Source organism: Papilio machaon, chromosome 1 (assembly GCF_912999745.1).
Source record: "Papilio machaon chromosome 1, ilPapMach1.1, whole genome shotgun sequence".
In the NCBI taxonomy this organism is placed as follows: domain Eukaryota; kingdom Metazoa; phylum Arthropoda; class Insecta; order Lepidoptera; family Papilionidae; genus Papilio; species Papilio machaon.
Window position 1 is genome coordinate 1,973,311 of NC_059986.1, and position 129,829 is coordinate 2,103,139.

The following is a 129,829-nucleotide window of genomic DNA, read 5'->3' on the forward strand; positions in this document are numbered from 1 at the left end:
CCCCGCAATCCTTTATGTCCCTCTGTTATGTAAAATTGTTATGCAGCTTCTCATGTAATCTGCGAGCCGTCACAAAGTTTGGTTAGCAGTATACACATATGAGCGCTTGGTATGATCAATATACACGTATAAAGATAGAAAATGGGATATTATGTCAACTTAAGACCGATGATGCCACGAATGTGACGCTAGTTGATATAATTCGAAGTCATACTTCTAATATTTAACCGAATCACCCTGTAGTAGAGTATAAGTTACGTAACCACGGGTTCCATCTGTTTTAACTCATGTCTAAAATATATTGTTATCCGTTTATTTCCTTAAAAAATAGAGATAACAATTTATTATTTTACACATGTCTCGACAGTGGAAACTGACATTAAGCATGTATGTATGACTAATGTCCCCCGACATCGGCTCGAACGTTTTAAAAATTTAAATCGAATGCCGACTTTTAGGCAATGAAGTACGATAGACGAATAGATAATTCAGGTAGTTCCAATTAACTTCTACTTAACTGTATTTCTATCTGTGACTATGATTGTTATTTTCCTTCAATTTTTTTATTATATAAGAATCTTTTCCGTATCAATCAAAAGTCGAGCATAAAGTGTATGTACGTTTAGAAATTCAACACCATAGAGAAAAATAAGGAAATACGATGAAAGTATTCTTAACCGTGTAAAGTGGTGCGTGTTTGGCGAATTTCTAATACAACACTAGATATTTTAAGTTATAAACCAAACAAAAAAAAAACAACTTTAATATATAACTAGTTATTAAAAATAATACATCAACAATATACTAGAAAAGCGTTACTCAAAATGTACTCCGCGAATCGAAAGGGCTCTATGAAGCTTTTCACGGGGTTCAGAAAAATAGGTATTAATGAACCAAAGGAAAAATCCGTCAAAAGATTAATATCACGGACATTCAAAAAGTTAGGAAGCGAACTGACCGATGCAAGCAAAAAATAATAAATTTTAGGTGTTTTCTTGGAATCTCGGGTTCCATCAAACTACGCTTTCCAAAATGTAGTCAAAAAAGTTTGAGAACCGCTTTACTAGAACTATATTGTATTGAATAGTTAACACACTTTTCTTTTCGCTTTTTGTTTTGAGTCACGCTTCCTATTACAAAAGGGCCACAAATGGACAAAATATTGTGCAATTATTGCACTTCGATATTACTCAAATGTTTACTAATCTATATATATAAAAGAAAGTTGTGTTAGTTACACTATTTATAACTCAAGAACGGCTGAATCGATTTGACTGAAAATTGGTGGGCAGGTAGCTTAGAACCAGGAAACGGACATAGGATAATTTTTACCCCGTTTTCTATTTTTTTTATTCCGCGCGGACGGAGTCGCGGGTAAAAGCTAGTAGACTATAAAACAATAACTAGAACATTTTCTAACGTTATTCTTAAGCCGACCTTGCAAACATATTCTGCGACCCGTATTACAAATGACTCTTGTATTTAAACAAGTTTAAAGTCCTCTTTATCTATGTTAATTGTCTATAACGATTTTTAATGACTACAAACTAAGTATTGTTGAAATAAAATGTTACTGTTTTCTTACTGTTAACTAGTCTAATTACATGATGACAAGACGTGGGATTTGACTTGTATTTATTAATAACACTTCTAATAGCTACTTGCTAAATATTTATATGTTAATTATCAAAATATACTATTTTAAAAGCGTCGCATCGTGCAGTCGTTAAGCGTTAGATCGGACCGAACCGGAATCTAAAGTTCAGGTTCAATCGTCATCATGTGTTTTGATTTTTGAATTTCATAGTGTATTTATCCGACTTTCTTACACCGATGGTATGCATCGTTATGTAGCCTACACATATCCGTGAAGAAATTCAAAGATATGTGTGAAGTCCACCAACGACATTGGGACAGCGTAGCCGACTATGGTCTAGTCACTCTAAACTCTAAGTTTCTAGCCTCAGGCGGCATATAGTTGACAAACGACACAATTTTAAGCTTGAGCCATACTCGTAATATACAAATATCTAATAAAATGAGTCATATTATGCCAATGACATTATTTAGAGATAAATAATTCTAGTTATATTTTTATTTTGCCATTATCAGTTTAAATAGACGTAAACACGTAAGATTGTAAAGTTTTATCACTGCCACAAGAAAAAAATGTCGAAGATTCGTGATAATTCTAGAAAATGTTAGACTTAAAATAATGTTATGCTAATACGAGCATAATATAAAGAAGTATTCTTATGTAATAATAAACATATGTAACGTAATCTCGCGGCCAAGACGTACTATTTGTGTTACGTGTTTACATAGAGTTATAAGATTGTAACACATTGATAAGTATTTGCGCATTAAAAAAAGGACTTTACCTTTTGGATAACGTTTGTATTATTATCTATATATATAAAAGAAAGTCGTGTTAGTTACACTATTTATAACTCAAGAACGGCTGAATCGATTTGACTGAAAATTGGTGGGCAGGTAGCTTAGAACCAGGAAACGGACATAGGATAATTTTTACCCCGTTTTCTATTTTTTATTCCGCGCGGACGGAGTCGCGGGTAAAAGCTAGTATCTTATAAAATACTAGTACCTGGATCAAACTACGCTCGTCAGTGTCAAATAATAATGTAAAAATTAAGTTTAAGTATTTGTTATGCGTAAATTTTCCTTTTTACGCATGACAGAATAGATAAATTTATAAGTAGCGAAAACTATACCTAAATAAGTATATCATTTCAACTGAATGGACTAAAAGATTATGTCTAACAATTGCTAGCAATATAATATTTTGATCGTGAGTACCTTATCCGACGTTTTTTTATTTTACCTAATAGGCTGTTGAACAAGGAAGTAAGATTAAATTGACAATATTTTTTTTCCAAACGATTCAAATGTTACTTGTTTAGGGCTTTTTGAAAAAAAAAAGTTACTTGTATAAATTTCAATAACAAATACAAGACCCGTACTTACAAAGATTCATTCACACTAAGAAAATAACAAGAAGACATACTAACAAACAATATAATAAAACAATAGTGTGCACCTTACAATGTCCCTTCAATGAAATACCGTAATAATACCTGTTTTAATTAAAATTTTCCCTTTTACTTCCTTTTTCCTTACAATGAATGACTTTCGAATACAAAAACACTTGTTTGTTTGAGTTTTGAAAACAAAATTGTCATTTATTTTGCAATAAGCCTGTCACAATTAAGGGTAAAACTGAATGAACACTCAGGTAACTTATATCAATAATTTTTGTCTACCAACATTCAGGTAAGTAGGATATTATAATCCAATTGTTTGTAAAAATTACATAATTCCTACAAAGGTTAAAGGAAGTTCGGTGACATAAACGGTCTCTAACAGACACATAAACGTGTTTTTTAAGTATTCCGTGCATCATATCCCGGGAATGCGGGAATGCAGTCAACATTCGGGAGCGAACAAAGCTACTGACTCATGATCAGTCCACTAAACAGGTAAAGATGATTCACGCGTAACGGGATTTATGACTGCGGAAGAGCGCCCTCTACCAGCTAACATTGAAGTAATTAGTTACATTGAAGTGATCCTGTTCTGATTTTATTGCATTTGAGTTGTTATTATTTATTATTCGAACAAGAGGATAGATAACATAGACCCATCAGATCATATCTTATTATCGTAATGTCTTATTCATTCCGTCATTTAGTCTGAAAGAAGAACTTGATAATTTTGCACCGACCTCTCAGTTTAACGTAAGCGGAATTCCGCAACATAATATGCAAGATAATATGGTTTATTGGCGGAAATCATAAGTATAAATTTGATCCGGATAATGGGTTTACGATACCAAATGGATTCCAAACGGACATTAGAAAACAGGTGTTATATTGACGTGAACAATATACAGTTCAATATTCATAATGAGTAAATTTTTCCACTCCGGATTGAACGTCTTTGTAACTTTTTTAATTATAAAAGATGGCTTAAAGACTTTAATTACAGTCAAAGAAAAGTAAGGAAAAACTTAACTCATGAAGCGGTAAAAATTCAATGAACAAATTTTCTGCATAAAACAATAGAAAAGTCTTTTGTTATTCAGAGCACAATACGTCTTGCGATCATTGAAAAGTACCAACAAAAAATCGAATAAGTACAAATTGAAAGAACGTTAGAGAAGTTAATTTTTACGGTTTTACTAAAGCATCGATTACACGTGACTCGAAATTTGTAAAGGGTTGAATTGACAAAGCATATTCGGCTTAGTTAAAAGTTACAGTGGAAAATTTGAAAATAATTTAGCTGGCATTCAAATAAGAACTTATATGGCTTTTAGTCGAACGTAAATTTCAAATAGGTTTACAATTAAAAACGTGACTAGAGCAAATATTGTAAGAAATATATGTGATTAAGATAAGATAGTAAACGCTCATAATTAAAAAAAAAACTAATTATTAATAGACAATTCAAATTAATATTTAAAATGGGCAATAGCCTAAACTATGGGTGGGCTTTTCAGTGATTATTCTATTTGATTAAAAGTTGTTAAGTTAAGTAAGTTAAGTACTTAAGTTGTTCCTGATTATGATTATAAAAATGGAGCAGAAGTTAAACAAAGACGTGAACAAGAGATCACTTGAACTTATGCCACATGACACATGTATGTACTATTTGGTACAATGTTTTGTTAATTTTAGCCTGTGAATAACAACTGTTAAACTATTTTTTTATTATTTAAATTTGAAACTTTATATAATTCCTCTAAATCTAGCAAATGTAAATAATAAATTTTAGCGTAGTAACTAATCTTTTATCGTTAAGTAAACACATAATCAACAATAGCCCATAATTATTCTGATTTCATATTTAATGCGTCATAACGTCGCACGATGACGTATTAGCCATCGTCGCCATGTTGTCAGAAAAATTCATAGCATTTCACAACGGTTGGCTGGAAATTAACAAACAATCTTAGGACGCAAAATTTTCCTTTACCTCCCGTGACGTAAACACTTAGGAAATATTTCTTGCACAAGTTGATCGGATACGGTTCATAACATCAAGCTAGATCGTGACGTAGAGAATTCCTTCTGGAGTCATATAACGCATTTTGATTACACCAATAGTTATTTCTGTACGCTTCGTTTATATTGCGTATGAAGTTAAAACCTAAATATTAGTTACGACATTGTTACAAACTTTATCAAAGGATAAATGAAAGGCAATATGAGGAATCAAATAGAAAGTGACGCAGGATAAAAAACAAAGTAGTTGTAAAGACAACTCGATATGTATATGTCTATTTTTTAAAGATTATAAAAGAGATGAAAATATGTTTTTATATAGTGGGCCTAGCATGATATTTGTGACAATCGCCATTGAATCGTCATACACAAAGTTATGCAGCGTTCCAATCTGGCGTAAAGTACACCAAAAAATTTGATATAATTGAGGATAACGATACGAAGGCATTGTCACAAATATTCCTGCAAGGCCCACAGGTGACTTGGCCCTGGATTTCTACTTTTATCTATTTTCTAAATGATGGTGCAATTGTCTACTGCATCTGGTACCTACACCATCAAGCACTTGCAGTTGCACAATAATTTTGACATGTTCAGACCTGATCTGATCTGATATGTCATATTTATTTGTAAAGTAATGACACATGGCTGAACAAATTGTGGAATCGCTTAATGACTGGGTAAAATATTAGGTCCTTTTCATTCGTCTGTGAACATAGTTTTATGCCTTTTTGGTCTAGGAAGATTAAGTTTACCTACAAAAAATTTACGTCTATAAGAGTCTATTAAAAAATCGTTTGGAATATTTGTTAGTCATATTTTCAGGTTATTCTAGAAAAAATTTCGACTGTAACTGTTGCGCAATAGAATTTAATATTGTTTAGCATTAAATGAATGGTTGATATCTCTAATACATTCAGTTGAATGGAAAACGTTCTGTGAGTTGGTTCGTCTTTTTAAGATTATTGAAAAATTGTTGATAAATTTGGTTTTGGTAAGTGAAGTGTTGAAATAATTTATGAATAATTCTTGCTATATTTTAACAATTTAACATTAGGGCTTGTTTCACAAATAAGTCTGGAATAAGCTACATTACTTGTTAATTGTGAAACAGGCCTTTACTATTGTAGACGAAGAAAATGAAATTGAAAATCAAAAATTTAATCACATTGCTTAGATACAAAATGTGAACGAAGAAAAAAGAAATTATTTTTCTTCCATTAATTGTTGCGTAATAAAATTCAATACTTGTCTTTTTTGTCTTAGCGATTAGGGTTAAAGATTTTTTTATATTTAAAGTAGTCACATTTTTTCATGAGGAATCCATAAGGTAGTTTTTTGAAAATAACCTTAAATATACCATAATATCTAGCATATGCAAGCGAATTGGTAATACTCAAAATTGCCAAATTATACATTAGACAAATTGCAATTTATTGCAAAATATTCTATTTTCATACTTACATTAAGTAAATCTGTTTTAAAAATATTAAGTAACACCTTTTTTTAATTCATTAATAATTGATTTCGAAGACATTTTTGGTTTTGCAAAAAAAATCTTTTAACGGCTACCTAAACCACTTTCTTTAGAAGTATGTTGAAAACTCCATACAGTCAATTTGAAGAATTTGAGAGATACAGATGTTTTTGCGTTGATCTCGAAATTACACTTGCCTATAATTTGTGAAGACAATAGGTTCTTCCGAACCCAATTCCTTCTCCAGAATTTGAACCTGATTATTGATAAGGTCCTTAACAATCTGATTATGATAGCATTTTCTCTCTTTCCTTACAGCTGACTAAATAAAGACTTGAAATTATAATTTTTGTTTAATATAATTTATACGAAAAGTATGAAAATAAAAGCAGTAATATACTCTCGACATAAAAGATTTTCACAACTTATATTACATTTTAGTTAAATGCAATTACCTATTTCTGTTGTTAAATTTATTGTTGTGAAAAATATTGAAACAACACATTTGACATCATTGCATTGCCAAACGTAAATGAATGGTCTGTTTCTTTCCCTTTCCAAAGAGAGTTTAAAGCGTATGACAAAAAGAGACAGATAGCGAGTAGTTGTTTCGGTTGCACACCGCATGGCGTATGGTCGCGTACTACGCAAGCCGACGGTGTGTCGACATTGGACGTTGGCTCGGTCGCCGCCGGCGCGAGGCTCAGGCCGAATCCTCCGAATGCCCGCGTCACCTCGTCACGCTACTCTCAGCAGTCTCGCAATGGCGTTAGTCAGAGTCGGTCGTGTGTTCGTTTAGTTTTAACAATAACCCGAGCGGACACCGGCCCAAAATATTGGCCTGTCTAAACTTGCTCGAATTACTACGGAAACAGATCCTGTAATTCAACAAGAATTAAAGCGATATTCGCCGCCACGGACAGTCAAATTTTGGTACGATATCCACTCAGGACGTTTCATTTCAAGGTTCGTACTATATTTGTGGGTATTTTATAATTTATTCATAATAAACGTCGACTAATTTTACGATTTTAGATTTTTTGTTTTGACTGTGTACAGATTTTAAATGTTGTTCATTTTGTTACAGATCATGTTCACCACATCATAGTTCCTCTTCGTTTTAAGTGTTTGTTTGTGCGTGTTTTGTGAACGTTTCGTTTAGTGTATCGTGACAGTGAACAGTGTTAAGTGTTGTGATGGATCCGGGATCGCCTTCGTTGCTGTGGCCATTGCGCTTGAGCAAACCCGCGGTGACCGTGCCGGTTACTTCGGGGGAGCACAGCAAAGCTGAGGAGAGGGCGCAGTCCCCAAGTTTGGTGGAGCGGTTGTCGGCGGCGCCTTCGCCCTCGAGTCCCGCGCCCAGTAGCCCTGCCCCGCTCCAACATCAGTTCCAAGCGGCCCTGGTGGCCGAGAAATATCTTTTGTTGGAACAAGTGGAGGGCTCCTCGCTTTGTCGATGTGTGGACGTGCGCACGCAGGAGGAATATGTTTGTAAAGTAAGTTAGCACACTCAAGTAATCATACACGACAATCATATTCTTACCATATCTATTTATATATCGTATCCAACTCCAAAAACATATTTTAGAACTAATTAAATCTTAGATAAAAAATAATTTATCTCGCAAAGTTAGTTAACTTATTTTATTTCACATAATTATATCTAGCACTACATAACCAATACTATGTAGGTAGGTACCTACCCGTATACGCGAGCAAATCTTGAATCATGATAATATTCACACCTGTCATTTTTAAGTCTTTACTCATTGTCCAAAACAGCGATCTGTCATCGCATTGTCGACATGACTGGGATACATAACGGCTCGTGTCGAAATTGTGCCAGCTTACAACAGACTTGCGCAGTTTTGTTTGATTGATACAGTGTGTAATCTCTTGTCTTCATTCGACCTTACGGACCAATTTTTAAGTAGCCAATTAGCGACACTAAATAATTTAAAGCTATTGCTTAATCGAACCTAACTTGTAAAAAAATAGTTCGATGTCAAATGGCTGAAATAGTCATTGTTACGGTGTGTTTTGTGTGGTTATTTTTATTTTGAAACTCGCGTAAAATACAGATGGTTATTGTAAATTGCATGTTCAAAACAACAAGTTCATCATCAAGAATTAAATAAATCTTATTCATATTTAATTCTCTTATAAGAGTGAAAAAGGTTAAACCATTGTAGCTCGGTAACTAAGAGGTAGGTTTTTATATGAAGAATTATAGTTTAAAATTGTAAAACAAATGCCGACTTAAAACTTAAAAGGACTACTTTTTAGTCTGTTGTTTGACCTACATTTTTGAGCAAATCCATAATCATATACCAATTTAACGATTAACGATTCATTTACAAAGACGCGATCAAATCTCATCGATAAAATAAGAAGACCTTAACATTTCTTTAATATATCAATTTTAAAATATTTATTTCGAACGGCATAAATAGATTCATATCTGTTCTATGTCCAGTCAATTCCACTTTTAATAATTACAAATGATTAAATTTGTAGCCGTAGTTCACTTCACTTTAACTTAAACATCCGGCAAATCTGGAAGGGTTCGTTTTATCCCACGGGATTGAGACCCCATGGAGAGATAAGCCCAGTTGTGTATAATGAGCCCACATACCGTCGACCTTTGCTTGCGAAATATCATTAATTTAAAAATTACATTTTTATTATATATCTATGGGAATATGAACGTAGATTATTGAAAAAATAAAGGTTTCATACATCACATTTAATAATCTGTTCTGCGTGTGACATTGACAGATGCATTGTTAACATGACTTTTTTGTTTTTTTTTGTTTCGCGTGCGCGTTTTAACATCGATGTCATAGTTTATATGTCATGGCCCCGCGCTACTTGATCGCACTTGTAGGCCACAGATTCATCGTCGTTTTTACAATGTCATGTATCGATTTTGCAATGGCTTAACAATTAACGGTTATATGACACCGAAAAATCATATTTAGAACGGTTACAGTTATGTAGAAGTTATAAAAAATCTGAGTGATGAATAATATGTTTTATTTAACTTACTGTAAATAGTTCTAAATGTAATTAAAGCGTTTTGCTGTGATTAAAAACGTCACGTAATGCTACATTTATAAATTCTTCTTAATTAATATTAAAAGGAAGATGAAACAAAAATTACTCACAAATACCAAATAAATCTTTACGCGTCAGTTGAATCATACAAGCTGAAGTTAACAAAGCCGTGCGGATTGGGTAACGTCATTTCAAACATTCTCACTGTAGTACAGGTAGGTTATGATTTTAGGCAATACAGGATATTTAGTTCCAGTGCTAACAAAGGCCCATACAGGTATTGTCAAGGCACAAAGTAGACACTTCCCTCGTGAGAACTTGGCAAGGTTAAGTGTGGCAACGATATCGTTGCTAAACGCTCAGTGTATTTACAACACCGCGTTGCCGACACGAGCGGCTACATTCGTATTGCCTTATGCCATATGTGTAAAGCATCAAGCACCAGTCTGCGCAATTTGCTCTCTAAATACAATATCAGACTGCATTAAACGCATGTTTGCTTTTTAAATTAATCGTCACACGTGGATCTATTCATGCCCGCCGAAAATAAGCGTGACCTTCTCATTGACATTGTGAAATAGACATGATAACGCACCGATCGCCGAATGTCACACCGAGGCTAGCGGGCCCCCTCCTAACTTGCCCCCTCTACTAAACAACTGAGCAAATAAGAGTACAGTATTGTTTTGATTACATTGCTCGTTTGGTTCTATAACTTCTTTTGTATAGCCAAGTTCTTGTGGTAATGGAACGCGAATTTTGCGATAGAGCTATTTAAATTTTAAAATATTGTCAATATCGTAATGAATGTCCTAACAATCGAAACTCTTGCACGGTTAATCTGGGATTGTGGCATTGCTTGGTGAACGGTGCCTCGCACACTTGAATGTTGAAAACAATATATTGACTAACTACGACAATGCATATGTCATACGAAACGGCTTTAAGAATTATTTCTTCATAAAATTATAACATTTTATTTTAAGAAAATAAAAACTAAATCTGTCATTATAAAAATGTTGTAAGTTTGAATCCCAGAATATTTTCTTAAATTGTGTTAAGTTTCTAACTCAATACAACCATTATAATCCAATACAACATGACCCATTTTTATGTAGAAGACGAAGTTGTTATTGGCCGAATCCTTTTTCGAGGTAAACATTTCGCAACAAGGCGTTTAAATAAATATTGATAACAGACATTATGTAGGTTAGCTGCCGTAAATCGCATTCGTGGCCAAATATTATCAAGTAGACAGCAAACGTTGCGAATTCTTATCATTTTCAATTTTTACGCAAACACTCACAAATGGGTCACGATTTATTTTAGTGCGCTGTTACTTTAAAATGTTATACATATAAATTCCCTGTGGATTGGTCTGTGAAGGTCTACACTAAAATAACTCACTCTTATTTATACATAGGCGATTTAAAAATGAAATTTCATGATGCTTGAGATAATATGATTCGTCATTCGCCATTTGGAAAATCGAATTTCAAATTCGCGCCGAAATGTCGTTGACATTTCGTGCCCGTTCGGAAATACACCGTTGCTCGCAATTTTAGATAGCTTCATAAATTTAAATTAAAAAAATCTTCATTCAGCCAGTACTTTTAAGTGTTATTTAGGTAGTTTTAAAACTGTACATATTTATAAATATTACCTATTTGGAGCATAATATTCAATAGCATTGTCTCCGTAGTCCTCGTCCAAACAAAGAACATTTAATTCTCACAGTACTTATTTCATTTTATCAATCACGTATTTTAAATGCAATATACACTTATAACAAGATATTGTTATTTTTATTACACCAATTTCCATGTGCTAGTATATCTCTTTGTTTAGCACCCAAACAAAATTTAACACCTTTCCCAAACAATCATCAGTCAAATACCATTCATTTGTATAGTTGAATCGTCAACGGAGCTCCATTTAGCAATTATTGAAGTTTCGTTATACGCATTAGATCTAGCCTTTTTAAAATTTAGCCAGCTTTGAAATACGGAGTGTATTTCAAAGAGGGTTACATTCATTCAAGTTTCTTTGAAATGCTACGGAACGAATTTTAGTAACGATCTTTTCTAAATAGATTTAATATTTGAATGAGAGGCATTTGAGGATTACTAGTTTTGTTTATAGTATTAGTATATTATGTATTTAATATCTAGCAGTATGTATTCATAAATAAAAACTGAGGTACTTTATTTTTTTTTAAATCATTAGGAAGCCTTAGTTGTTTTCTTCCGTAGGATGGCATCTAACATTGTACCGCTTTATAGGTGGTGTCCCGCGATTGCAGTAGTTTGCTGCAAGCGCACTACCGGCTGGACGGACATCCGCACGTCAACCCCATACACGAGGTCCTAGTCGGCGACAAGAGGGTCTACCTCATCTTCCCAAGATCTCACTCAGACCTCCACTCGTATGTGCGTGCGCGCAAGAGGCTACGGGAACACGAAGCACGCAGACTCTTCAGACAAATGGCAGAAACAGTTGCCGCTTGTCACGAACAAGGAATCGTACTAAGAGACCTCAAGCTCAGAAAGTTCGTGTTCGCAGATCCCCAAAGGTGAGTCTAGTTTAACTAATTAAAAATACTTTATAATGTTTCATTAACGTCATCGATGTCCGCCAATTGGCGTGTACTAAATTTTGCCAGTGAAATAAATGACGCAACGGTCCTGCAGCGATATCTCCCGCTCGCAACGCGCCTAGCCTCGGCCCCAGATCTATGCCTCGATTAAGTAACTTACGAGGGAAACTGAGTTGCGCGATTTTCGATTGCGGACGCACGCTCGCTCCGTGTACACATAATGCACGTTCCAACATAAACTTCAATGGAAATAAAATTAACTTATTGTTACGTAATCGATACATCCAATGGGAGACTTCCTTTGTTTTTATCTGCGCCCACGCGGATATATCGTGAGAATTAGTTCTAAAGGGCCCATAAAAATGTCGGAAGGCGCAGCGGAAACGTTTCGTGTCTTAAGTAGCGCGTCATTTCCTTTGTTTTTCGATAGCGCCACGTACGACTGCGATAAAGTTATCGAAGGAATATATTATTCCAATTTACATGTGTCGATAAACGCTTGTTAGCGGAGGCGGATCGGCGCCGAGCTGCTTGTCGCACACAATTTGCTACCATTTAACTGGTTTTAATGTAAAAATCATGTGAAAAAAGAATATCGTTTTGTTATAATTGAATTTGATATACACCTATATTTAAATATTTAAAAGTAGGTATCTCACAAGTCTCACTGGAAGAATTAATTGTAAATACAGTAATGTAAATAGCAACATATTTATTATAATGTAATGTAGAATTACGTACTCGATGCAATGTAAACGTCGAATGCAATAGGACAATCGCGCACAGTATAGCGTTGCCCAACGGTTATTAATTACAGGCGGTCGGTGCGGTGCGGTAGATGCCGGCGGATTTTCGAACTTTTGTAACGTTATCTGGCCTCCATTGTTGCAAATATCTCCGGCAATGCTACGGCTCAAGGCGAACGGTGTCATTGCTGCGCTGTAATCGGGTCAAGGGTGTGTTGCGCCCGCGCTGAGCCTGCGTTGCCTGTCCACCCCTCTAATATTATGTGGGTACCTGCCACCCTTATACGATCAGGTGATTCGAGAAAGTTATTTAACGACGCACGCACCCTTTTATTCGTGGCTTCACGATAAAATACCTTTAGTTTTTTTTATAACTACATCGTTCACCTGTCCCGCATACCAACCCTTTCGATTGTTTATTCTCCGTATATTATTTTTCTTATGGTATATAATTATGTGTATTGTGCTACTGAATACAAAAATAATTAAATACTAGCCACGTATCGTTCTAAATTGGATCCTATATAAATTCGGTCGTCGTCCTCGGTTCCGGGCGACGGCCCATCGTGTATTCCACTCTCCTTGGATAACCCGACGAGACAATTTTCGTTACGCCCCCGCGAACAGGGTTTTGACCGTAATATTATCCATACGACCTTTGTGAATGCTCGTCCCTCGTGACATTTGTCGTTCGAATATCAAAAAAGCCTTTGACTGGAATATAGATATGAAAGTCGAAGAGATTAACGAACGAAAGCCAGACAGTTGTAGTATATTTGCGAAACAGTATTAAGTCGGTCCGCTTTTGAGAGGACGGACAGAGGGGGGGAAAGGTAAATTTTAATACCCACCCAACGCGAGCGGCGCATCATCAAAGCGAACGTTGTCAAAAGCTTAGGTTCGCGAGGCGGAACGCGAAACGTAAAAACTTCTGCTCCACCCTTTACGTAACAGCGCGGCCGCAAAGGCGAGACTTAAGGAAGCCTTTTTGAAGTTACAGCTCAAAGCTGGAATGCTTTACATTTGGTTATTACACGGACCTCAGACTCAAAGAAACACTTGCACAACATCGTCATAATAATGAACATTTTTTTAAGTAACGTTATGATATATAATGTCATATTCAAACTTTTTAATAAAATATAAACACTCCAAACAAACAATTAATTATAATGATAATTGACTTGAATCTGATGAAAAATATTATTATAGACCACTAGTTTTTGTTCAATTAACTTATAACAGTTGTAAGCACTAGACATTTAATTTATTTAATAATAATAAAAAGCATTGGCGTAAGTAATTGTTTAATAAGTTACACGAGTAACTATTGTACTTCTCTATCCCACGACAATAGTCATTAGGCGCACGCGTCGACTGCCGCGAAATCCATGTCAAGTACAAAACGACTGAAATTAATCGAAAACGTCAGATTCTCACCGACAAGGTTCCACTTGAATAACATGTTAGACGTTCGTTCGTGAGACGACCATTTTTTATACGTCATTAGCGCATATTTGGCTGCGTTCAGGTAGTCAAGTCTGCCAACTTTCCCATAATCCCAAAATGGCGGACGGTCCCGATTCGGACTGTCAGTTAAAACAGGCAGCTGACCTCTAATTTATTCTAATGATTATGCATCAAGACGACCAGCTGCTGGACATCGTGAGAATAGACGCTTAAGGTGTACTAGCAAGTGTCCCCCGCCCTTGGATCTCATTTCTCACGTCTTCACAAAGACCCCCTTGATTATAAATTCGAGTAGCCCGCCGCGCCGTGCCGTGCCGCGCCGCTCGTCTCAAAGGTAAACAAACATTAATATTGATTTCGCGATCTCTTTGACTCTTTGAAGCGGATTTTCTTAACACTTGTACGTTTTTTTATTCCGAGAGAGATTTTTTTTATTAAATATAAAGTTAAGTCTTTGATATGAAAATTGCAATGCAGACAGAAATTTTATCATTTTTCTATGTTCATTTACAAATTTATCGTATAAAGTACAAAGTTCTCACGTTCAAATTAGCGGTGATGTCAGAAAATGTTCATATAAAATAAATATAGTAGGTATTGAACGATATTTAGTCTTGACACAAAAAAAATAAAAAAATTAATCCTTCAATGGCCAAAATAGCAGGTACCTCGGAGAGCCAGAGATAATTACATGTCAAACAGAATCCTTACATGTTGTACAACGAATTCGGTACATTCCCGGAAGATCTGTTCTGACACAAAGTAAAACGATTTGTGTCGATACTTTCACGAAAGCCGGATGTTTCCTTATAAACTCACCTTTGTTCTCATTTACAAACCTAGTTATTGTATCCGACAGGATACAGACGAACGGAAACGCACGTGACGAAAGTCTCTTTTGTATGACGCCATTTAAAATTGTAATATAGTTAAAGTTTCATGAATGAATCGAGGGATGATAGATTCTATCTCGTCCCAGACGGAGCGGTGCCGGAACGAAGTATGCCCAAAGACACGGTCTTTGTAAAACGTTTCAGGTATAAATTATCCATAGAGTATTGTCTGCTATCATCCCGCCTCCTCCGCGCCAAAATAATTACGACGCGTAGAAGGTAAGAAAAAAAACTCGAACTTTTTGCGTAGAACGTAACCCGGGTAGCGCGATCTGATTGAACGACGGCACTTTATTACCGACTTTTGCTTTGCAATCGAATACAAGGCGCACTGTTGGATGACATCGAAGGATCTATTGTTTTATTTAGATTAATAAGAGTATATTTCACATGTGAATCATTCGTGTCGATGTGAAAGTATTCGGTCGTCTGCGGCGCTAACGGGACGGGATATTTGTGATCCGCGTGCGCTGGCACTCGCCGGCGGATGTGCCAAATCTGTCCGCGATGAGGCGGCAGACGCCATGCCGCGCCGCATACCGGCCCGGCCACCGCTTCCTCGCTCGCCCGCTGGCGACCGCCTCGCATTCTTTCCACATGCAAATTCGCAAGCGCGTCCCGACCGCCTCGGGCGGCGCTCACCATGGGCTACTCGCACCCGCGACTACCTGCCTTCGTCTGTCGTTTTCAAAACGTTTTGAAACACCTCGGCGAAGGCTCGTGGTGCAAGCCGCATTACGACGATGCATTTGCATAATACCGTCCGCCCAGCAAGCCATTCGTGCGTCTCTCGGTTTCGACAGTTGTATAACTTCGTGGAACCGTCAGTGTTATTGTCATTGTGTAATGGAAGCGTTCGATTGCAAATCTAACATCACCCGAAGATATACTTCATATTTGGGGAGTCGTTGTCTGCGTATTGGTATATCGTTGCTCGGGCGTGCCGGATGCGAGGCGTTTCGGGCGCGTCCGGCGCGGCCTCGCGCACTCCGCGGAGGTCGCGTAACCGTGCCAATGTCGCGCCCCAGCCGCCTCCGTCCGTGCGGAACCGACGCCAGGCACGCTTCTATATACATACACAAATAACGAACCATCCGACGCATTCGCTCGCCGTGAAACACCAGGAACGCTTTCGTCTGCGCCTACCTACGCCTCTCCCTCGATCTGTAAATAAAGTCGGACGAGGACGAACCGAGCCGGTCATCGCTATAAATAAAGAGAGTTCGCACCTTTTTCGGTGGCACAAAAACACCGGACGCGGCTACCGGACGCGGACGTCAGTTCATCGCTCTGCGAATATCACCTTTGTCAAAAGGTCGTTCCGAGAAACCAACACCGGACATCGACGTCATCCATATAAACATGAAAATAAATCCGGCCATTGAAAAAATTTTTTTCATAACGAAGTAAGCCGCGCGGCCAGTTTTTGTCACATCGGAACCGCGCAGATCCAGCCTATCTACTTTACATTTTTTGCCTTTCATTTCCGGCGTCTTACAATAGCCCGTTGCGATCGATAATTAGTTTTGTTCGGCGACGAGTGCGCGGCTGAGAAAATGCACGACTGCTATTAAATCGATCGGGTTGCGTAAAACAAAGGTCTGCGAAACCTTGTGCAAGCGCCTGCGCCCGCGCGGCCGACATATCTGCGGATTTGCGTAACGCGCACTTATCCGATACGCCGGCTGTGCGTTGTGACACGCTTCATGCCGACATCTGTTCCCAATCCTTATAAATACTAATTTACCACCACGAATTTTCTATCAAAGCCAGATTCTAATGTTCACAAAATGGTTTAAGCGCGAACGATTAGACATTTTCGCTTTTGAATAAGCGTTGGAATTACGACGGTCGTGAACAAATAATGATTTGTTACCTTAGGCCCTTATTAAATTATCGTGCCCGGGCGCCGACTAGAAATTTAGTGACAATGCTGTTTCGACATTAATGAATTGCAGACTCATTAACCATTGCCCACAATTATTCAACTGTCGTCTATGTCACGCTTAGACTGTTAGGGCAGCTTAGGTATTGTATTATGTTTTGAATTTATATGTTCATATATTGTTGGGATTGACTACGGTCACGGTGATCTTATATAATGAGTTAATAGAAGCTGGTGGAAACGGTGTCGCGTCATGATATGACCGGCTGGTTGAGTCAGAGCGTCGTGACTCGAAGCCAGTGATCCGGGCGCGCAGCTTGAACCTACGTAACCCCGACCGTGCCCCGGCAGTGCACTGTACACTTCGTCGCAAAAACTCGCCGCACTCGCCAGGGGGATGAATACTCACAAGAAAACATGCACGCGCCAATAATTAAGCACGGCCCTGTAATCGCGGCATTACTCTGTTAAAGTTACACAAGAGCGCTCTACGGGAACGAAACAATATGGCTGGCAGATTATAAAAAATAGATTAAAAACTTGTTTAAGTTAGACCTCCTTAAGGGCTCTGACGTGAATAATAATCCTGGTTATAATGTAGAATAATCAGTGCTTAATTGTTTTGCATGAGCGGTCACAGGGAACGAAAACGAAATAAAAAAGGCAAAGGGATCGTGGCAGACACGCGACCGAGCCGACGCCACATTTCATTATTTTAGCTCGCTATGATTTTAGCTTGGCAACGAGCGAAACGCGAGCCTGCCGAGGCTTTTGTTTTTCGCTTTCGCTCAGTTTTATCGCTGTAAACCTGCCGGGGGCATCGCTCACGACGTTTGGTCGCGACTCGGATGTGCAGCGCGAGGTCGTTGCCCGCCGAAACACATCGGACACGGACGATAACAGACCTTTTGTTAACATTACAAAACGCTACTTAACCAATACGGGCTTCCGATAATCCAACCAATTAACATTTTCTATACATTTGTCCGTTCCGTCCGTTCTACCGTCACGTCAGTGTATGACCGTCGATTTATAATTGTGTATATTTCGTGTGGCTCGTGTTCTGTTTCCTTGTTACCGCGTGAACTTCATACGAATTACGGATTCATTGAATTTAAAACGACCATACATAGTTCCGGTGTTATCGCACAACAATGGCCGTGTATGTGTGTGTACTGAGACCGTTGCTAGGGCGATTAACCAAATAACTATGGAACGAGCCTTTCGTAAACTCGGTACAATATAAAATAAATTATTAGAATTTTACAGCACTGCCCGTTGCCTTATAATTTCTACAATTCTATATCAGCAATGAAAAAAGTTGTAGTAAAGTAATGTTAATTAATGCTCTCATTACATGAGGTTCTTACATTATTTATAGCAACCTTCGAACTTCGAAACATTACCATATAGTAGCTCCATTTAGTAGCTTATTCTAATATAATATATTATTTAAAGTGTGTTTCCAAGACCTCTGTTTTGACAATGATGATGACAGAGATAACGATATGTTTTATAAAGACTTTGGTCTCAGAAACTAACGGTTCTAAATCCACAATATGAGTCATAGATAAAATATGACTATATATGAATATGACTCGCAAATTTTAAAATATTACAACCTAACACAACCTTTGTGTTATAGCACTTGCTTGGTAACAATATAGTGATGAATCAAGCATGACAAATTCACCCGGGGAAAGTTGACGGCTGAGTGCGCTCGGTGACGTCACCGATAAGCACAATAGCACGGAGGGTAACAGGGAGGGTGCGGGATGAATCATCGAACCTATTAGGTCACTCCCCTCAACGCTATATATACTACAGCCGAAAATACACTCGTTGCTCTAAAATACTCCCCTTCAACATAGGGGAACGCTTAGACATACTTATGCCACGAAGATATTATTAAAACAAACAACATAATCTAGCTCATTTAATCTGTAAGCTAGGTTTTGTTAGTTAATACTTTCTTAGTGACAATTAAATTTTAACCTCATTAGCTATAAATATTTCGAGCAAAAAAAAACGAATCGTTTATCTACATATCCCTTATCGCTTTTAATGTTTCATAAAAAACAATGATAATGCCTGACTAAAAGGAAAAAAGACGTAAATTTCAATTACGTATTTTACGTATACCAATTAAATAAGCATAAGGAAAACGATGTCTAGCCCCTCATTTTTAATTATCAAAACTCCCAAATGAATATCCCAAGGATTGCTGTTTCTATTTTAAGAAAAAAAAGTTATTTTTTATCTTTTTAAAAGCATCAAAACTGAGACGAGCAAGTCGCTACTGATATAAAACCATAAATCTCAACGCTGGCCGCATCTTGCGAACGTTTATTTTTTTCTTTTTTAATACAGGGAGTTCACTACCTCCGAGCCGTACGTATAAATCAAAAAGTGCATTACGCGGTCGACAAATCGTTTTATATTTTTAATCTGTAGACAAAGGCTTGTGAGCGAGACGTGCATTGCGTATGTTTTCCGATTTAGTAAGGTATGGTTAGCGATTTCATATTAACCGCAGGCGGAGGCGTAAGCAATTTAGACCATCCTTACGTACCTCGAGGTGAATAATTTCAGTGTTCCACCCACGACAGTTTGATGCGCAAAACATTCAATTGCGAAGGCGGCATCCGTGGATGAAGTCCAGTTTGAGAAAAACTTCACAAACACAAAGGGAACGCTCGCCTACACGAATTCTCTTCCGTCACGAAGATGCCCTCAACCTTATAGCGAATATTCAAACCTACGCGAGCGTTTATTGTTTAGAACACGAGCGAAAACAAAACACTACGATGCTTTGACGTCATTGATTGATATGATTTAATCGAGTAAACTCGTTCTTCGACTTATTTCTATCGTCAAACATTTGTATAGAAGTGTTTAAAATAAACAAATTCAAATGCTGATATACTCCGAATGAGGTCGTTATAATTCAGACAGCTGACATCAGACCTAAAGTCAATGACACAATCTTAAAATCTCCTGGGCATCGATGTGAGTCACAGGCGTATCCATTCTCAGGTGAACGTCCCTCGACTCATATCTTTGAGCTATAAAAAGGGAACTTCAGATTTAGGTTCGAACGTATCTTTACCATATGGTGACGTAAGCCGAACTAAAATTAAATTCCACTGGAATTCAAGAGTATTTTCTACACATTAATGAGGAAAATGAAACGAGGTTAATGTGAAATGTATGGGCGTTATCAAAATGTTCAACGTAATTGATACTTAAATGATTTATTAAACGCTACGTATTTCCCTGTGCGCGTGTTTATCTTCGGTCGCGAGCGTCTGCCAAAAATAAAAAATAAAACACCTCAACCGGTTTGCAACCGGCCAGAATTACGATTAACTCTCAATCTGCAGTTGTCATGCATGTCCCACTAAAAATAGCTGACGTCCGACAACCACGCTCATTTTTTTAATTTGCGTATTAAAAAAACAAAGAATTCCTAGGAATATTATGCTTTGATAAATTATTTGAAAAATATTAAGTTCTAAAGGAGGTAGTACGGTATCCAATTAAGTTTTTATCTAATTGGTAAATTAAAAGTAATTTATTTAATAAATGGCAATAGTTGTTTGGCTGTTTAAAAGATTAATACAAGGTTTTTCCTTATGAATTTAAAAATATTTTTTTATATAATCATGTTAAATGTCACGTACACTTGAATCATTTGTTGATAAAATGAACACACTTTACGTCATACATATAAAGACAATATTCGTCTTGTTACAATTTCTCGAAGTATACTCAAACAAGGATATCTGTCTCAGTAAGAAAAGCGTTGCCTATCGCGGTAAGTTCCGTCAGATAGTATGTAAAAAAAAGTTGACATTGACAGGAGGGCGTTATTGAGCTATCACAATTTGAGCTTAGCCCACTGGGTCAGATAACATTTTCGTTTTATATAGTGCACACACGAAAACCAATATTTGATATCTTAAAACGACGTTCTCAAACTGTAATTCCGCAAAACAATGCCAAAACTAAGAAATTATAAGGAGAAAGCTGTGTCCTAAATACTCAACAATTTACAGTGTAACAATATCTTCTCTTTAATGTAATACGATATAGATTGGTCATATATATAAGACAAGATACAGTATCTTCATACAATGCCTCTGTTCATTACTGAGTCGAGACACGGGCGCCGGCGCATCAGTTTCCTGTTTTCTTGCTTTTGCACGATCTAATAAAAAAGCAGTGATGTATCAAGACATCTTTAATAAGTTCATTGAGAAATCATTTTAATATAAAAAATTAAGTTGATTTTGATCTTTATAATTTAATTCGAACTGCAGTCTATAAAGTTAAAAACTAACCAAATAAACTACTGAACCAATGTAATCATGTCTAAAACACGCGTAATGTATTACTTTAATGATTTACATAAGCGATTATTAAGATTAATTGACTTTTGTGTTCCGGGGTTTTTATTTAGCTTATGACGTATATAAAAAGTACCGTAACCCGATTTTAGTTTCTAACATACTACGACTAAAGTTATATAAATTTATTAAAAATCGCTAGAATTTATAGAATAGTATTTAGAAGCTTATGAATTTAGGAACTAGGACTATAGCGAGACGATAATAATCAAAGAAACAAAGGTTGTGGCAAGACGAGTGTCGTCTAGATGCGCGGCGTAGGCGCATCCTAATCTCTGGCCGGTGACGTAACGCGCCAGTTCACGGTCAGCTAGAGGAAATGACGCAAGCTCCCGTTGACAGCCAAATACTGTTCGATGGGTAGTTGGAATAATGTCGCAATGGATATTGCGACAGTCTTCGGGTTAAGTCAGATTCGGTATCTACGGACCTAAATACACCTTATATATTTTTTTTACTTAATTCTGATGAAAAATGACAAAAATAGAAAAATCACTTTGTACATTAATTGTTTGTTCCTGGTAAACGTTTAGAAAAATATTACTGGAACAATACGGTTATGTTGAAAGTGAAATTTTTGTTTCAATTTTAGACCAGCAATTGTAATTACGGCTTTCTTCCAGGGAATAAAACATGTAAACATTAAACGCACTATACATTACTGTACCTACTTTGATGTTAACAGATTCGCACTAAACATTGCTGTACCTACTAAACTATCGTTGAGTCGTTACTCAATGGCAGCAAATATTAAATCACGCACAAGACTACCAAACTATAGTTATTTTATTTGTATTACTGAAGATAATAATCTACAATAATTATTTTACAATTTTATAGTCATCTGTTCATGATTCGAATTAATGTACCTGTGTCAAAATTTTTGTTTTCTGATATTTTACAAATGACATGTACTTAAATCATCATCATCATCAACCTGCCCTTATCCCTATGGAGGGTCGGCACAGTATGTACTACTCCTCCATACATCTCTATCAGACGTCATATCTGAATTTACCCCCTTCTTACGCATATCCTCTTTCACACAATCCATCCATACTTTCTTTGGTCTTCCTCTACCTTTATAGCCATCCACATTCAATCTCATTACTTTTTTGTTTATATGATTATCATCCCTCCGCATAACATGTCCAAACCACGCTAACCTTCTGCTCCTCAATTTCTCGATAACTGGCGCTACTTTCAAACTTCCTCTGATATGCACATTCTTAACTTTATCTTTTCTTGTCACACCACACATCCATCTTAGCATACGCATCTCAGCTACATGCAATCTTCTTTCATCCGAAACCTTGGTGGCCCAACATTCAGATCCGTACAATAAGACAGGTCTTACGATTGACTTGTAGATCTGTCCCTTAAGCTTGGGTGGCATTCTTGGATCACAAGTCACACCGGTGACCTGTCGCCATTTCATCCAACCTGCATTTATTCGGCTTTTCACATCCCGGTCAACACCACCATCGTATTGGACGAGTGAACCGAGGTACTTAAAATCGGAGCAGGTTGGTAGGTCAACACCATTTAAAGCGATTGGAGAAAAGCTGGTCGGACCACCAAAATCGCAGAACAAATGTTCAGTTTTGGTTCTGCTGATTTTAAGACCAGCTCTCTCCAATTTATCTCGCCATTTTTCCAACCTGCTCTGCACCTCGCATTCATCCTCCCCGACAAGCACGATGTCATCAGCATAAAGCATACACCAGGGTGCTTCCTCCTGTATGTCTGATGTTAGCGCATCCATTACCAGGAGGAAGAGATACGGACTTAAAGCCGAACCCTGGTGTAGGCCTACCAAGACACCAAACCTGTCACTATCGCCAACAGCGGACTGGATGTGTGTATTGGCTCGACAATACATAGCACGTATAAGTTGCAGGTATTTCCCAGGCACTCCTTTCACTTTCAAAGCCCACCACAAAACCTTCCTCGGAACCCTATCGTATGCTTTTTCGAGGTCTACAAACACCATGTGCAGGTTTTTATGCACACGCCTATATTTCTCGCAAAGTTGGCGAATAGCAAAAATGGCATCCGTAGTCCCCCGTCCTGGTGTAAACCCAAATTGGTTCCGAGTTACCTCACTCTCCTCTCTTATTCTTCCGTCCACCACTCTCTCCCAAGCTTTCATACTGTGTGACATGAGCTTTATTCCTGTATAGTTGTTACAGATTTGTACATCACCCTTGTTTTTAAAAATTGGCACCAGCGAACTCCTACACCACTCATCTGGAATCACCTCTTCCTGTAACAACTTGTTGAAGAATAGAGTCAGCCACACCAATCCGTCCGCCTTTAGGAGCTTCCATACCTCCACTGGTATTCCGTCTGGCCCAACTGCTTTTCCGTTCTTCATACCTTGCACCGCTTTCTTTACTTCATCCACGCTAATCTCTTTCACCATACCAATATTAACCGGCACTTTTTCCAACACTCCACTCCAAATATTCTCTTCGTTCATCAATTTTTCAAAATAATCCTTCCTACGCTTGTTTAATATCATTATCATCCGCCAATACATTTCCTTCATCGTCTTTAATACACTTGATGTGGTTTACATCTCTTGCATTCCTTTCTCTCTCTCTTGCTATACGGAACAGGCGTTTTTGTCCCGGCGGGCTGTTCAGGGATTCATATAATTTATCTTGTGCCTGTGCCTTAGCAGTTGCGATGGCTTTCTTAGTAAATGACATGTACTTAAATGTCGCAGATAATATATATTTATTAACGCCGAAATACGAGTAAAACATAATGGTGACATTTTAGAGAAATTTACACGTTTAGACGTTGTTTCTACGTATTCTACAGCTGAATCTGCAACTCTTCCTGAATTACAAGGAGCTTACAACGAACCGGTTCCTGTGTCGAAAGCTCTGTACTCTGATCTACTGAGTCTTTGTAACAGTCATGATATTCCACAATATTATCACGATTTCTATAAATCTTTGGCACGTGGAACCCACGAAGCTGCTGAGGTACAGGATCCGCTACAGGAGTCAAGTCTTTAGACGTGATTTTGCTTTAAATATTTTGGTACCCAATTTTTTTATTATGTTAAGATAATACGAATGTTGGTTTAGATGAGTTTATTTCCTACAGTTCCTAATAAACTAGTCTTAATTTATTATAATTAGAGTAGGTACATTTTATAAAAAAAATTAATTTAAATAGCACAAGTTTTAAAGTTAAGCATAAGTACCTTTTTTATTAGGAATTCTTAATTTTCATGGATAATATAAGTAAAAAAGTCTTATAAAGTCACGAATTTGTCATTTTAATTATGCTACTTTGATTCAATAAAAGATTGTTTAATAATAACATAATGCTCTTTTTTCTACCACTTTAAATGATCCATTCTTATATTTCTAGTAAAAAAATAATAATAATAAAAGCACTGTCAATAAAAATAAGATATTCACGCAAAGATAAAAGATTTAAAAAAAACATACAACGATGAATATACAGTAAAATATGAATACCGTTCACAAAACGCTCATCAAGTTCAAGGAATAAGAACACAAACTATGGTTACTGTATCCATCGTGTATCCTATAATACACTGAAAAAAGCTGTAACATATTATTACTGTATCAACATTCATTTTTTTTTTCGTGGAACAAAGCTGTAAGTGGCTATTATGGGAACAACCTTTCGACATAAATAGTAGCAATATGATCTTTACCGATTTTTTCCTATTTGAATAAAATATACAATCTTGTAACTGCAACAGTACTTTAGGCAAAAAATAACGAACAAGGTGACATATAATTTATTTTAAGATATTCAGTGGTTTTATAGTTATTCCATAATTTCATTAAATATTTTTTCCTGAACATTTTCATTTTTACGATTGCGGCTTTATTCCCGGTACCCATCGTGTTGATTTCACCTCTTGCCAAAATATAGGTAGTTAAAGCATTTTCTTATTTATACTTTTATAACATTTCATTGGGACTTTTCTGTATTAAATATACGATTTCATTGCAAAGTAATACATGAATGTAATGCTAAAAATTTAAATATACAGTTAAGGGACATAGGTATATTTTCTATAACCTTTGATCGATGAAATAATCTTATCGTTGTCGATATTCTAATCGATACTTTCGCATTATAATCTTATCCTATAACTACCGATAATTGCAAAAAAAAACAGCTCTGTTAATGATATCAAACTTGTACTGCACGCCCTATCGACCGGTTTTGCAGCCCGGTCTAGCTGTTCGAGCAAGGGTCATCAATATTCAACATTGATCTAAACTCGATAATCGATCTTATGTTACAGAAATTACGTTTAAAATCGTATACGGCAGTAATAGTGCAACCGAAACTGGTTTTTACATCACATTCTAATTAGAACTATAGCGAAGTTATTCGCATATCTAAATGTGAAATATCACCGATTGCGAACTGGATCAATCCGGTTGACACTGGACTAAATGACGTGATATTTTGAAAGTCATGCTGCAATTTAAAAATGTATCGTTTATCGACCGCTATACGATTAGAAATGGTTTCTTTATGAACACACATTTAAATCTTGAATCCAAGCTAGACTAAAGAAGTCAACGTATATATTTACATATAATAAGTAATACCGGCACTTCATTCATTGCTAAACTTCACAATGACATTGAAAACTATACAGTTGCGAAATCTTACTCTTTTCGTGGTTACGACCTCGTAGCGCGTTCGAGATTGAAGAATACGTATAATAAATATGAGAACGTATGCGACCTCAGTTCGCGGTCACGTTGCGTAAGCGCAGCGACAAACAATACCCGTGGCTAGTTTGAGCACTATTCACTGCAGCTGACGAACTCTCACGCAGACCCCAACAAAGAAATTGCTAATATAACTGTAAACCATTTGATCTTAAAAATATTTAAAACAGTAATGAATAGCCATAGGTGGGCACAGTTAATCGAAAAGTTAACTTCGTTAATCGTTAATTCGTTAATTAAAAAATTAACTTCGTTAATCGTTAAAGCGTTAAAATCTCGAAAATTTAACGCAAGTTAAAGTTAATCGTTAACAGTTATCCATACCTACTACATAATACAATTATACACACTAATTTCACACTTATTGTGGCGAAACTTGTTTAAAATTACACATTAGTATTAGAGACAAGTATGAATGCATTATAGTATATTTCATTACGAGTGCGGAAAGCCTGTTATTGCAAAGAGTTCCGACAAATGTCTACCCGAGCCGAGGCGCAGCCGAAGGTGAGGGTTGACAGTTGGAACAAGTTGTAATGACAGTTCCGCACGTGTACTAAACAACTATTTTTGATACAGTTGCGAAAAAATGAAGCAATTTAATAGAATAATAAAAACACAATAAACTCAACAAATTAAAATGTTTGGAAAATGGCGCCAACCGTAAAAGAATACCAACAGAGATTTTTTTTGTTCACCCATTCTGGGTAGGCAAAGGGAACTATGCCCAAACAACCAAGTCTTCAGTAGATTATTTTTATTGATATGAAATGAAAATTAAATTTAATGAGATGAAATAAAATGAAAACTAACCTAATTCATTGAATCAAATCATTAAATCTGATATTGTAACAAATTAGGAGCTTCTTTTTAGAAATATTTGCATGAATCATGAAAACTTCAATGATTTTTTTTTGTAAAAAATTCGTGGTTGGTTTTTCTTTTTAACAGACATTATTTTGACAGTTGGGAAAGAGAACGCAGGAGTTTGGAAAAGCTAAAAAAAAGCACGAGTAAAAAATGTTTTAATACAGTTGCTCAAAAAGTGGCGTATTGCAGGGACGAAGAGCGTTCTGAATGTGGGCTATTACATACTCGTGCTTTTATATACTCGTAATGAAATATGCTATTTCGAACCTTCTATTGATTTTGTCCTGTTGGTCACGTCTTTCCCGGACGCTCTGATGCATCACACTTGCACGCAAACTTCACATATATCAATTATCAACTCGTTGGTTCACCATTCGAGTCGCCGACAGTCGCCCAATATAGTTGAACTTACGAGCGTGGCGTGGCACGTAATTTAAACAAAATGACAGCACGTCTCCAAGTTTCTAATTTAACGATTAACGGACTTTTATTAACGGAAGTTGAGTTTAACGGAAGTTAACAAAAGCGTTAACACTTTTTGAAGTTAAACTAAAAGTTAATCCGTTAAGCAAAATGTTAACTTCGTTAATTAACGATTAACGGATTAACGAGTTAATGCCCAGCTCTGTGAATAGCTTTAAAGAATACTTTTTTTATTGAAAGGTCTTAATCCAAACCTTGAAGCTAAATTTTCCTTTTTATTGTAGAATGTTGTCAGGTTCTTATATATACTTTAAAATAACAAGTTAATATTTAAATAATAAATTGTGTTTGTAATGTTGTCATCTATTACTAGAAATAGCAGTGAATATACATTACCTAAAAAGGGAGGAAGGTCTAATGGTTACTCATGCAAGTATTTTCCTTGTATCGACACACGTTCAACTCTCTTAAGACAAGTAACATTTATGTACATACATTAAATTAATAAGGTATGTTTTTGCATTTTGAAATATAATTTTTAGATTGTTTATGAACATTTTGTGAGATACAAGAAAACTGTTCAAGTTACAAAGTAGAGAATTTATAAATAAACTTCTTCAACCTATAGATCTTTAAAACTTAACAAGTATCTCTGCAATGCCGGTTTGAAATATGAGGACCAGTTTAAAAGCAATCATCAGTTAAGTGAGAAGCGTTCACAAAGAATATTTATAGATTCCTAATCACACGCAAATATTTAAATATTTTCAAATTATATGAGCACGGATAATATAGTAAATAAAAAATCGATTATTTAGATATAGAATTGTTTGTAATCGTCGCATAAGGATCGCCAATGTCAATCAGTCTTATGAGGAGAATTTTTAAGTGCAAATTACTATGCGCGACCGTGATCGGGTCGTGTCATTGCCAGTGTTGATGATCCCTGATAGGAGGTACGCTCGTGTCGTCTCCGCTTGGACAATGGACGCGCGTCACATACGACAAACATTAAAACATTCCATTTGTTTTTCTTCGATATGCTAACGAAATCAAATGTTTATACAGATTTTGCGAGAATATACGCAGCGGTCGAACCGGGCTGATGTAATCGACATTTATAACTTGTACGCAGCACGTCTATCCGTATTTCATCGCCGAAACACTCGTAAAGAAGTCGTACAAAGTTCATTCATTACGACCGGAAGTTTTCGGCGGAAAGTGAATAACCACCCCTCTTTGGTCGTGTGTATCTTGACGTATTTGTGCACGGGGGAGGGGGAGACTTATGGATAGCGATGACGTCAATCACCCCGAGGACGTATGACGTGTCGGAAGGCGCGATATCGATTGTGATCGTGCGCAATGTACAAGCCGGTGACGTAGCGACGGCACACGGAAGCGGTTACGCGCCGCCGACTCGGCCTGTATCGATAGCCCGTGGCCAAGGACGGCGCGATCGCCACGGCCGCCGCGCACGTTTGCAACGCTAACACAGTCTACATACCCATTAAATGTGTAAATTTTAAATAATAAGGGTGGGAAAATTTGTAATAGACATAACAATCTTACTTACTTTATTAGTAACGATTACAACCAAATAAGTACCTTTGTAAGAATATTCTTGACTGATTTTGTAAAAAAAAATATCAAGTTCATCGCAAAACTGTTTCTTTAAACTGAAGTCTTGCTTCAGAAAATTAAATATTTATGTTTACGACAATGTTAAGCAAATTGATTTTTGCATACAATATCCCAATGTCAACGTTTCAACTCGCGGACAGACAGACAAGGTGACATTGTACACTCGTGATGTAATTATCAGCGGCGCTTGCGAGTGTGCGAATGACGTGTAATACCTTCGCCGGAAAACTTACTATGGAGGTTTATAATTGTGCTATTTAAAAATATATCAAATGTGAAAAAGAAAAAAGTTGAAGCTCAGCTTTCATTTTAATACAATAACCCAAAAATGAAATCAAACGTTGGAAAGTTTTTTACCTTATTTTTTTAATTCCTGATATTTATCGTATTGTCAATTTAAATTGTAGATTTTGACAACATTTAACTATTCAATGAAAGCAAATGACTAAAGTTTGAATAGTGAGAGGAAATGCTATTTCACAATTGTATTTGTTTTTACGTACGATAACGACCTTACGCTTCCGCATTGGTATTGTTTATACATCACATCCTGTTACCGAGAAATCACAGTGGTATGGAAATGTTCGCTCTAAATAACGGTTTTTCCTCTTACACATACGATTTCTATAAATGCTTCGTCAATTAAGGAAAATGGTGCGGCTTTGTTATTAGATAAGTCATATTAACATGCGCCATTATCTTTATTATATGAGAATCCGGCGGCCGGCCTCAGACGTGGCTCGGTTCAATGTCAGTTGCGCAAGCGCCGCTCTTCCGCCTTCCATCGCCGACCAACCAGGATCGAGCTCTGTTCCAAATTTAAATTTCAACGCCCAGTATCATAGATATAGTAATCCTTTGTAAAGACGCATTATTGAGTATCAAACAAACAACTGTACTATTGACAATGACGTCACCTATCGAAATATGTCAAACGAAGTACGTGCTACATATCATGTACGATATGTCTTCTGATGTATTGTTGATATTATTTTATTAGGTTTAGAGCGCGAACGTGATATTCTGTCAATTACGTTGATCGGTTTGCGAAATTAGCACATCTGCCATAGCCGCATTTTTCATACGTGTAAAATGTGCTACTTAAAGAAACCGTGCCGTCGAAATTTCACAATTACCATTTTTTTTGCAAACGAAATGCATATGCACAAATTTTTACTACTGTAGTCTTAAGGCGTTAAGCCTGTTATGCGGATAAGGCAAACATGAGTTGTCTTCACGGTGTAATTTTCAATAACCCTCACAACTCTTATTATCTTCGTCTCTTCCTGTAGTACAGATAATTCCCCATCCGCCGCACATAAACTTTAATAGCGGAAAATTATTGTGGATCACTGAGTTAACTATAACAATAAGGAATACGCGAACTGACTTCACTTTTTAAATTGCTAATCGAACCATAATATTAAAAACATAAACTCGATGTAAAGCGATTTGATTTAAATTTCAAATAGTCCGCCATCTTTAATATGGCGGAGCTAGTCTGTGATTTGTACAGATAAAGTAACAAGTATAAGTGCAGTGTACATCTTCGTTTTTAGTCTGTGACAAACCAAACATAATAAATCAATTGTAATTGTAACCCGAGATGCTACTGCGCACAATTAACATCACCCTTGTTTTATATTTATCGTCTGAAGTGTTAACTTTTAACATATCTTGTTATGTATTTCGTAATACGTATATTTATAATTGTCAGTGTTACAGTAATTGTAAACCTTCACTATGTTGTATCATCTTCATTATATGATTTACCTCTATTATATAATTATGTTCCGATTTAATAATAAACATCTCGATTTTCTTACGCAACTATGACACATGTAAATAAGTTTTGATTTAGTAGCGTTTCATTGCGAAATCTCGAAATTCAGTAGCCAAATACATAAAAATGTAAGCTAATACGAAAACTATTTGATTCTTTTTATTTATGTAATGATTTTTGTTTAATAAAGTGAATGTAAAGTAAATTAAAATTAATACGAAAATTTTAATGCAATATCTTAATTCGGTTTAAAAACCATGATGCAATTTTAACTTCAATTAGCTTCAACCATGTGACTTGTGTGCAATTTTTTTAATTCAATTTTTTTTCCTTTGTCTCAAGCGCTACAATATCAACCATCTGCCGACCCCGTGGCTGTATTTAAAGGTCCGTTTCCGGTCCCGTTACATCCGGTGGTCGAGAGCACTTCACAATCTTGTTCCGTTCCCCTCGAGATTGAAAAAAAGTTTCAAGTATCATGTGAAACTATCCGATTAGAATTGATACGAATCAATTCAGAATATTTTGAAATATTATTTATATTTTTTAATTTGTATGATTTGCTAATTATTATGAGTCTACGTTGTGTTAATTAAAAAAAAACATAATAATGCTTACTTTTATACTGTCACGTTTTAGTTGGCTAAGCTATACCTATGTTGCCTACAGACTCCATTATAGTTATTAGATTCTTACTTTAAAAAAAATAAAAATTATTACTAGTTCCCTTGATTAAGTACATCTACAAGTACAGTGTATTGTGACATGACAGTGTATAACATTGCGGCACTCGACCTTAGCGCGTTATCACCGCGATAACAGAGATTGTGCGACCTCTGTGCGTTAGGTGTCTCCCTTCTGATAAGCCTCAAGACCAATGACCGTGTTGAGGTAGGGAATAGCCTCCCCTTAAAATTTCACTTAAGACTTCTCCTTATTTTTATAATAAAGGAAAGATAAAAATTAAAACATTAACCTTCAAAATATTGCTTCAATCGATAGCATAAATTTTGTAGTTATTAAAAAAAGTTTCAAAACTTACGTACAGCAATTCAGGTAAACGTCAAACTCGATTTTTGGGTGTCCTTTATTCTTACAGAAAAAAAGCCAAGGTGTTCTAATATTGGATTGTTCGTTTTCATATCGGGTTAATCTTTCAACAATTATGTGAGCGACGTGACAATGTAGAATCCCTTTTGTTCAAATACGACGTACCTTCGAAACGAACAGATGTTGCCGTAAAAAATAAAACTACAAGCTTTGTTATCTCCTACGCATAATGTACTATCGAAATGCACCGATTATCTATAGAACACCGGCCATTGTGCAAAGATTCACCTATACCAAACCAAGAAAAACACCTTTATCTTGAGACGGACAATGCTATTGCACATGCAATCCTCCTACCTGCCAAACGCACGTGTTCAACATTCGCATTCTTAGCAGACAATAACCGAGCCAACCCTAGGCCAGTCTAAATTAAACCACATGTCCAAGTTATCAAGTCATCTTTTGCTTTGTGAATCGGAATGAATAGACGTGTTCGTAAATCTGGTCCTTCGAGACTTTATGGGCAACAACTTCTTGACATTACAACGACGGGTCTATTTTAAGCGCTCTATCTTATAATGTTTTACGTTGTGTTTATAACTTTATGAAAACCGGTATATTTTTAAATGTTGATAAAATAAACTTAATATTTCAAGATGTCCGGAAGCAATAATAAGAACCAAGTGTTTTGGCCTGTCAATACAAAAGTCAGTCGCCGTATTTGGACACCTGATGGCTCTATGTAGAGGCACGGGCCGATATCCGATACAGCGTAAGGTCAACAAAGTTTCGTTATTGTCGAAGCGAATGTTTATTCAAATGCACTTATAACCAGTCACAGAGTTTGGCTTTCGACATATGCAGCGAGGTCAATATTTGCTGTTTTTTTTATTCTTCGATAGAGCTTTTAATGTTGTACAACACGTTTGGAATGCGCTATTAAATGTTTTCATTTAATATGAACGACTCTTAGTAAAAGAGGAAAGTTACAATTTTAATTGTGAACGTCAAAGCTACATCCAATCGATCATTTATTTTCCTCTCATCGCGAGGAAAATTGAAAACTCTGACGAGCTCAATAAATGCTCCGGGCAGGATATTACGCGATCAAAGTAAATTGGTTTTGCCGTTATTAATTTTGATAACTGGGATTCGATTCGTTTCTCTCTTTTGTAACAAAGGGAAACCATTGTAATTATTTTGATGTAGTTACGCAACGCGTATCAAAACCGTTTCGTTGAACGCGCGGATAATCGTTTCGGATACTTATATGATTTTCCATCTGTTAGATGTGTCTGTGTTTTTGTGTGCGCATGTGCTCTACCATCTGTCCGGTCAGATTAGTTTTTTTCAATCCACATTAAACATGTGAAAAAGTGACATGCAGCACATGGCCCGACTTGGTCCTTTACCTGCCTTTGTCTGAGGTATAATAGATGCGCGAACATCTGCCACCTCCGCCATCGCCGCCGACACCGGCCTGAGCACACATCTACCTCTATTATTATATATATTTATAGCATAATGTGTAACGTTCATTCTATGTATTCTATTTTGTAAACTGAAAATATATTCAGTAGAAATTAAGGTCGTACGCGATCGAAGATTAATAGACATATTTATTTAAAAGTCCATTGCACAAGACAATTGCATCAGTATACCAGTATTAGGAACCCTCAAAGGTTACATACGCTAACCGAAATTGGATATAACGTCTCGTATTAACAATATCAGGTTTTGTTCACGCTTATTGGGACATTTCAAACTGCACTTTAGCATACCTATTGCAATGAAACCGCGTCGTTAAAGAGCTCAATTAATATATTATTACTATTATAATTACATAATAATTTCGAGGTCTTATATTGCAAAATATTAAATTATTTAAAACATTCGCGTTTAAATTAATTACAATAACATTGCAATAATATTTACAAATAGCGCGTAGGTACTTCAGGGTAACAACAGAGGACGAGAGCTGTTGAGAACAATTTAAAAATACTTTAATTTTTTTATTAAACACTCGGCGGCACAAAGCGCTAGAGTATTTTAAACAAAAGAATCGAATAGTCGATATTGAACGATAGAAACAATTAATCGAGTGGTCCGGACGCTGCGATGCGAGTTGCGAAACAATCGGCCGTACAGTTGCCAAACAGTTGTGTGCTACCGCTTTTGTAATACATCTGGATCGTTTTGAAACTTATTAACCTGTTTGTTTTGCGCTCGGCTCGGCTCGGCTCGCCTGTGAGCGCTCGCGAAACTCAAAAGCCTCTCAAAGGACGTAACCATTGTCCTCGGCTTAGGTGTCGGGACAAAGGGACGCGCCTAACGATCGACTTACTTTTGTTTGTGTCTGTCGCTAATTAAACAAAGGACATCTCTTTTGAACTTCTCTTAACCGTATTCGACAGGTGAATGAAACATTGTCATTGTAAATAGACAAATGAATTCGGCATTTGAACGAAAATTAAAAAAAATCTCCATTCTTCATTTGAAAACTTCTAGACTATAAGACGCCTTTAACGATCTATGTCGTAAAATATAATAAAAAAAATAATAATAATAAAATTAGAAAAGGTTTTAATGTACAAATGCAGCGGAACCGGCGGCGTGCAGTTAGCTCATAGTAACGAACGCTCGGCGTTTTGGAGCGGTGTTTTGCCGCAACAAATCCTTGATGGAACCTTAACCCACTTGGATTATTACGAGTGCGCTCGCCTCCGCTGCCGTGCTGCCTCGCTGCTCGCCGTCCCGAGCGCTGCAGCGCTTGATTTCTCATTTCATCGACTTAGAATTTGAAAGCCGTAATGCAACTTTAATATTTTTTAGATTTAAATGATTTTTATTGACATAGAAAACTATTATGTGAATAACAAGCCATAGAGTCTTCTTATAATTTAACGGTTACAACTGACACTAGACAGCAGGTGTACTTGCAACCTTGCGCAATGACAGATGCTTGCATATGTCAGTTACAAGTCTACAAATACTACGATACTTTTAAACATCGATGTTATAGTTATGATACAAAATTATCATACACAAATATTCAGTGATCTAACTCTAAAACTATCTCGTATCAAAACAATGATATCATCAAGGTGCACATTTGACGCGAGACGATTTGAATATCTTCTTGATTGACGTAAACCGAGCCGACGCCAAATTATTTATATATATTTTTTGCCGTGGCCTAGTGATCTAGTATTACCAATGTCAGAGGTGTCACAAGCGGTCTTTGTTGTAAACGCTATGATTTTCTTGTGAAAAATTCTCACAGAATTTACAGTTCTTTAATTTTATTAAGTTGAAATTTTGTATATTTTTTGTCTCTATGTGTGTGCGATTATTAATTGTGTTGATGATGTCGACGTGGTGTACGGTAAGTGGTTGCATTCGTTCGTAGAGCACTGCGCCGGCGGCCCGTGACGGCCCGAATACTGGGTCAAGTACAACGGTGCTTTGCCATTCATTGTCAACGCGCCCCCGCCCCGCGCCGCGCCGTACCCGCTTACCGGCCTCGCACACGCTGAACTTGACATATCGCATTTAAATTAAAGTTTTTTCGTCTATTTAAAGGTCACGATACCTTCTTGTATACGTCCTCGTGCAAACAGTTTCCTGAAGCTTCGAGTGTCATATTATCTCGGTTCGCGATCGGTGCCAGCGCTCCGTCCACCGCGCCTCGTGATTCCGCATCGTAATTTTCTTGGCGGACCGTATTTTATCATAGAGTAGAATGCGAATGCCGCGTCTTCCCCGCGGGGTCGTCGGCCGCGCGCCTCTAGAGCCTTTGCCGACGCAAATGATACACGGCTAATGGCCGAGTACGTTCACCGCGTTGGAAAACCTACTTCAGTTCCGCACTTTCTTTATTGCATCACCGCGGTATGCCGTTTCGCCCGTACTCTCTTCCGTCGCGGATTGTGCAAGCAACCATCGGCGATTGTCGACGCGGGTTTTGGTATGTCATTTAAACATAGAAAATTGGACGACTCCCTTTGTCTTAGCACTGGCTCTGGGTAACGCTGTAATTTTCACTCTTATATTTTTGCGCTTTCTTTGTTGCACCGGTCGGCTCCGCGCCGCTCTCCTCGGCCGTGGCAGGTGTAGTTTCGCAAGTTCGGCGACCTCTCGCGGCGTGCATCTCGGCGCGGGGCCGTGACATAACCGCTCGTGTTAGAAATTACGATTTCCGCATTTTCTGAGTTACATCATTTCGCCGAGATAGTAAAAAGCGGTAGCGTAGGTGAACGACCGAGTTCGCGGACCCTAAACGAGTCGATCATCGCCTCGGCATTCGCGTAGAGCGTTGATCCTTTTATGATCTCATCTCGACCGTTCGGTGCGGTAAAAAAATTGAAGTGCGCAATTGTAGCCGCAACAAGCGCGGTCATATCTCGGGTATCGAATCGACGGGTGGGCTATCGGAACTTTCATCGGCCTAGTATCATTTCGCCGGGCGAACGGTACCCGATGAGAAAGTACCGCTGTCTCGTCGTGCCACATACGTCGAGCAGTGCCGTGAGCGGCCGCGAGCCGGCTATTCAGCGCGCCTTTGGCTTTCGGAGACGTGGAATCGCAAGGGCATCGTCCGCAGCTCGGCCGCTGCTTGTTTATCGACGCAATCGAATCATATTCGATACACGTTCTCGATTCACACAAGCGTAAGGAGCATTTAAATTTCAAAACGTACATATAAGGCCTATGAACTTTCGTGTTTTGAACTAGAAAATATTCGAGTCGCCACCGATTAGCGGGCCGCTCGTGGACGCGTAAACAATTCGTGGAATCGATACGCTCCATCGAACCGATGATCGATTATACATTTGTTGTGGTGTCGTCGCGATGTTTCGTGAATACGGGAACTCGTTTCGGAACGGGTCGCATTCACTTGGATGTTTACGCGTATTTTCATGAGGAAGGTAACGGTAGAAACTCGTTCTCGACTCTCGATAATATTTATTTTGTTATTTTTTATTTTATTTGCAACGATAAGGTCTATTTACAAACTTCGTGAAATTGTTACGATACGATCGACATAAACAACTTTACGAAAGCTGTACTTTCATCGTACACGCGACGATTACGCTTACGTAGTACTCATTTGTTTTGCGGTTGTAGATTTCTATGCGAAACACTAATATTGCGTAATTTAGTTGTAAACTGTACATTGCAGTTCTAACTTGTAAGAGAATTACGCTAACTGTACTTAGACGTTGATGTAGTGCGTGCATTGAATGGCTTCAATATGCAATTTGAGTAATAGTAAAGGGGTCTCCGTGCGTTATCGCAGTGGCGATAGCGCGACTTCATTGGGGTCGGTGTTATTACAACCATTGGCCCGATTCGCTCCACTCCAAGATACAGATCGCAACTTTACTCTCAGTCACTTAACAACTTGCTGCACAAAGGGTTTATTGAATTCAATTATAACAAATCTTATGAAGTTGGTACTTAATATAAAGTTCGCAAAATTTATTCAAATAATGTATGAATCATACCATAAGCTGATATAAGTAATTACAATCGATATAATGTAACTGATAACAAACTTTGATAGCTCTGTTGTTAATAAAGTCGGATACCAACAAACTAATAAAAATAATATAATATAAAGTTTACGTCGTGTGCTCAAAAATACAATTTCTTTGTCTCCAATATTAAGGAAACTTAATTATAAAATCGCTTATCGCAAGACATTACAAATAGTGCGCCAATAATCACCAATAGACCAGTACAGCAGGTGGTAATACTTACATACAACTGCTCTATAAACACGTAACAAAACCAGTCCACGGTACCTGTTTAATTATAAATAAATACTGAATGTGCGTTACTAACCCATCCCTAGAGCATTAATTACTATTACAATAATACTTATCGAAGATATAGTAATACCAATACAGGCTGGCACTTTTTATGGAAACAATATTAGAAACAAGAAAGTGAAATTCTATTTTTAAATAATAAACGTCAAAGAATAAAATTTAACTTGTCAAACTGACAGCTCGTTCGGAAACGATTTGTCGACTATTTTCGTTCAACATTCGTTATAAAAACGCGACCTAATGAGAGCCGGATCTGAAAATTTCTAGCATCATAAAAGAAAGCGTCATGTCCGACATTACATTAAAAAAATTCAACATGTAATTTTTTTTTTCTTAAAAATTGTTACTGTCGAATGTTTATTAGTTGAAGTTCCGATTTTCAATTTGAAGTAATAGGACTGGAATTTCTATTTACCACATGTTTAAATATTTATGTTTGATATTAATTATTTGTTGAATTAAAATATTTTTTGAATTCTATTTGTAATCTTAATTAATATTATAAATGCGATTGTTTAGATGGACGGATGTTTGTTTGTAGGTATCTCCCATTCTTAGTAACTGTAATAAGGACGTTATTAACTGTCAATAAACATTAGTTAACAATAATCTTCAATACTACTGTTTATGTAAAACGTAAAGTAAATACCTTATCGTGATGTAACAATGCTTTAATTAAGTAACGATGTCTACAATCGTCACAGATTAAACCTATTTGTCGTCCCACGCGTTCTGTAGACACGAGCTAACACATTTCGCAACGAAATCGCAACATCGCTTATTTCGCGTTTTCGAAACAGCCCTGCGTCATCCGTTCCGTTACTTAAGGTTATTTTGCATCTGTGCACATATATTTTTAATAATGAATAATAAACTTGTCAGAATTCATAGAAATAGGTTAACATTATAATAACGTGAACAAATAACATGCAAAATATAACGTTTAAGTTAAAAAAAAACATCCATCAACAAAATATATACTTACATTGTTTTCTGAACGAAGGAACAATAACTTTTAGCTTCAAAGAATAACTTAAAACTTTACCTACTACACAAATAGCTAGACAAATCTTAGATTATCAAGGTATAGTATTAGAATAATAAAAAATGAATCAGTCAATCAGTGTGTAATAGTTTAGTCCTCTGTCCGCATCGCCTACTCGTTACAATTGTTTCCAGTTACGCAAAGTGTATTATGAAATAAACTAACAAACGTTTATTTAATACGTTGTTGTACACGGGGTGTTTTGCAAATATTTACTAATGCTTACAAAACGCTAGAGGCCCGATGTCACCGCCTTTGGTACGACCCTCACGCACATGAGACAAACTACGTTCTTTCATAGTCGAATAATTTTTGTTCTACGTTTGATATAAAGTAATAAAAATTTTTTTTTCCGATCTTAAGGATCGAATATTGATTTCAGCGGTCTATGTCGTTGATTTTGCTTTGGGTGAAAAATTTAGAAATAAATTTGAAAACATATTTGTCGCGCAAGATGCATTTGCGAATGTTTGCAATCCTCACCGTGTTGCCGCGTTGCCGTACTGTTCGCAACATTCGCCGTATCGCAAGCTCTTGCGTCCTCACTTGCAATTCTTTATGATTAATAATACATTTTTATGCCATTACTAACCGACAGAGTTTTTACTTAAAAATAATTTTTTTTTCGTAAAGTCGCACGACCAAGCAGGATACAGATGTGCGCAACTCAATGCTACGTACATTCGTGCCTACAAAATAATTCCGTTTCGGATTTACTTACATATAGTATATACAGAGGAGGTACGGAGGCGAGCGTTTCGCACTTCCGACTTCCAATAATGAGGAGGAAGCGATTGCGCGGGAACAATCGTGTCCCGAGCGCGCGGATGTCGAGTTGCTTTGAGACCGCAGACCGCGGACCGCATCTGTCAAGCAGCTGCCACACGACGCTGCTCTGTGGTCCACCTGCCTCCAGGTGACGCGCACATCTATACTATGTTTACTTATATACTTGCGGGTCTTATGTGCCTTTATTTAATTTTAAAAAACTAGCTTAGGTAATAGTCCTACACTATTTATTAGCAGAAAGCGTTGTGAATGCCGCAATAAATCGCTTAGAAAATTAACTGTAAATAATTGTATAACAAGGTCTTTGTTACATGTACACCTTTGTTCTGTAACATCTGAAATGTTGATAGAGTTACGACCACATGTAAAGTATTGGAGATGTTACGTGAAAGTTTTTGTAAGGCGCGATCACACGAGCGGCGCGTTGCGTTTTTCCAGCCATGCTGTGTAATGATGATTACTCATCCGCGATATGGGACCGGCAGCTTTTTACCGCTGCGTTTCCCAACCGTTACAGAAGTCGACTAGAAACGTAACAACGCGTTATGAAAGTGCTCACGCAACCCGCTGCGCGCAACGCTTACCCGTCGGTACTTCGCCTCGCATCCCCACAGAGGAATTCCTAGAGTTACGCGTCGAATCTCTTGCGAGCTTGCGACATGTGGAGCGCGCAGCACCGCCTCCAAATCACCCGGAAAGATCAAGGATACAAGTCCGAGCGAATGCTTTTTGCTAGGCCTAGACATCGGGACATGTGGTTTGCCTACGGTGAAAGTATTTCGAAACCTACGTAACATTATATCGGGAAGGAGTCAATGAACGGAAGTGTTTCACCAGCGCAACGGTGACAAGGGCCCACACGTTTATCGGGCCTTGCGCAACCCCGCGCTCGTTTTCCCAATTCCATGTACTCGTTCGACACGAACTGCTGCGTTTGTGGGAGGCGCGACTGGCCCTTTGCGGAGAGTGCATCCGTCGCGCGATTCACGCGCACTTTCTACCGCTCTTTCCCGCGGAGCGTGCGATTGCAAAATAGTGGCGAGGTCGCGCTTTCTTCGTTCGCGGCATCGGAGAAATTATTGCGACACGCCGCCGCGTACACCGACCCCGCGTTAGAAAGTCGACCGCTCGCCGGATCCGAGGCTCGCCGCCATGTAACGGTGTAAGTGCTGCGATTCGTGACGGAGATCGATGAGAATTCGGACGGTTTTCGCGGCTACGCACCGGACGCTTTCTTCGTTGCACAACGTTCGCGTAATGGTCGGGTCATTGTACGGTGTTGCGGTGCGCGCGGACGTGCAGCGGGCGGGAGCGCCGCGGGCGCGGTTGCAACACGGGAGCGACGCTTGGACGCGCGCCCGCGCTTGCAACACGCCATATCGCAACGAGCTCATAATCCGCGCCATTGTGACACGACCGCGCACTCCGCACGCCGTGCGCCTGCCAAATACGGCCCGCGGCGTTGCGCTACCCGATCTGCTCACAGGCGAATGTCACCGCATGCGGCCCATCGCCTGCGCCGCCACTAACCGCCCGTCGCATTCGATTTTAAAACTAAAACAATTTTGCAACCGATGTTCACATTAGCGTTTTCGCAAGCGGCCTAGTACGCCGTTTCAAAATGTTCGACTTGCGTTATCGCCGCGATAAAACAAACCGAACTCCTAGCGCAGTTTAGAGACCTAAATTCTGGAGCGTGGAAGCATACCGATAACTGCACGACAGATGTTTTAGTACCACGCGGCGATTGCACAAAGTTTCGCAACAACGACCGAGATTCCGTACCTAACGCAAATATCTGCGTATTAATACAACATTATTCTAATATTCTCGTTGTTCGGATCGTCTATCCATCAAATGACACGGAGCGACCGTCGACCGCGGGGCGGCATTGTGCAACTCGCAGTATAATTGGACATGGTCGGGATGGTTTCCCAATGTATCCCGGCGTCTCGGTGAGGCAACGCGCTTGCGACAGCACGCGTCCCTACGGCGCGCATTACGAAAACCTATGACTAAGATGCGGGCTAGGAAGCGGCGAGCTAACAACTGGCTGTGTACCGCGGACGATTAGGCGGCGTCATTTCGCAACGGCGGCCGCTGCACGTCGCATCATTCCGTTTTGTGTATCGGCGGCCGCGGGCGCTTGCGCAAGCGATATAACGCGAGCAGGAAGTGCATGCATGTGCGCTGCATCTGACTGTGCGACCGCCGCGCCGCCGCCATTGTTCATTACGAAACTTTCAGGGTTGCGTCGAGCGCATGCCGTTGCGAAAGCGCACATCCCGTTAATTATAGGCGATCTCCCACACTTCCATTACGCTACGCCCATTGTGCACTCTGGAAAAAAAAGTCAATCGCACCATTTTAGCAGAACTCAAGAGTACCTACTGATCTCAAACCTGTGTTTGCGAAGGTGTGGTCGTGAGTCAGTAATAACTGCTTTATTCGTAAGTCAGTAGCTAGGTTACGGTCGGCGAGGAAGCCGAACTGGCCAACGCCGGCGAGCAGCGGTTGTCCTTTCTCGAGCGGTCCGCGGCGCAGCGCGAGAATCCTTCGAGGCCGCGCCGCTCGGAAATCCGGCCAACCTTCCGACCGCATTACGACACCGTGCGGCTCATTTACTAGCTTGCGAAATACGAATCGATCGCGGCTGCAGACGTCGCGCCCGCGCTCGCGCACCTTACCGCCGCTGCAGCGGATTTTAATTAGGAACTGTTGCGCAGGCGCCGCTTAATCTGATACGAGGACGACGCCCTTACGCCGCAGAATGCACTGCCGACATTTAAAGCGTACAATTTGATTTTGATCACAAGACTACCAAAATGATAGTTATATTCAACAATGTAGTTACACGTGAAGCGTTAAGTTGTCAATAACCGAGCCGGTTGCGAAACACGCAGTTAACGAGAGTAACCTTTAACGGGTGCCAACCGGCCCATATTGTCACGATCCAGCTCATAAATATTATATCAATAATAAATCATCATTCCACGCTTCAGTAATGTCGCTGATTATGTCATCGCAATAGTCTCGTAAAGTTTGTAATAGTCTCCCGGTCTCCGGTCTCCGGTCTCAAGACGAAGCGATTAGTGGAAACTGTGTAGACCGCAGATTATGTAGAAACAACGCTTTGAGCAAACTTTATATTTATTGCGAGCTTTGGCGGCGCGCAACGATCTCGCAAGTTTCGTGCAATCCAAGTTTCGAACCGAGTTTCTAAAGCTTCACACGTTTTGATGCTGTAATGGCACGTAATGGATTTTTGTCGACTAAAATAGATTAGCCCTTCGTCGTAACATTAAATTAACCGGCGCCCTTTTGGGCCCTATTTTAAAACGATCTAAATTTAAACTGAGAATTCCGGCATTACTTTGGATCTTGTCACACCTGTCTTTAGTGGATTTGCATTTTGTTTAAAAAATCATTACTGTGACTTCTACGTAATGAATACATTGGCCATATACAAGTTCAATCAAATTTTCCTACGAATAAGCGTTACGTGGTTACATTGTTATTGCTAATATCCTCAACCCAACTTATACAGTGTACAGAAATTACAGGACAATGAACAACGACCGCGTCATTCTCAGAAAACATAACTAACTCGAATTCCTACGTTACAAGTCAGGCCGGAAAATGGACAAGTCTTAACAATAATATTTTGAAATAAAAAGTTTTTCTTAGTATTAGTAATTTATACTTTAAATATATATTTCTATTAATTTTTATAAAAAAAATGTTCAGAAAAACTATTAGAAAATCTAACAGTTTTGCAATAAAAAGTTAATCAAGGCAATTTTCATTTTGGCATCTCATATCTAATGAATAATTGAGGTAACACATTAGAAAATACAGTCCACTAATTATATAATATTTAGATAAAATAGATAATATCGGATATATCAACAGATATAACACTTATTTAGATAACATACAATACGTTGACGTGTTAATTTTGTACTGCATTAATGCATTTCGAAATGATGCGACAGCCGCCACGAGGCCGAGCCTGAACCCTTCCCCCCCACCCCCACACCGTGTGATGAAACAAAACCTATTGCGTCACAACTTTATGGTTCGACACTCAATTATTTACATGACAAAACTTCCAAACAATAACAACGCCCTTACATGTTTATTACAAGCGAAGTACAGTAATACTCTTTACCATTTTCTTCGTTCTGAATCGATCAACCTAAAAACCTCTTTCTTTTTGTTACGATTATGTGGAAAGTGTAATTGAAAAACCAAAACCAAAATCTTTGTATAAAAATATATCTTCATCCCTGTCATTATCTTTGACAAAGTAGACATAACAATACCCGTTCGGCATAAAAGTCAGAAAGATGACATAATGTTGTCTGAAACATGTTGACTTTTAGAGCTCAGCAAAATGTTGTCTTTTCGATAACTTTTTGCCGATGTCATTTTAAAGCAATCTCAATGATAACTAAATGATGACTTTTCGAGAACATATTTTTTTGTTAATAAAACTTTAAAAAAATTTCAGATTTATTGAATTTCCTTAATAATCATTTTTAAAAAACAATTCTAGTTACTTTTTCAAAGATAAATTTGGTGTTCAATTCAAAAATAATTCGAAATTGAAATATACGAAAAATTGAATTGTTAGTACTTTTCGCGACAACAGCGGCCATTTTGTTCTATACGGACCTCTCACTCATCCATTAAAGAGTGATTGTTGACAAGCGTGAATTGCATCCCCGTTCGGCATAAAAGTCAGAAAGATGACATAATGTTGTCTGAAACATGTTGACTTTTAGAGCTCAGCAAAATGTTGTCTTTTCGATAACTTTTTGCCGATGTCATTTTAAAGCAATCTCAATGATAACTAAATGATGACTTTTCGAGAACATATTTTTTTGTTAATAAAACTTTTAAAAAATTTCAGATTTATTGAATTTCCTTAATAATCATTTTTAAAAAACAATTCTAGTTACTTTTTCAAAAATAAATTTGGTGTTCAATTCAAAAATAATTCGAAATTGAAATATACGAAAAATTGAATTGTTAGTACTTTTCGCGACAACAGCGGCCATTTTGTTCTATACGGACCTCTCACTCATCCATTAAAGAGTGATTGTTGACAAGCGTGAATTGCATCGTAATTCGTTCGGCATTGCTAAGTGGTTTTATTCAATTATTACAACATAAACGTATTATTTTTGACTTAACATACTGGTTGAAACTATAATTAATAGTATTTGTGATTCTTATTATTCAGTTAGTTATCAAGAATTTAATTGCCGAACAAATAAACTTGTAAGTATGAATATAGGTTATAAACACATTTTTTTATATTTTATAACTAATTAAATTATTTAAAATTGTTGTAAGACGATGCTCGTCGCTATTTTAAATAAATGCAGTTTAAATATTTTACTTTTTAAAATATTTCTAACTTTAAACATTTGTATACAATTTTGTTAATTTAATTCATACATTCATACATAATAAAAAAAAAAACTTATCAGCATCGTCTTTGTAAAAGTGTCTGATAAAATTTTGAATGCGCTAAAATTTAATGAATATTTTCAATTTCTAATTTGATATTTTTTTAGGATTCAACACAAGATGTAAAAGTAAGAAACTAAAAGTAGAAAGAGGATAATATCGTCAAGTTCTTCTGATAATGAGGGTATGTAACAAATAAAGTTGTTCAATTATATATAATTATTTTGTTCCTTATTAATAAAACACTTTATTTTCAGATAGCGGAATAAATAATATACCAATGCCACCTGCCACGTACGTGAGCCAAAAGGATCAGCAACCAGCACCAACATTTAAAACTCCTATATCATTACTTGAGCCGTAAAAGTATTTATAATTTTAATAATAAGATTATTTATATTGGTATGTCATATCGTTATTATTCATTGTGTTATCAAATAAACAATAATTAAACCTATTTACCATGTCGATTTTAATTTTACACTAGCCTCTTAATTTTAACATAAAAACGTTAAACTTTATGATATCTAGAAAATGTTATCTTTCTGATATCTTTTTAATGATCTCTAAAAGATGGCGCTAGATGGCTCATAAGAGAGCTTTATGTTAACTTTATGTTAACTTTATGTTGACTTTTGGTTATCATTTCTGATATCAGATCTTGAATAATGTTAACATTAAGAGAACTTTATGCTATCTTCTTGCCGAACGGGTATGTTTTAAACGACGAGTCGCAGGAACCCACGGTTTATTCTATCATACACACTATTTAATTATCATTTATCAGATAATGAAAATCCATGGAAAATAACATTAAAGGTTGATTTTCAGGAAAATAACTATATTTTTATTTACTCTACGTGCATTTATACGTTTATATTTTATAAATTTTTGATAGTCGCGGAAGGGCGAGGCATCGCTTTGTTACAAAGGGTCGCGTTTGCAGACACGTTGCGGCAAATGATTCGCGATTAACATCAGGTCATCGGCCCGGGATCGAATACGGGGTCGCTATGTTTTATCGTGTTAATTATTATTATCACTGTTATCATTTATCACAAATGATCATTATTACATGATATTTATTATCGATTATTGGCGAAGTTATCAAAGTTTGATTTGAAGATCTCGCTACCTAATGCGTAATTGGCCCATGCGAATCTATGGCAATTCTCAAACATGCAATTTAATATCTTGAGTCATCTTTATTACTTAACCTTCAAAGCTTAATACACCATTGTTCGTTCACATGCTTCATTGATTTATCATATGTTTTTATTCGAAAAATTTCATCGTTAACTCTATAGCAACGAAAATGCAATTAAAAACTAATAGTTAATTTTGTTTGTTACAGAACAACGTTAAAGCTGGAATCATTAGAAGACGCGGTGGTATTGGATGACCCTGAGGAAGACCTTCTGCAGGACAAGCGGGGGTGCCCCGCGTACGTCTCCCCGGAGATCCTGCGCGCGCACACTACATATTCCGGCCGCGCCGCTGACATGTGGTCCCTCGGCGTCATACTGTACACCATGCTCGTTGGAAGGTGGGTGTTCATATTGCATTGTAATTACAATAGATAAATGCAAAGTTGTGATTCGAATAATAATATCCCATACACAATAAATCACACAAAAAATTTAGTTAGCCGTATAGTTTCATGTAAAAGGGTCCATTATAGTATACAGTTATTGCTTAACAAGCCTTTTGCATGCCATAAATTGTAACTCACCCTAATCACCCTAAACAAATGGGTTAGTGAGTACAATTAAAGGCATTAATTAAGGCGAAGGGTGGGCGTCTTCACCTGGCGGCGAGCGTGGGACTTACCGTTCGTCTGGACGGTGCCGTCGTCGCGACCGTTGACGGTCACCTGTCGGCCGTTACGCGCCAACGGTCGCCGATTGTATCACCCACATATAGAACCTCGTGAAATCTTCCCGCACCTGCCGCGGTCATGTGTCGAAGACGTTGATCCGCCCTCGATGCACTCCCTCGCACGCACCTGCCCTACTATACCTTTGTTTTGTTTTTTTTTTTTTCCCCCGGCACCCGTAATTTAAAATTCGTGTCCCGGGATTTCGCCGCAATCGCTCGCCTCACCTGTCGCCGGAAGGGTTTCATCATACCTGAGTTTTTGTTGTAGTGTTCGCGCGCAGCTGCCGCGTCCTCCGCCGACTCCACGAATGACAATCGAATTCGGGCGTTCGTTAATTCGGTGCCGAGCTTCACAAAAACGCAACAGTTTATGCTCCCCATAATGTCGGCCTTAATGATCTTATCGCTCAGATAAAACCATGCGGGCCGAAGAAAAAATATTTTCTCCGGTGTTTTTTTTAAATAACTCTGAATCTTTTTCCTTATCTTCTTATCGCTCGAGGATATATCACTTTGGTGACAGTGTTTGATAATGGTTTTCTTTTGTTGCAGATATCCGTTCAACGATTCGGAGCACGCGTCTTTATTTGCGAAGATCTCCCGCGGATACTTCGTGGTGCCGGAGTGCTTGTCGTCACGCGGCAAGTGCCTGATCCGGTCGCTGTTGCGACGCGAGGCGTGCGAGCGGTTGAGCGCCCGCGACGTGCTGCGCCATCCCTGGCTGGCTCGCGACCCGCGCAACGAGCTGCCGCCGCGCGCCGCCGCCTGCCTCGACCGCCTCGTGCCAGACCTCGACCTCGGTCTCGCGGACTGCGTCTAACAGCGCTTCCAACTTCCCTTTTCCCATCACATCACTTCGCATCCAGCGGATTCCGTCAAATATTCATCAAACGCAGACGATTTCGGGTGTTGATTGAGTCAGTTTAAGATACAAATGAACTTTGTACAAGAGTTGAAAATCTTGTAATCGATCGTCTGTTGATATATTTATGTATGTATGTATGATCCGGCCTAAGTTTGGGCGAGGCGGCGGCTGCGCTCGCTGCGTGCGGTGCGGGATGCGCGGCGGCAGGTGCAGCCTCCGCGGAGATGTAACTCTAGTGATAAGAGGTAGAGATGCGGCTGCGGCTGGCCCGCGCCTGCACACACTTATTTATGCAGTAGGAGCTGGAACGTCGCCGATGTTGCTACGTATGGTATATAACGCATGCGGCCGAAGGTTCCAGCTTTTGCTATCTGGGGTAAGGTAATGACAGAAAAGTGAGACTGATATCGCGTACTTGTGATCTTCGTTAGTGACGAGATCCATGTTGTGAGCGGCTCCCGCGCTTACTATGCAAATGATTCCTGTTAAGCCTAACTTAATCGTATCAATTTCACAACAATATAGATGGATATATTGCATTGAAGTTGTTTCAAAAACTTTAGGTAATTGCCTAAATAATGTATATTTTGTATTTATATTTAAAAGAAGTTAAAGTTATATTGTGTAATTGTGATCTCCACCGATGTTATTTAGCGTTACGATTGCCATTGTGTTGTTGCGCTGACGAGACGCGCTGCGACCAGCCAGGATCACTTGCTTCCATACTATAGATATATTTCATTATTATTATTTCTTTTATTAATTGTGATCATTCGGCATATTATATACATTCTAAATTAATTTTTTTGTTATTGTATTAGAAAGCACAAATAGAATTGGTTCGTTTATTTTATTCGCATCACCACGTACCGAATACGGTGTAGAATTTGGTCAGTGCCATTTATTTAATGTAAAATTAATTTATTGTTGTTATTTTGTCTGAGCGGGCACCCACTCCTTTTCGCTGAATCGATGTCTCATTTGGTACTTGGTGTTGAGTTTTAATTTTTTTTAAATCATATTGAATATTTTTTTTGTATTGTTAAAATTATAAAATCAAAAATTGTAAAATCGAAAGACATTTTATCCCGCGTATTTTGTTGTATAGTTAAATCGAGAAATCATTTTTTTTTTCATTTTTGTTCTTTATTTATAATTCTGTGAAACTTTGTATAACGTGTTACTATCGTGAATAGAGTGGCGTTGCAGTAGATAGTCAGTCTTTCACACGGCTGAAAGTGATTTGTACAATATTAGTGTACTGTAAATTATAAAGTACTTTAATTTATGCAAACTGTACATAGAGCTAAGATATTTTAAGATTATCAGAAAAAAAGAAAGAGTAATAGAGGGAATAAATAATTTAGAAAAAAATATACCATACTTTTATTACTACCAACAAATCCTCTTTCATCCGAATCCTTAACATAAAAAAAACCATTTTAAAAAGCATATTTATACTAATTTTAATACAAAAAAATTGACCAAAGACAAAATTGTAATTAAACTAAAGAAAAAAAGTTGAAAGAAGAATGAAAACATATAATAATTAAAAGTAGAAAACATCTATTTAAAAATAAGCCTTTACTTCTTGTTAATTAACACAACTAAAAATTGAAAAAACGACGATTTAAAATCGATAAGATTGTGTCGTTTCATTGTGAAGTTCCTTTGGCCACCTTCCAGTCAACATAATATATTGCCTTGTCACGCTATTTACATATATATGCAAAATTTCAGCTCGTACAATAACCGGGAAGTGGTTTAAATTTAATTTGATGACACGTGAAACTAAATAAAAGTTTGTCATTAAAAAAAAAATACAATCGAATTGATAACCTCCTTCTTTTTGAAGTTGGCTAAAAAGAAACTTTGGCGTAATGTCTATTACCTATAGTCTAATCTTCACATCTACGATTAGTGCAGTGAAAACATCTATCTATAATCACTAGGGTCCACTTGTGTGCACATAACAGACCTAGGGCTTACAAACGCAAAAAAAAACAATAGTTACAAGTCGTCAATCCAGTTAGCGCAGCTGCGCAATCTTTAGATCTGCTCATTTAAGATAAATAAAACCAAAAACTAACTTAAAAATAACTTTCCCGTTGTTTATGCCATACATTTTAAAAGACCTTGTGATAACTCGACATTGAGAATCTATGAATTTTTAATTTTTTAAATGTTTCCAGGAAGTCATTTATATTTTGTGACGTCAACTTGTGTTAAAATTATGAATATTAAATTAAGAGGAATAAAACTACTGGAAATAATAATTTCAAACATGGAAAAAAACATTATTTCGAAGATTTGATATGATTTTACGTAGAATCTCTTTATTAGTCACAAATATTCGTGCTAGGCCCTCTGAAGTCGCATTGTTACGACCGCAGCTAACTACTTCGCTAAGAATTGTGGTTCTTTGTTTATTGCATAATTTAATTTAATATTACGCAAACTTATATTGTCTTAAAAAAACTTCGCTCTAATATTTCCTTTGACTATTTTTCCATAACGAATATTTAAGTGCAAATCTGGTAACGCCTTAATAAAAATACGAATTAAAAATAAATATTAGATTTTTTGCCAAGTACTTTATTTAAAAAATCTACATAATTATTTGTTTAATTCTTTGTATAAAATACATTAAATTATAAATAAATATTACGACATAATTTCTGTAGCAATATCATTTAAAAAATCATACCACTTTTTTAAATTATAAATGGAGTGTAAATGAAATAAAACTTTTAACAATTATTTTTAAATTCTATTTATTTATAAATTGATGACCAACAGATTATCCTAGTATAAATACATCCAGAAAAATTCGGAAATTCGGAGAAATTTCCATGTCGTCAGTAACTTTATTGCTTATGAAAAAAAAAACAATTATTTACTATATACTGTTTAAAAATATTTCTGAGCGGATAAGGATAGACAGAGTACGGGTTTTCATTGATATTGCAAAAAAAATAAAACAATCGCCTTTATTTAGAGAAGTAATACATTAATAAGTATTCTATCACATTCTAAGATGGTATAAGGCCTTTTTTCAAGCATGAGGGCCTTTCTGACTTGTAAGGGCCTAGACATAATTATTTCTTTCATTGAAATACGTAACTGATACAATCTAAAGGCCCTATGCCTTAAAAAGGCCCTATGACTTATGGCCTACAACCGATGATGAGGGCCCCCAAAGGCCTTATGGAGTCACTTCTAGTATAATCTCTCAGCCTTGCTGGGGCCGTGGCAGGCAGCATATGCGGCCATACGACGCTCCAGCTCAGGTCGGAAATGCCTGATAAGTCCCTGCACGGGCCACGCCGCGCCGTCACCCAACGCGCAGATCGTGTGACCTGTATATTGAGCTAATTAAACACAACAGCCACACTCAGAGTACTTAATTGGCCTGAAATTACACTAAGGGAACAAGTATTCAATATGGCAGTTAATCTATCTATATATATAAAAGAAAGTCGTGTTAGTTACACTATTTATAACTAAAGAACGGCTGAATCGATTTGACTGAAAATTGGTGGGCAGGTAGCTTAGAACCAGGAAAAGGACATAGGATAATTTTTACCCCGTTTTCTATTTTTTATTCCGCGCGGACGGAGTCGCGGGTAAAAGCTAATTTTGTATATTAAATATCTATGGACATGTACTAAATACTGTAATGATGTAAATTCTGATTGTTTATGCATTTTATTGGAAGAAAGCGAACTGACAACTCATAGAGTAAACTATAAAACTAAAATACTGATTTTTATTAATTACCAGCAGTTGCTTTACCTTTATCTGTGCAGAATTAAAAAAAACTAGTAATAAATATAGCCTATGTTATCAGGGGTTAGTATAGCTTTCCAATAGTGAAATAATTCTTCGAATTTGTTCAATAATTTCGGTGTCTATTCAATGCAAAATAAATAGAGAAATCTTTCCACTTTATATGTTCCGAGATTTCAAGAAACGTAGAGATAAAGTACAATGTGAAAATTAATCTAGACAATTTGCTAGAACAATTAGTAAAGCTACAAGTTGCGACTTGTATATTTAATCGCAGTAAATTATTGTGAAATAAATGTTAGCAAAACACACAATATTATGAAATCACTATAAATTATCTTGTGGAATAAAAAAAAACTCGTTGTCATTGAACATCGGACTGATTATTGTACAATTAAAATTTGACATTTTCATAATGATGATATTAATTTGTATGGAAAATACAAAATGTCAAATACTTTACGAACATTAATGTATGTAAAAAAGTAATTGAAGAATAATAAAAAATTAATTCATATTCGAAATATAAATAACTAGCTTTTACCCGCGGCTCCGTCCGCGCGGAATAAAAAAAAAATGCACACAAGATAAAAAAGTTCCTATATCCATCTCCTAGTTGTAAGCTACCTCCCCATGAATTTTCAGCTAAATCAGTTCGTCCGATCTTGAGTTATAAATAGTGTAACTAACACGACTTTCTTTTATATATATAGATTTGTCTGTTAGTTAAAAACCCTATTTGAATTATCTATCTTATATATAAAATTTCCATGTCACGATGTTAGTTACCGTACTCCTCCGAAACGGCTTTACCGATTTTTACCAAATTTTATATGCGTATTCAGTATGTCTGAGAATCGGCTACTATCTATTTTTCATACCCTTATTAAGTTTTTTTTTTAATTTCGCACAGACGAAGTCGCGGGCAACAGCTAGTAATTAATAAAATACATGTGTTAATGGAATATTTAGCTAACCTTCAATCTGCTTGGATATTTCCCACAACATATCGATTTCTTTTGGTGAAGCGTTACCGTCCACGAATCTAAAAAAATAAATAATAAATCTGATAAAAACACAATTTTAATTAACAATCAGTTAAGATTAAACTTAAACTTTGAAAATAAAGATACATTTTAACTTCCACACTAAAGTAGTCACCTAAAAATAGGTCTTCTATAAGGCCTACTATATGATCAAGGCCTTCTATAGGGTCTACTGGAAGGTCAAAGCCTTCTACGAGGCACACTGTAAGGTCAAAGCTTTATATAGGGCTCATTGGAAGGTCCAGGCCTTCTAAAGATGTAAGATAAAGGCGTTCTATAGGGCCTACTGGAAGATCAAGCCCTTTTACGAGGCACACTGTAAGGTCAAAGCTTTATATAGGGCTCATTGGAAGGTCCAGGCCTTCTAAAGATGTAAGATAAAGGCGTTCTATAGGGCCTACTGGAAGATCAAGCCCTTTTACGAGGCATACTGTAAGGTCAAGGCTTTTAATAGTGACTTTTTTTATAAGTCTAGCTTGTCTGTGGTGATACCTGTATATGATCTTGTTCATCCAAGAGACACCCTCACGGCAAGGAGTACACTGGCCACAGGACTCGTGCTTGTAGAACATGATGAGGCGAGCTATGGCCTTCACTATGTCAGTGGAGCTGTCCATAACTATGATGGCAGCCGTACCCAGAGACGTCTGCGCAGCCACCAGCGCGTCAAAGTCCATCATCACGTTAGAACACACGCTGCAATCATAACATCAAAATTTTATTAATTATATCACGGAAAACTGTAAAGGTCTTAGGAAACGATGTTTTTGCTTTCGCTGTAGCTTAGAAAAATTTAATTCTTGTCTATGGTGTGTACTTACAAGTCACATACTGTAACCAAGGTTAAAAGTAGTTTTTAGTTTAAATTAATTAATTAAGCGAATATTTTAAATTAAACTCACACCGTCTAAAAAGGCTCTAATTTGCAATCTTTAACTTTGGTTACTATAGAGTGAGCCATATAACTTGACTGCTTTAAAAACAAGCTATTCAATTAACTAAGTGAGTTAAGGTTTCATTACACAATTAACTAGAACATTCCAGATAGGTGCAACTGTAAATTTTTACTCAATTTCTTTTTTACTCACTCTTTAGGAATCAACGGTGTCGAAGACCCTCCAGGTATGATAGCCAGCAAGTTATCCCAGCCGCCGGTGACTCCACCTGCATGTCTCTCTATCAGCTCCCGCAGCGGTATACTCATCTCCTCTTCAACAGTGCATGGAGTGTTCACATGACCGGAGATATTGAATAACTTCGTGCCCGAGTTACGCGGACGACCGAATGACGCGAACCACGAACCACCGCGACGACAGATTGTCTATGATATAACATAGACATTTTCATCTATTTTAAAGGCTTAAGACATGTGATGGCTAAAATAAATTATTAATGGAAAGATACTTAGAGTAAAATTGTAACCAATAAGAGCTTATTTCATTCAACATTAAAAAAAAATTGTTGATACGATTTTCTTCGTCAAACGAAACTCATGATAATAATAAAGTTAAAATCTTGAATAAACTTCAACTCACAGGTGAAACAGCAATAGTCTCCACATTGTTGACCGTTGTGGGACAACCAAATAGACCAACATCAGCAGGGAAAGGCGGCTTGAGACGTGGCTTGCCCTGCTTGCCTTCAATAGACTCAATGAGTGCGGTCTCTTCGCCGCAGATGTACGCGCCTGCACCGCGGTGGACGAACACATCAAAGTCGTAGCCAGAGCCACAAGCATTGCGGCCTATCAGACCTGCTTGGTAAGCCTAAAAAATGCATAGAAGAATTAAATTCCCTTCCTGCTTAAGCTCAAATATTGTATACCAAAATAACAGCATAAGAGCTATAATTAAGCTTGTAAGTATATATAGCAGTGACAAGTTTTCTTCCTACTCCATACATAAACTAGATGTGAATGTATTTTAGCCATTGGTCGATATTTATTTTAGTTAATTCTTATATCTTTTAACTATGAATACAACTACTCACCTCTGCAATAGCCACTTGTAAGTTACTCGCTTCATTGTAAAACTCTCCTCTGATGTAAATGTACGCAGCTTGAGCACCCATAGCCCGACCAGCTATCAGACACCCTTCAATCAACTTGTGTGGATCATGTCGCATGATTTCACGATCTTTGCAAGTTCCTGGCTCACCCTCATCAGCATTCACTACCAAGTACTTAGGACGTCCATCTGATGGCTTGTTCATGAATGACCATTTCATGCCAGTAGGGAAACCAGCACCCCCACGACCTCGGAGACCTGATGTCTTGAGTTCATCTTGAAACCAAAAGTAAAACTTAAGAGGTATGTAATGACATGGATGTCTTTTAAAACTGTATATAGGAATGTACTTGAAATACTTATGGTTTTAAGATCCTAATATGACCAATCTAGATCAACAACATTACATTAAAGGTATTCACAGTTTATACAGTAATAAGACCTTGAATGTACAAGGAATTAAAAGTAAGTCATTGAAATACCTATGTATAAAGCTAAACCTTATTTCATAGATTAAATAGTAACTAAACCTACCCTATTTTGTTTTTTTAATAGACTTGCTAAACTTTATTTCTTTTGATGAATAAATTTTTCAAGTTAGTAACAAATTAAAAACAAAATATTGTGGTACATTTTAATATATTGCGTAGTCCTTTTAAGTTAAAAAAATACTTACTGACAATCCAGTCAGTGCCTTTCAATAGGATCTCTTTAGTCTTGAACCAATCTCCTCGCTTGAGAGCGCCTTTCAGTCGCCAGTCATGACGACCGTACAGGTTGGTAAAGATACGATCGCTGTCCGCCAAAGGCCCAAATTTCGTCTTGGTCTGTTGGAACCGAACTGACCCATTGTTGATGTTCACCAATGGGCCAACGATGCCTGTAATATGTCAAAATTATGTAAGCAAGTTATATACGTATTTAATTTAATATTAAAATAAAAATGTTTTGAATTCATCACCAAATTATGAGGAGATAAAATGACCAAAAATTGTGAGTGTTAAATCCTAATAAATAAAAATTACTTACCCAAATGCGTTTTTGAACCCTGAATTACCCTCGTCAACGCACCAGCCATTTTTCAAACGTCAAAATGAATGTCACTTTTCGTGTCAATAACAAGAAATTTTATGACGTTTATCAAAGAGTATACGCAGCTCCATTGCTCAATATCAAAACTTCTTTCTTATATTTTACTAACGTATCGTCAAGTTTCAGATATTAAATTTTAACATTCACTAGCTACTTATAAATAATGTAAATAAGTCATGTTTGTATTTTAATGTTCCAATGATTATGATTACTCAATTTTGTAAATTTGTTTTCGGTGGAATTGTTTCTATCTGTGTGTTATGTTTATTTACCAGACGTCTAAATTAAATGATAAAAAACGAATAGGTATTTAATCTTATCAGATTAATTTTATTTTTCCAACTTATCCTTATTTTACAAAACCTTTGACCTTTATTTATTTTTATTAAAATGTCAGCGGTCATTCCAACTGTGACCCGACTCTCAAATAGGATAATAAGGATACTAGGGTGTAATCCCGGGCCTATGACGCTGCAAGGGACAAATACATATTTAATTGGGACCGGAAAAAAGTATGTATATACCTAAGGTTTGAACTACAGAAACAATACTCAGGCTTGCAATTTAATTCAACGAAATGTTCTTTTTTTAATATTCGATAGCTTATTTCATATATTTTTCTCTTTCTTCTAATTTTAGTCGCATATTATTAGACACAGGTGATAAAAATGTTTCCGAGTACCAGAAAAACTTGCAAGATGTGGTACAGACGGAACAAGTCAATATAGAGCACATAGTTGTTACACATTGGCACCATGATCATATCGGAGGGGTTGAGGACTTATATGGGACCATTGCTAGTAAGTTGACAATTGTCTAAATCTCTTGAAACTTCAATTTTTAGAATTACTTCTCTTCCTGTTTTTTTGCTCGTCCTTGAAGACTTTGCCAAAACCAACATTAATTTTGTTATTTATATAAAAAATATAATGATAGTAATTTAAATAAAAATATTACAGAACAACCCAAAATATGGAAGCACAAGCGAAGTGACGGCGATAATAAAGACGACCCGTTATCATTACCCATACATTGGTTGTCTGATGGTCAACAAATTGAAGTCGAAGGTGCTACTCTCAAAATACACCATACACCTGGTCATACAACTGATCATGTTGTACTTACGTTACTTGAAGAAAATATTATGTTCAGCGGAGACTGTATTTTAGGTGAAGGGACTGCAGTATTCGAAGATTTGTATACATACATGAAAAGTCTGAACAAAATATTAGATTTGAATCCAAATGTCATATATCCTGGCCATGGTAATATTGTTGAGGTAAGTAAACAATAAGTTTGTAGGATTACCATTCTTTTATTTATCTATCTGTCTCTTTTCTTACAATCAAGATAATGTTATATAGAGTAGCTTTTTACATGCTTTTAGGCATTACTGAAATCCTAAATTAGTATAAGCACTAACAGCTATTTTTTTTCTTGTTTTCAGGATCCAATAGAAAAAATAGAATATTACATAGCTCATAGGAATTTAAGAGAGAATCAAATATTAGAAACATTAAAAAAAAATTCAGATAAGCAGCTTACAGAAATGGATCTAGTCAGGATTATTTACACTGAAACTCCGGAACATTTATGGCCCGCAGCAGCTTATAATGTCAACCATCATCTAAGGAAACTAACAAAGGAAAATAAATTGAAAGAAATTGAAGTCGACGGTGATAGAAAATGGCAATATTTAGTTTCATCAAATTTATAAATATAAATTGTGTTTGTTAAAATTTAAAATGGATTTGGGTTTCATGTAAACTGTTAAATAATGTTTGTTATATATTGAATTTGACATCTTCAATATGTTTATTTGTTTTTTTTTATTATATTTTTTATAAATGATGAAAGTTAATAAATAAATTAAAATGTATACTATAGTAGTTTTTTTGGCTAATATTTCAGAGACATATAAAGTTTTTTAAAGATGCAAATGTACTTAAAATAAAAAATCATTTATAATTTATGTTCGTATATTTACTACTTATAGTAAGGAATAAAATGTCTAGACACGACTGCGTTTCGGTGGCGGCGGCATCTCAGAGTCGTCATGGAAACTCCTTGTGTTTATAAAATCTAGCAGGTACTCTTTTGTAACTGGGTTACTTATACTCTCCCAAACGGCTGGAAGTAAAAGTTAAAAATGAACCAAACATTGTAATACATGTTTTGTTCTGTTTTAGTTGAGTTAAAAAAAGAACTGCTTCTAGGAACCCAATGAGTTCCATCTAAAAAAAAATTATAATTATTTTATACTAGCAGTCGCCGGCAACTCAGTCCGTGCGGTATTAAAAAAAACCTAATTTGTAGCCTATGTGTTCTTACAGACTATGTTCTAAATCTATACCAAATTTCAGCAAGATCCATACAGCCGTTCTGGAGATACCTTCAAACAAACATCCATCCATCCATCTAAACATTCGCATTTATAATATTAGTAAGAAGTAAGATAAGTTTACATACCCATAGCAGTGCTGCGACTGTTGGGAAAAGATTTATCAGTTCTCTCTCTCATGAAAACCCACTGGCCATTCTCGAACTTGCACTCAATTATCTTGTTGTTCAAATGCTTCATTTGCTTCGTCAATTTAATATTACTGATTGGATTCTTCTCACGGGACACATAAAGCAGACCAATTTTCTTCGGCAACATACTGAAAATAATTATCAATGTTTAATACATTTTACTACCATTACTACTAAAACACAATTTTAATTTTTTACATAGGAATGTTGGCCGCGACTCCGTCCGCACGCAGTTAGAAAAACTTAATATTTTGTATGAAAAATAGATTGTAGCCGATTCTAAGACCTAATATGTAAATAAAATTGCATAAAAATCAGTGAACCCGTTTTAAAGGAGTATGGTAACATTGTGACAAAATAATTGTATATTAGATGTACATAAAATTTTAAATAACTTACCCGAGTCCACTTTCGGTGGTAATTTTCAATCTAAAGTCCACACTGTTCATGTCACTCGGTTTCCATTTCAACACTTCATCACACGCGCCTGCCACATAGCCCTGATATAAATAAACCATTAATTTCATTTCATAGGCTTTAAATTTAACTTTAACATATCAAAAATATAAAATAAAAAATTACAACACACTTCATGCCACTAATACTTTTAAGTGATAATCATCATCATCATCAGCCCACTATACGTCCCCATTGAGGCTCGGAGCCTACCCTAAATTATGGGTGACTAGGTCATAGTCAACAACGCTGGCCCAGAGCGGGTTGACTTCACACATATCTATGAATTTCTTCTTAGATATGTGCAGCATCACCATCTTTCCCTTCATCGTAAGAACGCCGAAACACATTGGTAAATGGCGGGATTCGAACCCAGGACCTACAGATTGCAAGTCAAGACTTTAACCCCTCACCGACGCTCTTAGTGATAATAACACTAAAGTAATATGAACCAGTTGACGGCACTGTCCGTGTTGAGTTTTTACCAACCTCTTTAGATGGTTGAAAAATGAGTCCATCGGGTTCATGGCATAGTTTTTTGGCAAATTTCTCATCAAGTAAATAATGCGTCATGCTGAGGTCCCAGAACTCTTTTAGATGCACACTGAAAGGACCTTTGCTTATCATACCGCTCGCAATTGCTCTATTCCTGAAATTATGACGTATTAAATTATAATTAAATTCTAATTTAAATTTAATAATATTTTAGTTAAAGTATTCATATGTAAATTTAATAATGTCTAGGTTACCTAGGATTCATAATTTCCTTCTCAATACACATTAACCGTACAGGATAGAATGACTCCCTGCCCACATTTTGATTTTCAAATCTGATAATATCATAACATAAATATCTATGTTTCTCTTCACCATCTTCTTTATCAATAACCATCTCCTGTAAAATAGAATAAAATATATAAGTGATCGATTTTAATAAAATCATGAAACATCAAAATGAAGGAGTTAAAGTAAGTGTATTTATATTATGACTGGTGATATAAATTTTGAAAAATTCAATAGTTTTTTTGTACTGATAAATGTACTTGATTTTAGATACAGGGGAAGAATAAATTTAAAATATCACCAGATGGAGGGTAAAATCTTTCTTAAAAAAACATCACATCCGAGGACCTCTTGTCACTTCCGAGGAAAAAATAACACTATAGTTTTTTATAATAGAAAAAGATTATATTTTACCCCGTCAAGGAGAGTATCAGTCAAATGTTTCATTGTTTTATTGTGTAGAAATATGAGTCCATCCACTTTGAATATTGAAAAGTCTCGGTCCAACATGAACACTCTATCTTTACCATCAATTAACATCATATACCTGAAGAAAAAGGTTTATTTACAAATAAAACCTCATTAATTGTGTCCAACTTGTTAATATTACTCTTTGATTATAATAAATAACTCACCGAACTCCGTCAGCTTTCCAAGACACCCTGTAAGGTTTGAGTTGCAATAGACTGATATTTTCCACTGTCATTGAAACCGGCTGACAGCCGGGAAAGCCTTTCCCTGTCCACTTACAGAAATTTTTAGCTTTCTGTTGTATACTTAACACATCATCCTCATTATCATAAAAGTTAACTCCATGCATTGGTGGAATAAACTCTTTAGGTTTCATATGGCCTTTCTTACCTCTACCTCGGTCATGTCTGTAATTTTTTTTTGGTATAAAAACACATTCAGTACCGCTATAATTTTTTACACAAATTAAATAACACTAAGGGAGTCTTAAAATAGTTATAAAACTATTCTAAATGTTGCAGATATTGTTTTAAAAAATAAAACTTACTTATGTGATGAATTTGCTTCAGAATGTGATGAGTGCGATGAGTGTGATGCATGTGATGAATTGGCCTGCAACTCATCATCATCATATTCCTCTTCATCTTCTGCAAATAATAATAAATATTATACAAAGCCTTTAATATCACAGCTTTAATAAATATTAAAAGTTTGCAACTAATTCAGAACTGCGCAATTTTTTATTTATACAATTTGTTATACGAAATACTTATTCAGTTATAAGAAGTCTGCGTATATAAAATAATTTACCATTACACCACTGTGGCCTTGGTGGTGCTGTAGGGGGAAAGTCAGCACTGTCTTCGTACCGTTTGTATAGCTCATCCAAATAATCTTGCTTGTAGATACCTGGCTCTCTGCAATTTACATTTAGAGACTGCTTAATATCACTTAATAGGGACATACTGGTGGAAGACAATATTAGTTTCTAGTTAGATATTGCCAGTCCCTTCTATGTCATTACAATGTGAAATTTGGTACATAAGGTAATTTAAATATATCGCTGAAAATGTATGTACCTTTTAATAGCAAATTGATGCAGTGCTGCATCTAAGCTGAAATCCATTTCCTCAACCATAAAAGACACAATTAAAAATCCCGTTCTATTGAATCCGTGTGTGCAGTGGACACCAATCATATCATCTGGATGTTTATTCATAAAATTATTTACCGTATCAATAAAATGCCTGAAATTTCATAAAAATCATTCAATTGTTTCTTTAAGATTCAGTTTTTCATATAAATTTCAAAACAATAGTATATGTGCAGCTGAAATTTTAAACACAGTTATGAAAGCTTAGTTTCAAATTGCCCTAATTGTTCAACAAAACAAACAAACAAATTTTACCTTGTTTGTTCTCTTGTAGGTGTCTCTCCATGACCTCTGCATGCCATTTTAATATACTTGCAACCATTCTTCTCAATCTCATTTTTGTCATAGAATCTTGATGTATTTGTTAAGTCAATCCACAGACCTAACTTTATCTGAATTAAAAATAATAAAATGATCATGTTGAATATAGTGAAAAAATAAATGTTTTTATAAGTATATTGGTAATATTTCTGCCAATGCAAGTAAAATAATGCTGTCTGGTAAACGTTTTATTTATATTATATAAAAATGTGCAAAATGATCACATTTAAGCGATAAATTAAACGAACTGTTTGTCATATTCACAAGTTAAGACTAAAATACGACAAGTGCATATTACATGGCATGCCACAGGTTGTTAGAAAAAGATTACGAGATTAGTGTATGATTTATTTGTATGAAATATACCGATACAGATTTTTCACTAACAATTTAACTTTCTATTTACGAAAGATGTCATTCTAAAAATTGTATACGCACCTTCAGGTCTCGCAGATTTAAAAATAAAATGGATGGCGTAAATCGATTTTCGACTGGAACTTTCTCATTGAAATGTGGACCCAGGGGTGTCTTAAACGCTAAGAACTTTTCAGCAATAAGCCCAGCAGCTTTTCGTGGGCAATTCAGCCATCGATTTGGAATTGGCCCAGAATCTCTTTGTGACATTTTAGGTTTTATAAGTGTTTTTTGATGTGTATTTTTAAGAAAACACTATTTATATGTTAGAAGGTTATTTTTTTAAATTATTACACACATTTATATGTTTAGTTTTATTTACTTAAAAGAAAAACGTTATAAATTAACTCTCGGCAAAATATACACAATCCGTTCATCTGTGCGCACTTGACAAGTCAACATTTGATTTTGACATCGAAATGAAAGATTGCAATATTTAATCAATCAAAGAGCAAACAAACGAGGACCTTCAATTCCTAAAATTATAATTTAGATAACAGGATTATTATCAGCATCATTATCAACAAAGGCTTTTTTCCACCTTGATCTAATCACGTAATATACATAATAAAAATTAACACCTCTTAAGGTTTTAGTTCTGTGGCCTTACTAACAATTTTAATACATGCAACATTAGGATAATAATAGACTTGGTTTGCACCAAACGAATAAATCAAGATCGAATGCACATTCTGTTCCAAATGTTCAAAATTGTCCTAGTGTAAGCTTTTATTAAACTTAGACGTGGAGTATTATTATCATTATTGTTTTAGTGTTCTTATTAATGTGTTTTAGTGACTTGAGAGAATAAATAAAGTTGAAATAGTAGATTTAATAAATATGAAAGAAAAAGAAATAAAAAGTGTAAAGTTATTGATAATAGTGAACGCCTTGTAATTTTAAATCGAAATCCTGTATCTTTAGAATTCTCGTTTTCGGTCGTTCTTTTGATACAAATTCTGAAACCTTTTGCACCTAAAAGAAAAAAACATTGGTCTTATTCTGGCTCACCGCTAATTGTTCGTACAGTCAAAAAGACCCTTAAAGCGCAGTATTGGCAGTTATTCTGGTTTTGTATTTTGTTCAAAAAACACCTAAGAAGAAAAGAGACGGAATATCTATTTTTGTTTTTACGTTGGCTATGCCTGATGTTGGTATTTGCTAAGTGTCTGCCTGCCATTTTGTAAGATAGAAGGGAGATAAAAAATAGTTTTATGGTGTTAAAATTTTATAAAAACTCCGTTGCCATTTGTATTAGGGCCAAAAACAAATGTTTAAATGGACGCATCGTCCATTATAACTCAAGTGTCACGGGATGACGAACAATTAAACAACTATGGATCCGACAGAGGTAAATCTTCAGAGTTACACCTGTTACCTATTGCCATCGAATTGGAGCGTATAAAGTTACCTCTCTGTGATGCAAAAATATTTCACTAGTGTACTAATTAAAAAAGTGTTTCGTGGAAGATATAATCTTCAAATTGTTAAATTGTGAGGGTGTAATAACACGAGGTAAACAAATAGAACGTGTAACCGCGCCAACATTTTGAGGAGCAACCTTGAGGGCGCAAACCGAGATTGTCAAATAATTGTGCTTGTGCCGTCTGCGTATTGGACTGTATCGACTGGTTCATGTGAGATAATTGTTTTAGGAACGACGCCCAGCGGCCAGCATAATGAAGGGGATGGTACCCCGGTGTCGGGGTCGACGGCTCTGGGCGGCAAGAAATCGAGTGGTGGCGGAGGGTTTCTGCGATCCCTTCTGTGTTGTTGGCGAGGTGGCAGAGGCAAGGGGCCGCCCGGCAGCAATGGTGCAAACAGCATCGATGGCCGGGCTTCTCCCCCACTGCTGGTCATGTCGGACCATGCACCCCGCCCATTGTTACCACCAGTAAGACATCAGGACATGCATAAAAAATGTATGGTCATTGATTTGGATGAAACTCTGGTTCACAGTTCATTTAAGGTAAGTAATTTTATGTTTATTATTTTGTATACTAAAGTTCTTATAAATAATACATATTATTATAATTTCTTTTATGAATATAAATGAGAAATTATATTTGATGATATGGGATACATAGTGTTAGGGGAAATGCTTGTTTTGTGAACAAATAACTATCATTGAAATTGAAAAGGATTGTATCCTAATATAAACCTAAAAGACCAGCCTTCTATAAATTACCTAATTTAAATTGGATTTATATGGATTTCTAATTGAAAAATTTTTAATATTGCAAAGTATGTAAATGTTTGAAATGTACTTATCACTACATAAATGTAGTAAAGAATGTCTAGTAATAAAAATGTGGTGAAAAGGTGCATTTTGTTTAAGATATTGTTTTCTATATTTGTAATGAATATATTTTTAATCCAAAATTGGACTTGAAATAGAAAAAACATGCTCCATTGAGTAATTTGCTGATATGGTTTACGGTACTAATATTTTTAACATTCAAAAGATTTTTCAAATATCCTCTTAAACAACAGTTGAAATGTGTCTTTCTGTTCTACTAACACTCCAGTGACTTTAATAGTCATGTTAAATAGGTATGAGATTGATTAAAAAACAGATCTTTAACCATGGGTTTCTAAGACCAAAATCTCTGTAGAAATACCATCATGACAAATCATCTCTGGCATTATCTTTGATAAAACAGAGATAACACTATGTTTTAAATGAAGATTTTGATCTCAGAAACCTACCGTTAGCACCACCAAATTATGTTAAATAATAAACTACTGGTTAATTGTTAGCTTAATTGATTGAACCTCTTAAAGTCCAGGCTTGAAGTAAATAACATTTATTACTTGTAAAGTTTTTTATGAGACAAGTAAATATACATAAATGTGTAATTTAAATATATTTTTTAAATCAGTGTTCCAAATTGCAAATGGCAATATAAAAAAATATTGTCACATACATTTGTTAGTGCTCGTTTTTTTTTTTATTAAAAAGAACAAAGCTCGATATGTCATGTTTGTCATAATCCTAGTAGATGACTCATTTGAATAGTTGAAACAATCAGACAAGCAGTCTTTGTAGCGTTGTTTATTTCGTCTACGCCAATAAAAAACTGCGTAATTTAGAAACTTCCACTGTTAATTATTTGAAATGTTATTTTTTACATTCTATAATGATAGCTTGATATTACGAGATATAATTCTTAAAATTGTAATTTCGTATCATTAGTCATGCTAGTGTTTTTTTTTCTATCCAAAGTTGAACTCGTTTGACCCTTGGTACGACATCATACATTACTTCCGAATAAGTTTTGTGTACGTGAAAGAATGTAAGTTTACTTTGCCGAAATTAGAAGAATAGTATATACTAGCTTTTATCCGCGACTCCGCCCGCGCGGAATAAAAAAAAATGCACACAAGAAAAAAAGTTCCTATGTCCATCTCCTAGTTCTAAGCTCCCCATCAATTTTCAGCTAAATCAGTTCGACCGATCTTGAGTTATAAATAGTATAACTAACACGATTTTCTTTTATATATATAGATTGTATGAAATATTTAAAATTAACGAAGGACCATTTTGTTTATATCATTAAGCGTGTATTTCCCCAGAGAACTTGTCAGAGTAAAAACCATACACGGTTCTGTGCGCACGTGCACTAGCGACCTTCGCATGTCTTTAATTATTTTTATAATTATCTCATCTCAAACAGGACACATTATCCCACGATTTTTTTTGCATCGTAAACCCCTTGAGTACAATGCGTAACATCTCAAACAAATGATTTACGAAAGTTTAAATTGAAATTGTATCATTTTCTGTACCCAAATTTGGGTACGACTCAGATTACAAATGGCACGTACTAATGTGTCTTATTTTGGATCTGTATTCTCGTAATATTGTTGCTATGCTCAATGACACGGTAACCTGTTACGTATATCCTAAAAAGGTCTGATGAATATTACTATGGTAAACATTAATAATTTGTAGGTAATTAATAGAGATCCGTATATTTTTAGCCGATTTCAAAAAGAAGGAGGTTATCAATTAGACTGTATTTTTTTTTATGTGTGACCGCGAAACTCCGCCCCTGGTGGTCCGATTTTGATAAAAAATATTTTAATCGAAAGGAAGTGCTTGCAGATGGGTCCCATTTTTTTGTTTTTTTTTTTATTCTGTAAACATATCCAGTTTTTCAGTGTTAACTTATAGTAAATCTCATTTTAATCCCTTTTTTGACGATAAAGCACTGGTTTATACGATAAAGAATTTAAAGCCTATCAACTATTATTTGAATCTTAATAAAGTAACAAGTTTTTCTTCTCATTATGAATGTATTAACTTTATTGTACGTCTTTACCCTCAGATAAAAATATATGCTTAAATCGCGAATTACTTTTTAATACGACATTAATAGGGAGTATACACTAATAATGAAAACAAAAGTAAAAGAGGTATTGGTTACTCCAACTGGCCAGTTTAAGACATTTTTGGGCGTATAACTTCGAAATGTGACGGAATTTGAAATGCAGCGTTTCGACGATTGAGGTGTAGTTGGACATACTCGGCTTACTACACAGGATATGACGGCGAAAAAAAAACGTAAAAAATTGTTAATCAGTAAATGCACCTATCTCGGCCACAAACAGTTTCGTTGTTCAAATATAGGTTTTTAAACATTTTTTCTGCAAATAGTCATTGTCGCCACGGCTTTCAGATAAAAATGCGCGTGTAAAAAAACCGTTATATTTATTCATGATTGTTCACCAGTAGATAATATGCAATGTTTTTTTTGTCCCTTTTTTCGGATAATTACACTTACAATAGTATAAATTCAACTAAACAGCTGTTAAAGTTTATATTGTATCAATTAAGCGAACTTTAAGTCAATGTACTCAGGAATAAAAATGTAAAAGACCTGATAAACAACAAGCTAGAGGCAAAATTACGTTGTAAAAGAAGCTTGTTCTTTGCCAGGAAGTTGCGGTACTGGCATTAAAAAAAAATTTTTTTTTTCTGCTCGCCTTCACTGATTAGTCTTGCGTGTAATGGTTTTGTGATAAAAGAAAAAAAGGTATTTAAATTATTTAGATCTTTCTAAATCTCAGTCTCTTCATTTATCATACCAAAATTATGGCTTGTTGTCCGAGATAGAAATCTTAGAAAGTTAGCAAACAATATGACGTGATTTTTTAAATTAATGCCTACGGCGGAGGCTTCTGTTTAACAAAGGTTGCTTTTTGCTGACAAGTACATTTGATTTTTACAGTTTTATTACAACGACTATTCAATTTAATATTAATATGTATTTATTTTTTATTGAAGAAGCCATATACGTTATTTAATATTAGAAATACGAAAGTTTACAAGGATGGATGTTTTTTGTTAGAAGATATCTCCGTAACGGCTCAACGGATCTCGATAAAATTTGGCACAGATGTAGGGCCGTAATCTTGAAGAACACATAGGCTAATTAAGTTTTTATTTTATGTCGTTAAGGAGTCGCGGACGACAGCTAGTTTTTGAATAACTCGCAATTGTTGAATATGCTATCGTTTACGCGTGGGTACAATCACCGACATAATTGTTTTAATTACAGACTTCTCTATATTGTTCCGTTTCTGTTTCATATATTTATCATTTCTATCCGGTGTGTTGATAAGACTGTATGTCCTTATCATAAACTTCAAGGGCATTTAACAATATTGTTTTGATTTCTTATTTATATCTTATTTTACTAATATAGTGAACTAGTTGTCGCCCGCGACTCTGTCAGCGCGGTATTTAAAAAAAACATAATAAGTACCGTATGTGTTTTTCCAGACTATGTTCTACATTTGTGCCAAATTTCATCAAGTTCCGTTGAGCCGTTTCGGAGATACATTCAAACAAACATCCATCCATCCATTTAAACATTTGCATATATAATATTAGTATAACTATACACGATTGTCGTGTAATATTTGCGAAGTAATTCAAAGATAGGTATGTGTGAAGTTAGTTCTAACTGACTCAACATGGTTCACAAAGGTCTAGTCCTCCTTTACTTAGGGTAGGCATGTACCCCTTAGTGGTGTAACGTATTAACAGCATAATATGTTAAATGTTAAGATAAAAAAGCAAAAAAAGTTTTTAAAAACAAGATAAAAATATAAGCTAATTATACAGCTAAAAGATGCATAAAATGACGTATATAAGTTAGAGGAGCGTATATAAGGAAAATATAAGTTTTCAAAGGTTTAAAAAAAAGTATTTTAGGAGGAACTTATTACTGAAAGTGTAATGTAAGGAATATGTAGTAAAAATGCGCAATTAATTAAAAATATAAGGCAGAAAAGAGTACGGATATCGATCGAGTCTGTAGACGTTGTTTTATTGAACAAAAAAAAAATGTACACGATATTTTTGTGCTTCGGATATTTGTCGGAAAGATTATCATTGCACGATGTTAATTTATTGTTATCTGCTGATTATTTAGATTCCCACGTCTGCGTTGAGCGTTGCGTATTGTTTCAATGCATTATTATGCTGACGGTGTCAACTGCACTTGAATAAAAAAGATAAACAATAAACCTCGTGACTGCTAAGATATAAATGTATTGAAACTAGTTGGCACGGTTATGTTTAATAGCAGTAGTATCAGCAAAACAAGATAATCGCTTGATGATTTTTTCTTATAGAAAATATTTTATTAGAATCCTATAGCTTTATTGATATGAAAGAAATATACAAATGAATAGAGAATCTCATCTTTTTTGAAGTCGGTTAATAAACTACTATTAACGTAGATTTTTTAAGTTGTACGTAACGTTAAAACAGCAGTTGCACGCGACTTCGTCAACGCGGAATTAAATCTAAACCCAGGGATCGTGTATCTTCCCAACAGTGAAAGAATTTTTCAAAACGGTTCTGTAATTTCGTAACCAAAAAAATATTTCTTCTTTATTATATTAGTATAGATTTAGTATTTAATTAATAAAACTTTCTTTTTAACATACATTTGTACGATCGTAAAAATATTTCTCTTAATTGTATAATAGTTACAAGCACGTTTGTTATGTAACCGACCGTGAAAATTAATGAATCAACTATGAAAATGTATAAAAAACTAAGCACGCAACCGTAAAGTACTTAGTAACACGCATTTACAGTTTCTGCATTGTTTTGTCATTAGAATACAACCTTGTCTAATTAACTTAGGAATTCTAGTTTGCTATACTTTTATGGGTTTTTAATACTATTTTAGGGTTAAGTACTTGTTCATATCTAACTCGCAGGCGCGATTAACTGGTTCAAACCGGTTAAACTTACTTGAAATTACGAGTTTGTTAGATGTGAACGTTCTCATACAACGTCATATGTTTAAAACGCTACCGTGCCCGCGTCCGCTTGTTACTTATGAACAAGCACGAAGAAATACAAAGACAAGCTGGAACATCATTTTAATAGTAATCATTAATAATTTTAGCCATAATCATTTTTATGGGATAACTAGGTGTCGCTCGCGACTCGGTCCGCACTGAATAAATAAAATTTAAAAAGAAGACTATGTGTTCTTCAAGACTATGTTCTACATCTGTGCTTATTTCATCAAGTTCCGTTGAGCCGCTCCGGAATTACCTTCTTAAAACATCCATCTAAACATTCGCATTTATAATATTAGTAATATTAAAATTTGGTTGTTTTAACAGTAAGCTATGTGAATTTAGATTAATGGATTCACTATATCTCAGGGTACTTTTTAACACTTACGTTTCTGGATTTGAAGCCTCTTTGATAGCTTTGCTCATTTGCTAAGTTGTCGCACTTTACCGTGTGTTGTGTAAATTTTGTCAAACTAAACTATCGAATAATATTAATATCTTACGCATGTGTTTCTCAACGTTTTGAAAGACTTGAAAGTCGATTCATGACATTGAAACGGCTCGAAATTGCTTTGGGACATTTGTTAACGCAATTTGTCGGTAATTTGTTTGAAAAAGACAAAATAAACTTTCAAAAGCCTAAAAATATTACGAGAATTAATGGTAATTGTAGTTTCAAGCATGGTTGAGTTACCTATTTGAAGTTATTCAGTGACAAAGTTCTCACTGTTACAAATTGACAGGAAAATTGTAATAATTTCTTTTTCGGTACTATGAATTCTCGATTGAAAATCACTCGAGATTTAAATGTTTTTGAACCTACGTATATCATAATTACGAAATATTTATTTATATTTTTAAAGTAGATTTATAAGCAGCTTAACTTTATTTATATCAGCGATTAGTATTATGTAACAAGATATTATTTGCACATGCTATTATGTGTCGTTGGAACGCGTCTTATTTGACTGTGGTTGAATTTGATATCGACATCATTCCTTACTAAGAATGTGTTATGAACATATTTCTAAATTATAATCAAAGTGAGATTCGATCTATCATTTAATTGCCTAACTTTTACAAACCCACTCATCGCTTAATATTTTTCTTCATTCGTTCATTTCATAATTATCAATTTTATAACACGACTAGCTGTCGCCCGGTTAATCCGTCCGCGCGGAATTAAAAAATAACTTAATAGCCTATGTGTTCTAATTTCATCAAGATCCGTTGAACCGTTCCGGAGATACCTTTAAACATACATCCATTTAAATATTCGCATTTATAATATTAGTAAGATTTGTTATTTAAAAACCAGAGAAAACTGATTGACACTCGGCGGAAGAATACTGATCGATTGAGTCCTTACTCGTAGAAATTTGTTATTTAGGTCCATGTTACCATGGTATCGACATACTTACACAGCAACGCACAAAGACCATTACTATCCTGATTTATTATGTAAAAATATAAATATGAAAATATAAGACTGTTTCTTGAAGTTGACAGTGTTAGGAAATGGCCTTCGTTGGATGTGTCGTAACCTTACAAGTTGTTTGCAGCAATGATACAACCGATTTGGGTAATTTGTAATGTAATCACAAGTATTATTATGCAAAGCGGCTTGGAGTCGTGACGTTAAAGTTCCTGATTCGATGTCGACTATGAATATAAAAAAGCTAGGTCAATTAACACTGATGGTAACAATTTGATCACAAACTTAGTTTGACTTACGTGGTCTGGGTGATACCCGTCACATGATCTGTTACTACAATTAGGGTTGCCAGGTCGCCAAACCTACTAGCCGGACAGACCAGCCAGTTTAGCCGGACATTTGGGTAGAAAGGTCGGACACCCTATATTATTTAGGATTTTGTCTCAGTATTAATAGGTACACTCGTTTCGGAAATGTAAAAAGCCTAACAAAAGCCGGAGAACCGTTTATTTTGGCCGGACACGCAATCAAAAAGCCTACTTATGTCCGGCTTTATCCGGACGCCTGGCAACGTTAACTACAATTATTGTCCATTTGACAGGACTATCCATTTGTTTGTCCTGAATAATCTTAGTTCTTACTAAGATTGTATCCAGAACATCTCAACGGATTTTAATGAAATTTGACAATATAGCCACACATTCTACTAATTGTTTTTTAACTCCGCGCCGATAGATTTGCAGCTATAAAATAAATGGATTTTAATTCAACTTTAATCAAATGATATAGACTACATTTTGATGTCAAGCTTATCTGAACAAGATTTACTTGTTCGTTTCATACGAGATCATTCCAATATGTGGAATATTGTAGACAAAAGCGTAATGTATACGTGACAGTTGATTCTGTAAAATGACTAATGTATGGATCAGTCACGTGACGGGAAAACACTTTACTCAGTTGAATTCCCGATAAAATGCATGCATGTCTCTGTATGGTAATTTGAATATTGCACTTAAATCACATAAACACATAGGATATTTTTACATTTTTTATTACAGAAATCAGATAAGAAATATTATTTACAATGATAGAAATGTATTGTAAATTAGGGGTCAGATAGGTTATCATACATTATGATATAATGATAGATAGTGGGATAAGCAATTTGTATTGTAACGTCGATTGGTGATCTATATATATAAAAGAAAGTCGTGTTAGTTACACTATTTATAACTCAAGAACGGATGAATCGATTGGACTGAAAATTGGTGGGCAGGTAGCTTAGAACCAGGAAAAGGACATAGGATAAATTTTACCCCGTTTTCTATGTTTTGTTCCGCGCGGACGGAGTCGCGGGTAAAAGCTAGTTTTTAATATTCATGAAAAATAATTAACAACGCTTCCGTTCTCATTAGCAAAGGTGAAATGAATCGTTCTATTAATAACCCGAGCTAGGGTGTGCGCTGAACTCTGACACCCACGTAAATAGATTAACTGTGCCGTACGCAACGCATCGATTTCTTTATACATTTGATTACTCGTGCCTATAACGATATCTCGGCTCATCGCAGACTCATATATCTTGAGATCACGCAAGACATGTAACTCTTTTCAATGTAATTGTCTTCTTCCGAGTTCTTTAAAGCTTTAAAGCTAAGGAAAGTTGGTAACAGAAGTGATCGGAATGAAATTGGTTATTTATGATTCGATCATTCCATTCTTAGACTTATTATTACATATATATTAATATTTTGGCGCCAAATTAGTACATTCGAAACCACATTAGAAACAGCTACACGACTTTCGTTCAGTAAATAGCTATTTGGCACTCAACTGTACCTTACTGACTATAATTAAATTCTATAGATTCTTCAGAACTTGCTTGCGTATAACTAAACATAGATTAAGGATGGCAATGTATTTACGAAAATTTGTACAAGTTTTTACTATTTTATACTATAGAACAAGGAACTTTGAATGAAGATTGGGGCAATACATTTTGGTGGTAGACAATGTTACACTGTCGTGGGCTTTCACTGTCAGAACACTTGTAAAAAAATCTTAGAACTTAGGTTGACCTATGGCAATAAGTTTACGACATGTGTCCACGTAGAAAAAATCAGAAAGAGTTGAATTACCGTGGCCTTTAATTACAGTTAAATTTATTTAATTTTTTAATTCAGAAATAGGTATTGAATTAAATAAATGTGCAATGTTTTTTTTTTCTTGTTTCTTCCTTTTCCTCGAAGCAGCGGATGTGTTGCAAACATTATTGAAACGAATTCCGTTTCAATATCCAACCAATCACGTTTGTGGGAACTGTATTTAAATTAAGTTTATTTTCTTACTCAAGTTGAGATAAATATAAATATTACTTTATACAAAAATACGCTTATTTAGTCTTTTCTCGTAACTCAAGAAGATTTCTAATCAAATAATCTAAGAAACATATAAAAAAAGTTGACATTTTGTAGTTTTTTTCTTATATCAATGTTCATTCACATATTTATGTTTTTGACCCATTGTAAATAAACCATTGATATTTCCGGTTAAATTCCAGTCTTCTCCGAAGTAATCAGGATAATCCATTGTTATCGTAAACTGAATTTAAAGCGCTTTAAATTAGCTCCCATACATACATTGTTATTAAATCAAACATCGATCGAACGTCTATGTGTCACCGGTAAATCGTGCACGCCGCACCTTTGTAATTTGACCAGGCAAATCGTAAACACTTGGAATAGAAAAAAATCATACATGATTTGAAAAATATTTATTTCGATTTCTAAACATATTCAAGCATATTTATTTGAAACTTGCACTTCAATTCCAGTCTGTAATTCTTCATTGGCTGCACAGGAAAATCAATGTCGCCGTAATGTAATCGAAATTACGTATCGTAGCAAATTATAAACGGGCGTCGTACCCGATTTGTCGGTAACATCGCCATGTGCTGTTTTAGAGCTCATTGTTAGCGCTTTTGGTTACTTGTTCGCATGTCAAGGCTTCAACCTTGAATGTATATGGGATACACGATCGGTACCTGACGTGTTGGCATTGCACCGTTTAAACTTTCGGATTTTGATTTATTCATAATCACATTGTTAGTTTCTATTTGTCCGACTGACCCAGAAGAAGAGTTATTTTTGCATATGCAAAGTTAACAAATTAGTACGGTGTTCCTTGATTTACGATGGTTTCAACTTTACTGGGATGTTGGCTTATAAGATCAGCGATGTGTGAACTGTATTAAAATAAAAATATTAATACTAACTGCCCAAATACGGTACCAGTCAGCAAGACCTTATTGTACATTAATTTTAAATGCAGATCGATGGATAAAGTTGCGCTCTATTTTGGATGTACGACTATATTCGAGTATGTTCATAATAGAAATCGTTACAAAAGTAATATTTGATATTATATTCTTTTGACTATTGTATTCTTTTCGATTGTAATATGTTTTGTTGTTATCATAATTACTGTAACAATTACTTTGCTATGTCGTTTGATATCGTCGCATATAAGAAACAAAATAATTAAAAATAAAAACCAGTACAAACTAATAGCAATGAATTATTTATAGATTCCAAGTTCTGCAGCATTTTTATAACTGTTTGCCACGTTTAGGTTAAAATTGTGGTTGTTATCAACCGAGTATTTGGGTCAATAATTACTGTTGGTAATTAACAGAATATCTATTTTGTGATGTCATAAGTTTTTTTTAATTCGTTAAAGACGCAACTAGTTATAATAATTTCATAGGAATTTTGTATCGCATTTCAATATCGCGTTTTTTTCAGTTAAAGAAAGTTTTGTAATAGATAATTCGACATGAATGGAGATAAGGAATCCCTTTTGTCGACTTACAATCAAGTTTTAGTTTAAATAAAGCCCATGCTGTACTAGCGGCCGTTAAGAAAGCGTTGCCCAAAATAGTAATTGAATTTACTTAATAATTCATGATTACTATGAATAGAAATATTAGACTATTCACTAAACCATTATAATTCGCTATCTAAACGTTTAAATTGAGTTATCATAAATTATTGTTCCAGCACAATTTATTATAACGGACGGTGCCAGTGTTGACCCCAATCCCTCTACTTATTCCATGCTTTCCCAAGAATTATTATGACGAAACAAATTTACAGTGCGGTATGGTTTTCTTAGATATTTAATATTGTAGTTATTAGAACTAGAGACAGATATTTGTAACTTAATTCAGACGAACATAGCAATTTATAGATTATAAAAATAATGATAATCTTGGATCTGATGCTTCAATGTTTTACGTGTTATTTATTTATATTTATGTATTCTGTACTCATATCATAATACTTTCTCATTATTATTTATACGAAAAAATTTGTCATAGTCTGATTCATTTATTTACCATGTTGATTAGAAGTCAAAACCCCAATTGACACGTAAGTTTATTATGTACAATCATGGTTGTTCATCAATTATTGTTTGGATAAAAATGTAATTCCATAAAACACAAGTTGTAAGTTTATGAAGGTATACGTCTTTTCAAATACCTTGGCGGAATAAGGACATCTTCGTGCTGCAGAGGGAAGCCTTCCACATCCCTTTCCTCTGCTATACCGAATATTGTGTTATGCACAGCCAATCGTAATATGTTCCGAGCCGCCTGGTTGTATGACAACCTCTATACCACTCGATTTATTAATAGAGTAACAAAATCTCTTTGAATTAATAGAGAACAATATGTTTCATTTCAACTGTTCAGCAGTATTTCATGGTTTCTTTATCCCTAAATAATATCAATTTGAATCTAGCCCATCAACAATGCGGACTTCGTGGTGCCCGTGGAGATCGACGGTGCGGTGCATCAGGTGTATGTGCTGAAGCGGCCGCATGTCGACGAGTTCCTGCGTCGATGCGGGGAGCTGTACGAGTGCGTGCTCTTTACAGCTTCCCTCGCCAAGTACGCGGACCCCGTCGCTGACCTGCTAGATAGGTAAGACATAGCACAAATAACATTGGTCAACTCGATGCAAACTCAAATGATGTAGGATTTTTCACAAATATTCAATAATCCTGCTCGAAGGACCATAACGAAAATAGTAGATTCTCCTAACGACGATGAACATGATTGTGAACTATGATGTAATTGTTTTTGTGTTTCAATCAATTGAAAATATTAAATCTCTATATGTTAACTGGGCGCGGTATTAATCCAGTTATGGCCGCCATAGTGCATCGTATTTAGAGTAATGAAGAGTAAGAACTTATTAATGCGATCACGTGCCGCTGATGACGTCATCTCGAAGACGCTCGCTGCAATAATAGTAACGTGAGAAAGGACCACCCATTGTTCTGGACTTATTGTCCTTGTGTAGTCACTTCTTTATATTTATGGAATGGTTGAAAACAATATCCTTTAATCAGCTAGAAAACTTAATTTTGGCAAAAGACTTCCACTCTATGCAGACATTAATTTGATTACACTTATTTTGTCTCCTGAGTCCAATTTTATGCTGTGGCCTTAAAAACGTAGGACGGTAATAGACTAAACGATCTTCTGTCACCGGTGTATAAATTAATCTCGTTGCAGGACCGTGTTACGTTAGAATTTTCAACTACATAAAGGAAAACGGTTATAACAGTTACACAGAGAGCAAATTTCCTTGGTCAAGCTTGTCAGGTACTCGAGTACATAAACGAAGTCACGATATGCTTTTACGGTGCGTCCATAGTAGTCAGCAATACTCGTAAATAATGTTAAGGAGGTTATACACAAGGATATAATATAGTCATATAATTGTCCAGTTGTTCAAGGTCGACTCCGTCAATACACGTGTTGACTATATGAATTACGAGCTGTCGCCCACGACTCCGTCCTTGCGGAATTAAAAAAAAACTAATAAGTAGGATATGTATCCTACCAGACTGTTCTACATCTGTACTAAACTTTAAGATTTCCCTGTACCATGTTGTCTACTAGAATATTCCAGAAGAAACTGGAAGTCTTATACCCGTGTTCCACTCATTTATAGACACGATGACTCATGTCTCATCGATTAAAAATACCATATCCCATAGAGCCAGGGTCTTTGTTTTGTTTTACCTTTTCACGAGGTCACTTCATTCTCTATTATAATCTGTATTTTAAATGGCAATTGAATTTCTATACAAACATAAAGGACATAGTGCATATTTTTCATATCATTGCTATGCATTGTCTCAACTGTGATTGTCTATTTTGTTATCAAGAAGCCTATAATAGGTGGTCTAATTTGGTACATCGCGTGTTCCAGATGGGGCGTGTTCCGCGCGCGCTTGTTCCGTGACAGCTGCGTGTTCCACCGCGGCAACTATGTGAAGGACCTCAATAGCCTCGGCCGGGACCTGCGGCGCGTCGTCATCGTCGACAACTCGCCCGCCTCATACATCTTCCATCCGGATAACGCTGTAAGGAATTTGGTTGTGTTATTTCTATCGACAAAACATTTTAGATTGTAAAGTAAGTCAAACAAAAAAAAAATTCCGTCTGGTTTATTACAGGTACCTGTCGCGTCCTGGTTCGACGACATGACAGATTCAGAACTATTAGACCTGATACCGTTCTTCGAGAAGCTGAGCAAAGTCGACAGTGTGTATACAGTGCTGCGTAACTCCAACCACCCGTACAACCCGGCGCAGGGCAGCCCGCCGCCCGCATAGCCGGCACTCGCGCCCCCCGCACCCCCCGCGACCGCCCACCGCGCCGGGGGGCGGGGCGGGGCGGGCGCGGGCGCGGGGGCGGGGCCGCACACGAACACGCATCCGTCCCACGAGTCGCGCGTCACGTTCGTCGTCCGCGAGAGCCGCGTCTGCGGTCACCCGTACGAGGTTCACGAGCCGCCCCCCGCGCCCCCTGCGCCCCCCGACGCGCCCCCTGCGCCCCCCGCGCCCCCCGCGCACCCCATCACCACCTTCCTCGAGACTATCGTCAAGAGAGGAGCGAACTTCGTATTAAGTGCCAATTTTGCCTTCTGGATAGTAAGGACGTTATTTGTACCTATTATACATTTTAGGTATTTCTTAGTGCGTAAGTGGTCCCTATGATGGATTTGTATTTGTTTTTTTAAATAATTTAATTTATCCCTTTATCGCTGTAAAGCTTGCAGTAAGCGGTATGTGCGTACGTCTATATTTAAAATGTAATATCAATGTTTCTATTTTTAAATAGTAAAAATATCGATGTTTTAGTCGTTAGGTGTCTCTTGTTTATCGATAAAATAATCGATCGATGTCTTTTTATATCGCGCTTGGGATCAAATAAATTAGGGAGATTGCAGTCGAGGAGATTCAAAGATCGCTTTGTATCCGCTAGGGATGATTTATGTACGCAACAATCGACACGATGTCTATTGTTTTTTGTACATAAAAAGAATTAGAATATCCCTCGAAAATTGGTCCATAATATTGAGCACAACGCATTATCGATATTCTACATGTTTCCCGTTGTACATCCCTAGTTCCCGCTTACTTTTTTTTTATTTTTACTTTTTTTTATAATTAATCGACTCGAAAGTGATTACGAATTTTAATATTCGACTGGATTTTACTCAGTACGATTGTACAGAGTTGTAAATATATTTTTTATTATAAGAGAAAATGAAATATCTATGAAATTGTATCGAAAAATGTATGAAACTATTTCACATGTAGTGATGTATGAAGTTTGTATCGATATGAACAACATAAGTAATACATATGAATTTAGTTTATAATTAGTGCCTGATTGTATTGAATGTATGTATTATATATTGTATAATATTGTTAATTAACTGATGAGCTTGTTGCCATTTTTAAACCATAGACATTAATCATAAAATCATATGGATTATTTAAATGACATAAATTATTAAATTTTACACCATCAACGTTTTTGTTGGCCATATTTTTTTTATATTTGTGTTATTATGAAACATGTAAAAAATTAATTAGAAACATTCAATTTATATTTCATTAGAAACATGTTTCTAATAAAATATATTATTGTGGCAGCGACTTTAAGACTTATGTTTGATATATATTTGATTATTAATTTTATTTTTTTTTATCTTCAGAAATATATTTTACATACAAAAGTTTATTACTACGTTAATTAAAGTATTTTGTTAGAAACATGTTTCTAATATTCATTAAAAATCTTAAACTATCTTCATAATTTTGCTTTTATTTAATTCACTGACTACATATAAACGAACAATTTTTTATAACAAATAATATTATTATTAATATGTATTTTTTTAACAAAATTATATCGATGACAATAAGATTTGCATCCTTAAAACATCAAACTGCAAAATCCAAGGAAACATTTTTTTAATGAAAAAAAAAGACAACAAAATCAGTACAAAAAATATCTCGTTCCTAAAAAAAAAATGAGACGGTCTATAAAAATGATTGTAGTTCCTACTTCAAGAGTTGGGATGTTTTTTTTGGGATTTGCATACAAGAGAGACATATCTAATATATTTTTTATTTTGACATAAAAAATCGCTATTTAAAAAAAATATATGTTTTTTTAATTTTTTTTTCAATTATCTTCCGTTTTAAAACGTTACATTATCCACACAGTATTACCTAGTTGTATAGATGATTTAATTAATAATGAAAAAAAAAATACGACAAAATTTTGCAATTTGCAAAAAATCGTGCTCCATTGAAAAAAAAATCTGCTTTCAAACGAAGCAGACAATAAAATGTCAACTGTTTATGATTAGCTTCCTACTAACTGATGATATATTTAATTTTGTCCAGTATATAATAAGAGAGAGTACACACAAGGCGTTTTATTACAGATGGTAAAACTCGCGATTTTAAAACGCAAATTTAAGTTTAAATATTATTATTTCTGTTTTATCCTTTAAATTCCACAGAAAAAATACTTGTAGTGAAACATAAATTATAAATAGATTGAAAGGAATGATAATGTGTTTGTAAAAAAATCTTTCGATAAAGGAAATTCATAAAGTAATAATAAGCTGAAGAAAATCCCACCTGATGTTAAGATATGGTACAAATACGTTCAATTGGACGTAACAAGATACATCTCGTTTACTATCTATGCTGTTTGCTCGTTTTTTTTTATAAAACTTAAAAAAAAATCCCAAATTATACTTCATTATATTTTTGGACTTTGAATATTTAAAAATGTAACTGCGTTGTAACCAGTTTCAAGGTTTCGAATGAAAAAGCGTTAAATTCAAAATTTTAATCGATGTATTTCGTGTAAAATCGATTTAATACGATTAATTAGGTAATACAAAATGGTGCTTTCAGTATTAGTTGATTAAGCGATTGGAGAAAAAAAAAATCGACTGTAATGTATTTTTTTTTAGTATTCGTAACGCACATTCGGCTCTATGTTCGAATTACTTATTGGCGATAAAATAATGGGCAGTGGCTCACATTTTTTTTTGGATTTTTTTTAAATAAAAAAACATACATCAATACACAGCAGTATACATAATTTATCTTTTAATTCTCTTTGGCTAATCATAAGCCATTTATTTATTGTTTGTTGCTTAGCAAAAAGGTTTTTATTGTTTATTTTTTTCCTTTATGATAAAAAATCAATATATTGTCGTTTCTATAGCGGATGTGTAAATAAGATTTTTTTTATTAACTTTAAATCGGATAACTCGAGTTTTTTTTTGTAAAATCATGATTTTTTTTTATTATAGACGAAATTTATTTTCGTAATGTACATGTTAGTTTGTTATTTAGTGACTATGCCGGTGTATATAACTTCTACATATAGTTACTAGTTATACAATACGGCTAGTATATAAAGATATATAAGGCTATATGTGTCTATATGTAATCAATCTCGAACACTTGCACAGATTAAATAAAAATATATAAAAATTAAGTCAATTACCCACATTGCACTTCACGGTACAAATTTTCAGTATATTTTTCACGTACATATATGTGCACACGTCGGACAGTCAGTGAAAAAATATATGTATGAAATATATCGAAAACTGTATAAAGTAAAATATATTTAAAAAAAACGACAAAATCTTTAAATTATAATTGAAAATTCTAACAAAAAGGTATATTTCTATATAAATATGGAGTGATTTTATAAAATATTATTGAGTTTTTTTTCATACATGTATTGTGAAGCTGACTGTACATTTTGCTTTTAAAGTTTTGTCCATTGCGTGGTGTTTCGTTGTTCAAAGGCTTTGGATTAATGTATTACATAGACGGCATTTATATATAAGCATTGACAACTCAAATCTACTCGGTTTAACATGAGATTTAGAAAAAAGTTGCAAAAAAAAAAAATAAAAAAAAATTGCTTTCTTTCGATTTTTACTTTGTGTTCATCTTAAAATATTGGTGCATTTAACAAGATCTATTTAGTTATAAAAATTATAACAGTTCTCTGAAAAAAAGCTTAACTTTTTAGCAAATATTTTTTTAATTTTAGGACTAGGACTTATATTTGAAATACAACATTATTTTTCTATTTTTTTTTCTTATTCTCATAAAAAAACAACAATACGGAAAACATAAAATGGCCATAGTTAAAAAAATATTCGCTGTTGTAAAAAAAAATATTTTTTTGTCTAAATCTCATGATAAATCGAGCTGAATGTAGACATAGAACGTTATTGTAATTTATATGTTGATTTCTGTAGTTATAAGAGTTCAGACTAATTAGTAATTATCTCCCTGTGAATTCTTTTCTAGTAACATTTAACCCTTGAAATTGTATTGTTTCAACTCCGGTATAGTCCAATTAATTATATAAGTAACTTAAATATTGTTAATTTGATTTAAATTGCAATAAATTTCGATTGATATTTTGCTAATAATGTCTTTATGTGTAAAAAAAATTAAATAAAAATAATTTTATAACATTTATTTTAACTATAATTGATGTATAGTTGATTTCACATGTTTTTTTTGTATTAAATATGAATGTAATTTAATCTATATATTAAGGTATTTTTTTAATGGAACGATTAACGCAATAACATATGTTGTAATTTAAGATTTGCACTGGATTTTTTAAATTAGGAGAGCTCGGTTACTTTGTGTGGTGCTTTTGGTATTAAATGAGTGCTGGCGTAATGATATTGAAAAATCGAAAACGTCTCAGAAATTTAATACAATCTCTATTTAATTCAACGATTTTTTTTATAATTTAAAGCATTTGCCATTGAAATGAATAGTTGCCATGTTTAATATTAAAAAAATAACACTTGCTAATTTATCTTAAAGTCGAGTCCAGTATTATCTACTTCGATCAGTCTTAACACTTTCAATGCTACGAGACTAGTTAACTGCATAATCCTGGCATTGTATGTGTTAGTTTGCTATTGAACAAAGTACAAATTTGAAAATTCGTTGAGTTACGAACAAATTATCAGAACAGCATTATTATTTTTAATCTGCGTATGTTTAACTTATCTTTAACGCAACATTTGTTCTTGCCTTTAGAAGAAAAAAATACTCCCCATTTTTTTACACTTGATGTAATCTGGCAACACTAACTTCTGTCACTTTCGTTGCTGGTTGAACTAAATCTAAAATTATGACGTTAAATTGTTGCTTGTTGTCACTTTCAATAAATCTTATAAATGTGCAATGTTTCGTAATTATTGTGTTCTGACTTCATGTGGTTTAAATTTTATCCTTTTTAACAATTAATTGATGTTCGTATATTGTAGATATTTTGTATAGCAATACCGTGAGTTTTCACTGATGAAACATGTCTGCGAAACATATTATCTCAGTTTTTACACAGATAGTAAAAGAGACAACCATGTTTTTGTTTTCACCAGTGAAAACTCATGTTACAGGACAGTTGTAGGAACAATTTGTATGGATAACGTCAGATAGATTGGAATTAAGATTCAGATCACTTTGAACCGAAAGTCTAAGATTAAAAATTTATAAAAGTAAATTACAGTCGAACCTGGATATTGATATTTTTATCGCTTGTAGTTGCTTCTAAATCGAGTATCGAACCTTGATAAATGACTCCCATTTATCAAGGTTCGACTGTATTTTTTGTTCTTATAAATCGTGTAAAATAGCTTTTAAATAATTCAGTTTTATTGTACCTTTGTGTATGTTTTTTATTTATGAATTTAATAAATTTGTTTGACATTAACAGTGTCACATATATCTGACATTGTCTATACATTCAGAGATTAGAGACGTGAGAGGACTATAATAATATAAAGGAAGTGACACAGCGATGTTGTAGACTCGCGCGTTAGGTAACATTTACCTGAACACGACATTTATATTACGATGTACATTTTTGATATCATGTTGTACAAAAGAGACATTTGGTATGTTATTTTATAGGAATGAAATAAATAGCCTTAATAAATTTCAATGTGTATTATTTTTTGTTATATAAATTAGGATTATTTTACGCTTTTTATTAATAAATAAAAGATTTTATTTTTATTATTTGACAACTTTATTAAATTATTAATCTTTTTTATTCACTGATCTTTATAAATGGATAAGCGATTGCTTGGAAATGACAGCTCTTGCTTTGTAACGTTTCGAATCCACACCACCGCTAAGAACCGCAACAATCAGCGCCACAATGGTGACAATGAAATAGGCACAAAATACTACGTCTTATAGCCAGTCCATTTATAGAATCAGTGTTTTTATATTATAATTTCACACACACATACACAAATATGACGAGAAAATAGATATTACAAATTAAGCAACATTCTACCTACAATGATATGGTTTTGTTTTCGTTAACACCTTACTCTATGGTTGATAAACATTTGTCTATGTACAACATTTGTTCTTTGGTGTTGCCATAAATTGATAAATGTATCCATACTTTTTAATATATAATACAACGAACCTTGAATCTGTTCTCCGACACTTTAATAAAACAAATTGCCATCCCTTTCATATCAATATATATTTAATACAAGTACCGCGGCAGTGGAAGCCTACAATAAAATTAACATTGAATGAAATTTGAAAGTTACATCAACTTTTTGTACTGTGGAATTCTAGATTTACATTATTGTTGCTGGGATATAAAACTACAAATTTTTTTCTCCTGCTGCCGATACATCTTTATAAATAAATACGGTTATCTAAATTTTTTCAAATACAATGAAAGGGGCAAAAATATGTTTTCAACAACCATTTCTTACGTTTCCGGATTTTTGTTCTGATTTTCACCTAATACTAACTTCAAGATTAGAATTTACTTAATACAATAGGCCTACATATTGCTCTTATTTTGCAAAAACACGAACACGACTTAAATAGCTTAATTCAAAACGATTATATCACACAAAATTAATTAAAGCGTAATTCAATTGAACATATCTTACATGACGTTAATATTAAAAAAAATCTTGCACTTTCAATTATAGCAGATTTAATTTTATCATTTTAAGTATAAACATAAAAGTAATAGTGATAATAAAAACAACATTAATTAAAAAAAAAAAAAAACTTGGGTATGATGAAAATAATGGATGAATAAATTAAATATATTAATGTTAAAAAATACAGATAATCACATGAATTCATATTCAACATACACAAAACTTTTGTCCCTAAAGTAATATAAATAAAATGCCACAAAAATATCCGATTTAATATTGAGTATTATTTAGATACTAACGGTGGGGCTCAAAACAAACACACAAAATTTGGCTCATCTTATAAAAAATAATGATCTTAAAAATTTATTAAAATAAAACAACGATTAAGGAAATAAAAATTAACAAAAAACAGTTTAATATAATTTTTGGCACATTTCAACATAAAGCAATATTTATTTTTTTATTTTTATTAAATAAAAACACATTTTGCAATAAATCATCAAAATACTTATAAAAGTATATACCTTCTATTTTTTTTAATTTAATATAATTCGCGCGAGTTACTGCGCAGCATATAATGCTTAGCGTGGCGCAGTGGGGGGGAGGGAACTGCGCAGCGCCCAGATGACTTTGGGCTGCCAAGATATTTGAATAGACTAATATATAGTTTTTAAAACATCGAGAAATGTACACTAACATTTAAATACATTAAAAAATAACATTCACACAATAAATTACTCTTTAATTACGAGAAACTTTTTACTCCTAAAAATCTAAGGGAATGTTTTGGAACACTATTAAATATTATTATGTGTTCCGTTTCGACGTCCGAAGTCCGTTTTGAGAGTACCTCGCTCCATTCCTTCCGGTGTGTCGCTACTGTTCCCGCCATTCGCCGCCTTGTGCCTCCATTGGCGCTGGACTTCCGGTAGTGATACCAGCGCCTCTAGCGGCCGACCTGTAAAGTACTCAGGAGCCCGGCAGCAAGCCACCATCTTGTCATGGTTGCGTCGTTTTCCAAACTGAACGGTTGTCGTTTGAAAAGACTTATAATTAAGTAGAAATAGCATTTTCTATCTTATAAAGTAATTCCCGCTACATAAAGTAAAAATGTGTGATAATTCAACTGTGCACAAAAGAAAGTCGGACGATCGCGAGTGTGTAGAATCTAGCCCAGTGGAAGGTTCAACCCGATCGAGCAACCCCAGGCCTGCATCTTCGTCATCTTCAGGCGCCAGCGACGAGCCGCGTAGCAAGCGACGCCGGCGCTATGCGGGCAGCGTTTCGCGTGAAGAAATCAACGATATGGACAAGAGGTTTGAGACACTTTCCGAACAATTAGTGAGTCACTTAAATAACCTGTTTTATGCTAATTACCAAGTTTTACAAAAAAATGCAAGTGCTACCCCCAATGTTGCAAATGTTTCCACTGGGGCTCAAAACAGTGTAGAAGATCCTTTTTCATGTAAGCCTGCTATGGAAGATGATATAATTGAACTTAATGTATCGATTAAGGAACAATCCATGCCTAAACCCAATCCTGAACGTCTTAGTGTTTTAACTACCTTACAAAGGTTTAACTCTTCTGACTGGAATTCGGTTCGTTATTCTGAAACCCAGAAAAAATATGTGGCTTTTCCAGGATTTTCCAATTTAAAAGTAAATGAAGAACTGAGATTTTTAGAAGATTCGTCGAATCGTTCTCAATTAAAGTTGTACCAGATCGAACGAAGTTTTGCTGCATTATCAAATGCATTTTTAGAACAAAACGAATTATTGAACAATGCGTTAAAGTATTTATTAGAATGGTCTAGGCGGCCAAATGCTAAATTATCACCGTCGTCAATTAACGAAAAATTAAGATTTTTGTTCGGGAACGAATCTGACTTTAAGGCGGTGTCACACGACATTTTGCAAATAATTTGCGGTAAACGTTCAGAAATTTTAGAATCTCGTAGAAGAGCACTTCTCACCTCGTTAAAAGGGAAGTATATAAGTGAAGACATACAAAAGATTCCCCCTTCTGCAGAGTATATGTTTAACCCGCAAGATTTAGCTACCTATTTACAAAAGGTTGGTGGTGTAGATAAGTTAATACAGAATATTGGATGTAAATCGAAACCAGCTGTAAGAAAATCACCAGTGCGTCAGAGATCTCCGATTACCGTCAATTCTCGAGATAATTTATTTCGCTCTAATCGATTTAAGACAAAGCAAGTCGGAAATCGTGGAAAGAATAGTTTCGACCAACGCGCTAAAAACAAAAAGGGGGGTCAAAAGAACTTCGCATATAAACAAAAATGACTCGGGAAGTTTTACGGGGGGTTGCCTAGCGCAATACCGCCCGGCTTGGGTCCGATTCAACCCGCCCCAAGCTATTCTTACTTTGATTTCGGCTACTTTGATCCCTTTCAATCAGATCCCAACACTGGTTTATCCTACAAGCGATATCATGCAAAAATATCAGACTCCGATTTCGACAAAAATGTCATCAGAGATTCAATCAATGATCAAAAACGGAATTCTGGAGTTTTCTCCTCTAACTCCATCCTTCATATCCCCGCTGTTCATAATAACAAAGAACAGTGGACAAAACAGAGTCATCTTCAATTTGAAAGCCCTAAACCAATTTATCAAGCCCACGCCTTTTCATCTTTTCCATCACTACAAAATGCCAAAATTTCTGCAAGCCAACGACTGGATGACAAAGCTCGACATCAGCCAGGCTTATTATCATCTACCAATTGCGACACGTCATCGATGTTTTTTGCGCATCAGTTACAAAGGCCAATTGCTTCAGATGACGTGCCTCCCATTTGGTTTGGCGGCAGCACCAAAGATGTTTGCATCGGTCACAAACTGGATTGCCGACACGCTTCGCAATCAAGGTTTACGACTCATCGTCTATTTGGACGATTTCATGATAGTAAATCAATGCAGGAAGACGCTGGAGGCACATGTAAAAGTGGCGTTGGAATTCCTCTTAACTCTAGGCTGGCACATCAACATGGAAAAGTCAACTCTGGTCCCAACGAAGAGACTGGAGTTCCTAGGGATTTGCTGGGATACACAGCTCAACACAAAGTGTCTGCCAGCAGACAAATTAAGCAAGATCCGTCGATGCCTGATGACTCGCTTAGCAGCTGGCAGTTGGTCTCTCAAGCAAGCGCAACGCCTCTTAGGGACGCTCAACTTTGCAACCTTCATCACCCCACGGGGAAGGTTGCATTGCCGGACGCTACAGCGCAACTGTCATCTACTGCCCAAGGCCGTAGATTGCCCAAGCCTGTTTACAAAGGACGTAAAAGAAGAGTTGAAGTGGTGGCTCGCCAATGTCAATCGCACATCGCCGATTCACTGCAAGGGAATGCCTGTAAACTATGTGATAACGGATGCTTCAGATACTTGTTGGGGAGCTCGGGTAAACAACGAAGTCCTTCAAGGAAAGTGGAAGAGGCACCAGAAAAGATGGCATTGCAATATGAAAGAGATGTACGCTGTGATAGCCGCTATTTCGTCGCAGAAGCAAGTTCTCAAAAATTCAACGGTAATACTGCAAAGCGACAACCAGACAGTAGTATCGTACATAAAGAAGGAGGGCGGAACAAGGTCAGCAAGGCTTCTAAGGTTGACAAAAGATCTTCTGGCCCTGACAGACAGCTTAAATGTTGTATTGATCCCTCACCACTTACCGGGGCGATACAATACGGAGGCCGATCATCTCTCACGAAATCGAGGCAACTCGGAGTGGCATCTGTTAAGCATGGCAACGGTAAAGATTTTCGACCGCTGGGGAGAGCCAGATATAGACCTTTTCGCGTCTCGACGAGCTCACGTCGTGTCCAGCTATGTTACGCTCGACTTGTCAGACTCGAACGCGTGCTATCACGACGCGTTCAGCAGATACTGGAAATGCGACCTCGCCTGGATATTTCCACCACCATCTCTAATGCCCCGAGTACTGCACCATCTCAACTTTGCGACAGGGAGGTTCGTCATAATAGCACCCAAGTGGACGAAGACATTTTGGCGTCCCGACCTAAAGAGACGGGCCCTCGCAGGTCCCATGAGGATACAGAATCTGCAAACTGTATTAATAGAGACATCGACAAACCGACCACCAGCACAGGTTCAAAGCCTTCATCTGGAAGCTTGGCTGATTTGGGGTGGGACGTACTGATAGGAGATTGGACACCAGAGGAGAAGCAGCTTCTTTCAACATGTTGGAGAGCTTCGACTCTTAGGACATATATACCTATATGGAACAAGTGGTCGCAGTGGTGTATTCAAAATCAATTGGATTTTAGGCGACCTTTACCAGAAAATGTAGCTAGATATTTGGCGAAACTGTGTCTTACAGATTGTTTAGCTTATCGTTCTATTCTTGTTCACAAATCTGTCATAGCTTCTGTTTGTGAGACTTTGTCCAACATTCAGATCTCATCTAACAATCTAGTTAAACATATGATTAAAGCTATTTCCTTGGCTAAGCCTGTACCACCAAAGTTACCAATTTGGGATGCAAGGTTGGTCATTCGATTTTTGAAAATAACAGATCCAGATTTAACCAGTCTTTTCGAGGTGTCTAGGCGAACAGCCACAATTCTTTTATTAGCATCCGGACGTAGGGTTCATGATTTAACTCTTTTGCATTGTGATCCAGCTCACTACGAGGATAATATTGATTCGATAACTTTGCACCCCAAGTTTGGTTCAAAGACAGACTCGACATCTTACCAGCAATCAAGTTGGACCCTTAGTGTCTCACCAGATAGAAATACAAATCCGGTATTTTGGTTAAGGAGATTAATAGAGGTTACTAAGGAAATTAGAGGTTCTCAGACAAATTTGTTTATGACAACTAGGGAACCCTTTAGACCCGCAACGGCAGTAATTATAGGTGGCTGGGTAAAGCGAACTCTTTTGGATGCTGGCATAAATGCTTCTTCTGGAAGTTGCAGGTCAGCAGTTTCATCCCTTAATTTTATAGAAAAGTATCCAATAAATGATATTCTAGCTAAAGCAAATTGGCGTCATGAGAATACTTTTAAGAAATTTTACTGTCGTGAAATGCTTAATAGCGGCCAGTCAATAAGTACAGATCCAGGCCAATCACTTTCGCAATATTTTGCACCAACTCATTAGCAATATTGTAATATGTTTTTGCCTTAGATACAATTCAAGTGTATGTATAACGTAATTAGTTACAGTATCTTCGACTTTACGATCAGACCCTGTTAATTAATTAAATTACGGTTGAGGATGTCATGAAATTACCTATAGCGAATTTATAGTTTAGTGCCCTAGGCTATTTGTCCAAATGATATGTTACATATAGATAGTGCCTTTAGTTATAGTAAAATGTATTATTCTGAATCTTAAGATAGATTTATCAATAAAAAATATTATGTAATCACATTGTTGCGTTCTCTTTACTGCAAGCCACCAGAAGATAACAAACAGATCTCTCAAAACGGACTTCGGACGTCGAAACGGAACACATAATAATGAAATTTTACCTGTTAATAAAATTTGTATTATGTTTCCTGAGACGTCCGAAGTCCGGATAAGGTCTTTCTGGTGGTAATCCCTTCACAGACGTTCATTTTGAGCCGAACAATGACAAGATGGTGGCTTGCTGCCGGGCTCCTGAGTACTTTACAGGTCGGCCGCTAGAGGCGCTGGTATCACTACCGGAAGTCCAGCGCCAATGGAGGCACAAGGCGGCGAATGGCGGGAACAGTAGCGACACACCGGAAGGAATGGAGCGAGGTACTCTCAAAACGGACTTCGGACGTCTCAGGAAACATAATACAAATTTTATTAACAGGTAAAATTTCATTATTAATCTATCCTTATTATAAATGGATCGTATCATTTATTACATTAAATTAAGACATCTTTAAAAAAATAATGATTGTTAATATGTTGCTATAAAAAAATAATAGAAATGTACATTTCTTTAACATCGTAATAGCGAAAGTAAAACTGTTAAAACACAAAATTGTATGTACAAGTTACGAATTGTGAGATCATTTTTTTTTATTATTAATTGATTGACATCTTCTCTTGAAGTATTTGAAAGTAACAAGCCTGGAATCAAAGATATTTTTTTTAAATTATATTGAATATATGACCACAGAGAAACTTTGTACCCATTTTTAAGGATATTGCGAGAACGAATGAACGTAAAAGACACAGATGGAGAAGTGTATTAAGCTTTTTTCTAGAATTATGGTCTAGTTTCTTCTATCAATGGACGATCATTGTTATTTATTTAAAAAAAAAAAAAAAACTAGTCTACATCTATATATCGCGAAGAAAAATAAGAATCAAATTCGGTGAAGGTGTTACTGTCACAATTACCTTGAGGGTGGTGAACATGAGGCCGAGCTCCCCGCACTGGGCGCCTGGCTCCAGGAAGTCCTCGAGGAAGTGGAGCTCGGAGCCGAGCTGCAGAACTTGCGCGCGCACCACCACCCACTGGAACACCGGGAACAGCTCGTCCATGCCCCACAGGTAGCTCCAGCCTGCACACAGGCACGCATTGCTACAATACGTCAAACCTAAACAAGCGCTGGATCACCACCACCCACTGGAACACCGGGAACAGCTCGTCCATGCCCCACAGGTAGCTGCAGCCTGCACACAGGCACGCATTGCTACAATACGTCAAACCTAAACAAGCGCTGGATCACCACCACCCACTGGAACACCGGGAACAGCTCGTCCATGCCCCACAGGTAGCTGCAGCCTGCACACAGGCACGCATTGCTACAATACGTCAAACCTAAACAAGCGCTGGATCACCACCACCCACTGGAACACCGGGAACAGCTCGTCCATGCCCCACAGGTAGCTGCAGCCTGCACACAGGCACGCATTGCTACAATACGTCAAAACTAAACAAGCGCTGGATCACCACCACCCACTGGAACACCGGGAACAGCTCGTCCATGCCCCACAGGTAGCTGCAGCCTGCACACAGGCACGCATTGCTACAATACGTCAAAACTAAACAAGCGCTGGATCACCACCACCCACTGGAACACCGGGAACAGCTCGTCCATGCCCCACAGGTAGCTGCAGCCTGCACACAGGCACGCATTGCTACAATACGTCAAACCTAAACAAGCGCTGGATCACCACCACCCACTGGAACACCGGGAACAGCTCGTCCATTCCCCACAGGTAGCTGCAGCCTGCACAAAGGCACGCATTGCTACAATACGTCAAACCTAAACAAGCGCTGGATCACCACCACCCACTGGAACACCGGGAACAGCTCGTCCATGCCCCACAGGTAGCTGCAGCCTGCACACAGGCACGCATTGCTACAATACGTCAAACCTAAACAAGCGCTGGATCACCACCACCCACTGGAACACCGGGAACAGCTCGTCCATGCCCCACAGGTAGCTGCAGCCTGCACACAGGCACGCATTGCTACAATACGTCAAACCTAAACAAGCGCTGGATCACCACCACCCACTGGAACACCGGGAACAGCTCGTCCATGCCCCACAGGTAGCTGCAGCCTGCACACAGGCACGCATTGCTACAATACGTCAAACCTAAACAAGCGCTGGATCACCACCACCCACTGGAACACCGGGAACAGCTCGTCCATGCCCCACAGGTAGCTGCAGCCTGCACACAGGCACGCATTGCTACAATACGTCAAAACTAAACAAGCGCTGGATCACCACCACCCACTGGAACACCGGGAACAGCTCGTCCATGCCCCACAGGTAGCTGCAGCCTGCACACAGGCACGCATTGCTACAATACGTCAAAACTAAACAAGCGCTGGATCACCACCACCCACTGGAACACCGGGAACAGCTCGTCCATGCCCCACAAGTAGCTGCAGCCTGCACACAGGCACGCATTGCTACAATACGTCAAACCTAAACAAGCGCTGGATCACCACCACCCACTGGAACACCGGGAACAGCTCGTCCATGCCCCACAGGTAGCTGCAGCCTGCACACAGGCACGCATTGCTACAATACGTCAAACCTAAACAAGCGCTGGATCACCACCACCCACTGGAACACCGGGAACAGCTCGTCCATGCCCCACAGGTAGCTGCAGCCTGCACACAGGCACGCATTGCTACAATACGTCAAAACTAAACAAGCGCTGGATCACCACCACCCACTGGAACACCGGGAACAGCTCGTCCATGCCCCACAGGTAGCTGCAGCCTGCACACAAGCACGCATTGCTACAATACGTCAAACCTAAACAAGCGCTGGATCACCACCACCCACTGGAACACCGGGAACAGCTCGTCCATGCCCCACAGGTAGCTGCAGCCTGCACACAGGCACGCATTGCTACAATACGTCAAACCTAAACAAGCGCTGGATCACCACCACCCACTGGAACACCGGGAACAGCTCGTCCATGCCCCACAGGTAGCTGCAGCCTGCACACAGGCACGCATTGCTACAATACGTCAAACCTAAACAAGCGCTGGATCACCACCACCCACTGGAACACCGGGAACAGCTCGTCCATGCCCCACAGGTAGCTGCAGCCTGCACACAGGCACGCATTGCTACAATACGTCAAACCTAAACAAGCGCTGGATCACCACCACCCACTGGAACACCGGGAACAGCTCGTCCATGCCCCACAGGTAGCTGCAGCCTGCACACAGGCACGCATTGCTACAATACGTCAAAACTAAACAAGCGCTGGATCACCACCACCCACTGGAACACCGGGAACAGCTCGTCCATGCCCCACAGGTAGCTGCAGCCTGCACACAGGCACGCATTGCTACAATACGTCAAACCTAAACAAGCGCTGGATCACCACCACCCACTGGAGCACCGGGAACAGCTCGTCCATGCCCCACAGGTAGCTGCAGCCTGCACACAGGCACGCATTGCTACAATACGTCAAACCTAAACAAGCGCTGGATTACGACTGGAATTATAAAGACCCACACTGGAATGCAAATCAATTTGCTTTCCACTTAATACCAAAAATCGTACTGTAACCTGTAAGCTGTAAACAAATTTTTCGACTTAATGGAGAGACACATATATACACATGCGTCGATACAGAAGCTCAAGAATACCTAGAGAAGACCTCAAAGTTGCTAACCTTACTTACATAGGAGTCGAAAAGTTTAAGTACCTGGTGGGCTGCACTATAACGGATCAAAACACTCGTGAAGAAGAAATAGAAATTCGAGTGCAAAATTCCCTACGTTGTAGTGCAGCTCTACACAAGGTATTAGTGTCCAGGCTTCTCAGCCGGCGCACCAAGATCCGCATTTATAAAACGGTAATTAGACCGATTCTAATGTACGGCTGTGAGGCCTGGACACTCACTGCAAAGGAAGAAGCAAAACTCACCGAAAGGAAAATTTTAAGAAAAATTTTAGAGCCAGTGCAAAAATAGGATGGAACGTGGCGCTTCAGAAAAAATACTGAGATCGAGAAACTGGTGGCCGAGCCCAACATCATTGGCGAGATAAAAGCGCAACGACTCCGCTGGCTCGGACACTTAGAAAGAATGGATGATGTTCGTGGTGTCAAACGCGCATATATGGGACGACCGAGTGGTCGGCGTCCAGTTGGCCGTCCCAGATATCGCTGGATGGATGAGGTAGATAGAAATCTTCGGGACCTACAGGTCCGCGACTGGGTCGAGACGGCGCGGGATCGGAGAAAGTGGAGACTTTTGTTGTCGGAGGCCAAGACCCACTTTGGGTCACTGCGTCACCCTAGTTAGTTAGTTAATGGAGAGAAATACTGGAAGCTTCAAGTAGGTGGCGCTAGCGCTAAAAGTGGTCCGTCATCTGTCAAAGTTTTTACACGTCATTCTAGCGTTTTGAAAAAAGAAAATAAAAATGTATTCCTCCTTTCTTTTTTAATTTTTTATTATAAATAATTTACGAATTACTAGCTGTCGCCCGCGACTCCGTCCGGACGCAATTAAAAAAACTTTTTTTCAGACTGTTCAACATATATACCTAATTTCATCAAGATCCGTTCAGCCCTTACAGAGATACCTTCAAACAAACATCCATCCATCCATCTAAACATTCGGATTTATAATATTAGTAAGATAGTAAGATTAAATTAACGTTTCAACTCGTTTAAACTATAATCGTTTTATAAGTGGAACACCGCTAATGAACGCGACTGTACAATTAATTATTCATAACAACACATTATTTGTAATTACCGAGCTGCTGCTGCACGGCTGTGGTCATCTTCTGGAAGGTGGTGCGGATGACGAGCAGCTTCTCGATAGGGGAGAAGGTAGTCTTGAGCTGCTGCAGCGTCTCCACCGCCTCTTGAAACAGTTCCAGCTGCGCCTGCGCAGGTGATGTCTGTCCTGGACCGTTGGGATAGCCGACCCAGAACTTCCTACATTTCAAATGAAAAAAAAATATAAAATTCAAACGACAACAAATTTTGTCTTTGTACAGTGTAACTATTGGAGATATTTTTTTGACTAAAACTGAAAAAATCATTACTAATATGATTAGTAAAAAAGATAGTGACAGTACTAAAAGGCATTGCCACAATTTTATTAGGCATGGAGATTTGATGTCTTTTGAAAAGATGGGGCTTATACCTAATAATGGATCGATAAAGGCTGATATGATAATTGCTTTTCTGTGATGTTTTCTGACAAATAAAGCTAGATTAGAGTTAGCCGGTTGTTTATTGTGAGAGGTGTTGCAGTGTGAGACTCACTGGTCAATGCCGAGGAAGGCCATGAGCGCGAGGTCTGGTTGTCGATTCCACTTGAGCAAGCGACGCCAGTACAGGTCGTCCTCTCGCTTGTTGTGCAGCGCGTACAACACGAATAGTGCGGGGTGTACACGCGGCAACAACGCGCCTTGTACCAGCCGCGCCCCGCTCACCACCTCGCTGACATCAAACATACAGGACGTCCTTAAAGACTTGAGATAAATATCGTAAATATTACGACAGTGCTTTGACGTACTTCACAAATACGGATTTGTTATGTAGCAAGTTTTCAAAGCGCGGCCTTCAGAATGTTGAGTGTATACTCGCTGTGAGTAAGGTTTGCTCTACACGTTTTATATGTCAATGACATCTTAATAGTCATTATAGAAGTCAAACTGTCATGTCATATGTCACACAAAAATACTAACCTATGGTTTCTGAGTGCAAAAACTCCGTCTAAAACATATTGTTATTTCTGTGTTGTCAAAGATAATGAAAGGGATGAAGATATGTTTTATATAGAGATTTTGGACTCAGAAACCCACGGTAAGTAATTTCACCTAATTATAGTAACCATGGATAAAAAGGTCCCGGAAGCTTGATTTTAATCCTCTATCCCTTCCCATTCTTTTTTATAAGAAAAAAACGAGAAGAGGTAGTGAATTTTACGGAGAAGTTTAGGAAGGGTATTCCCTTTCTGTGCGTCCAGGCAATGCATCGACAATTGTGGACGTCATGAACAACGGTAATTTCGTATTTCTGTGAATTTAAATAAATAATACAAAAAAAAACAAATTTAATATACAAAAAGTTGTAATATTTATAGAACATACCCTTCAATAGGATCAGTTTCGTCAGTGTCAGGGTAAGGGAGCAGCAGATCGTCTCCCTCTGGCGGCAGGGCGGGGAACAGCAGACGCACGAGGCGGTACAGTCGCGAGGTGAGACTGCGCAGTTCCGCCACTGCGTGACTGAGCAGCAGCGGGTGTACGCGCACTCCGCCGTATGTAGTGTTGAAGGCACCGCTCAGACCCAGCACCAGCTGACCCAGAGGATGGTGAGGAGATTCGCAAGCCTATAATGACTCCTTCTATTAAAATAAAACGGCTGAAATAATATTTAAAATATTAAATGTTAAAAAAAATTACTAACGTTATAAAAATATTGCTTCAATTCCATATATTCGGCATAATTTAATGTCTTCTGTCCGAACTTAGGTATGACTTCCAAACAATCGACCGACTTCTCTATATCGGATCCCTTCCCTGGTCGATGCTTTGCTTTGTGAGAGCAGGAGATAGCGACTGCGACGTTCTGCCATATCTTAACGTTGTCCACTGCGGGCGCAGTAGGGCCGGTCGCGAAGTGGTTGCCCGTCGGAGTCAGCAATGTATCCGACACACCGAGGCATTGGAAACATTGTCGGAAGAGAGCGTTCCATTTCTGGTTCGGTGCAACGCTAAGTTTGCCGAACGAACTATAAAAGAGTACAAATAACAATTTGAATAAACAAAAAGATAACACATTTAATGTCACAAATAGCGTGTGAGTTCACTTTCATATGACAAAATTGTAGTGGCATGGAAAGTGTTAAAGTCACACAAATTGTTTCCAGACGGTATTATTAAAAATAAACGACACTAAATTTGAGAGATATTCTAAATTACTTCTTAAAAATACATAAATTATAATGATTTAAAACACAAGTATCATCAAAATAGATAAAAACTATCTTTTTAAATATTAAAATGATCTTGCCAAACGACTTTTTGGCACTGAAAATGTTCATCATACTTAGGTTTAGAATTAGCAGGCGGTGCTGGGTTTGACACATTGAGCTGCATGACAGCGTTGCTGAGTTTGACACCGTCAGTCCAGGCGCCGCTGAGACAGCCCTCGATGCGATCACCACTAGAGAAGGTCAACACGCCCTTGCCAGAAAACACTCCAGCCGCACGGAAGTCGCCCTCATAGTGAGTTCCGTCTTCAAACACCATCACACCGTGACCCTGGAAAACACGAGATCATACCAGTTCTAATAAACTAGGTTGCAAATAAAAATGTATGAATGTTGTCACTAGCTGTCGCTCGTCCGCGCGGAATTAAAAAAAACTTAAAAAGTAGCCTATGTGTTCTTTCAGACTATGTTCTATATCCATACCCAGAGCTGGGCATTAACTCGTTAATCCGTTAATCGTTAATTAACGAAGTTAACATTTTGCTTAACGGATTAACTTTTAAGTTAACTTCAAAAAGTGTTAACGCTTTTGTTAACTTCCGTTAAACTCAACTTCCGTTAATCGTTAAATTAGAAACTTGGAGACGTGCTGTCATTATGTTTAAATTACGTGCCACGCCACGCTCGTAAGTTCAACTATGTTGGGCGACTGTCGGCGACTCGAATGGTGAACGAACGAGTTGATAATTGATATATGTGAAGTTCGCGTGCAAGTGTGATGCATCAGAGCGTCCGGGAAAGACGTGACCAACAGGACAAAATCAAAAGAAGGTTTGAAATAGTATGTTTCATTACGAGTATATAAAAGCAAGATTATGTAATAGATCACATTCCGAACGCTCTTCGTCCCTACAATACGCCACTTTTTGTGCAACTGTTTTAAAACACTTTTTTACTAATGCTTTTTCTTTATCTTTTCCAAACTCGTGCCTTCTCTTTCCCAACTGTCAAAATAATGTCTATTATAAAGAAAAAACCAACCAAGAAGTTTTTACAAAAAAATAATCATTGAAGTGTTTATGATTCATGCAAATATTTCTAAAAAGAAGCTCCTAATTTGTTACCATATCAGATTTAATGATTTGATTCAATGAATTAGGTAAGGTTTCATTTTATTTAATTTCATTAAATTTCATTTTCATTTCATATCAATAATAAATAATCTACTGAAGACTTGGCCGTTTGGGCATAGTTCCCTTTGCCTACCCAGAATGGGTGAAGAAAACAAAAAAAAATCTGTTTGTATTCTTTTACGGTTGGCGCCATTTTTCAAACATTTTAGTTAGTTGAGTTTATTGCGTTTTTATTATTCTATTAAATTGCTTCATTTTTTCGCAACTGTATTAAAAATAGATGTTTAGTACACGTGCGGAACTGTCATTACAACTTGTTCCAACTGTCAACCCTCACCTTCGGCTGCGCCTCGGCTCGGTTAGACATTTGTCGGAACTCTTTGCAATGACAGGCTTTCCGCACTCGTAATGAAATATACTATAATGCATTCATACTTGTCTCTAATACTAATGTGTTATAGAATGTATAGTCAAATTACTATTTTAAACAAGTGTCGCCACAATAAGTGTAAAATTAGTATGTATAATTTTGGTATGGTTAACTGTTAACGATTAACTTTAACTTGCGTTAAATTTTCGAGAATTTAACGCTTTAACGATTAACGAAGTTAATTTTTTAGTTAACGAATTAACTATTAACGAAGTTAACTTTTCGATTAACTGTGCCCACCTGTGTCCATACCAAATTTAATTCAGATACCTTGAGGTGTTCTGGAGATACCTTTAAACAAACATCCATCCATCTAAACATTCGTATCTTTTTTATCTATATATATATAAAAGAAAGTCGTGTTAGTTACACCATTTATAACTCAAGAACGGCTGAATCGATTTGACTGAAAATTGGTGGGCATGTAGCTTAGAACCAGGAATAGGACATAGGATAATTTTTACCCCGTTTTCTTTTTCTTTTTTTTTATTCCGCGCGGACGGAGTCGCGGGTAAAAGCTAGTTTATAATATTAGTAAGATGTTGTTTGATGACTAGTTTGTCGTAATTTAAATTCAAAACAGAATCAAGAATGAGACTTTAATGTGAATTTATCTCAATATTTACTATGCACCAGTAGTAAATATAATTCCTATTGAAAGTCAATATTGATAATGAAGCATACAATGTATTTTAACGACTCCGGAACATTTATGAGTTGAGTTTATTGTACGATATATTATTTTATATAGTGGGAACCCACTGCAAAAATATGTGTAAGTAAACATATTACCGTCCCTTTGTCTTCGAAAAAACAGAGATAAGAATAACGTATTTGTTCAGATGTTTGCGCATTGCACGAGGTTATAAAATTTGTTTTAAGTTTGCTAAAGCTATTAAACATTCTTGTATCAATTAATGAGTAATAATGGACGGAAATGTGAATCAAATTGATAATTAAGTAAGTAAATTAAGATAAATTAATAATTTAACTTTATTTTATATTATTTCATTCCGTGATGTTTTTTGTAAAACATAATTCAATGTTTCCAAGCATTAGTCATAAGGTTCCATGGTGTAATGGTTAGCACTCTGGACTTTGAATCCAGCGATCCGAGTTCAAATCTCGGTGGAACCTGAATTGATTACTTTTTGTTTTTTGCGACTTTTTTCGAAATGTCAAATGAAATGAAATTATTTTAAATATAAATTACTAAAAATTATTTTTTAACCTAATCTTTTTTGATTTATATTGTAAGTATTACATTGTTTAACATGTTAATACTGTCTTATTATAATTATTATTAATAACAAATGAAGCAACATATGATATTTAAACTGAAAAACTGTTATCTCAACTAACGCACGTATCAAGTTATAAAAAAATCTGCACAAGACGTGAGATATTATTTAAATATAGATAAAAAATTATAACATACGTAAACTTAAACAAACCGTTAGAACGTCTTGCGTGAACAATCCTTCGTAGTAAATCCCATCCAAGGTCACGATGAGGCCGCAACCGTGTTTTTTATTATCACTCCAATTGCCTAGATATTTTTCACCTTTACTAATGTCATCCATTACACCGTAACCCTGGCGTACTCCGTTCACCCATTCTCCGGTGTAAATTGTTGCGTTCGAAGACTTAAAATCACCTTGCTTCTTCACACCATGACCATGGGGATTTCCCTCTTTGAAGTAGCCTTCGTATATGTCACCCGAAATGTATTTCATTACACCATATCCGCTTTGGAGATTATCTTTCCAATGGCCTTCGTAAGTGCCTAGAATAGGGGGTTCAAAATTATTACAAGACTAGTAGCGTCATTTGACATGAAGCTCTAACAGTGGTAGACGTCAGCAACAGCATCAGTTGCACGAATAAGTCGGCTCACCCGGTAAAATACCACGACCACACAGAAGACAAGCGTAAAGTGGAAGCAATCACACGTTTCGTCTGATGTGTATGAGTGCCGGATGCCTAATTTTAGTCCCCTTTTAATTTCACACTTATAAGCAAAAGATGGGAAGGGGAAATAGATATGACGGAGGGGGACGCATATGAAGGGGAAATATCCTCTTTCTGTGCATCCTCTCCCCGATTAAAGGTAGGAAACGCAATGGCGGATGTCTATGGGCAGTGGTCGCTTCGTTATTTTGGAGAATTCAGATGAACGCTTGCTCGATTGTCACCTTATGATATAAAAATATGACGTTAATCATACTTTTATTTTTTATAACATCTTCCATTAAAAAAAAATTACGATAGCATCTTACCTATATTAGGAATTTCCATTTTACCATGCCCACAGAGTGAATTAAACTGTAGCTGACCGACATAAAGTTTCCCATCGGGCCATTCCACTTTACCATGGCCATGCATCTTCCCATCTAACCATCTTCCATGATATTTAGCTTCTTTGTAAAATGTACTTTTACTTGAAAACGTGTAGCTAGCTGTTCTGACTGCGGGAGGTTTAAAAAGAGTTTCTTTGTTTAAAGCTGTTCTTATTGAAGTGTTAAATGAGTGAATCCATTCTGTTTTCTCTTGCTCTGTATTTGTCGAAACTGAAATGGTTTCCTCCGGAGTTATCAGCTGTATAGCGTTTTGTAGAGAATCAGTGTTTGGGACAGATTCAACCCATAATGTTTCAATTGGATGGACATTAATGACACTGCCACACATGTGGACAAATAAGTCATTAAACAAAATGAACCAATGAGTGCTAAAACGTCCAGGGTTTACTAAATTTAGTTGTCGAGATTTTGATTCCCTTACCAATCGTCTTTCGGGCGTTCGGTATTGCTCCAATGGTTTACCAATACTTTCCCAAAATAATTTCGTCAGATCTGCTTCCTTCCTTTTCTTCTCTTGATCATCAATTAAACTGTCCAAAGATGATATAACTTTATTCAATTTATCTTCAATATTCAATTTTATCTCGCCTTTCTTTCTTTTAGTTTTATGTCTCAATAATGTTTGCATAATACATTTGTATGAACTTAACCTTGTTAATGGTTGGACAAAAGCTAATGCAACAACAGCTTCTAGGGTTTTCTTATTATTTTTCTGTTTGTTTGTTGGAAGCTGGTCACTAAATAAATTATAAACACTTGATGGCACATCAACAACATTATTAATATGAGCAAATCCACCGATAACAATCAAATTGCTTATAGCTAAGTAATACTTTCTATATAAATAAATATACTCTTCTATGTTTTTTATTAATGGTATATCACATTCATTTATGTGCTTTTCAGCATATTGCCAAATAGAAAGCACATTTAGAGCTGTTATATTTAAAATGTCACCAAATATATCACATATGTTTTCATAAACATTGGAATGTAATGTTATTGCTTTGCTTTTCTTTAGAAAAGGTTTAACAAGTGATTGTTGAATTAAAATCATTTCTTCTAAATATCTTTGAGCAATAGATAAATTTTGAAAGTCTGGACTAACAATAGATTCTTCTAGGGAACAATAACTTATGTTGCCTGAGGATAAAACTCTCCAGTGATAGCACATATTTTGAGGCTTTCTATATGTTTGGGGCTCATTTATTTTAACAGTAAGGTTCCTAATATTTTCACTTTCTTTATCTTTTTTGTCATTTAAATTCACTATGGATTCTGTATAACCTTCAGTATGCTTTCCCATATAAAAAACATTCTCATTCTGTGTGTAAGCAAGTGTATGGTGATCAGTTGCAATCATGTCTCTTACCCGGTCACTATCAGAATTTTCAGTGAATTGTTTTGGGCCACTTTTATCTTCCCTGGAATCAAAACTAACTTGATGAAAATGATTATAGCCCCATATAAATAATCTTCCATCCAATGTTAGCGCAGCACAATGCCATTTTCCACATGAAACCTTTTGGAGTCCAAAACCTGATAGACCCATAACTACCATTGGCTTTACCCTTTTTACTGTATCTCCAATTCCTAGTTGGCCATATGTTATATCACCCCAAGTCCATAATTCAGTTGCCAAAATATTTTTACCAAGTTTAGACATGTTCTTAAGACTTTCAGTTTTCCTGGCGGCTTCAAAGTCTTTCTCACTGCTGATTGTACTTGTTGAAAATTGTAAATCTTCATAATTTCCATTTGATGCACAGCTGTACATAAGAGAGTTGACTTCTTCTGTTTGAATATGACTTTGAGGTTCAATATCATTGTTGTCACTACTACCACTCACATGTCTGGACAATGTGGCAACTTTATCACCAACAGTCTTCACCCCTTCATATACTAGATTTGTAAGATTTGATACATTTTCTTTAATTATTCTTGTTGGTTTCTCAGTATATTCAACTAGATAATCTTCACCCACTGAAACCCAAGATAGCTGTCTACTCAAAAATTGTCTTGCTGCATCAGTATTAATGAAGATATTGTTTATTTTGTCAGTACTTCCTTGAGCACTTTCATTTTCTTCCTCTTCCTTATCATTATTATCTAATTCATTATCTTGCTTATTGTTACTTTCTAAATTATTACTTTGAAACTTATCTTTCGTAATCTTTGATTCTTCAGAGGAGGGACTAGAGTCTTCAGTAAAACTTTGAGCATCAACATGGACGTCTGTTTGTGGTGCTGTAGTACTGCTGGAATCTTCACTAGATTTACTGATGTGTACTCCAAGAGGACAAGTCTCTGACAAGGATGGGACTGACGCAGGAGATGCAAGCCCAATTATTGTCTGACATTGTGAACAATTAGATGCAAACACTTCCTCATCATCATTGTCACTATCAGTGTCACAATTACCAGACTGCTTTACATTCTTTCTAACAATGACAGCACCAAAATTTTGCCCCACAGATGCACTATACACTGTTCTTCCTTCAAAAAATGGAACTTTTTTAATACTAGAGCTGTCTAAAGCTATTTGTGGCATAACACCTGAACCCCATAGTTGGCCTTCACTACTAATAAAAAGCTGCCCAAAATCACTTGTCACTACATTTCTAAACTTCACTTTATAACTGTTACTTTTAAAACCATGAGGGCAACATCTGGAATCCTCTTTGACAACAATTTCTTCTTTATTTGTAAAATTGATATTTGTTTTATAAAGTCTTCCATGGACATCAATAACATATAGAATTTCGTTGTGATAGGATATGTCGATTGCTGAAATGCCAGTAACCTTTTTAAAACTTAATGAATTATCTTCAACAGTACAGTAATACACTCCATGATCGCTCCCTAAGACGATACAGTCTGTCCCTAAAGAACACAGTTTCACAACTTTATCAGGTACATTTTGTGACGTTGAAATCTTCAGTGGTGTCAATCCACACCAAAATTTGTGCTCACTCATTTTAAGACCATCTACTTCCTCTTGAAATCAAATAATTCATTATGAAAAGATTATTTTTTGATTTGATTATAAGATTGTCAGATGTTCCCCATCTCTAATACACACTTAAGGTGAGCAGTTTTAATTTTCACTTCCATAACATTTATTTTACACTTTATAAATCACAACAAAGCTTTTACAAAAGCTTCATTCTAAATGGCTTCCTATTATTTCTTTCAAATTCAAAATAAATATCATTATGATAATGATAATGAACTGACAAATGATAATGACAATGTCAGCTGTCTTGAAGTATGATAAATCTGATTATAGATTAAATATTTGAAAAGAAGTCCAGATTTTATCTAACTTTAATTATACTTATAAACAAAATATCTCATTTCTCTTTAAATGAATTGTTTTAATTATTGTTTAATTTACAGAAGTAACTTCATTTTTAAAAAAATCTATAATCTATCCAAATCCATACCAAGAAACGTCATTGTCAATTTGTCAAATTGTGTGATCGCTCGACTTCTCGGTTGCCGTTGCCCTTTCTCTATCGAAAAAATGGCGAATCGTGGCGGTACATCTAGACGCGTTCCTGAAAATGAAGCTGCTATTACATATGTGCAGTGTGATGGATTGGTAAATATCTGTTAAATACTATATATTTTGATAAACAACTCTTTACTATAAATTCAAAGTCGGACACGTCATGGTACTTTCTTGTTTTTAACTTTTACTACAGCTACATTGCTTTAAAAATATGAATGGACTATGTCTTTTTACTAATAAAAGGAGTATGTGCATATCCTTTGTTCTCAATATTAAAATTAAAGTATAATTGTTGTACAACGGTACTGCTATATTTAGTTAGGGTTTAGGTTATGTTGACGACCTCTTTTATTTACCTGTCCCGTAATGAATTGACTGGATGACTCATGTACCGTTTTGGAATACCTCTCTCTTTATATTTTGCATGAGATCATCAGTTAAGTTTTCTCTTTTGACATGAAACCAGTTTGCTGTTAATGTACATAGCATGCACTCAATAGGTAACTGAAGCCTTTGTACGTTGTTTTTATATAACTTTGTTTTGTTTTATAAACATAACAATTATTGTTTTATGTCAACAAATGCTATCCATACAAAAGAATTTGTTACTTAAAATACTATGGAACTAATGAGCAGTATTTTTAGTAGTGTCTCACCAAAAATTTATCTGCTGCCAAAACAGTTGTACAAAACTTATTTGTAATTTTTTTTTATAGATATGTTTCAGTAGTTAGAACCTAAAGTTAATCAACATCTTGAGTATGAGAAAACTTTTTAGTTACTAAAAATAGTTGTGTAAACATTCCAGGCGGTGATGAAAATAGTGAAACATTGCCACGAGGAGTCATGTAGCAACATGGAGGTGGCCCAAGGGGCCTTATTGGGGCTAGTTGTGGAGAATAGACTGGAGATCACGAACTGCTTCCCGTTCCCCAAGCATGATGATACAATGGATGAGGAAGAATACCAGCTGGATATGATGCGCAGACTCCGCAGGGTCAATGTTGATCACTTTCATGTTGGCTGGTAATTAGAAATAATATAGTTCTAGGCTTGTATATGTAATATTAAAAACAAAAACACATATATCTGTATTGCTTTCTTTAATCTTACTAATGTTATAAATGCGAAAGTTTAGATCAGGGATGATCCCCAAAGGGGTCAATATCGAACTTAAAGCATTGCTAATTCTCACTCTGTCTTCTTCTATTGACCTAAGTCAGAATGAAAAATAATAATAATAACAATAATTGATCTTAAAAGTAGATAATTTACCCATGGGGGGTCTGTGGAAACAGTTCATTTTGGAAAAGGAGGTCACTTGTCTAAAATAGTTTGGGTATCCTTGGTTTCGATGAATGGATGGATGTTTGTTCAAACATATCATCAGAACGGCTCAACAGATCTTTTGAAATTTTGGCACAGATGTGGAACATAGTCTGGAAGAATACAGGCTACTTATTAAGTTTTTTTTTTAATTCTGCGCTGACAGAGTCGCCTGTGACAGCTAGTATCTTAACACAACTTAGTATATTAATTTTAATATATATATTTTTTTATTTTCTAGGTACCAAAGTGCCGATGTTGGCAATTTTCTGAGCCAGTCTCTATTAGAGTCACAATATCATTATCAGACTTCGATTGAAGAGAGTGTTGTAGTCATATATGACACAAAGAAATCAGCGAGGGGATTCTTAACACTGAAGGCATATAGATTAACTCCTCAGGTATGTTGCGGTGTACCAATGTGTTAAATAATATTTAAACTGATTTGAAGATTTTCCTTATTTACAAGTCTGCATTATCTATATATATAAAAGAAAGTCGTGTTAGTTACACTATTTATAACTCAAGAACGGCTGAATCGATTTGACTGAAAATTGGTAGGCAGGTAGCTTAGAACCAGGAAACAGACATAGGATAATTTTTACCCTGTTTTCTATTTTTTATTCCGCGCGGACGGAGTCGCGGGTAAAAGCTAGTATAATATATCAAAGTCTTAACCATTGTAAATAGTTATTTCTTCCTATTAGTACATTTGTCAATTTACATTTTTCAATTTCAGGCAATAGCTATGTACAAAGATGGTGACTATACTCCAGATGCTCTACGCAACTTGAAGATTGGCTATGAAAGCTTGTTCATTGAAGTGCCAATTGTTATTCGTAACTCACCGCTGACAAATATAATGATGTCGGAACTGTCAGAGATGATTCCAGAGGAGGAAGGCTCAAAGTTCTTGGACCTAGGCACTGCATCAGTGCTTGAAGGTATGTGGTTTGGATTTAATTATTAAATTTATATTATTTGTATTGAAAGGTGTTATATTGTATATATTTGAAATTCCAGGACAACTTCGCAGTTTAATGGAACGCGTCGATGAATTAAACCAAGAGGCAATTAAGTTCAATCGTTATCAGCAATTGGTTGTGCGACAACAGCAAGATAAGCACAGGTGGCTGCTCAAGAGGGCTCAAGAGAACTCTGCTCGTGCTGCTAAAGACGAACCACCGCTACCTGAAGAAGATGTTAACAAACTCTTCAAGCCTCATCCGGTACCGCCAAGGCTGAACCCAATGATTGTCGCAGGACAGATCAACACTTACAGTCAACATATAAGCCAGTTCTGTTCGCAAAGCTTGGCCAAGTTGTATCTGACTCAAGCGCTGCAAAATGCTAAAGAAGCTAAGCAGAACAATTAGTATTGTTTTTGGCAATTAAAATAATTGAGCAATGTGTTTGGTTTTATTTTCATTTATATGCATGTTTTTGTTTCTTATTAATTTTTGTGATGATTTCTAAATTAAAACAAGAATTAACAATTTAAATGTACTTTTATTAAAATGCAATCGGGTATAGATTGTGTGAAATTATTGAAAAAAATCTTTCTAGTGTTGAAAGTTTGCGGTCGTTCGAAATGTTGGTACTCATCTATATTTATAAAAGAAAGTCGTGTTAGTTACACTATTTATAACTCAAGAACGGCTGAATCGATTTGACTGAAAATTGGTGGGCAGGTAGCTTAGAACCAGGAAACGGACATAGGATAATTTTTACCCCGTTTTCTATTTTTTATTCCGCGCGGACGGAGTCGCGGGTAAAAGCTAGTTTAGAATAAACGTCAAAGCAGTAATAATTTATGTATTGCAAGTTCTAAAGCTTTTCTACGACGTGATAATCTAAGTTTTTTTTATAAAAAAAAGGTTAGAGGATGTGAAGATCTTTAAAATGGTAAAAAACACTAATTAGCTTGAATGATCACAAGCGTAAAAATAAAGCTAGACCAAGTCCATTACAACATGTCCAAATGTTCAGTAAGGTTAAATGCATTAATTAAACGGTATGTCTTTTATCTGTTTTATTTCTAATTGCGTTTATATTTTTTGCAATTAAATAAACAATATTATTTGTTTTGCGCCATCTGTCTAGTGTTGTTTAATGGCTTAATTTGGTTAATTCTCCTTGATGAGGCCGTAATAGACCTTCGACTCGTTCCGAACTGGTAAAGCATGTTCGATACGACCGCCGACAAAGGCTAATAGCGATAACTTGAGCGATTGTCCCTTGATTGCTACAAATTGCTTCATCCTGCTTCACCAACGCCGCCCCTGGATAATTGGGGGCAATCTTACCCCGCACTAAATTACTCTATACCTGTCTAATGTCCAGTAATCGCGAATAAATTAATGTGCATGTTGACTTCCTCTCTGTCCCATGATCTAAAATTATTTGATTTGTATCGAGTAAGACAAAGTAATGTTATTTATAATTTTGACATTAAAGTAATAGCGCCGTCGGGCAGGCATAGATTACGGTTCCAAATTTATCAATCCTGGTCAACCTTTTTCATTTCTCCTGGGTTCATTCATTTACGCAGATGTATTTTAGGTTTTTCTAAAAGTTTTCAATAGGTTGTAAACCAGTAAATTTTCTTATTCTTTAATAAAAGAAGTAAGGTCGGTTGACCTTCCTTCTTTTATTAAAGAAAAAGTAACTGGTTAGTGAAACTTACCTAACAGAAAAGACAACTATGAGAAAAGTTACAGGCGCGAACATTTTTTTATACCTGACAGTGACAGCTATTCAAGACATCGCGTGCAAGTTTTTTTTTATTACTAATTTTTTTTTACTACTAATTTCACTTAATGAAGTCATTATTCAAGAAATGAGATGTCAACCTTTCTCAAAACATATGTTTTTTTGTGCCTAGCCAATCATTAAATTACTAAAGTTAAAGTAAATTGAAGGAGCAACCGCAACATGCAGATGTACGATCTAATTTTGTCATTATAAGCTTTTTGTAAAAAAAAAAGTTACGAAATAAAAAAAGAAAAGTTAAGACAACTTATCTATTCCTAAATAGAGATCACGAAACTTTTAACTATTTTGATTTTCTGAACTAATAATAGCAAATCGCTTTAGGGTTTTCTGTGTTTGAAACCTTAGTTCAAAGTATATTAATAATTATATGAGTAGCGTAGGTGTGAATAGAAATGGGCAAATGTATACTAAGTGCCCGCGGCGATCTGGGCTGCAATTATACACCGTTAACTAGATGATTGGTTTACAAATATCAAAATTATACGATATCAGCTGGCTTCTTGACATTTTAAGTGAGACCAAAGGATTGGGCATCTAGTGTAAGTGAACGGGATTATTAGATCGATTTTATAGTACTAGATATAGAAATTATATTAAAAAAAGGGGATTTAACCTTTTAAAAACAGGGTTAATGCAGTATTAAATATTACGAAGATGGTTGTTGAATATTTGAGGTAAAGCAATCATAGAGACGTATAGAGAATCGTAGAGTAGTATTTTATACGCATAAAATATAATTAGCCACCAATTTCATTGCTGTTGTATTCGTAATTTTTTTAATGATTTTTTTTTCACAATAAAAAATCATTGTTTATCTCGAATTAGGATAAAAATAATTTGCATAACAATAGAAAAAATTATACGTGCCATCTTTCGACACAGAAGAGGTGGGCCCGATGCCTCAGTACAGGCTCAACATCTGCTTTGGTCTTGACTCTCAGTAACGCGAAGTTGATAACTTTTAAGTATTGGTTTTGAGGGAATTTAATCAAAAGCGTTCATATAATAGTCATTACCGGGGTCGGTTAATTTCAAAGTATACGATAAAGGATGCAAAAATAATATTTAAGGGAATTAGGGGCTGCCGTTGTTGAGGTGCGCAATTTAGAAGATTGCGCCGCGTCCGAGGCTCGTTTTCTGTGAATTTTTTAATTAAATTACGAGTCGGATGCTGCGAGGCTGATGGGCGAGCGTTTATCGCGGACCTTAAGTGACCTTCACGGGCTTTTTTGATCGAATTAACTTAATCGAGCTTGTAGTTTTTAGTAATTCTTATTAACGGTGACACGAGTTCTGACTTGTTCAGCATGTATATACAAAACGATTGTCTAATGCATTTGTTTAAAAACTTTCATATCAGAGAAAACTGCAATTTAATTTAAACTTAAAAATAATAAAAATTGAAAACAAATTTAAATTATGAAGTTAAACATTTTTTTAACTCAGTTCAAGCTGAGTTTATTTCAAGTTGTCACAATAGATCATCATAATTTCCATGGCCTTATCCCATTGACGTGGGGTCTGCGTACGAGGTTTTATAAACCTGAATGTTTCTATTTAATTTTTATAGACGGTCTTGTGCCAACCTTAATTGCCAGGAGTAAATTCAAATTAAATATTTATTTTATAAATTAAATAAATAAAAGTAAGTCGTCAAAATACAATTACAAAAATTTCTTATCAAAGTGTTGCCAACATCTGTCATAGGATATCTTTGTAAAAACAATGCTAACGGACTGAGCGCGGGCCAGTCGGTCGTAAATCCCTCAGCTCAGTCCGGACGTGATAACCCGAGAGTCCCCTGGGCCCGTGGGTGTGCGTCAAGCGAAGTAATCACTAATGTCACCTATCTGCGCTCATAATTTGTTGTCTGTGGTACCTGGAACCCTATACACCTATACACAAGGTGTATGATTTGAGGTTAGAAATTAAAAAAGCATTTTATCAGTCATATTTTTAATCTATATTCTGTTCCTGCTTGCTGATTAGTAAGTGTACTTCCCTAAATATTATTGTAAAAAACAACTTTTTACTGTAAAAAATTTTAAGCCAGACTTTGACGAAGTTTTTAAATTTTAATTTGGATTTTGGATTATTCAGCCTTTTTTAAATTTCCTCTGATTGGTAATATTGCGCAAGAATGTACTTTTTTTTAGTAATAATGTAATTGCAATCAGGTTATTTCTCAGTATTCAGCGGCCATACTTTCTCATTTCAAGTAAAAACGTTTAGCAAGAACATGTGTCGTAAGTGCGGTTGTACCGTGAGCCACAGTAACAACCGATTAAATCAATTACATTTAATTTCTCTCTTTACTTGTCAGGTGCTTATCGTAAATGATCATGTCCCCGCTGAGGTCAACAGGCGCTAATTTTAATCAACTTTAATTATATACGGTCCTTTTTATTTTGTATTGAAACACATGCAGAGGTAAACGCAATTAAGATGGCTTTAAAATTATACTTGAATGCATCTCGGATGTTTCGCTTTGTATGTTGCCAGTAATTTATATGTAAAATGCAACAATAATAAAGTTTGTTTCATAAACTGGTATATTTTATAGTTTTATACTAATTAGCAAGTCGCAAAAATTACTTATAATTGCGCAAAAAGAGCTGGATGCTGATTGAGATTTATATGAGTGTTATTCAAAACATCAAATCTTTTATTATTAGATAGAAATCGTTTAACAAAGCCGTTAGCTTTAAGCAACATATGCGAACCTCGAATCAAGTTTGTCTAGTCAAGCTAAACACCTTTGGGCAGAGTAAAATAGCTTTTAAAGGAAAAAACACAATTTAAATTGCCTGCATGAAGGTACAAGTGAAGAAATTGATTTTGATATATTGATAGCCGCTTTATTTAACCGACACGATGAGAAAATTAAGTTAACCATAGACGCGGCAGAGGGCTCTGACGGTTCCAATTATGTACTTACACATATGTACCTGACTTTAAGTTAAGTGGTCATAAAGGTACGCGGTAGCTGATAACTTACGCCACTCTTTATAAGGATATCCAACTTATGAAGGATAATGGAGCACCGATCAAAGGTCTTTATGGGCGATGGGCAATTTGCTTACTATGTTGGTTAAGAGAGATTTTAAAGCGATTTTATTTGAGTATGTTCGTTATGAAATTTTTACTTGTTTCTTTTTGTTTATTTACTTCATTACTTTAAAACTTATCTGATAAATGATATTCAAAGCATATATAGCTAATATAGTAAATAATATAATTCCTAATCAAGAGTCGATTTTTATTTTTCATAATCCATTTACATAAATTTAATTTTAAAATTAAGTTAGATTTTAAAACTTTTAATAAATAGGTTAAATTATTATGTAAAAACTATAAATAATATGTTAAAACTACTAAACTAAACTATATACTTATACCAAACTAAGAATAAAAACTAGATTATGTAAAAAATCGACCCCAAATCGCTGCGCTCGCAGGGTAAGGTGCCCAAGAGACTGGCGGCATTTCCCCGTTGAATGGCCAGGCTCAACCTTTGTCCGAAATGTGCACCAGCCCTTGGATCCCCTGAGACGTCGATAAGGCGTACGGAAATCTAGATTTATAATATTCTGAATTTGATATTTATATTTGAGCGAGAAATTAAAAATTGATAATTTTTTTCGATTCCGTCTACTTAATTACATTTGCCAGAAGTTATGGTGGCTGAAAATGAAGATGCTTTTGCCTCTTGATACCTATTAGTAAAGAAGTGAAATTATGTTTTCTCATGGCTGACTTTTACGATGTAGGTATCTACTCTCATATAATTTATTATAATTCTGTTTATAATGTGCTAATAAAAGACACTAAATACTGTAATTTAAGAATATAACTTCATTATTTATAGTTCTTGTGGTGGTTTTATTTCTAAATTGTATAAACAAGCTGACGCTCGCAACTCCGTCCGCGCGGAATTAAAAAAAAAATGTGCCGTTTCAAATTTCATCAAGATCCGCTGAGCCCTTTCGGAGATACTTCTAAACAAACATCCATCTAAACTTTCGCATTTATTATGTTAGTAAGATTATTTACGACATAACATCTCAAGTTTAATATTATTATGGTGAGTATTTTCACGTAGTTATTAATGGTATCTATTTTACTCGTATTACTTTAATATTGTTATATGAATGTGTTATGTTTAGCAAACTGAGCTAATTTGACCCTATATCATTTTGGAATTTGTTAGTATGGTAGATGGTAAAAGAATTCCTTTCTGTATATTGTTAGGAGTTTAGATTTAAGTCAAATTCCGCTTTATTTCAGGAAAATGTATACCAAAAAGTCTACAATTGTTACGGTACTTGAGAACCTTCATCATCATCTCCCTGGCCTTGTGCCACTCACCTGGGGTCTGCACATAAGCTTTTATGAAGCTTAAAGTATTGGCCTAATTTTTTACGACTGGCCGCCCGCGTATCTCCAACCTGACCTGCACTGAGAAGTCTATGTGTCTCCGAGTACTTAATTTGGTACTAAGTACCAGGAATAACGTTATTTTTGTTTTGTAATAAAGTTTATGATTGTTCCGTTGCAGGATTAAACGATGTAACTATAACGGTAACAAAGTTGTTCTTCGTTCTGAAATAATGCAGGTGTTGTAAATGATTTGCGTTGTGTTCACATCTATAAAAGTAATGAAGAGATCACATTGTAGAGTTTCTTATTTCGTTATTAAAATAAACTTGAACTCTTAATTAACCATAAATTAACGTAGGTCTGACATTCCGAAGTCAATGCACTATCAGCGTAGATTCCATTCAGCTAACAGCTGCGTCTGTATCATTAGTGCGTGAATACCACATTACAAGTATCAATTTGCACGTTGGATGTTCTCTTAGCGATTCGTTGTGCGCGTTTTACACCGTCTCAACGTTGTAATAAGAGGTTCGCCTTCACCTTATTCCCTCGAATTGATCTACAATTTCACGTTGATGTTCTGTAATTCTTCTTCGACTATTTTCCGGATTACCGTTTAAAGCCTACGAACTTTCATATTTAGCTTTTGTTTTATTGTTTTTAAGAAGCGAAATAAACAGAATTGAATATTACATTGTTTATTATTAATAATTAAAGAGTTGATATACGTATGATCAGATCTAGCTTCATAACTTGTGTAATGTTTAAATTCCTTGACATTATTTTATTTTGCTGCTTAGTTCAGTAATTGTCACGTCACTCACTTATATCCCAAGAACATTAAAAGTAATAAAGCATAGATATTTTAAAATTAAAAACTGGTTGACAGTCTTTTTATTTTTAAATCCATTCGCGGTTATATTTTGAGCATAGATTAATTTAAATTAATTTAATACGATGCTGGAGCGGCGGCGTCGCTCGAGGCGCGTAATAACGCGTCGCGAACTGCCGCACCACTATTATACAATTTAGGATAATTAACTACCGGATTTTGTTGCGCTACCCCGTAAGTAATTACGTTTCATAACATGTTCCCCGACACTGTTATTAAGGCCAAGTTCATTCCGACGCTAATGTCCGGGAGACGGTTGTAATTGCCGGTTGAATTTTGTTTACAATTGTGACAATTTAATTGTGTTTTTACACTGGTGTTTTTGTAATTCGAATAAATTTGGGGCTACTACAAAAATAACTATAATATGTGTAATGTGGGATAATATAACTTAACAACAGAAAATGCGTTACTTTAGAAATGTGTTGTTGATTTTTTAACAAATAAATCGTAACTGCTTAGTTTTATAAAACAAACTTAAGATTTTGAATTTATTATAGGTATTTTACTTTGTGTCTATGTCGATTTTTTACTGTAAATTTATTTATAGTAATGAACAGAGCTGGGCATTAACTCGTTAATCCGTTAATCGTTAATTAACGAAGTTAACATTTTGCTTAACGGATTAACTTTTAAGTTAACTTCAAAAAGTGTTAACGCTTTTGTTAACTTCCGTTAAAATCAACTTCCGTTAATAAAAGTCCGTTAATCGTTAAATTAGAAACTTGGAGACGTGCTGTCATTTTGTTTAAATTACGCGCCACGCCACACTCGTAAGTTCAACTATGTTGGGCGACTGTCCGCGACCCGAATGGTGAAAGAACGAGTTGATAATTGATATATGTGAAGTTCGCGTGCAAGTGTGATACATCAGAGCGTCCGGGAAAGACGTGACCAACAGGACAAAATTAAAAGAAGGTTCGAAATAGTATATTTCATTACGAGTATATAAAAACACGAGTATGTAATAGCCCACATTCCGAACGATCTTCGTCCCTGCAATACGCCACTTTTTAAGCAACTGTATTAAAACACTTTTTTTACTCGTGCTTTTTCTTTAGCTTTTCCAAACTCGTGCGTTCTCTTTCCCAACTGTCAAAATAATGTCTATTAAAAAAACCAACCACGAAGTTTAAAAAAAAAAAATCATTGAAGTTTTTATGATTCATGCAAATAAGCAAATAATTTCTAAAAAGAAGCTCCTAATTTGTTACAATATCAGATTTAATGATTTTATTCAAAGAATTAGGTTTCATTTTCTTTCACCTCATTCGATTTTATTTTCTTTTCATATCAATAAAAATAATCTACTGAAGACTTGGCTGTTTGGGCATAGTTCCCTTTGCCTACCCAGAATGGGTGAAGAAAACAAAAAAAATCTCTGTTTGTATTCTTTTACGGTTGGCGCCATATTTCAAACATTTTAGTTAGTAGAGTTTATTGTGTTTTTATTATATTAAATTGCTTTATTTTTTCGCAACTGTATTAAAAATAGTTGTTTAGTACACATGCGGAACTGTCATTACAACTTGTTCCGACTGTCAACCCTCACCTTCGGCTGCGCCTCGGCTCGGGTAGACATTTGTCGGATCTCTTTGCAATGACAGGCTTTACGCACTCGTAATGAAATAGACTATAATGCATTCATACTCGTCTCTAATACTAATTTATTATAGAATGTATAGTCAAATAACTATTTTAAACAAGTGTCGCCACAATAACTGTGAATTTAGTATGTATAATTTTGGTATGGTTAACTGTTAACGATTAACTTTAACTTGCGTTAAATTTTCGAGAATTTAACGCTTTAACGATTAACGAAGTTAATTTTTTAATTAACGAATTAACGATTAACGAAGTTAACTTTTCTATTAACTGTGCCCACCTGTGGTAATGAACATTGAATACTTTGTAAACACATTCTTTATTACTGACCGTTGGAGTATGTGGATAGACTATTTAAATGTCAGTTAAATTGCTTTAACAGTTCGAGATACGTAATAAGGTGTCCATGGAGTTGAAGCCTATAATTTTCTCTCGCATTCAATCATCTGAGTACTTGCGTTGTGCGTTTCTTCACAGACTATGATAATGAAGAGATGAAATCTAACTTAAAATGAAATGTTTGGATGGATGTTTATTAGAAGGTATCTCAAGAATGGATGAATTAAGTTTTTTTCTAATGCCGTATTGAAGAAGTCACGGGCAAATCTAGTTTTAAATAATTGCTTAATCTACTATTTTATTTGGAAGAAATTAAGTAATATTTACAGATATTTGTTGTTTTACGAACTTTTTCATGAAATTTATTAGGAGGGAAAGATACATTTTCATTTGTTTTTCATTTAAATACAGTTTGCATTTTAGACAGAGTATTGAATACTAGTTAGTACCTACAGTTTGTCCCGCCTTCCTTAATAATAGCAATAATTTTTTTTATTCTAGGTACAATTTGCATTTTAAATTTCTCACTTGAAGTAGACTATCTACATAACTTAATCCTTGCGTTCACATTTGAAAGCGACTTTCGTCTACAAGTTATCTATCGCGTCTGCTGGGTTTTATTAGAAGTTGTAATCATAAGGCTATTAATAAAGGCAGGAGAGGATTCAATCATCATGTTCAATGAGATTATTGTAGAAGCCGCGTCCAACCACTCTGAGCGTGCTTTATGTTGTTTGATGAGTAACTGTTGTTGTATTGAATTTGTTTAACTATACATCATGATGTTGCACAAAACTAAAAACAAATACCGATCATGACCCATTTATCGTCTTATAAATTTAAATTATATTTTCACAATATCAATGTGTATTGATTTAAAGAATGTAAAATTAGCTCTACTAAAAATTATTTAGTAGAGCTTTTTCAATTCAGAACTCGAGACGCTGGTGGGTGAGCCGAATATCATAGGAGAAGCGAAAGCTCACAGACTCCGATGGCTTGGCCACCTTATGAGGATGGGGGAAGACCGGAATGCCAAAGCAGCGTATCTCGGGCCCCTGACTGGCCGCCGACCTATCGGCCGGCCTAGATACCGCTGGCGAGACGCCGAAGAGCTAGACCTGCTGGAGATACAAGCGATGGACTGGCAGGAGAAGGCACAGGACAGGCGACACTGGCGATCTCTTGTGTCGGAGGCCAAATCCCACTTTGGATCGCTGCGCCAGCGGAGTAAGTATAAGTAAGTAAAAATTTATTTGCTTATTTTCATGTGTTAGAATATGTTTGTTTATCACATAGTTTTCTTGTTTCATTGTGCAATTTCTATTTTTTGTACAGTTCGTTAGTCTATTTTTACTATAATAACAGGTGGCAAACGGGCAAGCGTCCACTTGAATGCGCTAAAATAACGATCATTGCCCATAAACATCTGTATTTGCAGATGCGTTGCCTATTTTTATTCGATAGAAGAACCCAGAAAGGTTATATTTCCCTTTCCTATGCATTCACTCCTGCTAATCCAGCTACTTAATATGAAAATGGTGGAAAAAGGAAAAGGCCTCCGCCGCGGAATTAATTCAACTTAGCACCTGTCTCTTTGTGGTCGTGGTATAACACCGGCCAATTCATGCAAAATATGTTATTGCGGACACTACCACTGTTATCATATCCTTTAATTTGAGATGATGAGAAAAAAGATGCAAAGATGATTGTTAGTCACCAGTTTTTTTTAGAATGTAATGTAAATCAAAGACTAATGTTTTGCGAAAGTTTCAAATAAGAATACACAATCTTGGTCATTATTGTACGTGGTACAGGCTTGTGTCTATCGTCTTCTTGATTCACAGTAGAAATCTAATCCCGATTAAACTTCTTTATTACCCCCTTCGCTATTAGTGCTTTAGAATATGTTCATCAAAGCAGGTTTTACATTTGAGCCGCTGCGTCACGCGCGCTCAATCTTCCCCCGCTGCGCTGTGACGTACATCTCATTCATGCAAATTTCATACGAGTGCAGAACAGTAAGGTAATGCAGTAGGATAGCGTATTACTGAATTTGGACACATACTTACTCCCGAAACAATACCTATAATCTGTATCAGCGAAAGTGTCAGTGCTAGTGTTGAAATATTAGCAGTACTGCGCTGTCCTACTGTACTGCCTGCACTATTCTGCCCTTGTGTGAAACTAGATCAGTGTACTATTCACAGCAGTCTATAACTTACCCATTAAGTGCTGTTAATATGCACAGATTATAAATACGTTCTATTAAAACTACCGACGGCTTTTATAGTTCAAGTACAAATATTTTTGTAGGTATCAGAATTAAAAAAACACGTAATACTGAGATAGACAGCGAAAAAGTATGACATCTTAGAATAATTTAATATATGGTTTTTCGATTGCGAAATATTTACAAAGCTCTGATTTTTTTTTAATTCTAGATATATTTAGAAAGTGTTTTTACCTAGCGGCTAGCCGACAAATGTTAGATATATCTGGCACAATCACGAAGACTTTTCTAAAAAATAAAAGAATTCTAAAATTAAAGTCAATTTATACCACTACTGTATCTTTGTCTATCAATGAACACTTAACACTGGTCTATTGTCAACTTTAAATTGAAAAATATATAAAAACTACCAAACCAAAGAGTACGAATTGATACAACTTCATTACGACTACAGAAGTGGTAGTCACGATTGTTCATTAAAGACAGCAAGTCAAATAAAAAACTACACGTTTGAAATGATGGACTAATTCAATGCAATCCAATATAGATATCTCAATGTAAAGATTGGGATATTAAAACGCAGCTGGATTGCTTATTGAATTGCCTCTACGTAGTGAATAATATTTAACTGTAAAGGAAAGTAAGATAATTAGATAGGTTATTTAAATGAAGGCATGGAATATTAATCGAATTTAATAATGATCTGTGAACTTGGAACAGCTTTTTTTTTTTCATTTACAGATTCCAAAGCATTCCAAATTAAAAAATGTTGATGTTAAATTTTTATCTACGAATGCAGATAATTTTACAAGATTTTCTTTATTTAGTTTAATTCGTATCGTCCAGTAATTTATCATGTCATTATTTCACTTAAATATGATTTCAAAATGTTTGCTATTTTTTTTTTCATTACAAACTCTACGTCTCTCAATATCAAAGCGAACTCTTCATTCACTTAATCAAAATGAAAGCAACGCTGAAAGGCTTATTAAACTAAAGACACGCCATACCTCCAGTAATTGCAGAAAACAACATTCAAACCGCGAGACGACCTGTGCCTTACAACCTACCAGTTTTAATTGACACACCCTTTCCTCGCGTTGTTCCCCATAAAGAGAACTTGTACGAATAATGCAAGTTCAAATTAAATTGGTCTTTATACATCTATGAACCGAGTTGGGAGGTCTGTCGGTCACCTCGCTAATTGAATATGTCAATCATTTTAACAACGCAAATGAATAGGGCTTAGAGTAACCGTAGCCAATTTAAGAAGACACGTCACGGTCTTGGATTAGCTGTGATTTCAAAGTTGTAGGTAAGCTGGTGGTCGCAGTGACAGGTGCCTGAGGCGTGCCATCGCTCACCTCAGTATTAATGTCCATTTAAAGCGGACAGCGCTAATTGTCTGCTATAATTTTCCAGTAAACTCATTATGTGTAACGCTCAGGGCACGCCGAAGAAACCTATGACGGATTGCTGTACCTCTGACGTCTGTTTAAGTTGGTAAGTTGAATATTTCGCCATTTGTTTATTATTAAACATTATAAAATAAAACTATACCACAATTTTGTGTTCAACATCTTATATATTTCATTTGGTAGTTAGAAAGGGGATGATTTTAAAGAAAATGTCATATGGATCATAAAAACTAGTAGTTTGTTAATCTATAAATTCGTATCCTATGCAATTTATAGTTTACCTACGGAGTAGTCCTAAACAAATTGAACTATAGATTTTCTTCTCTCCTTATTTACATATGAAGCAAATAAAGAAACCAACAGATAATTTGTAATAATAAATCATGGCTCACGAGGTTACCGCCATGTTGCTTATGAAATCGACTACCATTATTCCGATAGTTGTATCGGTGAATGGACTGATAGCGAAGAGCTTAGACCAACATCTTAAGAAGCTCTTGCTAAACAGTTGGATTAAGAGCCTGATACAAAAGGCAGTTATTTTTTAAACCGCACGCATAGTGAGGAGGTTCCTGTCTCTGTAATCCTCACCACTGGTTGCTTGAGTCATGGGATTCCGCAGCCGGTGGTATACTATTTTTTACACAATATTTTTAGAGAATTTTTTCATAAAATCTATTATATAGATAACCAGCTGTTGCCCGGACTAAAAAAAAACTTAATAAGTAGACTATGTGTTCTTCCTCACTATGTTCTATATGTGTACCAAACATCATCAAGATCTGTTCAGCCGTCCCGGAGATACCTTCAAAAAACATCCATTCATCCATCCATCTAAACATTCGCATTTATTATATTAGTAAGATAAGTTAATAAATGAATATGAATCATGGAATAGTAATTTTTCACACAGCTTCTTCAATTGTAGACGTAGGAAAAAAAACAAAAATTGTGATAATATATGTTGACATTGTTATGATCAGTATATTAGATTTATTTAAATAGTTACTTAGCTAACACGATTGATAAGGTTTTCTAAACTTCAGCTTCCCTTTACTGATTATTGCTACGTATTTTTTCGATTGAGTCTGTAATTAATATTATGGTGTTGTTCTTTATGTTGATTTTATAAATTAATATCTAGTTAAGGCTCATATGTTTTGTAATATTAAGAAGTTTTTTAGTTACATATAATATTTACATTCTCATATAATTATAATTAATTATATATTTTAACAACATCAGAACGGGCACCTGCGGAGTTTTTTATTGGCGGAGAAATATAATTATTTGCACCTGCGATTCTTAATCGATTACCGCCATAGTATTTCCTTGCTGCCTAATATTTGGAGCAGGCGCCATGCTGCGCGCACCCCTACCGTTATATTGTAATAGCGCTACGGAGCCTTATTCTGGAAAGCTAGAACAATGTCGTTACGATATACTCACTATTGAAAATTTCAGTAGTTATATTAATATGATTATTTTGTCACATTAAAGATTTAATTTAAAATAAAACTAGCTGTCGCCCATGAATCCGTTCGCTCGGAAGAAAAAAAAAAGTAGCCTATGTGTTTTTCCAGACTATGATCTACATCTATGCCAAATTTCATCGAGATCTGTTGAGCCGTTCTGTTCTGGAGATACCTTCAAACAAACATCCATCCATCCATTCATCTAGCCAAACATTCGCATTTATAATATGAGTAAGATAGTATTTAAGTGGTGCATGATAATGTTTTTATTTTTTATATTAATTATTAACTCTATGTTGACATGTAGTCGCTATGTAACGTTGTGTGTACGGAGTGCGAACGCGATATTCGCGACGAAAGACTTGTGTACGGAGGGAATAAGGACGCGATTATAAGCAAAGGTCGGAGCTCAGTCAAATGATACATGTGTTTAATTCAATTCGTTAGATAGCAGACAGAGGGCGCTGGCCTACTGTGGCCTCCATGAAATATCGTACTTATTAAATCAAACTACTTCAAATTGAAAATTAAATCTGTTATCTAATTTGAATACGTCAATAACAAAACGATGTTGTACAATATTTTATCATTATGACGAATGGATAACACATTATTCTTATTAAAAACAATTTTAATATTCTAGTTTGTATTAGATGGGAACTTAAGTTGATTTTGTCAATTCTAACCTTAAAATGTAAATGTTAAAAGTGTTTTTTTAATTATGGAGTCTTAATAATAATAATAATAATATTGTACACTGTAATGGAAAAACTACGACAGAACTTTATCTAATTTTGACTAAACTTGTATAAGAATAGCTAAGATCAATTTCAACTTCTCGATCACTTTAGTTTATTACAAAAACCATCAAGAAAACTGTGATCAAATAATGCCGTGTCCACGCATTATGAGATATTGCGGGACAGTATTATTATAAATTCCGGTGTTAATTATATCGTGATGGTCCGGGCGGCGGATTCACAAAGTGCGACCGCGGCCTGCGCCGTGTTGATTTTCAGTTTATTTCATTAGATAGGCGCCGCGGGGTGCGGCCTACGCGGGCATGTGTCGATACGGTAACTCTAAATCAGAAAGGACAAGTCCTATTACTTTCAAAACTAATTTTATAGCAGGTTTTACGAGTATATTACTAAATAGAACTTCTCTTTAGAAACGTGGAAGGTTAATAAAAAGATAAAAGATAAATACATTAACAAGGAAAAATCTGTACAAACTTAAGACATGTCAGACAGCAATCGGGAGAAGCTACCTAGGACTAAAACTTAAAGATAAAGTAAAAACAGAGGTAATAAGGAATCAAACAAAGGCAACAGATGTAGCTAATAGTTGTCAATATTTGCATATAATTTTAATTTAATATTAAGTTATTCAAGTCCATATTTTTTTGTTTTACCATACAAATCAATAAAAATTAAAAATTAAATTATAAAAAGTATTTTTATTAATAATAATACATGTAAAGTGAAATGTAAAACGAATTCTACTGTTACCATGGTCACCCTACACCAATCATAGAGTTCATCTGCCTGCTTAAAAATCATAAAATATTGCATTTTTAATGAGCTTACCTTTTCAATTTTCGAGTTTACGACCTTTATCGGCGTGACATCGGATCTAATCAAGCCCGTTTGCTTGTCCGTGAGCGGCTTGTTTATTTTTTTCTAACATTATCATTGATTATTGCTTTCCTTTACATAGTATGTTCTTATATCAGTAAGTTATTGATAATTGAATTTTTGTGACCGTTTCATGAGTCGTATTAGTGTAATATTATGGGCCAGTGATAACCGAAGTGACGAAAGATATGTATTTATATAAACGTGTGGGAACTTTGTCCGTCGCGCAGTTGATTATATTTTATGACGGACGTTGTAATGAAAAATTGATTACTTGATGTCGTTAGCATTTCCCGCGGCATTTTCTTACAATTTCCAAGAGTTAACATCTTATTGATCTATGTTATTTGATAAAGGATCTTTAACTTGTAAAGCTAGATAAATTACGAAATAAAATTAATGTACTTTGTTAACATCTTAACATTTCGTTACTAAAATTCTTGAAGACTATGATATTCGGGAGAGACAAACGTCAAAGGTACGAATACTTTTTGATATATTTTATACTAATGAATAAGTTTCAGAGATAATTTCCTTTTAGAGTATTTTATTTGACAGATTTATACGTGCTACTTTATTTACACACAGTTAATTTGTTATAGTTATGGATGTAGTAGGAACGAAATATGTTTATTTACAAGAGTATTCTATGAGAAATAATAGAGAAATAATGTTTGCTCATTCTGAATTAATTACACAAAAAGCTAAATACGTTTGCGTTGATCTCTTTTATTCTACGAGTAAATATTTTTTAACATTTGCATTGCTAGGATGACATTAGTAAGAGTGACTTCTTATTTACTGCGTGCACTGCGCATGCGCACAATCCGCACGAACTGTCAGAATAATTGCCAATCGTCAGTCGGTGACGACTCCATCAACCGGCCGCAATAATATCGGAATAATAACACGTGTCGCTAACAGCCTTTTTGCGAACACTCTCACGTAATAACTTTCTTTCCTACTGCTAATGTATAATAATATCGTAATTTATTACAGGCCAGCCATGTTCAGCGGAATCTCACGTTTTTGTTTATTATGCTCTAATGTTAGAGATTGTCAGATTTGTTTTATAGTCTATGCCCATTTAATACTGGCCGGTAAAAGTTATGCGGACTTTACTGCTTAAGATATTTAATTTGTTTTGGCGAGATTATGGTCAAGCAAAGAATTAAATTAATCTGAACTTGAATAACACAATTCTTTTTAACCTTTAAGTCTTCGTTGTTTTTTTTAATTTGTGATGTATTCTTAATTAGTGGATTGTTAATACGATTTGTTTTACATTAAAGAATTTATTTTAATTTAAATAAGAAATATTGTAGTGCATAACAGAATATGTCCGCGATTACAATTTGTTCTATGGTTTGTTGTAAAAACGATCATATATTAGTCACCTAATGGTAACTGTACAATATAATGAAGACTAGGCGGTGCTTGGATTAAATTGAAACACAAATTAGCAATTAACGAAGGTAAATTCCATAATTTTATGGCTAGAATTAAGTTTAATGGCCGTGATTAAGGCGTACCTACGCAAATTCCTTTAGCGGTCGGTCGCTAGTAAATCTACAGAGTTGTCGATTGTTGCTTTCTAGTAGCAGATGTACTTTTGACGATTTACTGTTATTTAATTATATTAAAGTTTTCGATTTAGTTAATAGTGTTAATTTGTGAGGTTTTTATTCGTTCGGATTTATCGCCAGTTTTAAATGTTTAAACACCTATACAAAAAATATTTTTATCTCTATATTTAGAGATTTAGAAGGATGGCATTAAATGTTATAGCACAGGTGATTAAATATTAAAAATTCTCAGTTAAAAGTTTACATATAAAACTTTTGGTATAAGAACACAGTCATTCAATTATACAGCTTGACTAGTTAATCGAAAAGGTCATCAATTAAAAAATTAAAGGCCGAATAACCCCGATCCCCAACTGTGAGGAAATCATTAATTAGTTCAAGACAGTTACCTTAAAGGAAAGAAAAAGTTCGAAACAGTCCCGGGCGCAACACAATTGGATATTACAACAGAAATATTGCATATCTAAAATAAGAATGAACAAACGAAGCATTCAATTTCGGTCCGCCTCATTTGTTTCTGTTTGTCTATGTTTTTCGTTTTTTTTTCTACCCTCTCGTTGCTTCCACGCTGCCCATCTAATATGAGAAATGATATACAATTTATTATTCCAATTTATGGTGCTTAGTACACTTTTATTTATGATGAAATTTAGACATATACCCTTAGGGTTGTCGAGGGATTAATTTAGCTTTATATTAACCTGTTTCAAAATAACTTTTATGAAATCAGAGATATAAAACAAATGATAAATTTGTATAATGTAAAATGTAAATGATAGGATTATGAAATTGTTAATGTTTGTTAAAATTGTTACAAAGAATATAGAATTTTAATTTATCCTGTATTAAAAAAGGTGTTCTAAATAAATTTGTCATTTCTTTTATTATGTTTAAAAAACAGAATTAATAAATACATATTTGTATAGGTGTTTCGGTATTTGAAATTAACAGTTAAATTGTAGTATAAGAAATTTAAATTTGTGCATTTGATTGCAGAATGACTTGTGTTATATCAATAATCTTAGAAACACAGGGAATATTATGTTCTCTGAAGTAATATGACCGTGGGAACATAAAACTTCTATAAAGACTCTTCTTTACACAAGTTTTATGTGTCTCTATACATCTATAAATTATAATTATTATACTGTTTTTACTTTTGAATAATGAATCTGTTAATGATATGCAAAGAAATTAAATATTATTATAGACCAATCAGAAAGTCGTATTAATATTACTTGGCTAATGGTGTCGTATGTCCTACTAAGGTATAAAGCTCAGCTTCCCACGTTATTTCAGATTAAAATTCCGAGTGACACAAATAATTCTATCTTCAGTAGGTGTGTCATTTACAATGTATTAAGATGATCGGCACAAATTTATTATTACTACGATAGTAAATATGTGAATGTACTGTTTAAAATATTATACAAATATAAATTATCATTTAATGCTGAAAAAGACGTTAATTTAATAACAATTTTAAATGTGTTTATTTCAAAAAAAACAATTGCTTTTGTGTTAGAATCGAGAATCTATTGTAGCTACTTCAACCACTGTTCACCTAATTCAACATTGAACAATAAAAATGTACATAACAGGAAATGAAACGATAACGTAATTCAGTTCGAAATTAATTTAAAATTATCAATTACATGTTCAACAATTATCTTGTTATTAAATAACATCCTGTTTACTGATGATTAATTGTAAAAAAAAGAAAATATAAAACTGTTTAAAATTAAGAAAGGTAAGTCTTTAGTCGTGATGTTAAGGAGGTATAAGAGGTAACCTTTAATAAGTTATGCGGAACACGCTGTATAAATCATTATAGCGCTTCTTGATACTTATTGGATGGGATATGATTGATGGCAACTCTTCTCTTAAGGCCGGGAGATTATCGGCTGTTTAAGGGTTAAGCTGCAGTTGAACACGTAATGTGGTAATTATGCATGGACCACAGTTGATACGATCTCAATGATAACTTACACTGATAGGGTTGAATGAAGGAGTCGGCTTACGTACTTACGTATACTTGATTTTTTCTCAACACCTACGATATGTTTAGGAAAACATTTCATTGTATGTTCTAAAATATGCTTACTTTATCTTTTTAAGTTAAGAATAAAGTTTTTTTTAAGTTAACGGTTTGTCGGCAAACCGGAGAAGGCAAACTATACATTCAAGTCCGAGAGTCTAGACTGACAATAACTTTCTCCCAATTAAAGCTGGCTTGTTATAAACAGAGACATTAAGCGAAGAATGTTTATTAAAATGTGTAGAATGTTATGGCAATAATTAAGCATTTAAATCAACGCTATTATTGCCAATAATATTAACGATCTCTATCGTCGATCATTTAGTTATCGATTCGATACGAGACATTGTGACATTAGTAACGATTAATTTCGATTATGTGTTTTGATACGTACTAGTTTGCGAATAATCGTATAAATACTTATTCCATTTTGTTCTTCCTTATGTTATGTATATCTTTATAAGTAAATCGATTATAAGATGTATCGATTTTTTGTAAATTAGTAGTCTAAAAAGTTATAAAAGTGTACAAAAGATAATGACCCTAATCGATGGTCTGACAAGCGATGAACGTTATCGATATTTTGTTTTCATGTCCACATCGAGATGGGGGGAGCGAGCGTATCGATTAATTATGAGAATTGATTATCTGTGGGCGGCGCTTCACTAACTAGTCCGGCCGTTTTCGTGTTTGTTTAATTACTTTCAAATCCGCCTCTGCGTCCGTACAGCCGTACGATTAGGGATGTTTAAACTTTAGAATTATTAACTAAATCGTGCATTATGGCTTTTTATCCGACTGAATATAAAATAATGTTTTTTCGCGTGTAAGTTTTTGTTTATGTATGTGAGTTTCTACGTATGTAAATGCCTGTGTAAGGGCTTAAAACCTTAACGACTGAACCGATTTGAAAGAGTGAAGTGACGTTCGATTTGCCTTCGTCCCGGAGTGTCAATAGTCAATGTATACAAGTAATTTGTTTGGTCATAGATTTGAGTTAATTATTACCGCTTATGGATTCAATTAGTTTTTATTTTACTTTTGTATCTTTGGTTATATTTTATGTAAACTTTTTAATCATTATTCTAATTAAAATACGATACTTATAATATGTTAAAATTAATAAAACTATTACAAAAGTATTTCATATCAACTAATAAATTAACTTACATTCCATAGATAAATCAAAAATGTTACGAATTCTTAAATGTCAAGTTTAAACTTGGCATCCCATTTCACACGAGACTATAAAGGTGATTTTTTTTTTATTTACGAAAATGCAGCAGCCGTTTTTTAGAATTATAATTAGATTTGGCGAAGTTCCACCCATCGAATAAAGCAAGCATTAAGCATACTACAGCGCAAGTTGCAGTGTATGGAGTTTGTCTTTATTTTTTATTTTTTCTATTAAATTCTATTAAGCTAAAAATTACCCAAAAAGGACTCTTACCAATTACACAGCTGCAGTCTTAAGATATTCAAAAAAATGTTGTTGCGGGTCTTTGAAATATTATTACCCGCTTCCGCTTCTAACTTGTATCGGTAAAATTTAAACAGCAGAATATAGGCGTGGCCAACAGATGAGCTCCCTTGGATAAAAATTCGATTACAATTAAATTAGCTCACGTTCCTATTTATTTTTCATTAGCTCTATCTGATTTGAGAGTTATGAAACAAAAAAATATATCATTTCAATCTACATGAAATAGTCACGATTTAAAAAAAAAAACAGCTACTATCTAAATATTGTATCAAGTAATTTGAGAAGTTGGATTACAATGCATAGTCGTGCATTAAATTAATATTATGTAGTAGAATGTTTAATTGACGAAGAGAACGCTAAGTAAGTATGTGGAGCAGTACACCGGTAGTGATAGGCTTAGGAAGAGACGATGGATTGCGTGGAAAGTGACATGATTAAGAAGGGGGTGCTAATGAAGATGACGGCAAACAGATTGATTTGGAGGACGGAAACCTGATGCACCGACCATAAGTAAGTGGGACAAGGTCAGGGAGACGATGATTGAAATCGTTTACCTAAATGTGTATTCCTTTTCAACTAAGATTCATAACAATATGAATGATTGATTCGAACCTGCTACCTTAACTCCTAATCCTACTTTTTGTGTTGTTGAAATGTTGGCAAATAGCGTTGGCGTTGAAATTCATTAACGTATTTAAGTTCAACCACAAATTAGCTTAAAAGGCATGTTAACAAGATAAGTATTTGTCACGCTGAGAAATAACCAAGCATTTCGTAAGTATAGATAATTTGACATTAAGTTATTGTACAGTAAAACGCCTGCGATCTCTTGCAAGCCGTATTCATTATTGCCATATGTCGCAAAATGAACAACGTTAATTATACATTTTGCCTTATAAATTTAAATTTAGAGAAAGGGTGATCTATAATCCTTATGACGTCACAGGTGAAACTTGTCAAGATGTACCTCAGACACGTTTTTCTTATTTTTTCAATGCAGGGGTTGTGAACCTATTTAACATAACGAAATGTAATCGTAATACATCGCAATTTTTTTCTCGCTAATAGAGGTTTCTCTCTAACCTGAGTTTCTTATGGAGGTCGTCTATCGGAACCAAAAGATGAATCTCGCTTATAGAAATTAAACGGTAATTTGAAATTTTAACTGGAGAATCAGGTTCACATATTTCCAAATCTAAAATGTTACGGAACAAAAATTTTATATAATGAAGATTATTAGTTTTTTTTTAGTAGCATGATAATATCACATGAAAGTATAATCTGATATTTACAATAGAGTAATTCACTGCGTTAACCTTTTACTGATTACCCTACATGTCGCTTAAAAGGATGCATTAATTTTGATGCTTACTTGAGTGCAATTTTTGCGCACGTGCTGTGTTTATTATTTATCTGTATGATGAATGTATTGCAGATATTGTAATAAGACATATAGAGTTGTAAGCCCCTAATAAAAGTATATTAAATTATAGTCATAAACTAGCTTTTACCCGCGACTCCGTCCGCGTGGAATAAAAAAATAGAAAACGGTGTAAAAATTATCCTATGTCCTTTTCCTGGTTCGAAGCTACCTGCCCACCAAATTTCAGTCAAATCGATTCAGCCGTTCTTGAGTTATAAATGGTGTAACTAACACAACTTTCTTTTATATATATAGATGTAGAAGATATAAAAGGAAAATACAGTAAAACTAGAACGGAATTTAATTTAAAAAGCCTATCGTAGTTATTATTAAAATATTTAAACAGAAAATTTACTGCTATTTGTCTGAAAAATGTAGGTACAACATAAACAAGAAATCAGACTCCAACATAAGACCACCGGGTGCTAGAGTTATCCGTCATATGTTCATGAGCCTGCCCACGCCGCGCTTCCCACAAACCTATTTAATAGATTTTGTAATTGAATTTCTTATTGAATTACAATTTAATTAGATCGGATTGTGTAATGAATGATCGTTTAGTATTGTTTCGGTACGTCTTGATGGACGGTCGGCTGCTGCATTTTTCTCTCAGACGTGCAATCATCACGTGATTAATGAATCCAAGATACCGTTGAGAGCCGGAATTGAAGCCTTTTTGTTTTGAGTAGATAATTGCTCGCTCTGTATTTAGTATATTCAAAGTAGCTTATTACGTAATAACGTATAATTTATTTAGTAGTAAACCTGACCTGTAGAATTTAGATTATTTATATCGAAATATGAGACTAGATCTAAGTTGATTTATACTTTAGTGCTGTCACTCTGAAAATGGTCCTATTTCCTTTACATTTTCTAAACAAGGGTAAAATATGGGTAACTTTTGAATTGTTTGAAATGTTGATAGTTATCATTAGTTACCTTTGACAAGCCTATTGTTTCGTTATTGTATACAATGTTATTTTTTAAATACCAACAATAAAAATACGATCTTAAATATCTAGTCATTATTTTATTACTCAACGATGATAAATTAAAAAAAAATTAAAATAAAAAAAATCCTGTAAAGATATGGACACAGTACTTTTTACAAGCAAAATACTACTAGCTCGTCATTTTATTAATAAAATGGCTTGGCCGTAGTTGGCTGAAGTAAGTGGGAGGTGAGTAGGTAAATGTTATTGCGGTTTTTTATAAGTAAAATGTG

The 129,829-nt window shown here is 35.6% G+C and overlaps 7 protein-coding genes, 1 long non-coding RNA gene and 1 other non-coding gene across 11 annotated transcripts; 6 read left to right on the plus strand and 3 right to left on the minus strand.

Moving 5' to 3' along the window:
• The first annotated feature begins 7,170 nt into the window (after nucleotides 1–7,170).
• On the plus strand, nucleotides 7,171–49,324 carry LOC106714257 (tribbles homolog 2). The gene is made up of 5 exons (XM_014507244.2): nucleotides 7,171–7,467; nucleotides 7,589–7,997; nucleotides 11,841–12,130; nucleotides 46,573–46,764; nucleotides 47,649–49,324. Exons 2-5 carry the CDS (start codon nucleotides 7,698–7,700, stop codon nucleotides 47,914–47,916), a joined length of 1,050 nt encoding a protein of 349 aa, XP_014362730.2. The 5' UTR covers nucleotides 7,171–7,467; nucleotides 7,589–7,697; the 3' UTR covers nucleotides 47,917–49,324.
• LOC123721212 lies at nucleotides 44,991–45,540 on the plus strand. Its single transcript, XR_006756179.1, has 3 exons — nucleotides 44,991–45,026; nucleotides 45,326–45,402; nucleotides 45,476–45,540. It is a non-coding gene; the product is annotated as an uncharacterized LOC123721212 (long non-coding RNA).
• A 1,517-nt stretch (nucleotides 49,325–50,841) lies between the features above and the next one.
• LOC106714204 (NADH dehydrogenase [ubiquinone] flavoprotein 1, mitochondrial) lies at nucleotides 50,842–55,926 on the minus strand. The gene is made up of 8 exons (XM_014507177.2): nucleotides 55,832–55,926; nucleotides 55,479–55,682; nucleotides 54,786–55,078; nucleotides 54,332–54,562; nucleotides 53,885–54,117; nucleotides 53,289–53,492; nucleotides 52,728–52,795; nucleotides 50,842–51,320 (listed from the first exon to the last, which is right to left on the minus strand). Exons 1-8 carry the CDS (start codon nucleotides 55,878–55,880, stop codon nucleotides 51,181–51,183), a joined length of 1,422 nt encoding a protein of 473 aa, XP_014362663.1. The 5' UTR covers nucleotides 55,881–55,926; the 3' UTR covers nucleotides 50,842–51,180.
• Nucleotides 55,927–56,162: 236 nt separating this feature from the next.
• Nucleotides 56,163–57,611, plus strand: LOC106714232 (beta-lactamase-like protein 2 homolog). The gene is made up of 4 exons (XM_014507212.2): nucleotides 56,163–56,406; nucleotides 56,534–56,694; nucleotides 56,854–57,173; nucleotides 57,342–57,611. Exons 1-4 carry the CDS (start codon nucleotides 56,285–56,287, stop codon nucleotides 57,609–57,611), a joined length of 873 nt encoding a protein of 290 aa, XP_014362698.2. The 5' UTR covers nucleotides 56,163–56,284.
• Nucleotides 57,612–57,872: 261 nt separating this feature from the next.
• LOC106714213 (mRNA-capping enzyme) lies at nucleotides 57,873–62,412 on the minus strand. Its single transcript, XM_045686901.1, has 12 exons — nucleotides 62,049–62,412; nucleotides 61,545–61,681; nucleotides 61,216–61,383; nucleotides 60,947–61,053; nucleotides 60,684–60,783; nucleotides 60,301–60,543; nucleotides 60,080–60,212; nucleotides 59,632–59,777; nucleotides 59,372–59,531; nucleotides 58,826–58,926; nucleotides 58,364–58,554; nucleotides 57,873–58,024 (listed from the first exon to the last, which is right to left on the minus strand). Exons 1-12 carry the CDS (start codon nucleotides 62,232–62,234, stop codon nucleotides 57,906–57,908), a joined length of 1,791 nt encoding a protein of 596 aa, XP_045542857.1. The 5' UTR covers nucleotides 62,235–62,412; the 3' UTR covers nucleotides 57,873–57,905.
• Nucleotides 62,413–63,174: 762 nt separating this feature from the next.
• LOC106714178 (carboxy-terminal domain RNA polymerase II polypeptide A small phosphatase 1) lies at nucleotides 63,175–77,517 on the plus strand. The gene is made up of 5 exons (XM_014507145.2): nucleotides 63,175–63,375; nucleotides 63,680–63,993; nucleotides 75,594–75,775; nucleotides 77,076–77,229; nucleotides 77,323–77,517. Exons 1-5 carry the CDS (start codon nucleotides 63,303–63,305, stop codon nucleotides 77,479–77,481), a joined length of 882 nt encoding a protein of 293 aa, XP_014362631.2. The 5' UTR covers nucleotides 63,175–63,302; the 3' UTR covers nucleotides 77,482–77,517.
• A 12,657-nt stretch (nucleotides 77,518–90,174) lies between these two features.
• On the minus strand, nucleotides 90,175–103,655 carry LOC106714179 (alsin). 3 transcript variants are annotated; one of them, XM_045686618.1, is made up of 9 exons: nucleotides 100,400–103,655; nucleotides 99,575–99,906; nucleotides 96,674–96,888; nucleotides 96,032–96,356; nucleotides 95,713–95,954; nucleotides 94,883–95,059; nucleotides 94,365–94,549; nucleotides 90,522–90,685; nucleotides 90,175–90,248 (listed from the first exon to the last, which is right to left on the minus strand). In XM_045686618.1, exons 1-9 carry the CDS (start codon nucleotides 103,455–103,457, stop codon nucleotides 90,204–90,206), a joined length of 4,743 nt encoding a protein of 1,580 aa, XP_045542574.1. In that variant the 5' UTR covers nucleotides 103,458–103,655; the 3' UTR covers nucleotides 90,175–90,203. The 3 variants fall into 3 exon arrangements, with proteins under 3 accessions (XP_045542574.1, XP_045542570.1, XP_045542566.1); XM_045686614.1 differs by lacking the exons at nucleotides 90,175–90,248; nucleotides 90,522–90,685 and adding an exon at nucleotides 92,384–92,925; XM_045686610.1 differs by lacking the exons at nucleotides 90,175–90,248; nucleotides 90,522–90,685 and adding an exon at nucleotides 92,849–93,037.
• Trnaq-uug lies at nucleotides 99,186–99,257 on the plus strand. Its single transcript has one exon. It is a non-coding gene; the product is annotated as a tRNA-Gln (tRNA).
• A 303-nt stretch (nucleotides 103,656–103,958) lies between the features above and the next one.
• On the plus strand, nucleotides 103,959–106,730 carry LOC106714217 (eukaryotic translation initiation factor 3 subunit H). Its single transcript, XM_014507194.2, has 5 exons — nucleotides 103,959–104,084; nucleotides 104,803–105,020; nucleotides 105,562–105,721; nucleotides 106,060–106,264; nucleotides 106,344–106,730. The coding sequence occupies exons 1-5, from the start codon at nucleotides 104,007–104,009 to the stop codon at nucleotides 106,694–106,696; spliced, it is 1,014 nt and encodes a 337-aa protein (XP_014362680.1). The 5' UTR covers nucleotides 103,959–104,006; the 3' UTR covers nucleotides 106,697–106,730.
• The last annotated feature ends 23,099 nt before the right edge of the window (nucleotides 106,731–129,829 follow it).

Bases quoted from the DNA above. Each gene is read 5' to 3' on its own strand.
- LOC106714213 (XM_045686901.1), bottom strand. From the start codon at position 62,234: ATGTCACAAAGAGATTCTGGGCCAATTCCAAATCGATGGCTGAATTGC. The intron at 61,054-61,215 runs GTACATACATTT...TGTAAATTGCAG, and splicing joins CATCAATTTGCTATTAAAAG to AGAGCCAGGTATCTACAAGC. The intron at 60,544-60,683 runs GTAAGTTTTATT...AAAAAATTACAG, and splicing joins GAAGCAAATTCATCACATAA to ACATGACCGAGGTAGAGGTA.
- LOC106714217 (XM_014507194.2), top strand. From the start codon at position 104,007: ATGGCGAATCGTGGCGGTACATCTAGACGCGTTCCTGAAAATGAAGCT. The intron at 105,021-105,561 runs GTAATTAGAAAT...TTTATTTTCTAG, and splicing joins GATCACTTTCATGTTGGCTG to GTACCAAAGTGCCGATGTTG. The intron at 106,265-106,343 runs GTATGTGGTTTG...TTGAAATTCCAG, and splicing joins CACTGCATCAGTGCTTGAAG to GACAACTTCGCAGTTTAATG.
- LOC106714178 (XM_014507145.2), top strand. From the start codon at position 63,303: ATGGACGCATCGTCCATTATAACTCAAGTGTCACGGGATGACGAACAA. The intron at 63,376-63,679 runs GTAAATCTTCAG...TAATTGTTTTAG, and splicing joins CAACTATGGATCCGACAGAG to GAACGACGCCCAGCGGCCAG. The intron at 77,230-77,322 runs GTAAGGAATTTG...GGTTTATTACAG, and splicing joins TCTTCCATCCGGATAACGCT to GTACCTGTCGCGTCCTGGTT.
- LOC106714179 (XM_045686618.1), bottom strand. From the start codon at position 103,457: ATGAGTGAGCACAAATTTTGGTGTGGATTGACACCACTGAAGATTTCA. The intron at 94,550-94,882 runs GTGAGTCTCACA...TTTGAAATGTAG, and splicing joins GCCTTCCTCGGCATTGACCA to GAAGTTCTGGGTCGGCTATC. The intron at 90,249-90,521 runs GTAATTGTGACA...CTTTGATTCCAG, and splicing joins TCATGTTCACCACCCTCAAG to GCTTGTTACTTTCAAATACT.
- LOC106714204 (XM_014507177.2), bottom strand. From the start codon at position 55,880: ATGGCTGGTGCGTTGACGAGGGTAATTCAGGGTTCAAAAACGCATTTG. The intron at 55,683-55,831 runs GTAAGTAATTTT...GACATATTACAG, and splicing joins GGGTTCAAAAACGCATTTGG to GCATCGTTGGCCCATTGGTG. The intron at 53,493-53,884 runs GTGAGTAAAAAA...TTATGATTGCAG, and splicing joins ACACCGTTGATTCCTAAAGA to CGTGTGTTCTAACGTGATGA.
- LOC106714232 (XM_014507212.2), top strand. From the start codon at position 56,285: ATGTCAGCGGTCATTCCAACTGTGACCCGACTCTCAAATAGGATAATA. The intron at 56,695-56,853 runs GTAAGTTGACAA...AAAATATTACAG, and splicing joins CTTATATGGGACCATTGCTA to AACAACCCAAAATATGGAAG. The intron at 57,174-57,341 runs GTAAGTAAACAA...TCTTGTTTTCAG, and splicing joins GCCATGGTAATATTGTTGAG to GATCCAATAGAAAAAATAGA.
- LOC106714257 (XM_014507244.2), top strand. From the start codon at position 7,698: ATGGATCCGGGATCGCCTTCGTTGCTGTGGCCATTGCGCTTGAGCAAA. The intron at 12,131-46,572 runs GTGAGTCTAGTT...TGTTTGTTACAG, and splicing joins GTGTTCGCAGATCCCCAAAG to AACAACGTTAAAGCTGGAAT. The intron at 46,765-47,648 runs GTGGGTGTTCAT...CTTTTGTTGCAG, and splicing joins TACACCATGCTCGTTGGAAG to ATATCCGTTCAACGATTCGG.